The following is a 125,061-nucleotide window of genomic DNA, read 5'->3' as shown; positions in this document are numbered from 1 at the left end:
TGCAAGAGACAAAGCTGACACAGAGCTGCGAGAGGGCCCAGAGAGAAGAGGTGTGAGAAGCACAAAGGGACAGACACAGAGTCAGCGAGGAAGCAGAGAAGCAGAGACCAAAGCGAGGTGGCAAGACAGAAAACGTGCTAGTCGCTCAGTTGTGTTCGACTCTTTGCAACCCCATGGACCGTAGCCGCCAGACTCCTCTGTCCACAGAATTCTCCGGGCAAGAATACTGGAGTGGGTTGCCGTTCTTCTCTCCAGGGGCTCTTTGTGACTCAGGGATCGAACCCAAGTCTCCTGCATTGCAGGTGGACTCTCTACCGTCTGAGGCACCAGGGGAGGGAGAGGGAGAGGCTTCAAGGGGAACAGAGGAACCTAGACAGGAAGCTGAGATCCAGGGGGAAAGTGGAGGCATGGAGGCACAGGCCTCACCAGCTTCTCCATCCTCCCAAGCCCCAGTCCTGAGAACTCTCAGGGCATCGCGCCTAAGAGGATTCAAGCAGACGGCAGCTGGGAAATTCAGGGGCCCAGGAGAGGCGGGGCAAGGAGAAAAGGGAAGCAGGGAGCATTCCTGTCGGCACGTACTCATTTTTTTTCCTGGGGGAAGTTCAGAAGGTGAGAGAAGAGATAGGAAATTGACTGCCGTCACAGCAAGAGGAATGGAGGTTAGATCTAAAGAAGAACTTCCCGACTGTGAGGGACTGGGTGGGGGCGGGGGGGAGAGGAGCCTGGAGCCAGGAGGGTGGAGAGACATCAAAGCCTGGCAGAGAGGATCTCTTCCCTCTCTGGATGTCTGTCCTGCTGGGGGGCCGAGAGCTGTTAAGGTGGGGAGGGGGGAGGGTGCCGGCAGGCTTCAGGGTTGGATGAAACGAGTTCACACGCGTGTCTCTCTGAGCCAGTCCGTGTCCTGAATGCTTTTAAAATAAAAGCACCCCCAAAGCCTCAGGAGTTGACAGTCGCCTAACTTTTGAGCTAGAACCACCCTAGAAATAGGGCGGCCCAGACCCCTCACGATTGCTGCTGGGGACAGTTTGGGGTCTCAGCTCAGGACTGCCTCAGGCTCCCTTCGGCAGGGGTAGGCTAGGGAGGGGTGACTTGCTGGGTCAAGGAGCCTATATTTTCCTGTCTTCCCCCAACACCCACCCCGCAGAGACGCACTGGCGGGGTCATTTATTTGATCTTTCATCTATTCATTGGAGGGATATTTACAGAGGGGCTGCTCCTGCTCCGCACCACCTCCCGAGGTACCGCCCACATCCCAGGCTTGTTCCCTCCTCTGGGCCTTGGCTCCTGTTGTTGCCTCTGCCTGAAGCAGGCCTCCTTAGGTCTTCGTGTCTCCCTCTGTCTCCATTCCGGCCTGTTCCAATGCCACCTCCGGGAGGGTGTCTCAGCCCTCCGCCCCCCATCCCACCCCTTACACTTCACCTCCTTCCCTTCACAACCCTCATCGGCTGGCCCGCCCTTATCTGATGGACCACAACTGGTCCTGCTGATTGCCTGTCTGGGCACTAGGAGGTGAGCTCCCCAGGCAGGGGGTTCCTCTGTCCAGCTGCATCCTGGATGCCTGTGACCCTCCGGGCACCCACAGAGCCTCTCCACACTCGCAGAATGGAGGTGCCAGCGAGCGCTGCCTACCGCTGGGTTCCCTGCCGGCTGCGGGGCCTCAGGTGCAGAGGAACCTGCCTTTGTTTTGGGGGAGTTAGCGGTCCAGAGGGGAGACCCACAAAGGGCTGAGTGAGAGCATGAGCTCAGGGTTGAAGGCCCTGGAGCGTCTCTGAGGGGCGCCACTCCTGGCCGGGGGGAGGTGATGGCAAAGCTGAAAGCTGCAGGAGCCAAGGCTCACGGGTGAAGACGGGTGCGTGGGGTGGGGACCCCCTGCGTACAAAGCCCTGGGGACCAGAGAGGCGGGTGGGAGCCGGGGATCTGCAGAGTCCAGCTCCGTTACAAAGACGTCCTGCCTCCACTGCCCGCTGAGAGGTGGGGGTGTGGACGCTGGGGTTGGGAGGCTGTGACGGGAGCGTGGGGTCCGCTCTGGGTTGGGAAGTTCCCTCTGAGTGGACTCTTGGGAGAGACTGGAGGCTAGGGGTGAGCTGGGTCAAAGGTCCAGGGAGAGAGGATGAGGCTGGGGCAGGGGGACCACAGGGATGGAGAGGAGAAGGAAAAGATACTGCCAGTTTGCAACAGTGGCAGAAGCAGGTGATGAGGCAGGAGGAGAGGCCTGGGTCTTCTGATCCATCCAGGGGTCAAATTCTTAGAGCCAGGGAAGTGGAGAGGGCAGGGAAAGAGGTTGCAGAGGGGAGAAGAATGGTGAGGTGGCTAGACACCCTCCTAACCCCAATCTTTACTGCGGGAGGCACTGGTGGAGGGACCCTGAGCCTGGCTGCTCTGTGTCGCTGGCTGTGCTATCTTGGGCCAGCTCCTCCCCCTCTCTGGGCTCCCATTTCCTCCTCTAACACAGGATGTCAGTGACAGAGCAGCTCAGAGCTGGAGCTGGAGCAAGGCGGCCCAGGAAGGGGTCTGGCCAGTAAATGACGGGCAAGGGTCAACTGGGACTCATAGTCTGGCTGGTGCGTGGGGAAAGACGCGAACCCACTCCAGTCCCAGGCTGCTGCCAATTTTCTGCTGGGAACCATACCTTGCACCTCTGTTTCCTCATCTGAGAAATGGGAATTTAAAACAGGTACCCTATGAAAGCTGAGCAATGAAGAATTGATGCTTTTGAACTGTGGTGTTGGAGAAGACTCTTGAGAGTCCCTTGGACTGCAAGGAGATCCAACCAGTCCACCCTAAAGGAAATCAGTCCTGAATATTCGTTGGAAGGACTGACGGTGAAGCTGAAACTCCAATACTTTGGCCACCTGATGGGAAGAGCTGACTCATTGGAAAAGACCCTGATGCTGGGAGGGATTGAAGGCAGGAGGAGAAGGGGACGACAGTGGATGAGATGGTTGGATGGCATCATGGACTCAACAGACATGAGTTTGGGTAGACTCTGGGAGTTGGTGATGGACAGGGAGACCTGGCATGCTGTGGTTCATGGGGTTGCAAAGAGTCAGACACAACTGAGCGACTGAACTCATCTGAACTGAACCCTATGCCAGGGGCTTCCCAGGTGGTGCTATTGGTAAGGAACCTGCCTGCCAATGCAGGAGATATAACATACAGGGGTTCAGTCCCTCATGGTGGGAGTGGGGAATACCCGCTGGAGGAGGGCATGGCAGCCCACTCCAGTATTCTTGCCTGGAGAATCCCCATGGAGAGAGGAGCCTGGCAGGCTGCAGTCCATAGGATCTCATAGAGTCGGACACGACAGAAGTGACTTAGCATGCAAGCATGCACCATATGAGAAAGGCTGGGAGGGCAGGGGATGAGGAAAGAGCAGCAGCTGTTTGCCAGCCAGTGTGGGACCAGTTCAGTATTTGAATGGGTCACTGTCCCCCAGCACCTTCTCTCTGTGCTGTTGGGTGTGGTCACCAGCACGTGTGGCTTCGAGCACTTGCCATGTGGTGAGTGCAACTGAGGAATTGAACTGCTGATTTACTTAAAATTTATCTAGAAAAAAATTTTCTCTTGGCTGCATCCTGTGGCATGTGGGATCTAGCTCTTCCACCAAGGATCAAACCCATACCCTTGCAGTGGAAGGGTGGAGTCTTAACCACTGGATCACCAAGGAAGTCCCACTTTAAATTAATCTAAATGTCGATGGCCACACGTGACTGTGACCGTGGTGGTTCCTGTGTTGGGCGGCGTGGTACAGCCATCCCAGTGTCTCCCAGTTCAGCCTCAGTCTCACTTGAAACCAGTTCTGAGTCCCCAGGACTTGGGCTCCTGCTCAGACACCTTGCCCAACAGCCTCACAGCGCTCTGGAAGGACTCTGAAGAAGATCAAAGCTGGAGAAACTAACTTAATTGAGAGCAGGGCACCCAAGCCAGGCTGGCTCCACCTGTTATACTCCATGCCAGGCTTCTGCTGAGGCCCACTTCACAAGAGCATACTGAGGCGCCGTGAGATTCCCAAGTCCTCAATGTACCCGTGACCCCACCTGGTCCTGGTTAGGAGCCCAGAGAGGGAAGGAAGCCGAACCTCCAGGCCCCCTATACTCTCCGTGACTCTGGATGTTGGGGTGGGGAGGAGCTAACACCACTGTTGAATTGAATCTACCCAGGAGAGAACTAGGACCTAGCCTGGTATTGATGGCTTTCAAAACAGTGGCCACTGCCAAGGCTTCGTAGGGGTGCATGGGGGTGAGTTTGCAGGTGGGGAGGGCCCTGGTGTGAGCCAGCCTGCGTGTGACCTCCCTCCCCTTTGCTTCCCTTGCTGTCCCCTGGAAGGCTGATGTTGCCCTCTGTTTTCCATCTCAGGGTGTGCAGAACTACTACATTTTTTAAAAAAAGAGGAGAGAGAAGAGGTTGTTCTACTAACAGTAACCAGAAGTTGAAAACTCCTTGAACAGGAGCACATTCCTTAGACATCTGTGCATCCAGATCCACTGGGGACTTTGTGAAAGTGTAGGTTCTGATTCGGTGGGTCCAAGATGAAGTGGAGATCCCGCATCTCCCAGGGATGCTGGTCCTGCAGCAAGTACTCAAGGGCCCCCTAAACGTGCAGTCCCCTCCCACATTCCATTTCCGGATGGGACAGGAACCCTCCCGCTGCCCCTGCCCTGTCTAAGGGTGTGCTGGGGGTGGGGGGCGGTGCACACCTGGGTTAGCACCTCGATTGTCACACTTACTAGACATGGGACCTTGGAAAGGGGACATTGCCTCTCAGGGCCTCAGTTTGCTCATCTGTAAGATGAGGAAAATAGCTCATATTTCATTAGAACTTAGGAAAATAGCTAATGATGAGGAAAAATAGCTAATCAGCTTCCTTGGATGGTGGGGAATCTGTGGTCCCATATCTGTGATGGTGTCTGTGATGGGCTGAGCGCAGTGCCTGACACATAGAAAGGTCTCAATAAAGCTCTTCTGTGACTGACCATCCTTCTCCTCCTAGATAGCGTCGCGCTGTCAGAGTGGCAAGAGCATGGCTGTCAGGGAGGCCTGGGTCTACGCTGACTCGCTGCTTTCTCGCCATGTTCCCCTCCGGCCCCCCAGGTGGGGACTCAGGGTGACCTGTCTAGTGCTGGGCACAGTGGTAGTGGTAACAATCATTATTGTTGTTCAGTCGCTCAGTCGTGTCCGACTCTCTGTGACCCCATGGGCTGCAGCACACCAGGCTTCCCTGTCCTTCACCATCTCCGGGAGTTTGCTCAGACTCATGTCCATTGAGTCAGTGATGCCATCCAATCATCTCACCCTCAGTCACCCCCTTCTCCTCCTGCCCTCAATCTTTCCCAGCTTCAGGGTCTTTTCCAGTATTATTATTAGTAAATAATTAATAACCGTTATTGTTTATTCTTACTGGGTCAGAAGAACAAATCTTTTTCTCATTGTGACTCCATCCCCTACCCCCCCCATATGTATATCCAGCATTTCTAAATGGATCAAAAATGTCCATTTATCACTGGGTTGGGGGGCCCACAGAATCACCTGAGGGGCCTTTGTGCCCTGCCCAGGCTCAGCTGGATGCCCCCACCTTGGCGAGGGAAGTAATCTGTGACAATCGGCCCCAGGGGATAGGATATGTCTTATCCCTTCTAGGGTTTGAAGGGCATTAACAAGATTGGGAGGCCAGGAACCTGTGAATTACCAGAACTCCAGTGTCTCCTTTGAAGTCTAACCTTTTGAATTGATTATTATTAACAATCTCATTATCGTTATTATTAACAATCCTAATTGCCACTCAGGCCAGCATGTTGCCCTCTCTGGGTCTCAGTTTCCCCCCCTGGAAAGCAGTGTCTCAGCTGGGACAGGCAAGCCACAGGGTGGCCAGTGCCTGGGTTTGCGGTCCCAGCCCTGCCATTGTTGGCTTGGTGATCTTGGGCACAGGACCTCATCTCTCCCAGCCTCAGTTCTGACAGCCTTTTGTCAAACTAGGGACAATGATCATGCCTCCCTCCCAGGACTCCCAAGAGGAGATAACAGGACGAATCCGCATGGAATGACCCACACAGATCCTGGCCCAGAGTAAGTTCTAATGAATGTCAGCTCTTATCACTATCTCTAGCCCTGTGTTTGAGGGTTCCAGACAAGTGGATGGCAGATCTCCACACTTACTGCCTGGGGTTGGCCCTCTGGGAGAGCTGGGGCTGCCACTGCTTTCTGACCCTTGTCACAGTATTTGAACAAGAGCTCTGGGGTGTAAGCTCAACACTTTGACAGGAGTATGGGCTGAGGGGTTCAGGGGGACCCAATTGGAGACAGGAAGGGGGTTGCCTGGGTCGCTGCACCAGCCCCACCTCGCTCCCTCTCTCCTCCCCATCTGAATCACACATAGGCTTCTCAAATCCCCCTTCCACACACACAGACCAGGACCCAGCGTTCTCACTCTCTGCAGCTCTCTTGGGGAACCCAGCTGTCCCCTGGGATGGACTGCCGCCTGTAAAGCCCCTACCAGCCCATCTCTCAGGTGTCAGATGCAGCCTGTCCCCTCCACCTGCCTGACAACAGTTGCATGTAGGTTTCCAGGCAACAAGGGGGCATTCTGCCACTCTGTTAACTCTCCCGCCACCCCCCTCTCTGGTAGAGCCACCCCACTCTCAGGGACTGGGAAGGGAAGGGAAAGGAGGTTCTCCCTAGCAAAGAGGAGGGGGTTTCTAAAGTCAGAGATGAAGAGGCTTCCTACACCCTGCCAGAGAGGAAACACGGTCATTCTCCCTTCACCCCGACAAGGGTGATGATGGAGCAACTGATGGTGGGGCTGGGCACGGTCATGGCACCAAGGGGACCTCATGTCACCCTGACTCCAAGATGAGACCAAGTGAAGCCCCTCCTCCCCTGGAACCGAGCCCCATGTCCTCTGAGACCTGCACTGGCACCGGTGAGCTTCCAAGTGTGTACCTGCCCTTCCTTCAACACACAGGGACGCCCACCCCTGCCTTTGGGCTGCAACCTGACTCACGGGGGACATGGGTAGGGTCTGGGGCCCACCCTGGCTGTCAGTAAGCCAAGGACGGGCTGTAACACAGTGGCTTCATGCAGCGCTGGCTCTAGACACCTCAAGGGGCTGTGGCCATGGAGAACTTGTGTGTACTCTGCAGCCTGGTGGCCTTATGAGTCTTCCCTCCCTTGGTGTGGCAGGGAGGCAGGCCCTGGCTCCAAGGAGGCTCAGAGCTGGGGCAGAACTGCCCCAAAGAATGATGGAGCAAGAGGAATAGGCAGAGAGAGCCCCAATTCTGGAAGAAAACCAAGGGAAGAAGTGTAGACAGTGCGTGTGGGGGGTGGTGGTAAGAGCCACTTGGAGGGAGAGAAGAGAAAATAGCAGAGGTGGAGAACTCAGCTGACTATAGCACTGGGTAGGGAAGACAGATGGAGAAGGCAATGGCACCCCACTCCAGTACTCTTGCCTGGCAAATCCCATGGACAGAGGAGCCTGGTAGGCTGCAGTCCATGGGGTCGCTAAGAGTCAGACCCAACTGAGCGACTTCACTTTCACTTTTCACTTTCATGCACTGGAGAAGGAAATGGCAACCCACTCCAGTGTTCTTGCCTGGAGAATCCCAGGGACGGGGGAGCCTGGTGGGCTGCCGTCTATGGGGTTGCACAGAGTCGGACACGACTGAAGCAACTTAGCAGCAGCAGCGAAGACAGATGGATGAAGCAGATTAGAAAAGAGTAGGGAGGGCTGGCCCTCAGGGCACCCAAACACAGCCCACTGATACCCAGAGGTAGGAGGTGGGGGAGAAATATTCAAAAGAACCTGATAAGTTGGCTATTTCTTTTTGAGGTATGATTGAATATTATATTATATTAGCTTTAAGTGTATAGCACAATGGACTTCCCAGGTGGCTCAGTGGTAAAGAATCCACCTGACAAGCAGGAGACACGGGTTCGATCTCTGGGTCAGAAAGATCTCTTTGAGAAGGGAATGGCAACCCACCCCAGTATCCTTGCCTGGGAAATCCCAGGGACAGAGGACCCTAGCAGACTACAGTCCGTGGTGTAGCAAGAGTCAAAGACGATTTAGCGACTAAACAACCACAACACACAGCATAATAATTCATTATTTGCAAAATAAGCACCACAATGTCTAGTTACAAGTCACCACATATAAACACTTTTTTTCTCCTGATGAGAATGAGTTTTTTATGTGAAATCGCTAATTAAAAAAAAAAGTTGGCAACACTTTCAACACTTTGAAAGTACTGGGGGAATTAAGACTCGTGGTCTTCAGGACACCAGTGTAACTGCTCAGGGTTGTGGCGAGGGCGAGTGCATGGAAGAAAAAGAAGGGTGCAGGAAGCCTGGGTGAAGAGAAATGGAAATAGAGGCAAAGGTAGACAGAGGAGCTAGGACCCGAAGGCACTGGGCTGGAGTGGGGAGGTGAAGGGTCAGCCGAGGGGAGGGACGGGACATGGAGGTGCAGGATAGGAGACAGGAGGTCCAGGCGACACCTTGGGACAGATGAGCAGCCAGGGAGGCCACGGAAGGTGTGAAGGAGGGGGAGGGTGCGATAGAGACCAGCCCCACCGTCCAAGGAGAGGAGACAGGTGAGTCAAGAGGGTAGGGAGGGGAGGCGCAGACACCGGAAGACGCTGAAACTTCCGCGCTTCTGCTTCCGCCAGGAGACCTGCCTCTCTCCACCCGGCCTGGTTGCCTGTGTGCTTGCGCTGGACCCTGGCTCCATTTTCCAGAGATGCGTCAACGGCCCTCTAGGAACTGATGTCTTAATTCCGCGGAGCTCTCTGACTCGGGGCACCCGGGCACTCTCCTAACTTCAGGGTGGGTTGAAGGGCGATTGCTTGGGTCCCTTCAGCGCGCGCGCGCGCGCGCGCACACACACACACACACACACACACTCTCACACTCACACACCTGGCCCCTCGAGCTGGGCTCTGAGACTAGACCAGAAGCACATGGGGTTGCACCTTCACAGCTCTGAGGCCACCGCCTCCGCGCCTCTACATTTGTGTCTCTGTGAGTGTGAGGTCCCAGGGCTTCCAGGTGTGAGGGCCTATTTCTGGCCACTTGTCTCTCCCTCCGGTCTTCCTCCCTGGCTCTGGGTACCAAAGCCGAGTGGTTAACTGGGTCTGTCTGATTCCACATCTGAGTCTCTGGCTGCGAGTGAATGACTGTGTGTGTGTGCGTGTGTGTGCACACACGCACATGTGCATCTCTGCTTGCACACGCCTCTGTCTTTCGCACACTCTCCCTCTTGCCCTCCACCGATGGCTGACTCTCTGCAGCAGGCTGGACCCTGTGCCTCTTAGTCGCCCCTGCACCTTTCTGGTGTTGGGGTGCCCCCGGACTCCCTGTCACCTGTGCCCGGGTCTGTCCCCATGCTCCCAGAGTCTGTGGCTCCCTGTGTCTCTGCCTCGCCTGCTCCCTGAGTGTGAGGATGGTGTGTGTTCCCTTCTCTCCCCGACTCTCCTTTCTTTTGGAAATTAACTCCGTGTATGTTTGGCTCCGTGGTGATGCGCCCTAGTTGTGTGTGTGTGTGTGTTTGGGAGTCGGGTCCCCCTGTCTCACTCTGGCTGTGCCTCTCTCTGTCTCTTCTGTCTCCCTCCTTTCCCTGCCTCGTCTGAATCCTTCCCGCTCTGCTCTCTGTCCCTCTTTCCTGAGTGTGCTTTCGAACGCTCCGGTGCTAGGATCAGAGGAGACCCCAGGGAAGAAGGGCGGTGGGGAGGGGAAAAGGAGGTTCAGGTGAGAAGGAGCGAAGAGACAGGAAGAGGGAAGGGGGCCAATCCTGGCCCAGGTCGGGGGTGGGGGGCGGGGAGTTTTTTAAGCGGGGAAAGGATGATGCCCGCGGCCTGGACCAGGAGGGAGCGACGAAGGCTACTCCCAGCTGCCGCCGGAGCCCGAGTTCCTGTCTGGCGGCTGCGCGGCCGGGAACTCGGGATGTGAGGCGCATAGCAATGGGGCGCTGCGGAGGCTCGACTGCAGCTCCCAGCTGGGGAGGGGGTGGGGAGGGGGCCGAGGGGCGGCCCTGAGACTCCCTCCCCCCTCCCCTTCCCAGCTGGGCTCTCCCCAGGGGATTTCCTCACCCTGAGAAAGTCTCTTCCAGAAAGCCCGGTCTGAGGCTGCAAGGAGCGCGGCGGGAAGAAGGGCCCGGGGCTTCGGAGGAAGTGGGGGTGGGGAGGGAGACGGAAGATGGGAGTGCCCGAGAGACCGGTTAAGGGTGAGCGGGCGAGGGGGCATCCTGGGCCTCAGGACCCCGAGGCCTGCAGAGAGAGTGGCTGGACCCCTGGCCTGAGAGAAGGAGAAGCCTGCGGATGTGGGGGCTTGAAAACGTGGGCGGAACCCTGGACAGAGCCTGGGTCTCGGGCTCCCAGGGACTGAAGGGGAGTCGGGAAAACCCGAGGGTCCGAGGAGAGGTTCCAGAGAGGAGGCCCCTAGGACCGGAGGACGGGGACTAGGGGAGCCCTTGAAGTGAGGAGGCGAGGATGGAGGCCCTGAGTGAAGAAAGGTCACAGAAGGGGGTCCCAGACAGAGCAGGATGGAGCGAAAGAGTTTGGGAGTGCTGGAAAGGAGCTCCAGACCCCTGCCCAGGTGAGGGTCCTAAACAGAGAGGGGAAGTGGTAAGGGTCCTGAGGGGAACAAGGTAGGGACTGGGGGCTAGAGGAGAAAGATGCTAAAGTTGGGGTCTCCTGGAGAGGGGATCAAGGGGTGATATCGGGGAGACAGTGAGAGACGGGGGTAGGGGGTGCGAGGGGAGAGATGAGTGGATCCTGAGGGGAAGATGAGGAGCAGTTGGAAGGTCCTAGAAGAGCAGGTATGAGGGAGGGAAGGCCTGGGAGGGCAGCAAGTGGGGGAGGGGAGGGCCCCAAGCGGAGAAGGCTAAGGACGGTGAGGGGCAGGTAGTGGTCCCAGAGAGACACGTGCCTGGGGATGCAAGGCCCCACGAAGCAGAATGGGGTCAAGGAAGGGGGTCTTGGGAAGAGGGAGGGACCGGGGTTCGGTGGCCCCGCAGTCGGGGTTGGGGGACCCCAGAGGGAGAAAGGCTGCAGGTTGGGGAGGGGGGTGTCTCATTCCCCAGTCACCCCTCCGTTTTTTCCCATTCTCACTTCCCAAACTCCCCGGTTCTCCCCGGTTGCCACGGCAACCGCTCCTGCCAGGCGCGGTCACCAAGGAAACCCCGTGCCCGCCTCTTCCCCCCTCCCCATCACTGGAGTGCCCCCCCCCACCCCAAGCAGCAGCGGTGTGGAAGGTGGGAGGGGCAATTGGGGGGGAGAACTCGGACTCCCGACCCAGAGAGGGGGCCCAAACCTACATCCAGCGAGGCGCCCCCCTCCCCGCCAGCCTCCATCCTCAGCCCCACGGCTGGATACGCAGCGACCGCCAGACGTGCATTTCCACCCCCCATCCCTCGGCGGCGGCGACCCCCCACACAGAACTAAGAACCCCCACCCGACCGCCTCTCCCACCGGCTTCTGCTCTCCAGCAGGCCCCGCCCATTGTCCTCTGCCGCCCCCCCCCCCATCCTGGAGGAGGCCTGAGACCACGGTCCCCTAATTAGAGAATGCCCCCCCCACCCCAGCCCCCCCGCGGTTCCTCCTCCCGCCCCCGCCCGGGCCCTTCGGCGGCTACTCACAGCGAGGAAAGGGGCTCCTTCCGGGGGGCAGCATGCCCGGCCCGCGGGGGGAGGACCCCCCCAATGAGGCACCGGGATCTGGGGTGCGAGGCCCGCTGCGGGGAGGCGCGGGGGGGCGGGGCTGCGGCCGGGCCCGGGGCTCTGGCGTTCTGCGCCCCCCTCCCCGGCTCTTGGATGGGGAGGGGGCTTCCGCAGCGGCAGCGGTGGCTTTCGGCAGGGGGTGGGGGGCCGCTCTGCCTCCTCGCCCGCCCGCCTGCCCGCCCGCCGCCCGGCCCGGCTCCCTGGTCCGCCGGCCCGCCTTCCTTCTTGCCTTCCTTTCTTCCCTTCTTTCTTTCCTCGCTTCCTTCCTTCCAGCCTTCCTGCCTGCTTCCCTCCCTCCCTCCTCGGGCCGCCGGCGCCGCTCTCCCCCCACCCCACCCCCCCCAGGCCCCGGCCCCGGCCCCGGCCCCCGCCTCGGACGGTGCGGCAGCGACCGGGAGCAGCCGAGAGCGGCAGAGACGGGAGCGGAATACTGATGATGGAGGGGGAGCGGGAGGGAGGGGAGGGAGGGCGCCGGGAGGGGGAAGGCTGCCCGGGAAGGAGCGGAGGGGGGAGAGGAGGGAGGAGAGGAAGAGGGGGGGGAGGAAGGGAGGGAGGAAACGGGGGGGGAGGGCCGAGGAGGGAGGGGGGTGGCCGAGGGGGGAGGGGTGGGGTGAAGCGGGGGGAGACAGAGACCGGGAAGAGACAGAGGGACCCGGGGACGAGCCAGGAAGGATGGAGGGAAGAGGAGAGGGAGGCGAGCCTGTCCTGCCCGGGATGGGAGGCTGGGAGAGGAGCAACTCCTAGCGCACCTTTGGTAAATATTTGCAGGGGCGAATGCGGGAGGGCACGGCAGGGCCAGAGAGAAGGGGTGGAGAGGAAGCGGAGCTGGGGAGAAGGAAGGGGGCAGGCAGAGGACAGGACCGGGACCGCGAGGGGAGAGATGGTCGGGGGCCTGGAGGAGCCCCGGGAACTGGCAAGTGGGGGAAGGGAGGAGGAAGGGGAGAGGTGGGAGAGGGCGGGAGGAAAGGTCAGGGAGCTTTGAGCGGGGCGGGCGGAATGTGGGGACAGGGAGGGAGCCCCGGGGAAACCAAGCGGACCGAGATGAGAGGACGGAGACCGAGGGAGGGGTCGGGGGAGAGGGGAGGTCCAGGGCAGCGGAGGAAGGAGCCTGGCAGCTAGAGCCGTGAAGGCAGGCTGGCCGAGGCAGGGCAGGGGCCTGGGCAGGACTTGAACCCCCACGGGCTGCCCGCCTCGTCACCCCTTCCCGACTCAGCACCTGAGAGAGGATCCTCATACCCACTTTCCGGATGAGGACACTGGGCTCTTCGGGGGACCAGGGTGGCAGCATCTCAGCGCGGAGTCCGGGCTCTGCACGGAGTATCTTGGAGGAGCAAAGAGGAGGTCCGGCCCTGGCAAGGAGCCCCTGGCCCAGATCTGTCGGGTGGCAGGGCAGAGGATGGGCCCACACCCACCCCGACCCCCCACCGCGTTCTCTCACCTCCCCAGGTGTTGGCTGCGGGTGCTGGGGATACATTTAGAGCTGTGAACCCGCTCTGCACCTTGGGTGCAGGGAGGTGGGGAGAGGCCTCAGGGGCCTCTGAGAGGTCACCTCGTCCTCCTCCTGCCTCATCAACTCCCCCCGACCCAGCCCGGCCATCTGCTGCCCCCAAAGGCTCAGGGACCAAGGATGGGAGGCATGGGGGATTAGGGGGCAAAGAAATTCAGAAGGGGGCTGGAAGGAGGCAGTCCCTGTTCCCGACACTGAATTTCCTCCCAGGCAGGAAATTCACCTCTTCTTTGTCCCACCCCACCCAAAGTCCAGCTACTAACTTTGGACAAAGAGAGATACAAGTTCCCTCAGTGGCAAGGTCCCCAGAGAGACTGACTCCTCTCTTTTCTGAGAGCCTCAGGAGGGGCCGATATATCCCCTTCTTCCCCACAGGCAGAAATCGGGTGAAGTGGAAGCCTGCCTGGGGAAAGAGGGGGGCTGGGAGGCAGGGAGGGAAAGTGGGTCACCTTTGGGTGCGTAAGAAGTGGCTGTGGGTTGTGACTGGTTAATGAGATGTGAGCACTACAGAGAAGGGAAACTGAGGAAGGAGAGAGAGATGGGCCGGGGCCTGGGAGCCCCAAGTGGGTCATGGAGCACTGGGTCCCCACCTTGGTGCTGCTAGGAAACCGAGTTTAGGAGATGGGAGGTGTGAACACAGCCACCCTAGAGCGCAGCATAGTACAGGCTCAAGGTCAGTGGTGATAATGGTGGTAAAACAGTAATAGTAATAACAGCCAGCGTTTCCTGGCTTCGGTCAGACTTGGACACTGTGCTGAGTACTGCATGAACATCTAGATGATTCCTCACAACCAGCCCCAGCTGGACTTTCAGGGATGCTTGGGCACTGGTGGACACAGGCTGAGCAGGATCTGGGGGGCCCCTGCTGTGCCCAGAGTTAACCCTTCAGTTCCTGGAGGCTTGCTGGTGAGAGGCCAGAATGGGGAAGTACAAAAGAATTTCCACATCTTACCAGCTCCCAAGCCTTCCTGGCCTGGTCTGAACCTATTTCAGAGAAATAGAAGAGCACTAGGACAGGACTTCGCTGGTGGTGTAGTGGTTAAGAGACTCTGCCTTGCAATGCAGGGGATGTGGGTTCAGTTCCTGGTCAGGAAACTAAGATCCTACTTGCCACACACTGTGGAGCAGCTAAGCCTGTGCACCGCAAGTAGAGAATCGTGCACCGTCACGAAAGATCTCCAGTAATGCAACTAAGGTCCGATGCAGCAAAAAACCACTAGGAAGACTGAGGTGGGTGGGGCGGCAGGCTGCAGGTGACGAGGATGCCTCTCGGAGGAAGTGGCATTTGAGCTGAGATTTAAATGATAAGGAAGCAGCCGCCTGGGTTGAGAGTCCATGGGCTGAGGAAGTATGGCAAGCAGAGGCATGGGGCTGGCTGCAGGTTTGTCCTGTTTGAGAGAGGAGATAGGACAGGTGTGGCAGAAACAGAGCAGACACAGGGAGAGCAGAAAGGGAGGAAGAAGAACCCCAGATTAGCGCAAACACAAAACCAAGCCCAGGCGACTGTCTGTCCCCTAAACTTGGCCCAAAAGCTGAACTCTGGCGACAGTCCTGAGCAACCTAAACCCCGATCCCCATTTTTTTAATGCACGTTTTCAACACTGAGTGGGGCTTATGATGGACCAGAAACTCTATTACCTAAGAAGGAGTGGCAGTGACCCCAGGACCTCCCCCTCCCCCACATAGTAATGGACAGTCAAAAGGTACGTTTACTATTAAAAAAAAAATCAAATGTAAAGTATGCATTTCCTTTGGGATAGCATTTCAGAGGCTAACCCAAAATCAAATTTCTCTGCTTCAGGCTGTAAAAAAAAAATTTTTTTTTAAATCCACTCTGTGTGTTAACTGGTCATCTCACCCTGATCAGAGTTCTCATGGACAGTTAGGTTTACCTTTGATAAATAAAATATGGGCCAAGGAAGGAAATTTTCACTTTAAGTAGTTTGGTTTTCCCAGAAAACTCTTTCAAAGTGGGACCCATGGGAGATAACGGCTAGAGGCATCACATACACCCCCACCCCCGGCTGTGTTCCTGTATTTTGTTCAATACACTTGCATTGAACAGCTACTGTGGATAAACAAGTTATAAACAAGATCGTCACTGACTCAGAGAGTACTAGGAGTGGGAGAATGTCACAGTGGGTGCTCAGGTAAGCTCTGATCTAGCCTCCAGTTTTGACCTTCACTATTTGTTGTTGTTCAGTTACTAAGTCACGTCTGACTCTGCAACCCATGGACTGCAGCATGCAAGGCTTCCCTGTCCTTCACTATCTCCCAGCGTTTGCTCAAATTCACGTCCATTGAGTCAGTGATGCCATCCAACCATCTCATCCTCTGTCTCCCCTTCTCCTCCTGCCTTCAATCTTTCCTAGCATCAGGGTCTTTTCTAATGAGTCTGCTCTTTGCATCAGGTGGTCTAAGTATTAGAGTTTCAGCTTCAGCATCAGTCCTTCCAATGGATATTCAGGGTCAATTTCCTTTCGGATTGACTGGTTTGATCTCCTTGCAGTCTAAGGGACTCTCAAGAGTCTTCTCCAGCACCAGACCAGCCCTAAACATGTAAATGAATAAAAAGCATAATGTGTGCAGCACAGTTGTGTCCAACTCTTTTGCGACACCATGGACTATAGCCCACCAGGCTCCTCTGTCCATGGGATTTCCCAGGCAAGAATACTGGAGTGGGTTGCCATTTCCTCCTCAAGGGGATCTTCCTGACCCAGAGATCGAGCCTGCATCTCCTGCATTGGCAGGCAGGTTCTTTACCGCTGAGCCACCTGGGAAGCCCTGACTTTCACTGTGCCTCCAACCTAATCCCTAATTCTTCAGAAATATGGCAACTGCTGACCAAGGAACACAGAATTAGATGCAGAGCAATGTCCCTGTGAGCTCGCTTGTCCAGTTTCTAACACATCTGTGTTTATCCTGAGTCAGTGTGGCTGGCCATGTTTCCCAAAGGCGGCTGTGACACCCCCTGCACTTCCATCCCGCACACTCTGGTCCTCCTCCATGTGTATGACCCTCAGAACTGCGAGGGCTTTTATGACCTTTTAGACCAATGGAGTGGCAGAAGCAACACCACGTGACTTCCAAAGTTAGGTCATAAAAGAGATGCACCTCCTGCTTTGCTTGCTGGAATACTGGCTCTTGAGCCTCTGGCGGCTTCATAAGCTGAGGGCACTGAGGCTGCTGTGCTGGGAGGAAGCTCAAACTGTCCTATCCAGGGAGAGGCCACACAGAGGCGCCCTGACGCTACCTGAAGAGGGAAGAAGACCCGAGCAGCACGTGGCTGTGTTAGCTCTCCTTCCGTGACAGCCTTAGCCGCAGTTTCACTGTGTCCGCTTTAGAGCCAGAACTGCCAGCTGACTGTTTCCTAAATTCTTGACTTGCAGAGACCTGAAGAGATAATAAAATTACTTTGTTGCCTCAAGTCGCTAATTACTGGGGGTGATTTGCTGTACAGCAATAGGTAACGGCCACAGTCACAGACACGGGACATGACACTCTAGTTCTTTATATTAGACAGGCAATCTCAAACCGTCTACATCCATCAGTGGTTGAATGTTTGGCTGAAATAAACTGAACCACCCTGGTCTTGGTTTCTAGATATTGCTCCCCCTAAAAGGAACCAGACTCCTCGGGAAAGTAGCTGCTTCTGGGTGTGGGGCAGGACAATTACAAAGTAAGCCTGGGACAGTACTGAAGTACTAGTGAGGCCAGTGCAAAGGGACCAGGAGCCAACTTGAAGGGGTTCTCATTGGCAGAAGTTGGAGGAATGACGTGATGTTGGTAATGTGTGTGTGTATGAAGTAGTTCACAGTTTCAACATTAGATTTGTGCTATGGTTTTTTGAGTTGACGTATCTATGTGAAGCTGGGGTTTTGGCAGTGCTGTGCTTAAAAGCCAGCACTGCCCTGAAAATCTTTGTGGAACTGGAAATGAGGGTCGTGGTGTCTAACCTGATTCTGGAGCTTGAGAGGTTGTGCAGCGCCCAACAGTTGCACACAATCCTGCTAGTGAGTAGTTAGGATGAAACAAAATGTTTTTTCTTTTGATTTATGTGCATTACTTTTTCCATTGGTGCTAACTCTTACATCGCAAGGACCTAACTACTTAATAAATGGAAGAGTTAGTTATTCCTTTAGGGTCTTGAGGAATACCATGAAAACAATTATTGAGGCACTAAAGGTACTGTGCAATGAGGATATTTCAGAACCTCTGCTCCAGACTTAATTTCCATCCTATAGAGAAAAAGGATAGAGGAACAAGTCAAAAGACACTATGAAGAAACAATCAGACAAATCCAGAAGGTAAGAGAATCTGATAAGGTTATTGGCCTGGTCTCTTTAAAAAGTCAGTGTCACAAGGGAGCAAAAAAAGGGTGGAGTAGCAGCTTTAGATTAAAACTTATTAATGAGACACAACCTGTGCTCAATCCCTTGAGTCATGTCTGACTCTTTGTGGCCCTGTGAACTGTAGCCTCCCAGGCTCCTCTGTCCATGGGATGCTCCAGGCAAGAATACTGGAGTGGGTTGTCATGCCCTCTTCCAATGGATCTTTCCAACCCAGGGACCAAACCTGCATCTCCTGCGTCTTCTGCATTGCAGGCAGATTCTTCACTGCTGAGCCATGGGGGACACCCCCAAACCGGATGCAATTGCATAGAGCTTGCTTGGATCCTGGTTTGAAAGACAGTCTATGGGCAATTGGGAAAATGGAACTTAAAGCTGATCTTAAAAACGTTAGGGAATTAATGTTAGTCTTCTCTAGGGTGATAATATGATATTGTGATTATGTAGGAGAATGTTTTTACTCTTAGGAGATTCATGCTGGAATATTTACACCTGCAACTTAACTTTTAAAAAGTCGACATTTGAAATGTTAACAATTGTGGAACTGAAATGATGGGTGTGTGAATGCTCATTGCAATTTGCTTTTCAATTTTCTATATATTTGACATTTTTCATACAAAATCAGGAGGGGGCAGTCCACTGATAGAAGTAACATTTAGGGTGGTTGTTATTTGCTATGAACCCCTCTCCCCTCCTGCATAAATATTAATAATTTTTGCCTCCACATTCAAGATATCTCTCATCTCAAATAAACATCACCCCAAAGTGCCTTTTTTTTTCTTTTCTCTTTCTTTCTTTCCTTTTTTTGAGCACAGAAAGCTTTATTGCAGGGCCAAGCACGGGACGGGTAATCCGCTCTCAGAAAACCTGAACTCCTGGGACTTCCCCTGGTGGTCTAGAGGTTAAGAATTCACCTTGCAATACAAGGGACACGAGTTCGATTCCTGGTAGAAGAACTGAGATTCCACATGCCATGGAGCAACTAAGCCTGAGCGCCGAAACTACTGAGCCCACATGCCAAAACACAAAGACCCTACAAAAGGCAGCCAAGATCCTGTCTGCCCCAACTAAGACCCAACAACGCCAAGTAAATATTAAAAAACAAAGCCAAAACCCCCTGAACTCCCAAAGTTTCCACCTTTGAGAACACATCTCCCTGCACCTCATTTTTTGTTCTTTTCAGCAAAACTCCTGAGACGGCTGTGGGCTTCCCTTGTGGCTCAGATGGTAAAGAAGATATCTGCCTGCAATACAGGAGACCTGGGTTCCATCCCTGGGTCAGAAAGAGCCCCTAGAGAAGGGAATGGCAACCCACTCCAATATTCTTGCTTGGGGAAGTTCCATGGACAGAGGAGCCTGATGGGCTACAGTCCATGGGGTTGCTAAAAGTTGGACACAACCAAGAGACTAACACTTTCACTCTCTGAGATGATGGGAAGAACTCACTATCTCCACTTCTTCCTGTTCTCTCTTCAAACACGGCTGGGTTTCTGCCCGCCTCCACCCAGCACAGCTAAGCTGCCCTTGTCAAGGTCACCAAAGACCTCCATGTTGCAAATCCGTGGGCTCCTTCTAGACCCACATCTTATGCATCCATTTAGCAGCACTTAACACAGCACCTCCTTGAAACCACTTCTTCTTTTGGCCCGAGTGTGGCCTTAGCTACACCTTCCATTTTCTTTTCCCCACCAGACTCCTTTGCGGGTCTCGGGATTTGGGAGGAGAGTTTCGGGGGGCCAGCCTCTGAGCTCTGTTCTCTCCCGGGGTGATCTCATCCAGTTCTCAGCTTTAAACCCAGTCAGCTGGTGACTGCCCCCATGGGTCTCCAGCCCTGACTCTCATCAGATAAGCTCACAGAGGACCACTGACTTCTCCAATGCAGCTTTCCACTCCCACCCCACCCCACACACCTGCTTTGCTTCCCATCTTCCTTATCTCAGCAAATTGTATTACCCTCCACTGAGTTGTTGAAAAAAGAATGTAGAGGGGACTTTCCTGGTGGTCCAGTGGCTAAGACTCTGAGCTCCCAATGCAAGGGGGCCTGGGTTCAATCCCTGGTCAGGCAACTAGATTCCACATGCCACACCCAAGACCCGGAGCAGCCAAAATAAATAAATACAGATTTTTTTAAAAAGAATGTAAAAATTGTTCTCAGTGGGGCTCTTTTCTTCACCCGTAAACCCAACCCATCCAGTCCTGTGGCTCTTCCTCTAAAGAGGCTGCAGACAGTCCCTTCTTTCCATCTCTTCTGCCAGCATGGTACCAAAACCAGCATCCCCTCTCTCATGCCAGGCTCCAGGCCTCTTCACTAGCCTGATTGTGGCCACTCCTGCCTCCCTACAACCTCTTCTCCACAGAGTGATCTTGTTAAAGTATAAATTAGATCATGGTACCCTCAGCTTGACACTCTGCAGACTTTGCACCCTGCTTCGAGTTAAACTTGCAGCCTACAATGCCCCCTTGTCTATTTTCTTCATAGAATGCATTCATAACTGAACTTTTCTTCATTGTTTGTTTACCTACCATTCACTGATTGTCTTCCTTCCCTAGTAGGTAGACTCCTTGAGGACAGAGACCCAGTCTATCCTCAGTGACCATTATATCCCCAGTGTCTAATACATGTCAGAAAAAGGGTCTATTTTCATTACATTTGTTGAATATAATACATATTCCATCCAGTCTTCTGAGTACTACACAAATGATTTTCTTGAAACAAAACCATCCCTCAACATAATAAAACATGAACTGTGTTTGTGGCGTCTACTATGCATTAGACAGGCACTTACGTTATCACTTCCATAATCCTTCCCCGAATCACTCAAGGAAGATGCTGTTATCTCTCCCCCACATTTTACAGAGAAGATTCAAGTTCATAGAGGTGAATACTGATGCAAGTCCCCACAACGAAGAAGTGTTAGAGTTGGACTCCAAGTCTGCTCTTTTTGAATCCAAAGCCCACGTTCTTCCCCCTCTGCCATGTTGTCTGGGACTTGACTGAATCACAGTTTCTTTTCATTATAAATCTGATACACTGGTAATTCCTGCCTATGGCCATGATGGGTTAACTGGTACCAGAACGGCCCTCCCATGACAAAACTGGACAAAACATGTGAGGCCACTATGTTTGGGCATCACCGACTCAATGGACTTGAATTTGAGCAGGCTCTGGAAGATAGAGAAGGGCAGGGAAGCCTGCTGCGGTCCATGTGGTCGCAAAGTCGGACACAACTGAGCGACTGAACAACAGCATTCTCAGGCATTGAACAGATGGGAAGAGAACTCTGGTCCTATAACCTCTGCTATAACAAGATAATTTCACTCTTAGGTACTCAGCCCAAAGAAATGAAAATACGGATCCATACATTCCACTCAAAGCTCAGATAAGGGACTTCCCTGGCGGTCTCGTGGTTAAGACTCCACGCCTCCACTGAAGGAAGTGTAGATAGATTCCATCTCTGGTCAGAGAACTAAGATCCTTCATGCCTTGTGGTGTGGCCAAAGTAAATAAATAAATAAACAACTTAAAAAAAAAGGCTTAGATAAATCTGTCTGAAGCATCTTTGTTAATAATACATAAAACTGAAAATAACCCTAACTTTTATCAACAATGGAACAGATACGCTAATTGTAGTGTATTCACAAAATAGAATGCTCTTTACCAACACAAAGGAATTGACAGATTCAATAATATGGATGAATCTCATAGATGTTATGTTGAGCAAGAAAAAAATAAAACAGACACAGAGAGTACATACGCTATGATTCTATTTGTTTGGAGTTCAGGGAAAGGCAAAATTACTCTTTAGTAGTAGAAATCGGAATACTAGTTCCCTATGGGGGTTGGGGATTCCTTGGAAGGGAACTTTCTGGGTTGATGGAAAAGTTCTGTTGTTCTGAATGAGGTGTTGGTTATGTGTGTACAGATTTGTCAAAACTCATGAAATTGTAAACTTAGTATCTGTGCATTTCACTGTATGTAAACTGTTCCTCCAAATGATTGATATAAAATGACAATAAATGGTATAAAATAGATAATCAACAAGGACCTAACGTATGGGCTTCCCCGGTGGCTCAGCAGTAGAGAATCCATCTGCCAATGCAGAAGATGAGGGTTCGATCCCTGGGTTGGGAAGATCCCCTGGAGAAGGAAATGGCAACCAACCCATCCAAGTATTCTTGCCTGGGAAATCCCAGGGACAGAGGAGCCTGGTGGGCTATAGTCTGTGGGGTGGTAAAGAGTCAGACATGACTTAGTGACTAAACTACAACAAGGAGAAAGAATCTGAAAAAGAATCTACCCATCTATAGATCTATAACTGTTACTGTACCCCCAAAACTAACACAACATTGTAAATCAACTATGCTTCAATAAAAATATATATAAATAATTCTTTGGCTTCTATCTCATATAATTTACAAAAATTAAATCTAGACTGGTTATACATGTGAACCTAAGAGGTGAAACAAAATAGCTTATTTCAAATTTTATTTTTTAATACCACATGTCAGTATACTGAGTTACTCTTTAAAAGCGTATTTATTTTATTTTTGTTGCTTATTTGGCCATGTCAGGTCTTAGTTGCGGCATATGGGATCTAGTTCCCTGACCAGAGATTGAACCCGGGTCCCTCTTCACTGGGAGTGTGGAGGCTTAGCCGCTGGAGCACCAGAGAAGAGGCAAAAAGAACCTATGGGTTTGAGGTTAGGATAGCGAGTGCCCTTTGAGGGTGGGTGGTGCCTGGCCCGGAGCGTGAGGGGGCTTCTGGGGGCCTGCAAGTGCTCTTCCTTAATCTGGCAGCTGAGCACACGGACGTGTGCACCTTGCAGAAATTTACCAAGCTGGACACGTGTCACTTATGTCTTTTTCTCTGTGTATACTACATATATTTAAAAGGTTTGCTTTTTAAATAGTATTATTTATTTATTGTATTTTTGGCTGTGCTGGGTCTTTGTTGCTGCTCTGGCTTTCTCTAGCATGGGACACGGGCTTCTCACTGCATTGCTTCCCTTGTTGCTGATCACAGGCTCTAGGACACTTGGGCTTCGTTAGTTGCAGCTCCTGGGCTCCAGGGCACAGACTCAGTAGTCGTGGCACAACAGCTTAGTTGCTCCGTGGCATGTGGGACCTTCCCGGACCAGGGATCGAACATTGGCAGGCAGATTCTTCACCACTGAGCCACCAGGGAAACCCTATGTTACATATATTTAAAAGATTTACTTTTCAAAGTAAAGTAACTCATGACTGTATGAGTCTTCTATTGCGGCTGTAATAAACTACCATAAACTTAGTGGCTTAAAAGACACAGATTTATTCTCTCACAGTTCTGGAGACCAGAAGTTTCAAATTGGTCTCGCTGGGCTAGAATCAAGGTGTGTTCCTTCTGGAGGCTAAAGGGAGAATCTTTCCAGCTTCCAGAGGCGTCTGCATCCCTTGGCTTGTGACCCCACCCTCGGCTTCCATTGTCACATCGCCTTCTGTGACTCTGATGCTCCAGCCTCCTCTTACAAGCTCCCTTGTGACCACACTGGGCCCCACTGGATAACCTAGGATATCCTCTCCTTTTCTACTATGTATTCATTGATTTGGCTGCACCAGGTCCTAGCTGTGGCATGTGGGATCTTTAGGTGGGGCATGCGAACTCTGAGTTGCATCATGTGGGATCTAATTCCCTGACCAGGGATCGAACCCGGGGCCCCCTGCATTGGGAATATGGAATTTTAGCCACTGGACCACTAGCGAAGTCCCCTTCTCTTTTTCAAGATCCTTAACTTCATTATTGGAGTAGGAAATGGCAACCCACGCCAACATTCTTGCCAGGTAAATTCCAGGGACAGAGGAGCCTGGCAGGCTACAGTCCATGGGGTCACAAAGAGTCAGACATGACTGAACAACTGAGCACGACTTCATCATATCTGCAAAGTCCCTTTTGCTACATAAATCCAGGGATTAGGACATGGGCATCTTTATACCGTCTGCCATAATGAGCATGAGAGCATGGGTGGAAAACAGAGAATTATATATATATATATAAAAATGTCCACCATCCAAATCACTGCTTAACAGTTTGGTGCATTTGCACTTAGTCTTTAGAAGCATAGTTATCTTCATACTTCACATAAAATGTGAGCATTCTGCTTTTGTTCAGTGAACATTACCTCACCAGCATTTCCATGCTAATACATATTCTTCTAAATGTCATTTTAAATGGCTGTGTAATATTCTATCGAGCGGATGCGGCAGAGAGTTAACCGTTTCCTTCTAGTTGGGTATGCTGGTAATTTCATTTTAAAAATACCATTATAAACAACATCATGATGAACCTCTTTGTATATGAGTCTCTTGACTTGCAGGTGGATCCTCAGGCTGTGAGAGTGTGAACATTTTTCCTGAACTGACATCTAGTGCCAACTTGCTTTCCAAAAGGGTGGTGGCAATTTACATTCCGACACCAAGGAGTATGGGCATGAATATCTGTTTTGCTGTACGCTCACCAGCATTCAGGAGAACCTTAAAAATTTGTTTTGCTCATCTGATGGGCAAAAAATAATGACCCACAAAGTTGTTTTAAAGTTATGCCCTTGGGTTTTATCAGAAGAACAAAACAAAACAGTTAATGTGAAAAGTTATTTTGCCTTTTGCTGCAGTTTTCTTAATCACCCAGTAATTCAACTCCTAGGGACTTATATTAAAGAAATAATCAGGGAAGCAGGTTTAAGAGGGAGGGGACATGTGTATACCTATGGCTGATTCATGTTGATGTATGGCAGAAACCATCACAATCTTGCAAAGTAATTATCCTCCAATTAAAAATAAAACAAAAGACTTTAAAAAAAAGAAGAAATAATCAGAGACAAAAATATTCGTGCAAAGATGTGTATCATAGCATCATTTGTAAAAGCCAAATTTGAAAGCTTAAATGTTAAAAATTAGTGGAGGATGTGTGATCCTGGGGATGCTGCTGTACGTGCATCCTGTTGTTTTCTTTCTGAATCACTCTTGCCCTATCTATTTATTAATCATTCATTCATTCATCTCATATGTGGACTAAGGTCTGTGCTGCCGACTGGGGATACAGTGATGAACCAAAGATCGGGGAACAAAAAGCTGCCCTTGTGAAGCTTACAGTGTTGTCGAGGTGAGGAACCTACTTCACTGAAGTTGGAATAGAGACCATCTGTGCTCTTACAAACCCAACTTCCAAGCCTCTAGTTAATCTGCTTGTTTATTACTCCCCGGGCTAGACTGCAGGTTCCTTGAGGGAGTGTAGTGGGTCTCTGCTGTCTTGTCAGCCTGGCAAGGAGTTCCTCCTTTTTCTAGTAATAGCAATGTAATTTCCGCTGGGAACTCTCCCTTGTTCTGCATTCATTCTATGGGATTTCAGTGGCATGAACCCATCCTAGGTATTAGGAAAAGGTGCATGACCTAGGGGCTTCCTTGGTGGCTCAGATGGTCAAGAATCTGCAATGCAGGAGACCCAGGTTCATTGCCTGGGTGGGGAAGATCTCCCGGAGAAGGAAATGGCAAGCCACTCCAGTATTCTTGTCTGGAGAATCCCATGGACAGAGGAGCCTGGCGGGCTCCTCCATAGGGTCACAAAGAGTCGGGCATGGCTGAAGCGACTGAGCACACGCGCATGGATGACCTAGGTCTGGTGACTCCCAATCCCGAGACCTTTTTTGGGGTTACTTGCCTTGATCCTGGGATGGGTTAGCTGGTAGAAATGAAATCCGAAAGTGCCAATGACCATCCTGCTTCCCTTGGGTTTGCTGCACATGCTTGGACAATCTGAGCTCTGCACATGTTCAGTCTCTGCTTCTCTTGCCAAACCTATGTCCTGGTTTCAGGACTGTGCCAGCCGGATGGAAGGGCTGCCGTTTTGAAATGACCTACCCAGAGTTAGTGGCTTTTTGGTAATCTGTCCATCCCAGGAGCCTTTTATTGTTGCTGTTGTTGTGTTGTAATTTTCCCATACGACACCTGGTGATGCTGCCCTAATGGAGAGGAAGCTGCCTGAGAATGAAGGCCACAGAGAGGAAAGCAGATGGGAGAAACGGGGAGTCACGCTCCCAACAGTGATGTCTGAGTGCCTGATCCAGCCATTCCTGATGCTGGAACTAGTCTTGAACTTTCCAGTTATGAGAACCAAGAAATACACATTCTTTCCATTTTATTTTATTTTATTGCTTAAACCATTTTCCACTGAGGTTCTGTTACTTTCAAGTGTGACAGAAGTGATGGGTATTGTGAGGGACTTCCTGCTATCTCTTCTCATACAGCTCAGCACGCTCTCATTTCCCCTCCATGGGTTGTCAGCTTACTTAACTCTGAAATGAAGAGCTGGGACTTCCCTGGTGGTCTAGTGGTTAGGACCCTGAGCTTCCACTGCAGGGGGCATGGATTCGATCCTTGGCCGGGGAACTAAGATCCCAAATGCTGTGTGGTGCGGTCAATAAATAAATAAAATGGAAAGTCTAATCAGTGGCTCTTCGTGTTTCAATGCTGATCATATATACTCGACTCGAGAGGAATCTTGTTGCAGAGGAACTAGGGAAGGCAGAGTTTATCGACCTCACTCCACACTGCTGAAATAATGGCAGCTGGGGGCGATTAAGCGATTGTTCAAAATCACATAAAACAGGCACACACAACTCCTGGGATTCAGACCTTGGGCTATACGGCTCCAAGTCCTGTGTTCCACTGACAGGTGTGGAAGCTGAGATCGTTACAAAGGAAGCAACTTTAAAATCACAGGGAATGGCAAGAAGATTAATTAGTGGCAGGCTCTCTTTTTTTTCTTTCTCATTTAAATGAGAAGTTCTTATTGACAAAGGAAAAAAGGTACCTATACAATAGAGAAATCTGCATGGCACCATTAAAAAAAAAAACTTTTTATTTTTGTTTTGGAGTATAGCCAATGAACAATGTTGTGATGGTTTCAGGTGGACAGCAAAGGGACTCAGCCATCCATATACAGATATCCATTCTCCTCCAAACTCCCCGTCCATCTAGGGTAGTGGCAGGCTCTTTTGATCTTCACCCAGTGATTTTTTGAGGGGGCTGCTCTGAGTCTCTGTTGTGGTTCGCGGGCTTATCACTACAGTGGCTTCTCTGGCTGCAGTCCACAGGCTCTAGGCCCACGGGCTCAGTAGCTATGGCGCTTGGTCTCTACAGCTTAGGCTTCAATAGTTATGGTGCATGGGCTTAGTCGTTCTGTAGTATGGGGAGTCTCCCCATACCAGGGACTGAGCCCAGGTACCCAGGTTGGCGCCCTCTTACCCACTGCGTCATCAGGGAAGTCCCTCTACTTGATGCTTTTGTGCTGCCCCTTGGCTGGGAGCAGCCATAAAGGCGTTTTGGGAAAAAGAAAGTCAACACACATTTCTCCCATAGGGCTGGCCAAAACTTAGTTGACTGGTGTGTAAGTGTTGATAGGATGTGGAAAGCCCTCTGTCCTAGGCTTGCAGAAGTGAAAACTGCTGTCACACTGTCTCCAAGCCCTCGCCATGACATCATCCCCGTCCCTTAGCGCCGCGTGCAGTCACGTGACTTGCTTTGGCCAATGGCTTGTGGGTGGGAACAGTGGTGTGTAAATCTAGGACGTGATTGGCTTAGCTTGCTGCCATTAATTCTCTGTGACTCTTCTCTGGCCAGGAGATGCCTGCTGTAGTTGTGAACCCTTCTTGGCCTGGGCCCTATAATGAGATACTTGGAGCAGACCTGAGCCAGCCGGACCTGCAGCCCACTGCAGACCAGCCCTAGATAAGCCAGACTCCATCAACCATCAACCATCACAGAATTATTATTTGAAGTTCCTGAGCTTTTGATACTCACTATATGGCAGTAGTTGGAAGTTATAGAAAGTGTTTATTAACATTAAAATGAATATACTCACATAACCTGATGATTCTGCCTGTCCTTATTGACCCAGAGGCAACATACATGTACCTGAGAAAATAGATGTTCACAGCAATAGTGTAAGAGCAAAGAAACCAAAAATAACCCAAATGTCCAGCAACAGGAGAACGGATAAAGAAACATGAGTTTTTTGGAACACCACTGCAGCTCTTGAAAGAAACGGTACAGAGCTATTTAAATAAAGCTGGATGGATTTCCAAGACATATTGTTGAGTTAAAAAAGCAAGCTGCAGAACAATATGTACAGTATGATCCCATTTATGTTAAAACACACTCACATGCTTGCTCAAAACAATACTACTCATTTACTATACAATACTATGCACACACTATATTACTAGATATATGCACACACTTATAGACAAAGATCTAGAAGGACCCACCATAAATGGATAACAAAGGTTACCTCCAGGGAAGAAACTGCGATTACAGAGAGATGATCTAAGGGCATTTTAGCTTGATCTATTACACAGTTTTTAAAAAGCAAGGACACTCTATACATTACTTGTGCATTTGAAAAAATAAATAATTTTCTAAAAGGGAAGAAATATGTGTGAATATATGTACATGGTATACTGTGAATATAAACCTAAGGTTCTACTTTTTAAAATACCACGTCTTTTTTGTTTTTGGTCAGGCCACCTAGCACATGAAATCTTAGTTCCTTGACTGACGAGGGGTCGAACAAACCCTCACTCCCTGCACTGGAGGCATGCAGTCTTCACCACTGGACTGCCTGGAAAGTCCCAAAGTATTTCATATTTTTTAAAAAAGTCTTCCCATTCTTTTAAAATCATTTCTTTCTTTATTTTGGCCTTGCTTGTGGCACGTAGGCTCTTAGTTCACTGACCAAGGATCTTAGTTCCCTGACCAGGGGCTGAACCCACGCCCCTGCCTTGGGAGCACAGAGTTTTAAGCACTTGACCACCAGGGAAGTGCCCTCCCTAAGGTTCTATTTTAAATGTCTTTTAGAGGCAGACAGGCCTGACTTCTAATCCCACTTCTGCCACCAGTTGTGTGACACATTACCCCATCCCTCTGAACTTCTGTTTTCTCATTTGTAAAATGGGGATATTAACAGGGTTGTCATAAAAAGTAAATAATAATGTATATAAAGTTCCAAGAATAGTGTCTGAGAGGTAGTATGTTTTCATTTCAATGTTAACTCCCTTCCATTTCCCAGCCCCTCCTCACCCTAACCTTGCTTCTAACCCAGCAGCCAGAAAACGATGACTGCTTTCTGGTGCTTCCATAGCCTTTACCCCTGCTGCGATAGGCATAATGATGGCTCCCCAAAGATGTCCTAATCCCCAGAACCTGTGAATATGTCAGGTTAGATGGTAAATTGGGATGAAGGCTGATGGAGGAATTAAGGTTGCTAATCAGCTGACTTTAAGATAGGGAGACTAAGGAACCTCCCTGATTGGCCAGTGGTTAAGACTTCGAACTTCAATGACAGAGGGCATGGGTTTGATCCTTGGTTGAGGAACTGCTGCAAGGTGCAGCCAGAAAAGAAAAGAAGACAGGGAGAGTAGCTGGGATTATTCAGGTGGGTCTAATGTAATCACATGGGGCTTCCCTGGTGGCTCAGACACTAAAGACTCTGCCTACAATGTAGGAGACCCGGGTTCAATCCCTGGGTTGGGAAGATACCCTGGAGAAGGAAGTGGCAACCCACTCCACTATTCTTGCTGGAGAATTCCATGGACAGAGGAGCCTGGAGGGCTACAGTCCATGGGGTCGCAAAGAGTGGGACACAACTGAGTGGCTTTCACTTTCAATGTAATCACAAGGTCACTTCCACCAGGAAGGGAGAGCCTGTGTGAAGATGAAGCCAATCAGAGGAACTCAGGGCTCACCAGAGGCACCAAGATAATATCATGTGAGTGTCTGAACCTGTGCTTGAAGTTTTGGGGGTGGCCATGACTTTTCATTTATATGAGGCAGTAACAATCCATCTTCCTTTTTTTCTTGTGTGTGTGTTTTTTTTTTTTTCCCAGCCAGTCTGAATTGGAGTTCTGTCTTTTGCAAATGAAATAATCCTTTGAGAATCTGATGAACTAGAAATCCTTTCCCTAGAGACAAAGACTTGTGGACAAAACTTTGTATACAATTTCAGGGGAACTTTTGACCCCCTGAAGTCTGGCCCCAGGTTATAAAGTCCAGCTGAGTTCTAAACAGACTGCCAGGGAGACATCAAAAGGAAGAAGATCGTCTTCAAGGAGTCCAGGATCCCCCCTTCAATTCCTGGAGAGGAGCTTTGGGTCACAGACAAAGGACTGGATCAAGGAATTGAAGGTGGGAGTTCTCTGTACAAAAGGCTCAGTACAAAAGGCTCTTTGGGATAACTTCAGTCTTAGCTTCTTTGAAGGAAATCTCTCAGCCCCTCTTTTGGAATCCACTATAGGGAAAATCGGAGAAGGCAATGGCACCCCACTCCAGTACTTTTGCCTGGAAAATCCCATGGACGGAGGAGCCTGGTAGGCTGCAGTCCATGGGGTCGCTAGAATCTGACACGACTGAGTGACTTCACTTTCACTTTTCACTTTCATGCTTTGGAGAAGGAAATGGCAACCCACTCCAGTGTTCTTGCCTGGAGAATCCCAGGGACGGGGGAGCCTGGTGGGCTGCCGTCTATGGGTCGCACAAAGTCGGACATGACTGAAGCGACTTAGCAGCAGCAGCAGAGGGAAAATATAAGATGGGAGAAAATTCACCATCTCTTGAATCTCCTTCCTGGACTCTTCTTTTTCCCCCCACACTTGGGACAACCAAAGAATCAGAGTGGTACTGTGACTTGCCCGAGATACACAGCAAATATATGTAGAAGGCCTTGAATTCTGGCCTAGTTAGCTCACGCCTTCTCTTTCCTCTTAGAATAAAAAGGAAGCGTCTCACTGTGGCCACCAGGCCCTATACAATTTGGCCCCTGCCTCTCTGCCTCCATTTTGGGGCTCCCCTTCCCCCTCATTTATGCTCCCTCTGGCTTTTCTGACTTTCTTTCTGTTCCTCAAACATACCAAGCACGCGCTTTTCCCCTGCTCTCCCTTTCTGCCTAGAACCAATAGTGGATAACTCAAGAGGCAGAACAAGTCCACGTTCAAGGGCCCGCAAGGCCTGGGCTCTGTCCTTCAAGAAGATTTTTATGGGGCAACATCCTCTCCCAGGCCTTTTCTAGGACAGAGCCCCACCACAAGCCCGACCCCGGCCCATCTGTCAGTCATTCCCGCCACTCCCGACCCGGATCCATCAGTCTGTCACTCATCCCCCTTGTGCCTGTCGCCTAACACCTCGCCTCAGGCCCTTTTCCCGCCTATTATCGCTCCCTCAAGGTAAAAAGAAGACAGAAACACGAGGGCCCGCACACCATCCGCCGCACTGGAGAAAGTGCGCGCGACCCGGCAGCGGGCTCGCAGGAGCTCACGCGGGCTCGCCTGGGAGCTCATGCCCTCCAAGGCTCCGCAGCTGGCGACCTCACTCCCCCAGGCTCTGCTCGGCCTTACTGGCGGCCTTCAGCAAGCACGCGCTCGCCGGGGGTAAGTGGCCCCGCGTTGCTTAGCGCCAGGTGGCGCTCACGCGTCCGAGCTCTGGGACCCAGTCAACCCTACGGAGACTCGTGTTGTCATGGCAACTCTACTCCATCTAATGGGATACCTGCGCTATTCGGTTGGGTCCGCTAATCTGATTGGATGGCTGTTGAGTTCATTCCTGTGTCTGATTGGATGCCAGGTACTCTTGCTCTTTCCTTCCTCTCAGAATCTCTCTCTCCGGGTCGGGTTTCTGGAGATGGAAAGTGGTTTGAGTCGCCAGGGGGCGTGAGGGGCGTCGCACCCGGCATTGGAACTTGGCCCAAGTCAGCTGACCAGATTGGCTCCCTCTCAGATACAGCCTCCCATTCCTCCGCCAGAGGGCGCCACAGTGTGCCGGGGCCCTTGGAGGCCTTGGTGACTGGTGACGCCACTGACGGGCGGTTCTTGATTGGTTACATCCCTCCGCTCTAGCCGTCAAGAGAGACCTGGAGAACAGTATCATAGGCATAAAGAAATTGTGTTCAGGAATTAGAAATGACCTTGGACTCAAATACTTTAGTGTGCAGAGGGCAGTCACCTTTATTATCCTTTCCAAGCTCCATAATCGCCCACAGACGTGCAAACTATTGTTAGAGGGGACGCCCACCTGCAGCTATGGACCCATATAATAGACACCTGTGGTTTTTGCCTGATTGGCATCTGTTATGTTTAAAAGAGATTAATAGGCTTTTTTTTTTTTAAGTAGCTTTAGGCTTACAGAAAAAATTGAGCTTAAAATACAGAAAGTTCCCATCTACCCTAATTCCACACTAATACCCTCTCCTAATTCCCTTTATTATTAACATCCTACATTAGTATGGAATATTTATTACAATTGAAAGAAAACACCGTATGATTCCACTTACATGAGGTACCTAGAGTAGTCAAATTCATGGGGACAGATAGTAGAACGGTGGTTGCCAGGGGCTGAGGCAGGGAGGGTGGTGGGGGGTGAGGAGTTGTTTAATGAGTATAAAACTTCCATTTTTGCGAGATAAAAAAGTTCTGGATACTGGTCGCATAACAATGTGGATCTACTGACACTATTGCACTGAACCTTCAAAAGCGTCTAGAGAGTAAACTTTACGTTACGTGTATTGTACTGTAACTTAAAACAATGCACCTAACCTAATTTTAAGTGTATTCTTCTATGAGTTTTGACAAATATATACAGTGTATGGCCATCTTCACAATCAAGATATAGAATAGTTTCTGGCTTCCCTGGTGGCTCAGTGGTAAAGGATCCGCTTGCTTGTGGCAGGAGACATGGATTCAATCCCTGGTCTGGGAAGATCCCACATGCCTCTAAGTAGCTGAGTCCATGCATCACAACTATGGAGCCCGAGCTCTAGAGCCTGTGAGCTGTAACTACTGAGCCCACGTGCCGCAACTCCTGAAGCCCTTGCACCGAGTCTGGGCCGCACACGAGAAGCCACCGCAATGAGGGGTCCTCGCACTGCAGCTAGAGAGTAGCCTCTGCTCTCCACAACTAGAGAAAAGCCCTCAAAGAAATGAAGACCCAGCACAGTCAAATAAACAAAGAAATAAAATTGTTTTTAAAAACTCAGAGCATTCCTTAAAAAAAAAAAAAAAGGTTGCTCTGTACATGTATATAATCAACCCCCCATCCCCACTCCCTTGGCCTCAGGCAACCCTAATCTGACTTCTATCTTATGGATTAATAGTCTCTACAATTTCACAGAAATGGAACCGTACAGTTTGCACTCCTTTCTGCCTGGCTTCTATCTGCGCTGTTACGCATTATCAGTAGGTAGTTCTTCTAAGTGCTGAGTAGCATTCATGCTACCAACATACAATTACCCATTGTTTAGAAAGTTCCCATCGTTCCTAGTTTTCCAGATTGGGGTTGTGATGAATAAAGTTGCTGTGAATATTTGTGTGTACATGTGTTCTTACTTCTCATGGGTAAATACTTTGGAGTGCCTTTGCTGGGTCACATGGTAAGCTTATGCCTCACTTTATGAAAAATTGATGAGCTGTTTTTCCAAGATAGTTGTAGCAAGTTTAATGATGACCCTCAAAAGATATTTTCCTAACTCCCCAGAACCTGTGATTGGGGAGGGGGTCTCTGCAGATGTATAACTGAAGTAAGGATATCGAGATGAGATTGTTCAGGATTTAGACTGGTCCTTAAATCCAATGACAGGTATCTTTATAAGAGAAAGGAAGGGAAAAAAACATATATGGATGACTATAACCAACTGATGTTATTCAAAGCAAACTGGTGATAAAAAAAAATCGCCCTGCTTACATTTCCTTACCCTGAAATATCATTTCCCCTTCTAGAACACCTGATCCTTAATATATTAGGTCATGATGAAAGTGATTATGAAGATCTCTAATGCACAACTATATTCTAATAATACATAATAATTATTAGCAATTATAGTCAGCATTATTATTCATATTAATAGCTAACAGTTGAGTCAGTTGCTATATACCAAATACCACGTTAAGTGTCTCATGTGTATTATTTCACTAATCTGCATAACATTTTTGTGAAGTAGGCATTATCATTTCTCTATCTTACAGTTAAAGAAATCAGGGCATGGAGAGGTTATCTATTTTGCCCAAAGTCACAGAGATAATATGTGAGGAGGAGGAATTTGAATCTAGTGGCTCAGAGGTTAAAGCGTCTGCCTGCAATGCAGGAGACCTGGGTTCGATCCCTGGGTCAGGAAGATCCCCTGGAGAAGGAAATGGCAACCCACTCCAGTATTCTTGCCTGGAGAATCTGGAGGAGCCTGGTGCATGGGCTACAGTCCACGAGGTCGCAAAGAGTCGGATGCGACTGAGTGACTTCACTTTCACTTTCACTTTCTTTCAAATTCAAAGCTCGCTTATAGGGAATTCTAGTGGTTGGGACTCTGCACTTCTACTGCAGGGAGCACGGGTTTGATCCCTGGTCGGGGAACTAAGATCTCACATGCCGCAGGTTATGGTCAAACAAAACAAAACAAAAAAGCTCACTTGATAAACTTGCTGAACGTAGTGGCGTCATCAACAATGGCAAAAAGAATGAACTAGCAGCATGCTCAGTAGAGTGTGACATTAATTTAAAGGAAAAGTTTGGTGTGATGGACTGTCTTCTTGAGGATATTTTTAGGGTATTTATTAGGTTAAAATCAACCTGCAATTCTTGTGGATGCTAACAGGTTGCCCTGTTAACCTTCAGTTCAGTTCAGTCGTTCAGTTGAGTCCGACTCTTTGCGACCCCATGGACTGCAGCATGCCAAGCCTCCTTGTCCATCACCAACTCCCAGAGTTTACTGAAACTCATGTCCATTGAGTTGGTGATGCCATCCAACCATCTCATCCTCTGTCATCCCCTTCTCCTCCCGCCTTCAATCCGTCGACTAAAAAAAAATGTACTACTTGAGAGTTGTGAGTTAAGTTTTATTTGGGGCAAAATGAGGACTGCAGCCCAGGAGGCAGCATCTCAGATAGCTCTGAGAGACTGCTCCAAAGTAGCAGTGGGGAAAGTCAACATATAAGGTTTTGGTGAAGTGGGAGTTCAGGGCCATGAAGCACTCATTTTACAAAAGTCTTTTTGTTAGTCATGAGGATTTGATATCACCATGAGGGGACTTAGTGCTTCACTAGGTATGAGGAGATGCAAGGATTGAGATCATAAAGTCTGTTCCTAAAAACATCCAACCATCTACAGACCTGTCCTACCAGAGTCCCTGGAGCACAGAGTGCCTCGCTCCACCCTGAACTCCCTCAGGGGTTGTTGAAGGTCAACAGCTATGGCAGCATGGGGTTCAATCTCCGTAGAGGCAGATGGCAAATGCCTTGTTGTTCAGTCATTGGCAATGCTCTTGGTAAGTGTGAATTTGTAGTTGACAATCTTTCCCAGCATCAGAGTCTTTTCCAATGAGTCAACTCTTCGCATGAGGTGGCCAAAGTACTGGAGTTTCAGCTTCAACATCAGTCCTTCCAATGAATATTCAGGACTGATCTCCTTTAGGATAGACTGGTTGGATCTCCTTGCAGCCCAAGGGACTCTCAAGAGTCTTCTCCAACACCACAGTTCAAAAGCATCAATTCTTCGGTGCTCAGCTTTCTTTATAGTCCAACTCTCACATCCATACATGACTACTGGAAAAACCATAGCCTTGACTAGACAGAACTTTGTTGACAAAGTAATGGCTCTGGCTTTTTAATATGCCATCTAGGTTGGTCATAACTTTTCTTCCAAGGAGTGTCTTTTAATTTCATGGCTGCAGTCACCATCTGCAGTGATTTTAGAGCCCCAAAAAATAAAGTCTGTCACTATTTCCCCATCTATTTGCCATGAAGTGCTGGGACCAGATGCCATGATCTTCATTTTCTGAATGTTGAGTTTTAAGCCAACTTTTTCACTCTCCTCTTTAACTTTCATCAAGAGGCTCATTAGTTCTTCTTCGCTTTCTGCTGTAAGGGTGGTGTCATCTGCATATCTGAGGTTGTTGATATTTCTCCTGGTAATCTTGATTTCAGCTTGTGCTTCCTCCGGCCCAGAGTTTCTCATGATGTACCCTGCATATAAGTTAAATAAGCAGGGTGACAACATACAGCCTTAACATACTGCTTTCCCTATTTGGAACCAGTGTGTTGTTCCATGTCCAGTTCTAACTGTTGCTTCCTGACCTGCATACAGATTTCTCAAGAGGCAGGTCAGGTGGTCTGGTATTCCCATCTCTTTCAGAATTTTCCACAATTTATTGTGATCCACACAGTCAAAAGCTTTCACATAGTCAATAAAGCAGAAATAGATGTTTTTCTGGAACTCTTTTTCTTTTTTTATAATCCAACAGATGGCAATTTGACCTCTGGTTCCTCTGCCTTTTTGAAAACCAGCTTGAACATCTGGAAGTTCACGGTTCACGTATTGCTGAAGCCTGGTTTGGAGAATCTTGAGCATTACTTTACTACCATGTGAGATGAGTGCAATTGTGCAATAGTTTGAGCATTCTTTGGCATTGCCTTTCTTTGGGATTGGAATGAAAACTGACCTTTTCCAGTCCTGTGGCCACTGCTGAGTTTTCCAAATTTGCTGGCATATTTGCTGGCATATCTATTTCTGCTTTACTGACTATACCAAAGCCTTTGACTGTGTGGATCACAACAAACTGTGGAAAATTCTGAAAGAGATGGGAATATCAGACCACCTGACCTGCCTCCTGAGAAATCTGTATGCAGGTCAGGAAGCAACAGTTAGAACTGGACATGGAACAACACACTGGTTCCAAATAGGAAAAGGAGTACGTCAAGGCTGTATATTGTCACCCTGCTTATTTACCTTTAAGCTGAACATTATCGCACCTTTCTAACCTTAACATTTATTAGGGTTTGAAAAGTGCTGCTCAATGCTCAAGAAAAAAGAGTTCATGTACTCCTAGTCAGACTACGATTAAAAAAAAAAAATCAGTGTGCTATGTGCTTTAAAAGAGAGAGAACCGGAAAGGAAGAGGTAAGTATGAGATATGCACGGGACCAGGTGGTGTGAAGACAGGAAGCAGAGTGGAGCGATACATCTACCGGAACACCAAGGATTTCAGACAGTTACCAGGAGCCGGGTGAGAGGCATGGCACGAAGCATGAAATTCTCTTCCAGAGTCTCAGAAGGAACGGACCCTGCTGACATCTTGACTTCAGACTTCTAGTCTCTAGAACTCTCAGAGAATACACTTCTGTCGTTCTCAGCTAGCCGGCTTGTGGTAATTTGTTATGGCACCCCACGTCAACAAATACAGGATCTGTATTACTTTTTTTCATGGTCGAATTTTTTGAAGTGGTGTGTACGGACAAGGGGGTATGAATTAATGTAAACTAGTCATGGAGTGGACACTGGCTAGTTTGAAGGACTGTCCCCTGCCGTGTCATTCTGTTGGGGCTGTCAATTAAGGGAACCCCTGCATTCTCCACTAAAGAATGTTATGACTTCAGGAGATGAATTCACCCCTGGGCAAGAAGGGTCGGGTTCCTGAGGGAGTCTGATCCAATCTGGGTAGGATGGGGAGGGGAGGAGTCAGCTATGGTGAGGGTGGGTGTAGGGGGATGGGCAAGAGCAAGCTTGCCAACTGGACAGTTGCTTAGCTGGAGGTGGTCATTTAAGATCTGAGGAGGGCCAATCAGACTCCTTTTCCTGAAGGATATGGATGCAGAGAGAGAGAGAAAGGGAATATCCTAATTTTGTTTCCTAATTTTCCGCAACTGCAGCAGGTCCTGTTAATTTCCTACCTAACAACCATTCCCCTTTCCATGCTTTCTTGCTGGCAAAGCCCACACCCCACGATATAGACTAGAAATGACAGATGCTCACTTCTCAGACTGCATTGCAACCCAGTCTGGCCCCCTAGAACCCAGTCTGGCAAATGAGAAAGGAGAACTCTTCTAGGGAGAAAATAAAAATGTCAAACACATAAGGGAGAGGCCCTTGTCCACATTTTCTGCTTTAGATGTCACTGTCTGAGAACAGGATGCGTGGTACCGTTCCAGACAGTTTGTACCCATGCGGGGAAAGCAAACTATTCTCAGAGATGCCAACTTAGTGCCTGACACTGAGCCGCTGAGCTAACCCTGGGATTTTGTGTCTTTAAAATGTTAGATGAGCAAAAGAAATTTCTACCACGAGCAAAAGAAATCTCTACCATGAGCAAAAGAAATCTCTACCATTTCAGTTCTCTCTGTTGGGAATTCTGTTTTCTTCAGCTGACGGCGTTATAACAGCTTCAGCATTATAAGCCTGCAGTTCCAAATGACCATTTGTTACCATTGCAAAGATCTGCCTGAGAACGAAGTCAATAAAGGACAAAGCAGAATCTCTCAAACACCTGGGTCCAACCCTGCCTGAAGTTCTTCTGTACTCTCAGGCTTCCATGAAGGTCCTTCATTTCTGCTTGTGGCTTACAATAGTCTGGGTTGCATTTTGTGTCCTGTGACTACAGTGGTCCTGGCCAATGTGAAATTTAGAAAAGTTCAGAGGAAAAAAAAAAGGAAAGTTCAGAGAAATCAGTTAAGTAGCCAAAGGTCACTCTGCCAGTGAATGAAACATTTGTTTGAATGCAGAGCCGAGATGTTCCAACCCAGCTTCCCAGTCCCAGAAAGGACAGGAGCCCCAGATGGAGTGAGACCCAAAGTATGTGTTTATTCTGGAGTTGATAGCAGCAGCAGTGGGGGGAATCGGCCAGACTCAGGGTGTGGTGAACAGAAAGGGTGGACACGGGCGTGTGCGTGTCTAGGGGAACATGGGAGATTGGTCCGTTGACATTCACAGCCAGCACGAGGGTTAGGACACTAAGTCTTGTAGAAACAGCAAAGAGACAGACGACAGACAGACAGAGGTTTTGGGGGGACAGGGATCCCCCAGACATGCATGGCCCCTCACCTGGATGGGGAACCCCGGGGAGGGAAGACAGACACAGTGGAGACTGAATGCCCCCCACCCTGAAACAGGGAGCTGGGCCCGCCTGCCTCCCACCACCCCCAAGCCTCCAGGGGTAGAAGGATGGGCAGGCCCAGGGCTGCCTCGCACCACGCAGCTCGGACGTTATGGCTTCGAGGAGATGAATTCACAGTCCGGGCAGGAAGGGATGGGGTCCTCAGGGGGCCTGGTCTGATTCCAAGCCTTGGCCAGACCTGCAGGACCGGGCAGCAAGGAAACATTAGTGATGGCGGACAGCCAGCCCAGGACCTGGCTGGTCATGACTGTCAAACACCCCATGGACCCAGGAATCCCAGTGCTATGTCCCTCCATCCTGACTTGGGTATCCAGCCCCTCCCACCCCTGGTCTGGGTTCCTTACCTCTCACTCTGAGTTCTCTTTCTCTGACAATCCTTTGCTGCCTTTTGTGAAGCTGGTCAAAGTCTTTTCCTGAAGGGGGAAATCCAGAAGGCTCAGGAGGAGGGGACAGAGGCAAAACAGTGGCTAGTAATGAACCTAATAAGACATCACACCTGTTTTCATCATTTATAGTTCTCTTTTTTGCCCAGCTCTGAAGTGATGGGGCAAGTGGTACTACAGTCCCATTCTACAGATGAGAAAACAGAGGCACGAAGAAGACATCACTGGAAATGTGAGAAGAGATGATGAGGCCACTGGGGTGATAGGGAAGACCCTGCACAGCCCCCGAGAAGCTGAAACCCAGTCCTGAGAGTGCTGGGGAGCCATGGGAGGGCTGAGCTAGAGAATGGTCAGGATCAGCCACAGAACATCATTGGCTGAAAGTCAAGGTCATGGCCAGACTCTGCCAGGGTTCAGCTCCTCTCCACTGAGGAGTACGGCGAGCGTGGCTCACAGGAGCTGCCAGAGAAGTTTGTGAATAAACGAGTGAGTGAATTAGAAGAAGAGTAAGTGATAAAAGGAGGGAGAGCTGCCATCTGTTCAGCTAAGTATAATCAGTCTTTTCAAAACTCACTTCTGAGTTCTGCGCTCAGCCCTTTACATCCCTCCCCACTCCAACCCCAGAGAAAACTTCAAAGCAAGGCCACACTAGTCAGTTCCAAGTGAGGAACTGAATCCAGGTGTAAAATGCAAGGTACACCCAAACTCAGCAATCCAGATAAATGCTATTGTAATACCATCTTAAAAAAAAAAATCAAAATCAATGCAAAAAGAGTCCATGATGAGCAAAATATAAATTTTAAGTAAAAGCTAGTCCAGTGCCATCTTAAAGAAAACTTGTTTTATTTAAAATTGAAATTTATTTAAATTGTCAGTAAAGGCCAGTTTCTAGGCTCAGGAACCAAAGACAAAAGGAGAAATATGTACTCAATTTTTTTGTATTTTTTGTCTCCCGCCCCCCCCCCCGGAATATTAAACTAGTTGGGAAAATATTGGAAAAAAAAAAAAAAAAGAGTAAGTGTACTGAAATTCATACTATCTTAAATGTTTTAATTTTACCCTGTAAGAATTTAGTATACTCTTACTTTCTTGGCTTTAGTGACAGTAGTCATCAATAGTTTTGAAAGTTACTTCTTTGCTTTTCTTGGATTCAAATGAGAGAATGCTTGAAAATTTCTCTTGACCAATTAAGGACCTTAAGTGATCTTAAATTTTTAATTTAAAAATTGTCAAGCTGGTTCTCCCGTGACCCCCAAGGCCTCCTGGGGTCTTCCCATCCCCTTCTTTCTCTGCTCCAGGCTCACCACTGACGCCCCTCTTCTAGATGATTTGGAGGAACTGGCAGCCTTACCCTCTTCCTACAAGCTTCTTTACCTAAGCCATTTCTTCTCAACCTCTATGCCTCTGCCGAGAAGCCCTCCAGGACTCCCTAATTGAAAGGGCACCCCCCCAACTCCCCTCCAGATTCCCTTCCCCCAGACTCTCAAACATTTTGGACCGCAACCCCCAGGGAAAAAATAAATTAATACCACAATCCTTGGTTTCCTGCCCTGTGAAAATTTCTGTTCTGTTCTATTTCAATTTTATTTTCTTATTCATTTCAAAAGAAAAATTGTTGATCCTTACCCAGTAAACCACAGTCCACCAATTTTCACAGGCTGCTTTAAATAACAAATGAAGAAAGCCCTGCTCTATTTTATCATCGAGGTTTTTTTTTCCCCTTTTATTTGGGACTTCATATCATGGGTAATAATAAAAAGAGTAGCTGACTATTTACTGAGAGGCGGACACTTAGTCCTGCATTAACTCACTGCATCTTCACATCTGTCCTAACAATAGACGCTTCTAACGGCCCCATTTCCCAGCTGGGGAAACTGGTGGCACAGAGAGATCAAGGAACTTGCTCTAAGTCATACCGCTAAAGAGGGCAGAGCGGGGATTCGAACCTGTGACTGAGCAGCCCATAAAGACATGAGGGGTTGCGCGAATGAAGGGGAGCGTGGTGCCCCACTCACCTCCACCAGCTGATGCCAGTGCTCCACGGGCTTGCGTGGGTTGGCCAGCATCTCAGCCCAGTGCTCGCGGCCGTGGGGGTCGGCGGCGTCGGGACCCACGCGGCACACGCCGATCACCTCGTTGTGCCCGATGCTGGAGGTCACGGGTGGGGGCCGGTGAGCACCCCAGAGGCCGGCAGGCCGGGCTCCACACCCCGCTCTCACCCCGCCCCCCGCCTCACCAGTCGTAGTCCACCACCGCGATGCTGAGCCCCACGTTCTCCACGCTCTCAGGGGCCACGTCGAACACCAGCGCCTCGTTGTACGTGGGGTTCAGCGTGTTCTTCTTGATGGAGGTTTTCCGCTTCTTCAGACGCCGCCCCTCGCTGATCAGAGAGGCCTTCACATAGGGGTCTGGGGGCGGGCGTGAAGGGAGGGCGCTGAACCGGGTCTTCGGCCCTCGGACCCCATCACGGACCCCAGACCTTTCTCCCAAACCCAAGCGTTTGGTTCCCCAACCTTTTCTCTCCTAGCCCCTCAGATCCAGGAGCCCAGATCCCAGACTCTCTTCTCCCAGACTTAGGGGGTCTGGACCCCCTCCCCTCCTCTCTCAGGACTCTGTGGAGTCTGGGCTTCCAGCCCCCTCCTCGCTCAGACCCAGGAGTCTCACCCCCCTCCCCGCCCCTCAGAAGCCGGCGCCTTTCCGGAACCCACCTGAGAAGCCGGTGAGGTCCATCGCTTTGAGGTTAGAGGCTTTGATGATAGTCACGGTGAGGCGGCCGGCCGTGGGGAGGTAGCAGAGTGAGAAGTTGAGCTCCCCAAGATCTGCCTTTTCCTGCAGTGGGGAAAGGGGGCCAGCGGTGCTCTGTCTCAGCCTTCCCCCCAGCCTCTCCCTGACTTCCCCATCTCCAGCCTCCAGCTCTCCTGCCTGATTTCCAGGGCTCAGGTTTCCGATCCACTTAACAATCTGACTCCGGGCCAATACCTGGTAAACTCCCCGGCCACAGCGGCCCACCACCGTCAAAGCCTATTTGTTCTGCGGGGAAAACTGGAAGAGGCGTGGGGGGGGGAGAAGGACAGAAAGAGGGAGGCAGAGAGAACACTGTGAGAGATCGGCTGAGACAGAGATGCAAACGCCCAGAGAGAGTCACAACGACAGATCCACAGAATTCTAGAGTCAGAAAGACCCAGAGCAGAGTGGGGCGGGCGGGGGGTTGGTGTGGCAATCCCTGGTGCAGACAGTAAAGAATCTGCCTGCAATGCAGGAGACTCGGCTTCCCTGGGTCGGGAAGATCCCCTGGAGAAGGGAATGGCAACCCACTCCCGTATTCCTGCCTGGAGAATCCCATGGACAGAGGAGCCTCGTGGGCTACAGTCCATGGGGTTGCAAAGAGTCCGACACGACTGAAGTGACTAACACATATGGAGACCCAGCGAGTGACAGAGACCCAGAATGAGAGGGGAGGGGAAAAGGTGGGGGAGGGGGGTGCAGGAGGAGAGAGAGGAATAGAGGCAGAGACCTACATGGAGAAGGGACAGAGATCCAGAGAGGTGGGATAGAGGTCTAGAGAGGTGAGAAAAGACACACAGAGAGGTCAATCTTGGGGCAGGAGACAGACAAGAGCCAGCATGAGGTTACAAGGGAGGCAGATCCCCTGCCTCGACACACGCAGAAGGACCTGGAGCGGCGGCCAGGGCTAGGGGCCCTACGCCCTGGCTGCCCTGGTCTTCAGCCTCATCTCAGTGCCTCACCCCCAACCCACGCAGCCGGAGCCCAGGTCCCTAGACTCCCCACTGGCTCCCCTGAGGCTCTGCCCCGGCTGTGTCCTCAGCAAGAATACCCACCCTCCCTGTCGCTTCTCAGTCATCAAGCCTCAGCTTAGCTGTCACCTCTTCCCACATGCTCCCAGACTCCCTGCCGCCCTGTGCAAAGACTCCCCCCAGGCGTCCCCATGATGCTGGCCCCTGTGTGACCACCTAGGCCTGGAGCGATCAGGAGGAGAAGAGAAAATGTGAGGTGATGCAGGAGACAAGGATGGATGCAGAAGGGAGCCCTTGAGCAGGGTGGCCTCGGGGAACAACAGGGAGCAGGGCCAGGACCCTACGACTAGTCAGGTAGTTCTCAGAGCCTGAGCTTGGGGGACAGAGCAAGCGGGCTGTGGTCCCCCCAGGTGAAGGGGACCTTAGGAAGAGCCACACATGCCTGGTTCAACCGTGTCCTTGTATGTATGGGAAAATGGAGGCTCAGAGACGGGAAGGAGCTTGAGTCAGGCCATCGGGTGGGCAAAACCAGCCCTCTCAAGATATGAGCAAAACCAGCCCTCTCAAGATATGAGGACAGGGCTTACACCCCTCCCCACTCACACACAGCTTCCCCAGATCAACAGAGAGCTGGAATGTTGGGAAACCCACGGACTGGAACTGAGAGGGCTGAGGAGTTGGGAGGGTGCGAAGTTCGGGGTGCGGAAGGGGTCGGGACACCCAAACAAAGACCTAGGAACTGGGTTCGGGGAAGGATTGGATGTACAGGAGAACGAGGCTGTAAGACAGGAGGAAGGGGCCAGTGGGGATGTCGGGGGCACTGGGGAGATGTCAGGACGTCGGGGATTCCAGTGTGAGGCTCTAGCGAATCACACTATCAGGGTTCCGGTGGAGACCATGAAGACACAGAGGATTCGATTAAATTAGAGAGCTTGAGGGTCAGGGCTTTGAAACAAAATGTTTAGAGATCAGAGGGGCTGGGGGAGGCGTCTCAGGAAGACTGGGAATTGAAAAATGAGGAGGTTGTAAAGGGGAAGGAAGTTTAACAAACAAAAGCTGGGAACTCTAGGCTTGGGAAATTGAAGGGTCAGGAATCCGGGGTCAGAGGGCAGAAGTCATGGGGTCACAGCCTGGAGTTTTGATAAAACGGGTGGTGTCTGTTATAGTTTTCTTCATGGTTACCATCAGATGTCAAAGTGGAGTCAGAAGTTGGGAAATCTGGAGCCTGGTTCTGATGTTAATATTTAACTAAGTGCAGAAGGGGAGCGGGAGCCCATTATACCATTCTCCATTCCTGCTTGTACGTTTGCAGAACTTTCAGTAAAATAAAGTTGAAAACTCCAGGATCCAGGAGTTATGAGGGTGTGAAGTAGTAGGGGGGCAAGGAGATGGCAAGCTGAGGGGTCCTGGGTCCCCTGGGGAAGGGGGTGCGGGAGCCACTGACCGAGCCGCCCTCCACGATGTCCCTCCACAGCGGGCGGTCGGGGGGCTGCTCGGCCAGCTCCAGGAGGTTGTCCAGCACCACCTGGCCGATGAGATCGTGCCGGGAGAAGCGGTCAAAATCATAGACGCTGAAGTGCAGTTTGCGCTGCGCCAACTCAGCCAGCGGCACCGAGAACTGAAACGTCTCATTGAAGACGGGGTTCAGGGTCTTCCTGTGCACCTGCAGGGGGCGGGCGAGGAAGGAATTCAGACACCATGCCCACCTGCCCCTCCTCCCTCGGACCCCGCCCCTCCCTCCCTGGGACCCGGATGTCCAGCCCTCCACTCCAGACCTTGGTCTGAAACTTCTTCTTGCGGTCAGGCAGCAGGTAGATCTTGACGTAGGGATCTGAGAAGCCATTGGAGTCCTTGGCCGGGAGGTCCAAGGCCTGCAGGATCCGCACCACCAGCTGGTCGGAGCCGTAGAGATACCGCAGGGCGAAGCTGATGCGGCCACAGGGCGCCCCCGCGCCGGCCTCCCCAGAGCCAGGGGCCCCGCCGCCCCGCCGGCCACCGGGTCCAGTCCCCTGGTACAGCTCCGGCTTGATCTGTCCGATGAGCTTGGCCTTTTCCTCTCCGCCCGGCAGGGGTAAGGGTAGGGCGGGCGGCCGCTCCTCACTGCCCGGGTCCGGCTGCGGGGTCAGGGTCTGCTGGGTGAGGGGCCGGGGTAGGGCGGGGTACCTGTAGGGGGTGAGGAAGACAGATGGAGTCAGTGGCTCTGATCTCTGACTGCACCTGAAAACCTGGGGGGCCCTTCCCGGCCTTCTCCTCAAGCCCCACAGCCAGGCGCCCACAGACCCCCACCTCTGCCCACTGTGACCTTGGGCAGGGCGCTCGAATCCTCTGAGCCTCAGTTTCCCCATCTGTACGGGGGGCGGGGGGTGGCCATCCCCTTCTCTAAGCTAGCTCCACCCCAGACCTGGGCTCTCACCAGCCTCTCAAAGCTTCCATCTGACCTCCAGGAGTGACCCTGAATAACTTCTCTGTGGAGCCCAGGGGCTTCACACAGCCCAGACCATCCAACCCCCATCTGCCCTTCTCCAAATTTCCCCGGCCCATCCTCACCCTCTCCCGCCTGGCCATGGCTCCCGCTGGCCTGTTCTTTCTCTCTCAACTGTCTTTTCTGTGCTTGTGGAACACTATGGAAGCCCACAGCTCCATCCTTAACCATCTTGGCCATCATCTTCCCTTCTCACCCATATGCTTTCCCTGGACAAGCTCATCTGTGCCCCAGGTTTCCACGACCACCAGCAGCCTCTGTCTGCTAAGTGTGTCTCCTGGGCTCTAGCCAGGTTCAGCCTCCCAGCCCCATGAGACACCACATACCTCTTGTGTTCCCCACTGGGCTCGCTCCCTTCTCCCCAGCCCACTCCCTCTCCCAGCCCCCTACGATCCACCTCAGCCTGCAGGACAGATACCTGGGGCCATCCTCACCTCCTCTCTCCCCTCAAACCCTTTCCCTCCCGTCTCCTGAATTTTCCCACCCCCACGGTCCCTGCTCATCCATCCTTTCCTGCACGAACCACTGCACCCATGGTGAAGTCCATGTGGTGGGGCCCCTAGTGATGACTGGACAGGGCAGTGCCAGATGCACTGAGAGGCAGGCATGGGGCTGGGAGAAGCAGGGGGGTCGGGAGCACGGAGCCATGAAAAGGGATGCGGGGTGAGATGCCTCCAGCTACTGATCAGTGCTCCCAGAGTGACTTTGAGCAGGTCATTAACACCCTCTGAGCCTCAGTTTCTTCATAACCAGTGTATCCATCAACCTCTGGAGGGCTTCCCCAGAGACCTCAGACTACATTTTCCATGAGCCCCTGACCAGCCCCTACCTGGAGGAGAACCACCGATGAACCTCTGGGGCCTGAGACAGTCCTTCTAGAAGGCAGTTTCCCCCAGATGCTCCCCCAGGTCCCTCCCGTTCAACAAGACCCAGATAAGCTCAGGGTCTCCCTCAAACCCTCCCCTCTTCCTAGGTCCTCTGACAGTGCCACCATCCACCTGATCACCAGGCCAGACCCCTGGGTGCTGTCCTTACCTCCTCCGACCCCCTCCTACCCGCAGCCGTCAGGCCCCGGTTCCATCCCCAACTCACTGCCCCCTGACTCTCTCTAGCTCATCTCTGCCTCCGCCGCCCCGTGATCTCAGCGCAGGCTTGTCCTCTCCTGCCTGGACTCTCGGCGTCCAGTCTGTCCCCTGTGTGGCCCCAGAGAGGTCTTTCTATACCCAGAGCTGACCTCCTCTGCTCAAGCCTTCCGTGGCTCCCCAGCATCCCAGGACAACGTTCCAGACCCTCAATCTGGCATCCAAGACCCTGTGTGATCCGGTCCCCGCCGTGTCCCCTAGGCTGCCTTTCTGCAGCCCTGGCCTGGCTGGCTCAGGACAAGCTGGTCTGGGGATCCACTTCCCCTGGACTGGGAGTGGCATGAGGGTCTGTGTGCAGTGCTCACCTCTACTTTTTCCCAACACCCAGCTCAGGTCTCGGTCATATTAGGCACTCAATATGCATGCATAGGATCAGGATCAATGGATCAGTGAACTGCAGGTCCCACCAGTGATGAATTGCTCTGTGCTGCAGGGAATCGGGGGTCTAATCTCCATTCTCTCCCACCTTCCTGATCTCTGAGTCCTGTCCCTATCTTCCTCCTTCTGCTGGTTTTAAGAGCTCAGAGCTCTAGCCCCCTCCTCCCTCAAACTCAGGAGTCTGGGTCCCCAGCCTCGTCTTTCTCCAGGAACCAGGACTCCATGCCCCAAGCTCCCTCCTTTCCCAGGACTCAGGAGCGCCACAGATGGGAAGGCAACACTAAAGAGGAAAGGAAGTTCAGAGTGGGCCCCCAGCCTGGTGGCCTGTCTCACCTGGTGGTGGGTGCCAGGCTTGTGACCTGCTGATGCGACTGGGCACTGGGCAGGCCCCCACCACTGGGGGGCAGCAGGAGCAGCCCCGAGCCTGCCCCGCCCTCGGAGGGCAGCTCGGGAGATGTCTGGCTCGGTTTGACCCCCGCGGCTACTGCAGCAGCTGCGGCCTCTGGGTAGGAGTCCATGTCCAAGTAAGAGGGCTCAGGGGGGTCAGACCCCCCTAGGCTGCCCGGCTCCAGCAGCTCAGCGAAGGGCGGGTGGTGGGCCGTGTGGGCATGGTGGTGCGGGCCCCCCAGCAGGGGATGGCCACCCAAGCCGGCCCCCAGGTGGTGCCCGCCACCGCCTACCAGGCCTGCCAGCCCGACCCCGGGGCCTAGGTCTTTGCGCAAGGGACCACCGCCCACGGTTGAGCCTCCCTTGTCCCGCCAGGGCACCCAGCACAGCTTCCACGACACGAAGAGGGAGACACCCAGAAGGACAATGCCACAGAACGTCACGATGACCGACAGCAGGCTCACGGAGATGTCTGGAGAGAGTGAGGACAAAGGTCAGGGGTCAGGGTGGGGTCGGAATTTAGCTTCCCGCTGCTCTCCCCCAAAAAGCTAAGTTTCAGTGTTGGCCTCTCACCGTCCTAAACACATTACACATACTACTCAGTGTAGACTCCACGGCTACGCAACGTCAGTGTCTCCATCTACCCATTTTAAAGACAGGGAAACTGAGAGTTTGGGTGACTTGTCTAAGGCTACACAGCTAGTCCATGACAGATCTGGGATTGGAACCAGCAGCCTGTCTTCAGATTTCATCCTTTTTTATCCTCTTGATCGCATTGCCTCTCCTATAAGTGGGTACATCCTCCAATTTAGAACCAAGCTTCCCCCAAATGCTCAGAGGTGATCAAAGAGAGGGGAGACTGCATGGCACAGTTAGATAGGTCAGGGTTCAAATTCCAGCTCACAGTGTGGCTTTCGGAATATATCTTCACCTCTCTGAGCTTGACCTGCTCCATTTGTCCAATGGGGAAAACTCCGTTCTGCCTGTCATAGCAGTTTTAAAGAATGGAGGGAGTGAATGGCTCGCAGAGGAAGCTGGGGAAGATAATAGCAAGCATTTCTTGAGAGGTTACTGTGCTTTATAGACATTAGCTTCCTTATGCCTCACGGGCACCCTAGGAGCTTGGCAACATGATTATGCCCATTAGTACTTTTCACAAAAGGAAACTGAGACCTAGAGACATGAAGTTACCACAGACACGAAGTCCTGTAGATGGAGTGGAGGAGGCAGAATCTGAGTCCGGAGCGCCTGGCTCCGGAGCCCACCGACTTCACCACTGGGCTACCACAATTCAGTGTTTCCCAGTGAATGGCGGTTCATTGGGTTCATTGAACCCACTGGCAGTTCACTGGCGGTTCATTCACGAATGGCAGACTTTTTGTTAGGATGATAAATCCTACTACTGCCATCTGCATCCAGCACTGTCACCCCCACCGCTAACACACTCTGAATGCTTGCTGTGTGCTGATATGCCTTTCAGAGAAACCCGGGACAGCCCAGATCTTGAACTGAAGCTTCGTTCAGTAAGTGGTGCCAGGAGTAGGGTTTTTCCAGGAAATGTGAGTTTGTTTGGGGGTTGACTCTTGGGTGTCCATGAAGTGGATCACAAAGGGAAATTCCTGCTCTGTACAGACAGTGGGTTATGGGGTGCACGGGGGAGGAGCAGGTCACCAAAGCATTGGCAGCAAGGACAGTAGGGTGGAAGCGCTGTGTCCTGTCCGTTCAGGGAGCGCTTGGTGACAAGGGGATGCGCTTCAGTCCTGAACTGCCCAGTGGATCTAAGTCAGTGGCCCCTGATGTTCATCCTCATGACACTATACCACCTGAGGGTGAGTGATCCTATATTACGGATAAGGCAACTGAGGCTCAGAGAGACAGGAAGTGACCCTGCAGGGCCACAGTGCAGGCAGCGGCAGGACTCTGAGTTTCCCACCCCACTCCAGCCCCTTAGGGTGTCCGTTTTGGAATGATCAGCACCTACTTAGAGTTCTGGGGGCCTGTTAGAAACCAGAGCAAGGCCTGTTAGAAACCAGCCTTCTGAACGTGGGAAGAACTAAGCAAAAGGGGTCGTTTTGGAAGAGGAGGGGGAGAAAAGTTGGACAGATGCCATCCCCCACTGTTAGCCTGACTCAGACTCTCTCCAAGTCAAAGTCCTAGGAATCACTGAATTTGAGGGTGGTCCTGAGACACCCCACCCCCAGCTTGCCAAATTGCAGTAGTGTGCTAGACTTCCTGGGGTCACAGTCGGGCTCTTCTGCATACAGACGGTGAGACCCCGAGTGAGCTGCTGCAGCTCTCTGGGCCTCATCCCTTATCACCAGCCCCTGGACACCCTGCACTTAAGATGCTGAGCCCTGCCCTGGTGCTCAGCCAGTGTGACCGTCATTCTAACGTCCCAACTCCTGCTTTGTGAAGGTTTCTCATCTGGACAAAGGCGCTCGTGATATTCCCTAGCTCTCAGAACCCTACTGCTCGCTAGCTGGGGGACCAACCACTCCATCTGAACCTCAGTTTCCCCCATTGAAAATAAGGATTATAACTATATTCAGTGTCATATAATAACATATAATGGAAAGGAATCTGAAAAAGAATATATGCATCAATATCTACCTATATCTGAATCACTTTGCCATATACATGAATCTTTGTAAATCAACTGTACTTCAATTAAAAAATTTTTAAATAAAATTAAAAAAAGAGAAGATGGGGATTATATGTACCACAAAGGGTCATCATGAGTAATTGATGAGATATGTGAAGGACCTTGCATACTGCCTGGCACACAATCGGTGCTCAGTAAGGATATTTCAACATTTATGGAATGCCCACTGTGTGCCCAGCTTGTTCTTAGCAAGTCACATGTGTTATATCATTTGAGTCTCTGAGCTGCTCCATGGAGTAGTCACTTTTATTATTCCCATTTTCCAGATGAGGAAACTGAGGTACAGAAGAACCCATGCATTTAATAAGTGGGGGAGATGGGATTTGAACCCAGACAAGTCAGACAGACTGATTTAGAGCCTGAGCTTCTAAGCACTATGTGAGATGCACAAAGACATTTGAAGGGGGTGTGTGCAGCAGTGGAGTGGGGGTGGGGAGGGTGGATAGGAGGCCCGCAGGGCAAAACTCAAAAGGCCGTGGGTCAAATGGACCGCATAGCTCTTTCTCCTTAGATTAGAGGTAAGGGGGATCAGCAACAGGCAGGATGGAAGCAAGACTCTAAGAGGGACTGGCTCCACAAGGCACAGGAAGCTGAGCAAGGCTGCTCTAAATCTCTAAAAATTCTGCCTATGGTGGAAGCAGAGGGCTGGTCAACATGGCTGGGGGTGCTGACCTGCATCTGGGCCCCGGGGATAGCCTCTGATCCGAAGGTCGTTGAACTCTTGGCACCTGTCACTGGTGTCGGCATCTCGGACCCGCGCACAGAGGTCTGAGACCAGGATGAGTGCCCGACGGCAGAGGTCATCCTCGTAGTCTCCTGACATGGTGGCCAGCGAGTCCTGTGCTTGGGAGGGGCTGGGCAAGGGTACAGATGGGGAATGGGATGGGGGAGAGAAAGGGGGTGGATAAGGGGTGGAAAGAGAACGAAAGAGGATAGGCAAGGGGCAGTGATTGGGAGTGGAATGACAAAGGGACAGAGATTGGGGGGTGGAGGGACAAGGGGATGGAGATTGGGGGGGCAATGAACAAGGGAGAAGAGACTGGGAGGAAATGGACAAGGAGGAAAAGACTGGGAAGGCCAGTCAAGGGGCAGAGATTCAGGATGCACAAATAAAGGGTTGGATAGACAAGGAGACAAAGATTAGGGTTGCACAGATGCAGGGACAGAATTTAGGAATGGAGAGACAATGGAACGGCCATTTCTCCTTCACGCATACAACAGATATTCACTGGGCACCAACTACACATGAGGCACTGTGTGGGCTGTTGCAGATCCAGCAGGGAACAAGCCCCACTCAGTCCCTGGCTTCCTGGTGTCACAGTCCAATGAGAGGACATAAGGAGCATACAAATCAACAAACACACTCACATAAACACATAAACACACAGCCCTCAGACTGTGAGAAGTGCCCTAAAAGAAGGATATGTCACAAAGGGACCCGGAGGTGGGTCATCGGGGGAGTTCCCTGAAACCTGAAAGATGAGACGGAGCCAGCCATGGACAGTGGGCAGTGGGGCTGGAGTGAGGAAAACCATTCAAAACAGCGTGAGGAACGTGAGCAATGGCCCAGGGTGGGAAAGGGCTTGGGAGGTCCAGGGAACAGGAAGGTGTAGACAAGGAGAGGAGAGGGAGAGTGAGAAGGAGATGGATGGGGGTAGAGAGATAGGAGATGGTTGTCTGATGCTGGCTGTGGAGAGATGAAGGTGAAGGATGCAGAGATAAGGACCAAGTTGAGAGAGGGAGAGATAAGGGGAGGGGAGACAGAGATAATGGGAAGGGCAAACTGGGGCCTGGAAGAGAGGGACAGATGAACAGACAGACGGAGGGAAAGTCAAGGATTGAGACTTGGGATGGACAAGCCATAAAGAATAAGCTGGGTGTAATTCAAGGGAGTGTGAGAGATGGATGGACCAAGCGGGCAGTGATAAGTGCCAGGCAAGAGAGTGGACTGAAATATCTTCGAGAGACAAATAGTGGACAGGAGAATGGATGGGGTGCAGAAATAAAGGACAGAAAAACAATGGCCAGAAATCACAGATGGACAAAAGGATACAGTGGATGGAGGACTGGGCAGACAGTCATGGGGGCAGAAGGAAGGTTGGATTGGAGGGGGGGGGTGGTTCATAAAAGACAGGGAGAAATAGGTGGCTGTGGGGAGAAGGGGGAGTAGCGATACATGGTTTGGAGCTAGACATCAGAGATAGACTGGAAGGAGGGTGCAGGGGAAATTAGGGACGGACAGATCAGGGCTCACAGATGGACAGGTGTTGTGGGGTGCTGCAGAAGGCCAGGACTCTGAGACGGGCATAGTCAGACTCACCTGCGCTTATCCCTGCCTTGTCCTGGATGGCAGCGGAGGCGGCGGCTGGCGGTAGCCCATGGGGGTTGTAGGGTGGATAAGGGGCTGCGGAACTGTCCCCAAGAACCAGGTGGTGGGAGGGGGGGCCGGATCTGGGGGCCGTGGCCGTGAGAAAAAGCTCAGCCCGAGCCTCACATCTTGTCCTACTCGGGCCAGCTGCTCGACCCCAGGCGACGCCCGGGAGGTCCGGCCACCCCCTTCCCACCTTCGGGCCCCCAGCTCCCGTTAAGCTTAAAGACTACAATTCCCGGCAGGCCTTGCGCTCGCGTTGCTGCGGCTTCATAGACCAGGCACTGCAGGGACTGATGGGAGTTGGAGTCCTTAGTGCCTCTCCCGGCTGCAGAGAGGATGGGAATTTTTTTGGAGGTGGGGGGGCGGTTATGAGATGCCGGGGTCCCAAGGCGCTGCAGGGGAGAGGAATAATGTCTGGGACCTCGAGAAGCCGCGGAGTCCGAAGTCCAGAGGGGCCATGGAGTGGGTAAACCATCCCCACGCCCGGGGGATCGGTGGGAGAGGTTGGGGTGCACCCAGGTGTTTCGGGACCCCCCCTTTCAGAGCCACGTGCCCCTCCCCCGGGGCAGCCTGGAGACGCTGCAGCACTCCCACTCCCGGGTCGGAGATCCGCGCACCTCTGCCCCGACCCGCGCCCCCATGCGCCCGGGCCGCCCCCGGGGATGGGGCTGGGGCGGGGGCTCTGGCAGGGGGAGGGGGAGGAGCGGACTCACCCGGAGCTGCCCCTGCCGCCGCCGCCGCCGCCGCCGCCGCCGCAGCCCCGCGCGCCGGCCGCGGTGCCAGCTCGGCTCCTCCCCCCGCCCCTGTCGCAGGTCCTCGGCTCCTCCCCTCTCACCCCCTCCTTCTTCCCCTTCGAACCTGCGGCTTTCTAGCCGAAATCGCGCGGCCGCAGAGAGGAAGGAGGGCGCTTTCCCCGGACCGAGGCGTCTGAGACGCAGCGCACTTCCACCGCCGAGGAGACAGAGACCGGAGATCAGGACCCTCTGCTCCCCACAGGATCCAAGGGCTCCAGCCCCCAGCCCCTCCTCTCCTAGAGAAGTCAGGGACCCCGGTCATCTCTTCTCCAAGGACCCCGGGTACCGAGCTCCCAACCCCCTCCATTCTCAGATGCAGGAATCCACCTCTCCTGTTCCCTCCTCCCTCGGGGACGCAGGACTCCCGACTCCCCACCTCAGTTTTCCGCAGGAGAGGACTTCCAGTCCTCCCAGCGGAGGGGCTCTGAGGGCTGGTGCTGGGAGGGGAGGCAGGGACTCAGAGCCCGCTGTGGAGGTGGAAGCAAGGACCTGGACTCGAATTCTTCCTGGGTCTGCTCCTACCTTTTTGACCTTGCCCTGTTTGCTCTGAGTTCCTGTTTCCTCATCACCAAAATACAGACAAAAGACCCGTTTCCTAAGGGACCCAGAGATTTGAAAAGCCAGTCAGTATATAGAGAGAATTTGCATCAACGAGGTGCTTAATGAATATTTTTTCAAAGCAGCAATGAATGACAATTGCACCGGGGTTAAATGCTTTGAAAGCATTCTCTGAGTTAATCTTCACTTTGGCCCTATCAGGTGGGGGTCAATTATGTTATTTCCATTTCACAGAGGAGACAACTGAGGCCCACAGAGGTGAAATCCCTTGAGGAAGGTCCAGAACTACCTACTCTGGGTGCAGCCCACAGGGGTGACTTGGGGGGCTCCTCCCAGTCTTTCTCAGTGCTGCCCCCTGCCTCCCAGTGACACCCATATAAATATAATCTCTAAGTGAAAAATTGCAAACACTTTAAGCCATGTCTCCGAGGCACGTCTCCCTTTAATTAGACGACCCCACCTCCCCCAATTGCTGCCTATGTATACATTTTGCAGCTACCATCATACTGCTGATTAAAAGATGCTTGCTCCTTGGAAGAAAATCTATGACAAACCTAGACAGTGTATTAAAAAGCAGAGATATCACTTTGCCAACAAAGGTCCGTCTAGCCAAAGTTTTTCCAGTAGTCATGTACAGATGTGAGAGCTGGACCATAATGAAGGTTGAGAGCCCAAGAATTGGTGCTTTCGAACTGTGGTGCTGGAGAAGCCTCTTGAGAGTCCCTTGGACAGCAAGGAGATCCAACCAGTCAATCCTAAAAGAAATCAACCCTGAATATTTACTGGAAGGACTAACACTGAAGCTGCAATACTCTGGCCACCTGATGAGAAGAGCCGACTCATTGGAAAAGACCCTGATGCTGGGAAAGATTGAGGGCAGGAGGAGAAGGGGGCAACAGAGGATGAGATGGTTGGATGGCATCACCGATTCATGAGTTTGAGCAAACTTTGGGACATGGTGAAGGACAGGGAAGCCTCGCGTGCTGCAGTCCATGGGGTCGCAAAGAGTCGGACATGATTGAGTGGCTGAACAAAAACAAATCATACTGCTGAATCCCCCAGAATTGCCTTTGGAGTTCGCTCCAAATTCTATCCTCAGTGCTCCTTGCTTTCTCCCAGACGGACCTACATTTGCACCCAAGAAAGCTTGCATGGGAGGAGGTGCATCCGCAGACATGTGCATGGAGGTACAAGTGCCCCAAATACCACTCTCACAGCCAGACCTCCACCCGGGCTCCACAGGCAGGGAGAGACACACAGCAGCATGCAGTAATGCACACAATCAGAGTTGTGTACGCAGGTGGGCTTGCCAGACCCCATGATGTGTTCCCAAAGAGGCCGTCAGGCATCAAGGAACAGCTGCAGTGCATTGACCATGTGTGACTTTGGGAGTGGGGAGCATGGGTTCAAACCCCAGCCCTGCTCTCCCATCATTTGTGGCCTTGGGCGAATGACTTCCATTCTTGGTGCCTCCATTTCCCCATCTATAAGTAAGGGTAATCTTTTTTTTCCCTTTTTCTTATTGGGAGGGCGATCTTTTTTTAAACCCAGATTCCACCTCATTAGGTTATTTTGAGGATTAAATTCACCAGCGATTCGGAGAAAATGGTTAATGTTTACTGTTGTCGTAATTAGTAATTACATGCATTGGCTCATGGAGTCTTTTTTCCTTGGTTTATTTATTTATCTGTTTTGGCACAGGGGGTCTTTCAGCGCAGTGCATGTGATATGTGCTAGCTGTGATATGTGGGCACTGTAGCTCTGCAGCATGTGGGGTCCTCATTCGAGAACCAGGGATCCAACCCACTAGCAGGGCAAATTCTTTACCCCTGGATCACCAGGAGGAAATCCCTGCTCGTGGACTGTTTAATGTCATTTTACAAGTGTGGAAATTGAGGCTCAGAGAGGGAAAGTGCGCTGCCCAAGGTCACACAGCTGGGAGGTGTCAGAGTTGATTCAAAGCCACGTGGTCTGACTCTAGACTCCCTGCTTACAGCCACTACATTGTTTGCATCTAGGAAGTTTGAGAACCTTGCCTGTTATCACCACTGGGGGTGTAGAAGAGTGCAGAGCACTGGACAGGGAAACAGGAGACAGAGAGACATCCATTCAATTCAGTCCACGCAGCTATTTGGCAGATACCGAGCATCTACTGAGCGCCAGGCACTGTTCTAGGCACTGAGGATTTGACTGGGAACAAAGAAGATGAGAAGCCCAGCCTTGGAAAGGCTCATGGTCTAGTGGTGGAGACAGATGGTCATTAAATAACTCCATCTGAGGATCAACGTTAATGAAGGGAAGTCCAGGGTGCTGTGTCTGAGAAGGAGGTCACAGAAGACTTCTCTGAGCAAGTGATATTTGAGTTGGCATAAACCGGGTGAAGATGAGGGAGGGGAGAGGACTCCTCCGGGGAGAGGACTCAGTCTGTGCAAAGCCTGGGAGGAGGAAGCTTGGCACAGGGAGGAGGGCTGATGAGCACATAAGCTCCACGGGGGGAGCCCTTTTGTTTACTGCTCTGTCCTTGCTGCCTGACACAGTGCCTCGCACGCAGTAGGCACTCAATAAATACTGGCTGGCTGAATGAATGAACGAGTGGATGGATAAACAGAGAAGTGTATGTATGTATATGGACTTTCCAGGTGGCATAGTGATAAAGGATCCACTTGCCAGTGCAGGAGGCGCTAGAGACGCGGGTTCGATCCCTGGGTGAGGTATATCCCCTGGAGTAGGAAATGGCAATGCAGTACTCCAGTATTCTTGCCTAGAAAATTCCATGGACAGAGGAGCCTGGCAGGCTACAGTTCATGGGGTCGCAAAGAGTCAGACACAACTGAGCCCACACACTCGCATGTATGTATTTATGAGTTGGATGGGTGAATGGATGGATCAGTGGATAGGTGGATGGATGGGTGGATGGATGGATGGATGAATGGATGGTTGGATGAACGGATGGATAGCTGAGTGGGTGAATGAGTGGATCATTACATGGGTGGATGGATAGATGCACGCATGAGTGAACGGATGAGTTTGCAAAGTACCTACAGACCCACACATAAAGTGCCTGCAGACAAATGCAGACACACACGCCCAGAGACATGCACAGTGTATGTAAACACAGGCTCACCATTTCTCCTGGTGCTCCCATGGGAGAACCAGCAATGAGAACGGAGGTAGACTGTGCTGGCCAGGGCCTGTGTGGACAAGGGTCCAGGAAGGCAAACCCTCTAACCAGAGCTACAACCAGCCCCACCCCTGCTGCGGCGCTGACATAATTTCTGGAATAGAAAGAAAATGCTGATTCAGGGATTTGTGTCCCAGGCTGCACGCCAGGCCAGGGAGTGGGACAGAGATGAACCTAGAGAGGTGGGGTGAGTGCCAGTGGCAGACAGGTGGGGCTAAGGCAGAAACACAGGGAAGGAGGTAGAGAGATAGAAACAGAGAGATGGCAAATAAAGCAATGGAGACAGAGAGAGACACAAAGACAGAGACAGAGAGACACAGAAAGGTACAGAGACCCAGAGAATGGGAGGCAGACAAAGAAAGTCAGAGACACGTGACAGAGCAATTCAAATTCAGGCACACAGAGAGATGGATGAGGCAGGGTTCCAGAGACAGACAGCTAGGGAGAAAAGAAGAACAAATCACAGAGAAAAATGAAGACATGGAGAGATGGGAATTTAAGAGACCCAGATGTCAGAGGGAAGAAGAGAGAGACAGACACCCAGAGATGCAGAGAGAGACATCCAAAGAGAGAAGAAAGAGAGAGCCCCAGAAGAGGCAGCTAAAGCCTGAGGCTGAGATAAGAACTGGAAAAGGGAGCAAGCTTCAACTGAGTGTCTCTTTTGTGTCTGGCTCACATGTGGGGGCTTTGCTGTATCTTGCTTAGCCCGTCAAGGCAGCATTATTAGCAAGAGAGGAGGAAACAAAGGCTCTAAGAGGAGAAGACATTTGCCCAAGGTTGCACAGCCTGGACATGGCATTTGATGCTAGTCTGTTTGACTCCAGAGTCCATACTCACTTCTTCATTCTGTTACGTCATGTGGACCAACAGGGAGAGGTCCGTGAGCTTGGGGGTTGCTGAGTGCAGGTCACAGTAATAGAGGGGAATCGTCACTCATTCATTCATTCAACAGTCACGTTCCACACTTTCCTGATGCAGGAGAACCAGAGAGGAGTCAGGATGGTTTGGAGTGGAAGGCATAAAAAGACCCAAATCCCCGAGCAAGACAGGCAGAGTGCACCGTGTTCAGAGGCCTGGGGTGGGTGGGTGGCGGTGGGGAAGCAGATAAAGAATGTGCACAGAGAGGAGACAGAAAACACAACTGATAGGAGGAGTCAGAGAAGGCTTCCTGGAGGAGGGTGCACTTGAGCTTCTTTTGGAAGGATGAGGGCATTTGGGCACCAGGAAAAGGCAGCATGTGGAGAGTGGAGATAGAGGTGAGGGATTAATGAAATAAAGTAATTAGTAAAAGGTGGCTGAAGAGTGTTTTGAAGGTACAAGGTGAGAGAGGAAGCTGGGACCAGAGATCATGTATCTGTCAAATGCCTGACTGAAACGTTGTCCAAGGTGCTGAGGACCCATGGGAGGGCTGAGTACAGGGGAAGGGACAGCTCTGAGTGCCAAAAGACCCCTCTAGAAACCTTGTGGGGAAGAGACTGGAGGATGTGAAGGCAAGAAGGAGTCTGCAGGGAGCGGGTCCAGGCAGGAAAGGACCTTGAAACCAGAGTGGGTATTGGGCTGTGGGAATGAAAAGAAGAAAGAGCAGAATCAGGAAGCAGAAGGGATAGAGTTTGGAGACTGATGGGCTGTGCAGGCTGGGTGTGCCTGTGGCCATTAGAATGAAAAATGTGTCCTCTCCTATAGGGATGAACTTGGCAACTGGAAGTAAAGGACTGTCTGATGGGAGAGAAAAAGACATAAGGATGCTGAGAGGGAGTCTGGGCTGCAAAGGAACTGGGTCTGGAAATGAGTCCACTGAAGTCTGGACTGTTGTAATTACCAATAACAGAAACTCAAATAACCTAAGCAATAACACGGAATTAATTGAGTGAGTGATGGCTTCAGGCACAGCTAGATCTAGGTGCCTCAAACATCATCAGGAATCTGACTGTTTGTATCTTTGGTTTCTGCTTTCCTCCTGTTGTCTTTGCATTCAGGCAGGCTCTCTCCCCATATGGCAATGTGGTGGTCCCCAGCAGCTCAAACCTAGGCTTCAGCCAGCCTCTTAACCTCACTGGAAAAAGAAAGACCCTGTTGTATAATGGATCTAGCAAAAGTCCAAGGTTGACTATCCTAGATTGCTTTTCAGGCTCAGTTTAGTTCAGTTGCTCTGCTGCTGCTGCTGCTGCTGCTGCTAAATCACTTCAGTCGTGTCCGACTCTGTGCGACCCCATAGATGGCAGCCCACCAGGCTCCCCTGTCCTTGGGATTCTCCAGGCATCAGTCCCTCAGTCGTGTCCAACTCTTTGTGCCTCCATGGACTGCAGCATGCCAGGCTTCCCTGTCCATCACCAACTCCTGGAGCTTACTCAAACTCATATCCATAGAGTTAGTGATGCCATCAAAGCATCTCATCCTCTGTCGTCCCCCTCTCCTCTTGTAGGAGGAAACAGACAGAACAGGCTCTATCTTGAAAGCAGGACTCCATCTTGGGTCGGACTGTGGACTTTGAGCTATATGCCCAGTATCTATGGAAACGACATACCAACTGGAAAACCAGACCTCCTGGATGGAAGAACCCCAGGGCTCATACCTAGACTCTCCATTGCCTAAAAGAATACCCTAATTATCTGTGTAACCAAATAGAATCATAAATTATATTATGCTTATTGGGGTATGACCACAGGCCTATTGATAATTGTCCACTGTTAACTACCTAGGCTTAAGGCATATGAATCACGGGTTAACTTTGATTGTATCTTTCTCTTCCTTTGTTCAGACTAGTTTCAGGGAATTTGGGGAGGTGGGTTTGGGCACTTACACTTAGGGTACATAAGGTTTTCACAAAAACTGGTTGGGGTCCTTGGCTAAGAGGAGACTGCCTTGGGCCCGCCGGTGTAATAAACTGCACTTCACTATCTGCATCGTCTTTCTGCATGAGTTTGTTTCCTGGAACGCGTGGCTACAACACTCCTGCCTTCAATCTTTCCCAGCATCAGGGTCTTTTCAAATGAGTCAGTCCTTCGAATCAGGTGGCCAAAGTATTGGTGTTTCAGCTTCAGCATCAGTCCTCCCAATGAATATTCAGGACTGATTTCCTTTAGGATTGGCTGGCTTGATCTCCTTGCAGCCCAAGTGATTCTCAAGAGTCTTCTCCAACACCACAAATATTAGTGACTCAGAAAATCGAGGTGCTACTGCTAAAAAGCAGAGAACCAATGCTTATCAAGCAGGAATAACCGACAGTTAAGGCAACGACCAGTTGAAGTGGAGAGAAGCAGAGACAGACTGAGAAAGACAAAAGAAGGGGAAAAGTCTGGGCTTCTCTCCCCTGCTGAGAGCTCGGCAGACACAAAGAGGAGATGCCCTGTGGGCACCTCTGTGGCTAAACTCCTTCACTCCCAGCCCCTCCCCCATCCACTGGAGGTACCATGGCAACCAGGCCCCCTGCTCACCTTTCCCTCCCCTATATAGAACCAAGTTTCTGTTTGAATCTCGCCTGTATCTAAGCAGTTCCTGCGTGAAACAGGGATGAGCGGAGGGCAAGTGGGAACAGAAAAGGGATGACAGAGGAGGGGAGGACAAGGGGCCCGACAGAGGCAGCTATGAGAGCAGAGAGATGGGGAAAGAGGGAAAAGGGAGACTGGGAGAGATGGGGAGAGAGGTAGGGAGACAGAGAAGGGGTGATAGGGTTAGAGAGAGCCAGAAAACAATGAAGACAGAGAGGGATGGGGGGATGGGGCGATGTTGGGGAAACTGATGGCGGAGACTGGGGAGATGGAACAAGGGAAGGGGAGAGATGTGGGGAGAAAGAGGGCAGAGAAAACGAGGGAAAGAGTAGAGGAGAGATGGGGAGAGCGACAGGGAGAAGTCAGGATAAAGAAATGGGGAAAGAGGGAGGAAGGGAGGGGGACAGAGACGTGGGGAGCAGATGAGGAAGACAGTGCGAGTGACAGGAGTGGGGAAAGAGGCTCGAGGAGACCGGGAGACGTTGAGGAAGAAAAAGGAAGCTGGGAAAGAAGGAACTGGGACACACAGCGGGTCCCAGAGATGAAAGGAAACCAGATGCCTATGTGGACGCAGCCGTCCACATTTTTCCCCCGGGGCTTCAAGAACAAGAGGGAGGAAGCAGCGGGGAGACAGAGCTGGGGCGGGTGGCCCAGTCAGAGCGCTTCTCCCCGTCCTCCTGAGACAACCCTCACCCGCCTTCCCAGGATGCAACAGGAGGTGGAGCCCCTGTGCTCCTCCGCCATGGGCAACCCAGGCATGCACAGGGACGCAGGTAACTCTCTGTGCGTTTGTACGCAAGCGTGGGGGTGGAGGGCCTTCATCCGAGCATTGTGTCAGAGCCTGCCTTGCGGCGTGGCCGCGAGTGAGTTACTGGCCTTTCAAAGAGAGAGCTACCCCTAACATCTTGTGCCCACTAGGCAGTACCCTTTAAGACCGCAAACCGCCATTTCCCGTGAGCCTTTGCAGATCCCTGGCCAATGGTCTGGACCCGGAACTACATTTCCCATGAGTCTCTGGGGCCTTAACAAGTCTTCTGGAGGCCATGAGCCCTAGAGACTCCCTGCCCTGGTCCCTCACACACTTTTTGTCTCCACCACCAGACTTAGCATCTTCTCCTGAAGCTACTCCTTCTCCCTGCTTCCCCCCTACGACCAACCCAATCCAGACCCCAGGCATTGTTCCGCCGACTCCCGTTCCCTCCCACTGCCATCAGTCCCTAACCCTGTCTTCGTTCTCATTCTCTCTGTCCCATACCCACATACCCAGGTCAGGGCTTGTCCTCTTCCAATGGACCCTTTCTCCACCTAACTCCCTCGCCTCCAGTTTCTTCCCTCCCCCTGGCCTCCAGTTTCTTCCCTCCCGCCCATCCCCTACGTAGCTCCAGAGAAAACTTTCTGACACCCAACACTAACCCTTTTTCTCCCTTACTCGCAGCTCTTCCATGTTCCCCATCACTCCCAGGATACGGCACCAGCCCCTCAATCCAGTGTTTGAGGCCCTATGTAGCCTGCGCCAGCTGTCAGGCTCATCTTCCAGGGCTGCCTATTTCCGCTCTACTCTAGCACAGCTCATTCATTCATTCATTTTCTCATTGAACATTTCTAAAGTAATATCTTGGTGACAATTCATTTGGCTAGCAGGTAATACAGAATTGGACTTAAGGCAGTATAAAGAATTCTTGTTGTTCAGTTGCTAAGTTGTGCCTGGCTCTTTGCGACCCCATGAACTGTAGCTCACCAGCCTCCTCTATCCGTGGGATTTCCCAGGCAAGGATACTGAAGTGGGTTCCCATTTCCTTCTCCAGGGGATCTTCCCAGCCCAGGGATCAAGCCCACGTCTCCTGCTTGGCAGGCAGATTCTTTACCACTGAGCGATGTGGAAAGCCCAGTATAAAGAATAGGAAAGACATTATCTCACTGTAAAAGAAGCCTATAGATGGAGCAGGGTTTGTGTTTGGGTGGATCAGCAGCTCAGTGAATGTTATTGAGAAGCTGATTTCTGTTTCCCTGGTTTTTAGTCTGGGATATATTTCTTTTGCACACTAGCTTGCATACCTCATGGTCACCAAATGGCTGCCAAAGTTCCAGGCATCACTTCCAAAGGTTTTAATCTTAAGAATTCCAAATAATCTCTCCTCACATCTCATTGGCCGGCACTAAGCACCCACTCACTCTTGTCTCAATGCCTGGCAAAAAGAATGAAATTATTATAATTATTTTAGTCATTGGGTCTATGCATCAGGTGGGAGAAAGTTTTTAAAGAATTTATATCTAATCCTACTTCAGATTCCAATTAACCAGGATCTCTAGGAATGGGGCCCTAGCATCTATAGTTTTTAACTGCTTGCCAGGTAATTATGATGAGCAGTAGGGGTCGAAGGCATTGGTTTACACTGGATGAGATATTTCTGAGGATCCTGGGGATTGGTGAGCCTCACCTGGTTCCCTCCCCATCTCTCCCACGGGTGGGGAATGGACACTCCTCAAGTGAGGGATAAGGATGGAAATCATTGACAGGGTCTCCCTTCTGGGTGCTGGCTGTAAGCACCTACTCTGTGCCAGGTGCTAGGCTAGGCACAGTAAATGCTCTAGTGGCAGAATGGACAGTTTCTCTGTCCTCCAGTCTCTGTTAGTGCCTTTGAAAACCTCTTTTGTTTGGAGACCTCCCCACCCCACATCATCTCTAACCTAGACTGAGGCACCCACCTGATAAGTATACTTTATGTATCAATTCAGTTCAGTCACTCAGTCATGTCTGACTCTTTGTGACCCCATGGACTGCAGCATGCCAGGCTTCCCTGTCCATCAGCAACACCCAGAGCTTTCGCAAACTCATGTTCATCGAGTTGGTGATGACATTCAACCATCTCATCCTCTGTCATCCCCTTCTGCCCCCGCCTTCAATCTTTCCTAGCATCAGGGCCTTTCCAAGGAGTTAGTTCTTTGCATCAGGTGGCCAAAGTATTGGAGTATCAGCTTCAGCATCAGTCCTTCCAATGAATATTCAGGGGTGGTTTCCTTTATGATTGACTTGGTTTGATCTCTTTGCAGTCCAAGGGACTCTCAAGCGTTTTCTCCCTGCTGTGCTAGTTTGCTTCAGTCATGTCCGACTCTTTGCCACCCCATGGACTGCAGCACACCAGGCTTCCCCAACCTTCATGATAGCCTAGAGTTTGCTCAAATTCATGTTTAGTCAGTTGGTAATGCCATCCAACCATCCCATCCTCTATCATCACCTTCTCCTCCTGCCTTCAATCTTTCCCAGTATAAGGGTCTTTTCCAAAGAGTCAGTTATTTGCATCAAGTGGCTAAAGGAGCTTCAGCTTCAGCATCAGTCCTTCCAATGAATAATTCAGGACTAATTTCCTTTAGGACTGATTGGTTGGATCTCCTTGCAGTTCAATGGACTCTCAAGAATCTTCTCCAACACCAACAGAACTCCAACAGTTCAAAAGCATCAAAACTTTATGTATAGCTCCAGAAAAATTTGAGTGGCATTGAGTTGACCAGTTGGCCCATTTTGTAGATCAATATTTGTTCATTTCAGTTTTTCTATTTTCTTTGTGGTATTTTGGAGCCAGTAACATTTTTAGCTTGTCAGGTTGCAAATTTTGGCTTAGGCCATTAGAAAGCCTGTGGGTCCCAAGTGGTTTGCCTGTAGTAGTGAATGAAATGATCCAGCCTGTTCTCATGCAAGGAAGGCAGACATGACACATGTTATCTCACAAATAATTAATAACCTACAATTGCAATAAGTACTCCTTAGCTTTGGGCCTGAAGAGAATTCTGGGAATATTCTCTTTTGCTTAAAGACCTTAGTCCTCCACCCACACACCCTGTGATGCCTCTGCATAAAATATCCCTTTCTTTGCAATTTCTTTCTTTCTTCTTCTTCTTTTTTTTTTTTTTTAATGAGGAGGGTCTCTGCCATTTCTTTATTTGGCAAACTCCTCTTGTATCCCTTAAGTCTCATGGTAGACATCACCTCCTCCAAGGAGCCTTCCTTGATTGTGCCCAGACTGTCCACCTTTGACACCTCCACTGTAGCAAGTACTGCACTTTACAGTGACTGCTTTCCCCACCAGACCAAAAGCTCTTGGAGGGCAGGGTGGAGGTTTCATTAATCTCTTTGTCTGCATCATCCTTCAGAGCACACAGGAGGCCTTGGAGGTGTCTGTTGATGTTTGAATGTATTATGTTTACTCAATTATTCAATAAGTACTCATTTATAAATGTATACCTTTATTAAGTTATGCATATACATTGAAACAAATATATTAAAATCATGGTTGTAATTTAGGAATCTTTATTTCTAATGCCACATTTCATAAGAAACAGTTTTATTCACATTTTAAACATATCACTTTGATGTTGCTAGAGTCATTTTCCAAGTCATTTCACACACTTTTCCAGGGCATATAATTTTATTTCTATCCGTGATAGGAATTTAAAAGATTTTTCTCTACTATGGAAAAATTCAAACATTCACAAAAATAGAGAAAATGTTTAGTAAATCCACACATTCCAATACCTAACTTCAATAACTATCAATATTTTGCTAATCTTGTTGCACCTAGGCACCCACACACACACTTTTTTGGGGGACATTCAATAGGACAAATTTGTTTTAAAACAAGTTTTAGAAAACAGACCTACCATGCCATTAATTACAACCAGCAAAAATTCATAAATTTTTCTTGAATATCATCTAATCTAGTATATATTTGAATTTCCCTAATTATTAAAGGTCAGATCAGGAAGCAACAGTTAGAACTGGATATGGAACAACAGACTGGTTCCAAATAGGAAAAGGAGTACGTCAAGGCTGTATATTGTCACCCTGCTTATTTAACTTATATGCAGAGTACATCATGAGAAACACTGGGCTGGAAGAAGCACAAGCTGGAATCAAGATTTCTGGGAGAAATATCAATAACCTCAGATATGCAGATGACACCACCCTTATGGCAGAAAGTGAAGAGAAACTAAAAAGCCTCTTGATGAAGGTGAAAGAGGAGAGTGAAAACGTTGGCTTAAAACTCAACATTCAGAAAGTGAAGATCATGGCATCTGGTCCCATCACTTTATGGGAAATAGATGGGGAAACAGCGGAAACAGTGTCAGATTTTATTTTTGGGGGCTCCAAAATCACTGCAGATGGTGACTGCAGCCATGAAATTAAAAGACGCTTACTCCTTGGAAGAAAAGTTATGACCAACTTTGATAGCATATTGAAAAGCAGAGATATTACTTTGCCAACAAAGGTGCATCTAGTCAAGGCTATGGTTTTTCCAGTGGTCATGTATGGATATGAGAGTTGGACTGTGAAGAAAGCTGAGCACCAAAGAATTGATGCTTTTGAACTGTGGTGTTAGAGAAGACTCTTGAGAGTCCCTTGGACTGCAAGGAGATCTAACCAGTCCATTCTGAAGGAGATCAGCCCTGGGATTTCTTTGGAAGGAATGATGCTAAAGCTGAAACTCCAGTACTTTGGCCACCTCATGCGAAGAGTTGACTCATTGGAAAAAACTCTGATGCTGGGAGGGATTGGGGGCAAGAGGAGAAGGGGACGACAGAGGATGAGATGGCTGGATGGCATCACTGACTCGATGGACGTGAGTTTGAGTGAACTCTGGGAGTTGGTGATGGACAGGGAGGCCTGGCATGCTTCGATTCATGGGGTCGCAACGACTGAGTGACTGAACTGAATTATTAAAAACTCTCATTTTTTACAGTTGGTTTGTTTTAATTAAGATCCAAACAAAGACAATATATTGCATTTGATGATTATATCCCTTCAGTCTTTATCCAATAAAGGTGCCTGGTTTGCTAGATGCCAAGAGCAGAAGACAAGCCCCTGACCTCATGTTGTTCACATTATAATTAGAGACTCATAGAAATAAATGTAAAAATGCAGCTGTGATGACAGCCAATACATGGTGTTATGCATTCAAGACAGGAACTCTTCACATGCTCAAGGAGATGTGATGAGCTAAGTGAGGGGGAAGAGAGCACCACGTGGATTTACAGCATGTGTTAAGGTCCTGTGGCAGGAGTGGGGCATGGAGAGTTCAAGTCCCAGAAAGGTGATGTTTCTGGAATGCAGCAAGTGAGGAGGTCGATGGTGTCTGATCAGGCTTGAGACATCAGCAGGGTCTGGTCCTATGTGGTCTTGGTCTTAATTTATCCCAAAGACAATGAGAAGTCCTGGGAGGGTTTTGAGGAAAGTGGAGGTGGTGATGTGGTCAGATCTACATTTCAAAATGGTATTCTGAAGCTTCCCTAGTGGCTCAATGGTAAAGAATCCATCTGCCAATGCAGGAGTCATGGGTTCGCTCCCCATGGGAGATCCCATGGGAAGATCCCACATGCCCTGGGACAACTAAGCCTGTGGGCCACAACTACTGAGGTTGTGTGCTGCAACTATTGAAGCCTGCATGCTAGAGCCCATGATCCACAACAAGAAAAGCCACTGCAGTGAGAAGCCTGCGCACCACAACTAGGAAGTAGCCCATGCCCTCTGCAACTAGAGAAAAACCCATGTAGCAATGAAGAGCCAGCACAGCTCAAAATAAATAATTATAAAACAAACCAAGAAACAGTAGCAAAAAATGCTATTCTGATGGGATGAATGAAGGAGAGAGACAGAGAGGTTGAGAAGTTAGGAAGCTGTTGTGTAGACAATAGTGGGATGAGAAGCAGCAGACTGGGGGATTGAGAACATGTTCTGGATCCAGATGGCTCAATTTTTATCATGATTCTATCGCTTGGGCTGTGTGACCTTGGGAAAGTCACTTAACTTCTCTGTGCTTCTCTGTGTGGTGGGAAAGTGCCTAGATGAAACAAGATTGGCAAAATATTGATATTGATTGAAGCTAGGTATTGCAACATTTGGGTTCATTATACATCCTGATGTGAAGAACTGACTCATTTGAAAAGACCCTGATCCTGGGAATGATTGAAGGCAGGAGAAGGGGACGACAGGATGAGATGCTTAGATGGCATCTTTACTGACTCTATGGACATGAGTTTGAGCAAGCTCTGGGAGTTGATGATGGACAGGGAAGCCTGGCGTGCTGCACTCCATGGGGTCGCAAAGAGTTGGACACGACTGAGCGACTGAACTGAACTGAACTGATACATCATCTCTAGTTTAGTGTTAAACTACACTACCTCAGAAGTTGTTGTGAAGATTCAATGGAAAGAACTTTAAAAGGTGTTTGGCTTTGCAAAAGGGACTGTAAACATGTAGTTATTGTTACGTGCACGGACTTGAGGAGATTACTACATTGGAAGGATGGAAGGGAGGCCAGGATAGCCAGACAGAAATGCAGAGAGCTCAGCAGAGGGACCATACGTGATGCAGGGCAGGTGGTTCTCAAAGGGGATCTGTTTAAAATGCAGATTCTCATCCCGTAGGTCTGGAGGGGACCCTGAGAGGCTCCCCCAGACCACACATTGAGGAATGAGTCCCCATAGCAGGGGAGGACTTTATCCTGAAGGCAAGAGAAAGCCTCTGGAAATTTGTGAGCCTCTGAGAGGAAAAGATCACCCCAGTTGCCCTGCTAAAACAGATGGGAGGTGGGAAGACCAGGACCAGAGAGGGGGGCTTACTGTGGTACAAGCTGAGCCGTCTTGACAGCCTGACACTAAAGACCGCCAGGAGTAGAGCTGGGACCTAGCTGTGTGCTGGAGACAGCCTGTCCCAGCTCACGAGATCTGAGTGGGGAAGTTTGCAAGCTGGTTGTTAAAACCACGAGTGAATGAGTGAAAGTAGCTCAGCGATATCTGACTCTTCGTGATCCCAGGGACTTTATAGTCCATGAAATTCTCTAGGCCAGAATACTGGAGTAGGTAGCCTTTCCCTTCTCCAGGGGATCTTCCCAACCCAGGGATCGAACCCATGTCTCCCGCATTGCAGGAAGATTCTTTACCAGTTGAGCCACAAGGGAAGCCCTGTTAAAACCATGGGTGCCATAACATTAGTCAGGGTGGGAGTACCCACACCATGAAAACTGGTGCCCGCTGAGAGAGAGAGAGAAAACACTTACCAGTACACCACACAGTCTACTGAATTGGAATAGAGGAGATGGTAACACATCAATGACTGAGTAAAATGTTGCTAGAGAAGACTTGGGGCTTCCCAGGTGGCACTAGTGGTAAAGAACCTGGCTGCCAATGCAGGAGACGCGAGACGTGGGTTTGATCCCTTGGTTGCGAAGATCCCCTGGCGGAAAGCCTGTCAACCCACTCCAGTATTCTTGCCTGGAGAATTCCGTGGGCAGAGGAGCCTGGCGGGCTATAGTCCATAGGGTCGCAAAGAGGAAGAGGAAATGGATTATGTGGGGCAACCAGCAGTTGGCCATAAGAGAGACCAATTAGCTGACAAAGGGGTTGTGGAGAAGAGCTCAGATTTGAGAGCTGTTATCAAGCTCCAATCAGGAGGGCAGTTCTGAGGGTGTTGGAGAAACCACAGACCGGATTCAAATACTGCTGCGGTGAAGGAGCCAGGCTGGGATGACTGGAACAGGAAGCAGAAAGGGGCAGGTCCCTTCCTTTTCCTCCTGCCTTGCAGTCTCCCTCTTGCGCCCCCTTTAGGCAGAGTCTAAGGGGACCCCAAAAGTCAGAAGGGAAATGGGGTTAGTAGCGAGTCCCAGCTCTGGGGTATCCCATAGCTGGGTGGGGCAGGTGGAATCGGGCTGAGACACAACAGCCAAATAACTGGCAGAGGAGCTATCCTGGGAGTGGCATGGCCAGTCACTCGGTGATGCCATTTAAGCAGAATAAGGTGTGAGGAGTGCTCAGGGCAACCGACGTACTTGGGTTTTCCATCCCCAGGAGCGCTCCTTGTGGACCCAGAGACCCCAGAGGAGATGCAGGCACGGAGCCTGGGCAGATCTGTCAAATCCTCGTGAGTGGTCCTTGGCCCCGTGATTTCTGACCTCAGCTTCTCTAAGCGCGAGGGCATCGACCTCTGACCTTGGGAGGTCCCTGTCTGCTGGCTGTTTTCCCAGGAAACAGTATCTGCGTCAGGTTATTGCAGAATATGAGGCGCTGGACCGAGAGCTCCCGTGCATCCGGAAGTTTCCCATGCCGCCTGCCGCTCAGCCGCTTTGTCTGTGCATGGAGACCTCAGTGAGTGGCCCTCCCCAAGCCCGTTACCCCAGATCCCTGCTGGGGCGGTGGACAGGACTTGAATCCAAGCTCTGCAGCTTAGCAGCTGAGGGCCTGGCACCAGGATAAGTGGCTGAAAATAAATTGTGAATTTGTCAAAGGGGCCATCGTTGAGAGAGGCGGAGAGAAGGGAGACAGAGGACAGGGGGAATCCTGCTAACCTGTCTACTAGGAAAATCTGTAAAATGGACAGATAGTGCAGAAATTCATTTTAAAAAAGCTTAGGTGTTTGACAGATTCAGCGAAGTGGTTACGCCATGTATGGTTTCTGTGGCCATTCCTGCTTCAGCAGAGGTAGCTATTAAGGTGTCACCCTTTAATTTGAGAATTAAATGAGGCTTGCCAGGCACAAGCCTTCGAGTGTTCCCTCAGCTGATCTGTGTCACTTTACCCTGACGTAGGGATCACCGTTCTTGTTGACAAGGCCAATCCACACTCCATTGCTTCTCTTCTTTGTGTCTTTGAACATGAAACAACCCCATCCCCACCTCTGCCACTCAACATATACACCCAAGGCTTGCTTTCCTGGAGGTGACCAATTTCTTGATTTCATTGTAGCTTCTTGGCAATTTTATATATGACATATGGTATCACCCTCCACACGGTAATCTGAGACTGAAACGTTAGTGATCAATGTGTTTTCTGAATGTTAAATAGATTGACAAGATGTCAAACCCTCCCCTACGATCCCTATTTATTGACAAAGTAACAGTCCTTAAAATGCTAATGTGACTATAAAAGGAAAAATGTACAGCTTAAATCCTTGCGGAAATCTTCAAGGGCTGCCAAAACCTCACCATCCAACGCAGGTTGCTGGAAAAGTTTTCAATAGATAGGCAAAGTTGGCCAACTGGTGAATCATTTAGCCGACTGTTCATTGACTTTTGGCAAATCGGCTTGGTGAGGATTGATTTTGTTTTTCTGAGAATGACCTAGAATGGCAGCAGATGCTTTTCTACCTGAAAAATTCCTTTCCTCCTCGCTCTGGCAGGTTCTGCAGGTGGGGTCTAGGGTGGGGACTTTTGCACCTGAACTTAACTCGGGTGTCCCCGACATCCCCAGCCTGAAGAGGACCTTACCCACGTGGAGGTGCTGGAGGCCCTGGAAGCCGAGTTCCCTGGGGCCATGGAGAGTGGGCGCGTGAGCAGCATCCGCTTTGAGAACATGAACGTCATCTGTGGGACTGCTGGACGCCGGGACCGGTGAGTCCTTGGCGCGGGTGAAGGGCCTGGAGTGATAGGCCCGCCGTGAACACGATGAGGGGGCGGAGCCAGGAGTGAGGGCGGAGAGAGGCGGGGCGGGGACTTTGGGTGGGCGTGGCCGGGAGCTAACGGAAGGTGTGGGCCAATAGGAAGCGCAGTGAGGGGCGGGGTGGGGAAGGGACAGTTAGTGAGAGGGCGGGGCCGGGAGTGAGGGCTGAGAGAGGCGGGGCGGGGCGGAGACCTTGGGTGGGCGTGGCCAGGAGGTGCGGGCCAACAGGAAGCGCATCAAGGGGCGGGGCAGGGAGGGGACCGATAGTGAGGGGGCGGGGCCTGGAGCGCCCAGAGAAGGTTGTGGTAGCCAGAAGGACCCCTACCTGGCTGAAAGGCGGCGCTAGCGGTAAAGAACCCGCCTGCAAATGCAGAAGTAAGAGACACGGGTTCCATCCCTGGGTGGGGAAGGTCCTTTGAAGGAGGGCATGGCAACGCACTCCAGTATTCTTGCTTGGAGAATCTCATGGACAGAGGAGCCTGGCGGGCTAGAGGAACCTGATGGGCTACGGTCCATAAGGGAGCAGAGTCGGTCACGACTGAAACGACTTTGTATGCACCCACACGGGAGCCTAGAAGGGGCGAAGCCGAGAGTGGGTGCGGTGGGGGAGCAGGGCCAGGTGAGATCGGAAAAGAAGGCGGGATCTGGAGAGAGGAGCCAGACTTTCAGTGACCCAGGTGGTGACGGGGATGCGCAAGACCGAGGAGTGGGGTCGGAACACGAGACAGCAGCTATGAGCCTGAGCACCTTGCAGGGCGGGGTCAGAGTGATCCCGTGGGTCTAGACTGTCTGGTGGCGGGTGGGACCAGGCCTGAGAGCAGCACTGAAGGGGCGAGGCAGCCAGTGCAGTGGCGGTTTAGAAATATGGAGCCTCGACAGAACCAGGCTCAGGGAAGACAGAGCCTAGACTGACCCTCCTGAGGGTCGAAGAACAGATTGGCCCCGACGAGAGTGCAGGCCTGGCGCGTTTAGGGACGCAGCGACAGGTTGAGGGACGAGTCGGTAAACGAACTCAGGGATCAGGCAAGGACTCTCCAGCAACCAGGAGCGGGGCTGGGGCCGCTAGCGATTCCCCCTCCGTCTCCGCCCCGCTCCTCTCCCTCTGGCCTTTTCCCCTCGCAGGTGGCTCATCATGGTCACGGACTTCCAGACTCGCTCGCGCCTGCTGCGCTCGGGGCTTCGACTCCGTGGGAACCTGCATCCTCTCGTGCGCCACGACGAACTGCTCCTGAGCGATTACCGCCTGCACCTGCGCCGTTCCCTGGTCCGACGGCGCATGCTCGAGGCTCTGGGGGCGGAGCCGACCGAGGAAGACTGACATTTGGGGGGCGGGCCCCGGCTGCGCTTGCGCACCGCCCCTCTGGCTCGGGCTACCCACCGGGAACCTCAGAGGAAAAGGGGAGTTGCCTCCCCAGGAAGGAGGCGGGGTCGGCTCGAGGGGGTGGATACTGTGAGTTTAATTATAAAGAATGACCTGGTACAAAAGCCATTTCTCTCTGCAAAATCTTGGTGGGGAGTCAGGGGGAGGGTGGTGATGGGGGGTAGGGACGAACCCCCATGATATAATTCCGCCTCCCTTGTCTTCCCCTAGTCCCTGCGAATGGACGCCTGGGTCGCAATCCCTTGAGGGGTGAATTCCGAGGCTCGTGAGAGGGAAGACCCGGGCGCCGTGGATTTGAACGCGTGCGATCCCTGTCCCAGCGAGAACCAGACGTCCTCATCAGCCCCCCTCCTTTTCCTCCTCCTACCCCCCCTTGGAAGACAATTCTCGGGCTTTATTTCAGGTTTTTTTTTTTTTTTCTGGATTTTTTTTTGTGTGTTCTAGGTTTTTTTTTGTTTTTGTTTTGTATTTTGTTATTGTTCCTCTTTTTGCTTTGTCGCTTCTCTCCACCCCGCGCTGCCCCCCATCCAGTACCTTCCCCCTCCCCAGCCCAACCTCTCCTACCCCCCTCCCCACCCCCCACACCCTCCCCAACCCCGCGGCACCCATCCAGAATGAACAAGCCCTTGATAGACGAGCGCCGCGCAGGCCCCCTGCGGACGGGGGGCATCCGACAAGGGGGAGGGGGCGGGTAGGGGCCCAGCGCGACCTCCGCCCCCCTCCTCGCCACCCCTCCCCCTCCCACGACCCTCCCACAAGGTTCCCCGCAGATCCCTGACGTGGTAAGGGGGGAGGGTTGCAAGCACCCTCCCCCCAAGGACGGAGCGCCCCCCCCTCGGGGGTAGGGGGCAGCAGAGGGGGAATGGGCTTGGGGGAAGGAGGGGGAGCTCCCTTCTTTGGCAGCTGAACATGGTGGGGATCAGGGGCGATGCCCTCCCCTTTTTGCCCACAGTAGGGGAGGGGGCTTTCCAGGGGAAGGGGGTGGCTTAGAATTTCCAAGCCCTAGGAATAGAGGGACAGGGAAGCGTGCAGGGAGGAACAGCCATGCTGGAGGGAGGAGTTTCTGGGAGAGACGGAAAGTTCAGGAGATGGGGGGAGGTGGTGTCGTCGTGCAAAATGGATGGACCGGAAGTCGGAGGAGGGAGGAGCTGAGAGGGCAAAGACTGGGGCAGGGAGAGGAGGAAGCGAGGAAGCAAAGTGGGCAAGAACTGAGAGTGCACAGGATCTTCTCTTGCCAGAAAAAGTGTACAGAGCGAAGAGAATAGGCAGAGTGCAAATGATCATAAGAGCTGATCTTTGGGGGCAGGGAAAAAAAACTGCCAGGAAAAGAAACAATAATACAGTCCCAAGAGCGTGTGGAATGAGATGAGTGTGCAAAAGGAAAGAGGCTGCAGAGTTCTCCAAGAGAGATGGAAAAAGTTACCCAAGAACAACCAGAAATTCAAGCATGAGCGTGCAAGGCAGGGCTGCGGGGTGCAAGAGCCTAGTTAAGGACGAAAAGACGGCTTCAAGAGAGCAGGGAAAGTGCTGGGGAGGATGCGTGTGCAAGAGCGGGCGTGCAAGAAGCTTCATCAAAGAGTTGACAGTGGAGATGGACAAGGATCTGGGAAAACGACGGGGCGAGGGAGTGGGGAAGCCTGGCAGAGGAGAAGATACGGTTCCTGGGAGGCGAGGGTACAAGCAACAGTGGGGGAGGGGGGAGGGGCAAGGAGGTGGCGTGGGAGTGTCACTGTGAGACGGAGGGATGGGTAGAGTGAGAATGTGGGGGTGCAGGATTGAGAGGGTGCTTCAGGAGAACGGAGGCGCGAGTCTAGGGGGAGGCGCACGGTCTGAGAGAGGGCGAGGGAAAGGGTGTCCCAAGTGTGTCTGCAGCAAGGGCCCAGAGATTCTTCAGGAGAAAGGGGTGGGGGAGGGGAGGGCGCCCGTGGGAAGAGTCTGAGACCAAGGGGCTGTGGAGCGTGGGGAGACAGACGCCGTGGTGTGCCAGGGAAGCGGAGCGTGAGCCGGAAGCAAAGGCAGGCGGAGGAAGCCAAGGCGGAGCGCGCAAGACAGCCAGAGGGCGCATTTGTGCAAAATTGTAGCCCAGGAAGGGGAGAGAGGTGAGCAGGCGTGCAAAGGAGCGTGCAAGAGCCTGGGGGGGCGGGGGCTGCTGTGTGTGCTGGGGAGAAGGGAGGGTGGGGAGAGCCAGGGGCCTGGAGATGGAGGGAAGGGTGGTTAGAGGGGCGGCAGATGGTGGAATCTGAGGGCGTCCCCTTCCTCTGCGGCCTGGGGTACGACCCCCAACCGGTCAGGCTCAGGGCTGACCCTCTATGGCTCTGTCTGTCCCCCGCTCCCCAAAATCGACCCTTCCCTCCTTCTCCATTCCCCCGTCTGTGATTTCCTCCAGCGCCCCTCCGCTCCCCCCACCCCTTCACACACACACACAGTCTTGTGTCAGCTGCCCCCTCCTGTGAGGTGCAAATGTCTGGCCGGGATCAGGCCACCTGGTGACCTCCGGCCTTGGGAGACAAGGGTCAGGGCGAAGTTCTAGCAGAGTCCCTGGCCCGGGGAGAGAAGGACGGTTAGGTTGGGGGGGGGGGGCGGACAGAGGTCAAGAGGCCAGTAGGCTCAAGGGTTCTGTGGACGGGCTGGTCCGTCCAGGCCAGCCATCACCTCTCCAGGAAAAACTTGAGAGCCCGGTCGATGTTCATGCGGTGTCCCACCCTGGTCACCCCCAAATCGACGTAGTCCTCCTTGGTCAAGGCGGGAAGGTGGGAGCCATCGATCTCGTGGTCCAGGAACCGGGCCCGGTGTTCGGCCAAGCCCAGCCACTCTAGCCAGTCAGCCACATCGAACTTGGTCCAGAAGCCCAGAGGTTTAGCGCCGAACGGCTTGTCCGGGGGCAGGGAAAGCAGGCGGGTCGGTGAGAGGGAGCGGGAGGCCCCTGACAAGGCCCCGCCGAGACCCCCGGATATCCCGGGGTGCGGCGGTACAAAGACGGGGGCAAAGGGGTCGGCCGAGCCTCCTGCTCCTCCGGTGGGGGAGCCTCGGATGTCAAAGAGGCCCGGGTAGAGGGGTCCGGAAGGCAGGATGGGTAGGGACGAGGGCCGGGGCGCAGGGCTGACCTTGTGCTCCGAGGCGGGCAGCAATGAGGGGCTGGGGGCCCGGCGGAGCAAAGGTGGGCGCATCTCGAACTCCACGCCCTGGAGGTGGCGGGCGGACGTGGAGGAGGAGGAAGCCGATGGGGAGGTGGCCCCCGGGGCTGCAGCGGCTGAAGGGGACACCGCGGTTCCCGTGGGGAGTGGCGGCAGAGGTGGTTTGGACCAGTTCTGAAACAGGCTGCTCACGGGTTTGGAGAGGAGCGAGGACTGGGAGTCTTCGGAGAGTCTGGAATGTGATACGGGGGCGGGGGTGGAAGAGAAGGGTGGGGGGTGGGGGGCAAGGGCGGGGCAAGAAAGAGGCAGAGGTCAAGATATAGGGAGAGAGGAAGAGAGACAGGGCGGTGGGTAGAGAAATGGGAAGAGATGGAAGGGGCGAGCGAGGGGGTAAGATGGATGTCAGGACAGAAAATGAAGGGAGAGAAAAGTAAGAGGACAGGGAGGGCGACAGTCGAGAGAGATGAAAGAAAAAGAGACATTAAATGATAATAATAATAATCGCCACCACTTACTGATGCTCACGTGTGCCAGGCATTGTTCTAAGTGCTTTTACAGATCACATCTCAATGGAATCCCCGTGACAGCCCTGATGCAGGTTACTATTATTATCAGCAGCACAGAGAGGTTAAGTAACCTGCCTAAGGACACACAGCCAGGAAGTGGCAGAGCCCAGTTATATGGCACCAAAGTCTGAGCTCTTAACCACTACCCTATACTGCCTTTCGGGGTATGGCCAAGTCACAGCAGAGTGGAAGACAGGGAGACGGTGAGAGAGGAACAAAAAAAAGAAGGGGAGCATTCAGGGGAGAGAGATGGAAGGGGACAGGGGACAGAGAGAGAGAGAGAGATGAGAGGGCGATGAAAGAGAGAAGAAACGAGGGGAGAAAAGGGTTCCCCTCATCCCTTTAGCTCCCTCCACAACAGTCCCTGCCTCAGGGCCTTTGAATGGTTCCCTCAGCTTAGTGCTCTCGTCCCTTGAGGAGCCACACAGTTCGCTCCCTTCCCTCCTCCACTCTCTGTTTAGCTTGCCTTTTATTTGAGACACCTCTCCCAAACCATCCCATTGTATTTTTTCCCTAGGATGACAGCAATGACTTTGTTTCCTGTCTGACCTCCACCTCTGCTTATCAGGCTGTGAGCTCTATAAGGGATATGCATTGCTTGTTTTGTCCACTGCGGGATTCCCTCCCTCTCCCCCTGAAGGGTGGAGAAGGAAATGGCAACCCACTCCGGTGTTCTCGCCTGGAGAATCCCAGGGACGGGGGAGCCTGGTGGGCTGCCATCTATGGGGTTGCACAGAGTCGGACACGACTGAAGTGACTTAGCAGCAGCAGCAGCCCCCTGAAGGGCGCCCGGTAACAGAACAGATGGCAAGTCAATCATTGGTGGACAGGTCAACTAAACTAAGCATCCTTTCCTCTGTCATCAGTGAGATGCCTCAAGATCTCAAAGACCTTAAAAACCACCTTAGAATATCACTGTAAGGATATCAAACCCTCGAGCAGAATTAAAGTAAGCTCTGAAGAAGGACAAGAGGGTTAAAAAACCTCCTGACACTGTGTGTCTGAGTCAGGAATGTGACTATACTTTCCCTTAGATTAGAAGGGCTTGAACTTTGAGCTGATTCCAACTAGCTAGCTGCTTTGGAAAACTTCCTCCATCTATACTTGATGGCCTTTTAAGAGACCCCCTCCCCTCTTCCATCTCATGGTACAGTTGGCCTCAAAAACCCTTTTAGGTGAGTTCTATGCCTGCCTCCTTCTACAGAGAAGTAGATTCCTTTGCTGAAGGTCACCCAGTTAGCAAGTGCGGGGCTGGAAGCAGGCCCCCCCAAAAAAACCAAAAACCTAGCTCCAAAACCATGCTTGTAACCACCATGCCCTAAAGCCTCTTGTCTTGAAACAACACTAGGCTCAAAGGGACACGAAGATTTCAGGGGTTGTCAGAACTGACAACCCACCAAGGAAACGGACATCGGCAAGTTGTGCTCCAATCTCCTCTGTTCATCACTCTTTTTGTTCATCATGGAATGTGGTTTGTCATGGTGATGGGAGGAGATCACAGAAGCTACTGAGATAAAGGGAAATTTCGAGTGCCTGGGAAAGCATGCTTCTCTAAGGGCAAACTTCTCCAAGCCAACCTGGTTTCTGTTTTCTTTCTACAGCCTAAAGGGACAGGGTTGGTGTGGGAGGTGGACTTAGGTACCCACAGCATCAGCCCTCTGGCTTCCACTGCCAACCGCCAGCCCTGCACCCTGCTCACCTCTGCCGCTGCAGGGAGGAAGTCCGCTCGGGGACGTAGCTGGCTCCCCCGTGGTGGCTGTCCCCGCTTCCCCCGCTGCCTCCCCGGGCCCAGGGCAGAGCGCCACCAGCTGCCGAGGAGCCCCCAAACTGCTGAAGCTTGGAGCTGAGTTCACTGATGATGCTGGCTTTTACAGTGGCCAAGGCTGAGGCCTGAGGTTGGGCTAAGGGCCCCGGCAGGGGGGGCGGCGGCGGGCCCGGGCCCTCCTCCCAGGGCAGCAGCTTTCGAGGGAGGGAGGAGGCCGACGGCAAGGGCACTGGCGGACCTTCCGGCTCTACAGCCACGGGGCCGCCAGCCACACCTGCCGTCGAGGATCCCGTACAACCGCTCAGGGCCAGCAGCCCATCGGTTCCCGCCCCCGTCACCGAGACAGTGGGGCTGGTGGGAGTGATAGGGTCTCGGAGTCCCCCACCGGGGCCCGGCCGCAGGCCTCCGCCGGCCCCGAGCGCCCGGCCCCGGAGCTTAGAGGGAGTCATGAGCTGCGGGGGGTATGGGGGGCCAGGAGTGCCGCTGCCCCCAAAGGCCTGGCCATCCAAGTAGGCCACGTAGGTATCCAGGAGCTCTGGTCCACCGGCCACGCTGGCGCCACCACTGCCTCCAACGCCGCCAGTTCCACCCCCTGCGCCGCCCCCGCCTTCAGCGGACAGGCTGCTCAGCGTGGAGGCGCTGCTGATGGTCTCCAGGGGGTGGTCGCTGCTGCTCCGACTGTCCACCTCCTCAATACCAGAATCCGTGCCCGGGGGAGGGTCTGGGCCAGGCTGGGGGGCTGGGGGAGCCGGAGCGGCTGGGGCGGGAGGGCCTGGCGGAGGGGGGTCCCCAGGAGCCGCGGGGGCCCCCTGGGTCAGCGTTGCCACCTCGCTGTCATAGGAAGTCAGGCTGGATGCGGTCGAGTCCAGGGTGGGAGGGGCGGCGGCCACGGCCGGGGGCGGCACAGAGGGCAATGGGGTGGTCGGGGCGGGTGGGTCCGGCAGCGGGTGGGGAGGCCCCGGCGTGAGAGGCGACTCCGGCTTCTCGAAGCTGTTGGAAAACTCGAGGGGCGGGGGCAGCGGTTCCACAAAGAGGAATTCGCCGTCTTCCACGTCTACCGAGGGGGCGGGCGGCGGCAGGACCAGCAGGGGGAGCCCGTTCTCTTCACTGCCCCGCGGGGAGGTCGGCGAGGGCGGCACAGAGCGGCGCGGGCTGGGCGGCGGGACCCCCGGCCCGTCCTCCGAGGGGGGCCCCCTTCCACCCGCCCCGCCGGCCCGGGGCTGGCAGTTCTCCAGGAACCGCACGTGGAGGGGCAGCCGCTCGGGCTCCTCCGGGGGGGCGCCAGATCTCCAGGGCTTGCTTACCCCGGGGTGCGGGGCGGGGGGCTCGGGCCCCAGCTGCAGCAGGAGGGGCCCGACCCCGGGAGCTGTGGGAGGCAGGCGGTGCAGCAAGGAGCGTCGGGCCGCCGGTGGGCTGGCCGGAAGGGACTTCTCCTGGCTGCCCAGCCCTGCCCGGTACCCCAGCTCCCGGCGGGCCGGGTCCGGGGGCGAGGCTCCCCAGAGGCGCAGCACTGGCTCGTGGTGGGCGTGGGGCGAGTGGTGGTGCGGGGTGGGCGGCGGGGCCTCGTAGCGGGGCGATGGGGGCCTTGGAGGGGGCTGGGGGGGCCCACCGCCCTCCGAGGACTCCTTCAGCGCCCGCTCCCGGGCGGCCAGGGCCAGCCCGAGTGGGGAGGCCGGGTCCAGGGCCTTGCCGGTCAGCGGGTGGACCAGGGGTCGCGGCGGCAGGAAGCTGGTGAAGGCGCTGCTGCCCGCGTAGGCTCGGCCGCCGGCCGCGTAGCCCGCGTAGCCGCTGCCGGCGCCCGCCGACTCCAGCCGGAGGTAGGGCTCGGCCGAAAACATGCCTTCGTCGATGGACTTGGAGTGGCGCAGCCGGGGGCCCGGGGGCGCCCCTGGGCCCAGCGAGCTGTCGCCGCCGTCCTCGTCCCCCGCGTCGGTGGAGAGGAAGAGCGTGGACCGCCGGCGGGCTTCGTTCTGCCAGCCCCCTTCCCTCCGAGCCGCCCCCACCAGGGCCGCTCCGAACTGGCTGGTGAAATCCAGGGTGGCCGGGCCGCTGGGCGAGGCGGGGGTGGGCACAGGCGAGGGGGACGGCGGCACGGGCGACACGGCCGGGGCGGGGCTGGGCGCGGAAGAGCCGCCGCCGCCGACCCCGCCGCCCGCGGCCTCGGGCTGGCTCGGGGGCTCCGCCTCGGTGCTGCTCCCCTGGCTGCTGCGGCCGCTGCTACTGGTGGACGGCGCCTTGATGATGATGGTGGGGATGGGGATGGAGTTCTTTTCCGACGGGGCGGCCGCGGCCGGCGGCGGCGGCGGCGGCGGCTGCGGGGACGCCGGAGACGTGGGCGAGGGGGCAGGCGGGAGGCCGCCGCCCTTCTGGGGCTCGCCTTCGACGACTTTGGTCTGCTTGACCAGCGGGCCCTTGCGCCCGCGGCCGGAACGGGCGGGCACATACATGGCCGCGCTGGCCGCCCGCGGAGGCAGCTGGAAGTAGCGCAGCGCCGGAGCCTGGGAGGGGCCGCCCGCGCCGCCCCCGCTGCCGTGGTGCGACGGGGACAGAGCACCCGGGGTCGGGCTGGGCCCGCCGCCCCGCCAGCCTCGTAGGCTGGGCTGGGGGCCCAGAGCCAGGCGGGGTGGGGGGTCGTCGGGGGAGCCGCCAGTCTCCATCTCCGGGGCGTGAGGCGGGTGGGCATGGTGGTGGTGGGGCTGGGGGGGCGGGGCGTGGTGGTGGTGGTGGTGGGGCGGGTGGTGGTGGGGTGGGGGCAGGGGCCCGCTGTGATACAGGCTCTTCTCTCGGCTCCCTATCCGGGTGTCAGGGGGAGCAGGCCCATCGAAGGACGCCGGGGACGAGGCCGGGTGGGTGCCACCTGAGCTGGGGTTGAAGGGCCCACCCCGCGGAGAGGGAGTGAGGCGGCCGGAGGAGGATGGGGCTGGAGGCGTGCTGTAGGGGGGCTCTGGTGGGGACGTGGTGGGCGGCGGGGGGATGTCCTCCGAACCAGGCACAGACAGACTGCGGCTGAACTTCATGGCTGGGGGTGCTAGGTAGGGTCTATCGTCCTCTGCAGCCCCTGGGAAGACACAGAGGATCCAGGAGCAGGGCTGGGGTGGGAGGGGTGGTCTCCCCTAACCCTATGGAGCTACAGTATTACAACAGCAGCACCCATGATGATACTGATGGTGACACCCTGCTGCTGCTGCTGCTGCTGCTGCTAAGTCGCTGCAGTCGTGTCCGACTCTGTGTGACCCCATAGACGGCAGCCCACCAGGCTCCCCCGTCCCCGGGACTCTCCAGGCAAGAACACTGGAGTGGGTTCCCATTTCCTTCTCCAGTGCATGAAAATGAAGTGAAAGTGAAGTCGTTCAGTCGTGTCTGACTTTTAGCGACCCCATGGACCGCAGCCTACCAGACTCCTCTGTCCTTGGGATTTTCCAGGCAAGAGTACTGGAGTGGGGTGCCATGGGCTTCACCCAGTAGGTGTTAAAGAGGAACATTAGTCCAGAGCTTCCTTCCCCAGCTGTGGTAAATGCAAATCCTCTCGATACAGTAATTCAGGTTGTGCACTGCACAACAGCAAACAGCAGAGGGAGCAAGAGAGGTGGGGCGAAATTCAGATGTACTTCCTCCCCAGGCCAGGAGGGGGCGCCTTTTCTAAGTCGTCCAAAGGTATAATATAGGATAAGAGAAGGCAATGACACCCCACTCCAGTACTCTTGCCTGGAAAATCCCATGGACGGAGGAGCCTGGAAGGCTGCAGTCCATGGGGTCGCTGAGGGTCAGGCACGACTGAGCGACTTCACTTTCACTTTTCACTTTCATGCATTGGAGAAGGAAATGGCAACCCACTCCATGTTCTTGCCTGGAGAATCCCAGGGACGGGGGAGCCTGGTGGGTTGCCGTCTATGGGGTCGCACAGAGTTGGACACGACTGAAGTGACTCAGCAGCAGCAGCAGGGGTCTTTTTGAAGAAGGAAATGGCAACCCCAGTATTCTTGCCTGGAGAATCCCATGGGCAGAGGAGCCTGGCTAGCTGCAGTCCATGGGGTCGCAAGAGTTGGACATTACCTAGTGACTAAACCACCACCACCACCACCAGGCGTCTCTTGCGGTGAGCGAAACTGGCTTGAGCCAGGAAGAGATACCTTGTTTATATGCATAGTTCTAGATTTCTTGTATAGGCAGAAAAGCAATGTAATTAGTACATCAAATCTGTGATTTCACAGATGGAGCTCAGGATGAGGTTAATATTTTAAAAGAGGGAGCCAATTTATAGGTAAGCAATGTCAGGTGGATGTAAGGGTAGCTGTTACTAGGCAAATGAAATGGGTGGACTGTGGACACCGAAGTTGGGGAAAAGCTAGATTCAAGCAGCAAGCCAACTTGGAGAAAACCAGAGGAGTGAAATCTTTTGCCTACTGACCAACTGCCAGGGCTTAGTCCTTGACTCTCTCTTCACCTCTGACTTTTCTCTCTCCCTTGACTATCTCAACCAGTGTCACCACTTCATTCACTACTTCCCTGCTGAAGACTCCCACGCTTGTCTTGGACCCCATCTTTGCCCCTGAGCTCTGGGCTCATATATCCAAATGTTGCATCCTTTTGGATGTCTCATTTGCATCTCAAGCTCAGCAGACCCTAAACTGAGCTCCTGATCTCTCCTGTGATATTCCCAAGCTGCTCTCTCAGCACATGCCAGCTCAGTCCCCCACACCTGCCTCAGGACCTTTGCACTGACTGTACCTGCTCCATGGAATGCCTTATCTCCAGACATCTCCACGGCTCCCCGCTCATCTCCAAGTTTCAGCTCAAACCTGCCCCCCAGCATGCCTGAGCTCTCTCATTCTACTCTTTTTTCCCCCCATAGCACTCACCACAATTAACATACTATATCATTTTCTTATTTCTTATCCTTATAATCTGTTGTCTGTCTTCCCCTGCTAGAAGGTAATTTCCACGAGGGCAGGACCCTTTAGTCTGCTTTGTTTCCTGACAAATCCCCAGTAGTCTAGCCTGGCATATGGTAGTGCTCAATAAACATCTGTAGAATGAATAAATAAATAAATGGAGTCAGGTATGAGAGAATGAACCAGAGTCTGTGGTGGGAGCTTTGACTTACTGCATCCAAGCAGGGGCAGTGACGCCCCCATTTTCTAGATGCAGAGCCCCAGGCCCAGAGAAGTGAAGCCACCTGCCCCCGATCACACAGCTGGGATGGACAAGAACCAGGATTCAAATCCAGGTTTGCTCAGCAACAAAGCCTGAGCTCTTTGCCCAACTTCATTGTCACATATGGAAGGAGAAAAGAACATCCCCAGGCTCCCTTGTTTTCCCCATAAACCATCACCCTCCTAGCCTCCCCTTTCCCCTCCGGCATCCCTTACGCCCTCCCTGCAGGTGACATACCAATAGATTTTTGTCGGAGCATGAGCCCGGGTCCAGGAGGCAGGTAGGAAGGACGTTCGTAACTTGGCTGGGAGCGGTGGTGGGGATCAAAGCTCGACTTGGGGTTGGTGGTCAGAGGAGGGGAGAGAAAAGAGAGCAGGGGAAGATCAGGCAGGGCATGGAAATCCATGGATTCCCCCCCAGGGCCATCCTCCTTCCCTTCTCCAGCCTCTGCAGGAAGGGAGAGGGGCATGAAGGAAATGGAAGGGAATTCTGGGGAAGAGAAAGATTTCTGAATCCTGATGGCAGCAGTGGGGAAGAAGAAAGCGGGGGGGAGGCAGATTATCAACTGAGTCTGCTCTGCTTCCAACCGATCACTAATCTGGGCACTTTTTCTCCACTCATGTTGTCACTGCTCAGGTCCAAGTTATCACTTGCCAGGATGGCTGCAATAGCCTCTTCCTTGGCTCCTGGCTGCCACCCCTGTCCTGACCCGCCTTTCTAATCTACTCTTCACACAAGAGTCAGAGGCAGGCTTCCCTGGTGGTCCAGTGGTTAAGGATCTGTCTTATAATGCAAGGGACACGGGTCCGATCCCTGATCTGGGAAGACACCACATGCTGTGGAGCAACTGAGCCCAAGAGCTGGAATGACTGAGCCTGTGCACCACAACTGAAGCCAGGGCACCCTAGAGTTGGTACTGCGCTACAAGAGAAGCCACCGCAGTGAGAAGTCTGTGTACCGCAACTAGAGAAAAGCCCATGCAGCAACAAAGACCCAGCACAAATAAATAAAAATCAATCTTAAAAAAAAAAAAACATGAGGGATCTTTCTAAAAGAAACTCAGATCATGCTATTGCCCTGCTTAAAATCCTACTACAACATCTCACATCAGTTCAGAGGGGATCTGAATTTCCCGAGTCTGATCTTCAAATCCCCCTGCAGCAGGCACTGCCTGTGCTCACCAGGTTATCTTCTTGGCCAGGATGCTGTGCACACACCCAGCCACAGTGTCACCTGCCTGCAGCACTTGGCGGCCCCTTGTTCTGAAGAATCACCCTCCCCCAAAGGAGCTGATGTGCCCCAGCAGTTAGGTGTCCCCACTTCTGGGAGCAGCAGCCCGCAGCCCACTGACATGAACATCTAAGGCAGGATTAACTCCATCCTGTCGTTCACACTCCAGAGCTCTGTGAGAGTTCAGGCTGAAGGGGAAATTCAGTCATCAGGCTTGCTGACCTCTGCAGCTCATCCTGTCTCCCCCCGCCTTTACAGGTTCCCCTTTAAGAAATCATTTTCTCGAGCATCCGTATCTCAGACTCTGATTCTAGGAAACCCAAACTAAGACACTATGTATGATCTAGCCCTTGCCTGCATCTCCTGCTCTGGTCCCACTGTGCCCACCTTTTCTTGCTCCTCTGATGCCCCAAGGTCCATCCCTGTTTAGGACACTTACAAGTCCTAGATCTTCTCTCTGCAATGGTTTCCTCCTAATCATCACAGATTATTTTCCATCTTTACCTCTTCTGCTCAAACATCCCTCCCAGTCACAGCCTACTGCATTTCCCTGTCCTGTCTTCTTCAAGGCACTTCTCTCCATCTGAAATGATCTGGTTTACTTGTTTACTGTCTCCCCAGCTAGAATGTTGGCTCCCTGAAGGCACCAGACATTGTCCCTGGCGCTATGGGTACAGGGTCAAGGGCTTATGATAATTCTAGACGAGAAATGTTTTCATTTCTTTTCAGATAGGAAGGAGACTTGAATACAGTTCAGCCTGGATAACATTCATCCCAGGTTAGAGTTATTATAATTATTTGCTTACTTGTTTGTTGTCTGTCTTCCTCGGCATGTGGCCTACCCAATACCCATTCTACTCAATAAGAACAGCCTGATCTTCTTTGGCACTTAATTAAGAGACTGTATTTCGCAACCTCCCTTGCGACTAGGTGTGGTCATGGGACTAAGGCAGGCCCAAATGCATAAGTGGAAGTGTTGTGTGCTATTTCTGGAAAGTCTCATTAGAGGTAACCCAAGAAGCAACAATGTGCCCTCCTTTGCACTCCTGTCTTTCCACTGTTCCTTGTTCCTGCTATCTGGAATGCTGGTGCAATAGCTGGAGCTCCAGCAGCCATTCTGGACTATGAGAGAACTTTGTGTCTGGGATGAGAAGGATCCTAGATCTTCATGACCATAGAGGGTACCACACCTCCCTTGGACTCCTTACTCCTGACTTGTTCAACATGACAGAGATATAAGCATTTATCTTGTTCAAACCACTGTTATTTGGAGATTTCTCTTACCGTGGAACCCAATTCCCCCAAAATACCCCCACTCCCTTTGCCAATGTAAATTCTCTAAAGGAAGTAACTTTGTTTGACAGGTTCCCTCCTATACTACCAGGACTGAGCACTAGGTCTAGCACACAGTAGGTGCTCAATAGATATCTGTAGAATGAAGGACATCCTGACAAGATGTGGCAAGCCACCAATGGTGTAAAACTAGATCTCTTCAAATCTCTTCTGAGAGACTGATGGGGGGTGGATCACAGTGACAGAGGAGAAATCAAAGCGGGAGGAGGCAATGGAGGAGGTGGAATAAAAGTAGGGGGGTTAGGGTGACAGAGGAAGAGTTCCCCTAACCGAAGAGGATCCAGACTCAAGGGAGAGGTGTCTGATATTAGCACACTGGTAGACCTTCTAAGTGTGGGAGAAAGAGGGATCAAAGAATGGGTTAGTTCGGCACCAAGAGGGATCAGAGTGGCAGAGGAGGTGCCAGATTGACAGAGGAGGCATAATAGCGTCTGAGGAGGCTAGGAATGACTGCTTGAGGGGCGGACCAACTCAAGGTGGAACAGGCTGACCTCAGTCAACAAATTGGGAGCGTCCTCTCCCGCGCAGAGAGGGCAGCCAATCAGAGGGCGCCAGGTGCCGTGACGTCACCGGCTGCCTGGCAGATTTCTCCCCAGGAAGTCGGCCAGAGGTCCCGCCCTCCTCTGTGCCACCTCCTGGGTCAGCTGAGGGTCCGGTGCCTCCACAGGAGAGCGTGCCCGGGCACTGCGCACAGGCTAGAGGCTGAAGATAGGCTGGGAAATTCACGTTAGGGAGCCAGCCCCGGAAAGGGGTGAGGGGAAAGAGACCGGCGTAGGAGGCTGATGGAGAGACAGAGCTAGACAAAAGACAGAGACGGGGGTCCAGAGGTGCGCGGGAGACACAGGAGGGGGCTTGAAACAGCAAGGCAGGGAGAAAAAAGTGGTCCTGCGAGGTCCTGCCATGGAGAGGGCCAGGGCCAGCCCAGGAGGGGAAAACATACAGTCAGAAGGGTCAGACACACCCCGGGAGGGGGAGAGGCAGAGAATGCAACCAAGAGAATATGGTAAAAAATAACCAGAGGGAGAAACTGAGTCCAGAGAGAGGCTGAAACTAGAACCTGGACCACCCAGTCCAAGATGTGGACCGGGAGCAGGGGACCCCTGGGAAGAGGGGATCAGTGACCAGGTAACAGAGACAGTACCCAAGAAAACCAAGGCCACACAGAGGAGAGGACAGATAGACGAACAGCAGAGCCCTAGGAAGAGACGGAGCCCAAGAGGGATCTTGACCTTCAGTGGATCTGCCAGGGGTCTGCAGCCCCACTGTTGGCGCAGTGGATCCTCCCTAGCCCCTCTTACGTTTAACCCAGAGGTGTATCTTTCAGGGACCTCTGTCCACTGTGGTGCAGGCCCCCGTCTGCACTGGGCTTCCACACTGCCTGCTTGTCCCCCTGGTATAGATGAAGCAGAGTCCAGGTGGGAAAGGGGAGAGAAGCCAGAACAGATGGGAGATGGAGACACAGATGAGAACAAGACCACCGAGAGAGACACAGGAAGGTCATAGAGACACAGGAAGGACACAGAGGTGCCCCTGTGTCTCAGGGGCTGAGAAAGATCAGGATGGCTGGTGGCAGCAGGGGGGCAGAGATGGTGACAGAGACAGCCTGCAACATGAGAGGGAGGGCTTGGGGGAGGCCCAGGAACAGACCCCAGGAGGAAGAAGGAAAGAGAAGAAAAGGGGAAATGACCACTGGCCTCCAGGACCCAGAAGAAAAGAAGGCCCCATGAAGACCTCAGGCATTTTATTTCTAGGTGATGGGGGTGGGCAGGCAGCTGGTTTTATTACTGGCTAGTGCCTGGGCCCTGGGGGAGGGGGTGTCTTTGGAGCCAGGATCTTGTCTGTCTTGTAATGGAGGTTCATGCAAAGAGCGGCTGGCAACCTGGCACTTGGTGGGTACGCCACGCATTTGTTGAATACATGAAAACAGGATTGGCCCTAATCTGTTACTAGACTCCATATTGAGCCTGGGATGTTGTTGTGGGTTTATCTCTGGGGGTGCAGGCTGGGGTCACAGTGAGGGCTCCAGTTATGGTGGCTAGGAGTGCTCACCATCTCTTGAGAGCCTCTGCTAGAAGCTGATCTCATTCAATCCTCCTAAAAGCCAGCAAGACTGACTTTAGCCATATTTTAAAAAACAGGAAATTGAGGCACAGAAGAATTATAAAGCATGGGCCAAGTGACAGAGTTAGAGGGACTCAGGCTTTGAAGGCGGGTTTGCCTGGCTCTACTGCCCATGTGCTTTTTTTTTAAATTGAAGTATGGTTGATTTACAATGTTGTGTTAGTTTCAGATGTACGGCAAAATGATTCAGTGTGTGTATATATATATACACACACGCATATACGTGTATGTGTCTGTTCTTTTACAGGTTCTTTTCCACTATAGGTTATTATTATTGGCCGTGTGGCATGTGGGATCTTAATCTCCCTGACCAGGGATCTAACCTGCGCTTCCTGCAGTGGAAGTCTTAACAACCAGATCGTCAGGGAAATCCCAGGCTGAGAGATTTCAGATTCTTTGAGAAACCAAGGACAGGTGTGAAGCAAGGGCCTCCTACATGCAGGGCCCTGTGCCCAGCCCTGAGAAGTGGCCAAGGACCCTCTGCCTTTAAATCGGAAAGAAATTCTGAATACAAAATCTGCCAGCTGCATTTGGCTCTTGTAAGAGTACCGACCCTTCGAGAGTAGGTGTTTGAACCCTCGCGAGGGTTGTGGATAGACTTGGGGGTGGGGAGGGGCTGTGCACTAGGACGGGGAGAAAATCCCTACATCTTGATTTTCATTAGCCTTCAACTAAAACACAACATTTCCTTAATTAAGGATGTCGGCCACAGACCGTGCCAGTCTTAGCAAAATGTGTGACTGTATCAGAAATCACAGGTATTTCTGCAGTCTTCATGGCAGAGCATTCTTCATGGCACATTTCGCTAAACAGTGTTTATCCTTCTTTGAAACTTTGAAATTAGAGTAGTCTAGATCCACCACCAGAACTTGCTGGCTACTGTGTTAAGAAAAGGCACCAACATTACTGTATCACAAATTCTGCTTTTAAAAGTGTTTTGAGGGACTTCTCTGGTGGTCTAGTGGCTTAGACTCTGAGCTCCCAATGCAGGGGGCCGGGGTTCCATCTCTGGTCAGGGAACTAGATCCCACGTGCAGCAACTAAGATGTGGCACAATCAAATAAATAAATAAAAATAAATATTGATAAAAATTAAAAAATGTTTTGATAACTGTTTTTCTGTGTACCTGGCTTCTTTTGTTATCTTATGTATTATATTTTACTTTTATTTTTGGTTCAAGGGGCTTGTAACCTCACTTCATCTGCTCACAAGAGTTGAATTCTTTTTGGTGAGGCTTGCAGTGCCCTGAGGGGCTACACCCTTCCACTGTCACTCCCCATGGTTATATATTGTTCTTGACCCTTGTGAAGTGAAAGTCGCTCAGTCATGTCCAACTCTTTGCAACCCCATGGACTATACAGTCTGTGGAATTCTCCAGACCACAATACTGGAGTGGGTAGCCTTTCCCTTCTCCAGAGGATCTTCCCAACCCAGGGATCAAACCCAGATCTCCCTCTTTGCAGGCAGATTCTTTACCAGCTGAGCCACAAGGGAGGCCTAAGGATACTGGAGTGGGTAGCCTATCCCTTCTTCAGTGGATCTTTCCAACCCAGGAATCGAATCGGGGTCTCCTGCATTGCAGGCGGATTCTTTACCAGCTGAACTATCAAGGGTTTTGACCCTTATGGATTATGTATTTTATTTTATACATTATTCAGAGTATTAATTTGGAGGACTAGGCTAGCCTAAAAGGGTCCACCATCCCTCCAAAGTCAAAGCACAGGGTTTTTTAGAGTCAGTGGCCTCTTGGCCACCGGGTGGTGGGTATGGCCTATTGAAAGAGGGAGTCAGAGGGTGCACTCAGAGGGCAGGGAGGGCCTGGGCAGAGACCTGGAGGGTAGTGGTAGGGATGTGTCCCCGTGAAGGGGCACAATCCAGTGAGGGACCAGCAGGTCCGAACCAGAAATGACAGGGCCGTGGCTGGACTGTGGATCCAGTTGCCGGATTGCCTGGGGCTGAAATCCTGGCTCCCTCTTTGAGCCTCAGTTTCCCTTCTGTATCACAACCGAGTGCACCTCCCAGGATGATTCCAAGGAATGAATGAGATAATCCACGTTAAAAACAGAGTGTCAGAAATGTGATCAACACCCACTGTAGGTGAGCGGGCAGAGCGGAGACAGAGATGATAATTAATATTTTAATAACTACCACTTGTTGAGCACCTATTATTATGCTCTGTGCCTGTGCCAGGGAGTGCCATCCCTGACCTCCATTTACCTTCCCTGAGATCCTTAAGGTGGGTCAGAGATGGACAGAAATAGGTGGGCGAGAGAGGGAGCAGTGAGGTTTGGGGATGAGGAGTGGGGGGAGGGGACAGAGATGGGATCTGGGGGGATAAAGGAGGAGGAGGACGGGTAGAGAGGAAAGGGGACCCCCCAGAGTGGGGAGCAATGAGGGATCCCAGAAAATCTGGTGCCCCTTAGGCAGAGCACTCAACACAGTGGAATCACAAAGGGTTTGTAGGGGGAGGGATAAAGGGTACAAGTTGCCCTGTCTACCCCTCAACCTTTCCTCCTCCCAAGTCCCCCAAGTCCCCAGTCCCACAGACCAGGCTGCCTACCTCAGTGGTAAAGAAGCCTTTGGGTCGGTGTTTACCCAGGGACGCCAAGCCACCAGGCCCAGGACTCTCGCTTGCACTGATAGTCTGCTGAGCTGCCGCCAAGATTTCATCCAGTTTGTCTAGGGGGAGACGGAAGGGGGACAGAGAGACAGCGAAATGAAGTTGGCTTGGGCCTGGCGGGCACAGAGACAGAGCTGCTGGGCGCCCCATTCAGTGACTTGTATAAACTAGGGAAGGGCATCTCCATCTCCCTCCCGGTGGGCCTCCTTGGAGACACGGCCCAGCCGGGCAGGGCGGGCGGGATGCAGCTATGGAAAGGGCTGAGGGCGGGGAACAGGACATCCTACAAGGGAGGGTGGAGCAGAGGCAGAAGGGGCTGCAAAGAGGCTCAAGACAGCGGTGGGTGCTTAACCGTAACAGCTGGTGCAAAGCTGGGGCGTGTGGATGACCAGCGTGGAAGTGGCTGAAGGGGGCGCGGGGTAGAAGGGAGAGGGATGGGGGGCGGATGCGGCACCCCAGGGGGCGTGGGGTCGGGGGAGCGGGGCCGTCCCCCGCGGAGCAGGGTTGGGCCGTCTTACTGAGAGCCATCTGATACACAGTCCTCTTTTTCTCCATGCTGGGCATCGGGGGCGGCTGCTGCTCGTACTCTGTGGGCAAAGGAGGCGGATGAAGCCCAGGGGAGCCCCCGGGGGGCGGGGCGGAGCGGGCTCAGCCGGCGGCGGGCGTGGCCGGCGGGCGTGCGCAAGCGCGAGTGGGGCAGTGAGGGGCCGGGGTCGGGGAGGGGCGAGTCCGCCGGCGGGAACGGGACGGGGGCCCTCCCGCCAGTCCTGTGCCCACTCACCACTCTTCTTCTTCCAGGGGGAGACTAGCCCGGGGGGGAGGCAGTAGAGGAGCCAAGAGTTAGGACTTCGTGGGGAGGCGAGGGGCCCCCTTTCTGGAACGCCCGCCTCCCTCAGGGACCCGGGGTGGGGGGCGCTCGGCTGCCCCGATCCGCCCCGGCGGGGCGGCGGGGGCGGGGAGGGGCGGGGAACCGGACCCCCCGGGTCCACTCGGCCTTGCCTGGAGGGAGGGGGCTCGCCTTCCTGTCTGTTAGTGGGAGTGCGGGGAGCTGGTAGAGGGAGAAATGGAGGATGCGGGTGGGGCTGCGAGGGGACAGACGGAGAGGGGCTAGAAAGGAAACCGGGACCCGCAGAGAGGAACGTTACAGACCCAGAGAGACACCCGACAGAGAAACAGATAGAAACAGGGAAAGCTGACTCTCAGACGCCCTTTCCCAGCGACACACACGCAAGTCAGAGGGAATCTGACCCGTGGACTGGGGGACGCGATGAGGACAGGAGGACGAGAGCCCCTGGTCACTAACACTAACAAACCCAGGGCTGGTCCAGCCGCCCTCGGCCCCCTCTCCCTCCGCAGCAGTGGTCCCCGGCAGCCCCACTAGCTCACCCATCTCCTCCAGCTCAGAGGTCATAGACTTGGAACGCAAGGAGATGGCTGGGGGCGGGAGCCGCTTAGCTTGCTGGGGTGCTGCAAAAAAATGACAGTGAGGTCAGACATCAGCACCATAGACAGAAACCCTCCACGACCACCCCACCCCCACCAATGTGGTGCTCCCAACGGTCAGAGAAGAGATGTTGGTGATGGCGTTTAGTTGCTAAGTCGTGTCCCACTCTTTGGAGACCCCACAGACTGTAGCTAGCCCACCAGGCTCCTCTGTCCATGGAATTATCCAGGCAAGAATTCTGGAGTGAGTTGCCATTTCCTTCTCCAGGGGATCTTCCAGCAAGCTAGGCTTGCGCTCAGTTCCTCTCCTGAGGGTCATGATCAAGCAGCCTTGGGGAGGGGGAAGGCTGCTGCTGGTGGTGGGACCACTGGGTCATTAGGGCTCCAGAAGGTCTGAGTCCAGTGGCAGTGGCGGGTGGGGTTAATGTCAAGCCTGACCACACAAGTCAGGGGAAGGAGCACCTTTCTTGTGAATAGCTTCATCCATGTCCGGGTGCCTGGTGACCATCACCACCTTGACCATCAGCGTGTTGCCCCCTTGGCGGATCATGTTCACCACCTGCCGGTGGCCGACCTTCACCACGTTCTGCCCGTTCACCTGTGGCACAGACACCCCCAACCACACCTGATAGGTGAGGGGTAGGATGCTTTCTGCTTCTGGGTCCCTGCTGAAGTGGCCTCCTCCTGCCTGGACCTGTCTGTGGTGCTGTCGGTCACTCTTCTCCTCCCCCCGCTCCCCTTGCAAGCCCCCACCTCTCCACTCCTGTAACTCTTAGGGCCTCAGGGTTGGGGAAGGGGCTGGGCCCACCCTATTTGCCTCTCTCCCTCCTTATCCTCCAGCTGTGTGTGTGTACACACACGTGCGTGCCTCCCTGCACACGCACACACGTGTGGGCACCTACGCCCTGGGAACAGCTCTGTTATCTTCTGAGATGCTTCAGAGAGGCTTTCAGATGGAATCACTGAAGAGGCTGGCTAGCTGCTGGGGGGGCGGGGGGGAAGGGCAGGGCACGGGGCTGGAAAGCTTGGTGCCAAAGGAGAATCTGGTTCTGGGCAGCAGCATCTTGGCATGGATCACTAGGGTTCTGGAGATTTGTTGCTAGGGTCCCAGGGGAAAGCATGGTGTCTGTGGCAGGTGGGCCAGGCACTGGGTCTCGGGAGAAGTCCCTGGGAGGCTGGGGGCCAGGACTCACCTCGATGAGGAAGTCTCCCATTCGCAGTCCAGCCCGCCATGCCACGCCGCCCTCGTCCACTGACTCCAGATACTGCAGTGCCGGGAAGGCTGGGGTGGGGGTGAACTCCTCGATGGGGGTCTGCGCTGCAGATGGGGAGGAGCCGGCGGGGTCGGAGGGGAGGGGGTGGAGAGGCCGAGCAGGGGGATGGGGCTCAGACCCAAGTCACGGAGGCCTCACCGTAGCTGAGGGACCAGCACCCCGGGGTGGGGTGGTGGGCAGGTCGGGGGAAGGGTCCCAGGAGGTGATGGGGGTCCCTTTCCTTGTCCGTCCCCCTGGGTCAGAGCCCTTCTCCTGTCCCCTCCCCGGCCGGCACTCACCCTTGGCACCCCGGAGCACGAACCCAAACCCCTCACTGTCCTTCTTCTGCAGCAGAACTGTCTTCTCTTTGATGATGTAATCGCTGGTGGGGAGGGTGGGGGAAGGGCGGGGGTGAGGTGGGCGGAAAAGGGATCATGAGATACGGAGCCACCTGGTGCCCCACCAGCGACCTGGTGACCTGAGCCTAAGCTCCGGAACCCTTCATTCCGCCCCCCTCCTCCTCCTAGGAGCCTCCTCACCCACTCCACGTGCATCTGCTTGCAGCAGCCCTGACAGGCCTCTCCCCCTCGGAGCCCGGGGTGCGCGGTCTCCCACTCACTCTTTCCTCATTCATCCATCGGTGCATCCATCCACCCATCCATTCAGCAAGCACGGCGGGAGGAACGCAGAGGTACAACCGCCACATCGCCAGACAGCCTGGCTGGAGGCCCTGCTGGCCACTTCCTGTCTGTGACCTTGAGCCCCGACTTTAACCTGTGGGGCCTTGGTTGCCTTGTCTATCGCAGCGGACAATGACAGACCCCACCTGACAGGGTCACTGTGTGAGTTCCCTAATCTGTAGTGTATATAGTACTCAGCAGAGTGCTGCATACATAGCATGTACGCAATACGATGTGTTCTGTCTTTGGTCAAGTCTTTTGGTCCAGAGGACAATTGTACTTGGATAATACCTCTCCCAACTCCCGGACTATACACACACACACACACACACACACATATATATATGCTACAGTAACATCTCCCCAGGTCCCTGAGCAAATTGTAACACTGCTTATTCAGCAGCTGTCCAATATGGTGGCCGCTAGCTGCCTGTGTCTATTTATATGCAAATTAATTAAAAATTAAATGGAAAAATTCAGTTCCTCAGCCTCACTAGCCACGTTTCCAAGGGCCCGGCAGCCACATATGGTTAGTGGCTACCATGCTGGATGGCCCAGATACGGAACATCTCCATCGCCACAGAAAATTCTAGCGTGCAGCGATGACATCTACTTCCTGGCGTACTCAAATGGATCTCCTTCATGCGGTCAGAGGATTCTAGCAAAATGAAAACTGCATGTGAATACGTGGAGAGTTCCCTGTAATGCCACCAGAGCCCACCAGTATATTTAGGGGATGCTCACATAGCCAGGAAAGTTCAGTTAAATACAGACCTATTTCATGTCTCTCAACACCAGCCCCGGGCTCACTCAGGTAACAGTCGCAAACCCTAGACGTCACCACGGTGTACATCAGGACTGCACATCCATTCCATTCCGGGAGCCCCAGTATAAGCAGGAATACCCAGCCACCCTTGCTCCAGGCTTTTTAGAATACCCACTATCCCCAACCCCTGTCCCCAGAGGCAACATGCCTTGCCGTGTCCAGACACCCTGCAGTCACATTTGAAACCCGGCCCAGCGCATACGCAGCCCCCTCAGAATACCCCAATAATATCCGCAGGCCCCAGCACACTCCAATAATAGACAAGCATGCTCCCTGCGTGTTCCAATTACCTACCCCCACAGGTTTGGCAAAACAGCCCTCCACGAATACTCCAGTATATTTCAGCAACCCCCCCACACATCCCAGTATGCTCCAATAATAACTCCCCCACACTCTCATCTCAGTCTATTCCCATAACACGCCCCCTGAACACAAACCAGCACATGCTGATAATACTTAATGTGTTCCTACTGTATTTCGGCACCAATCCCCTCCACACACGCAAGCCCTGCTGGATATTCCCATGACCCCGACACGTCCACAGTTGAATCCATATATTTGTACAATAGGGACAGTGTTCTGCACATGTGCTCTGGCCCCAGCCCTGCTCCCCAGCCACTATTAGAACCCCATGGGCCCAACAGCAGGCACACACATGTAGACACAGCCCACAGCTGCCCTGGGTCAGAGTTGACGATGCTCCAGTAAACATGTCTACACAATATCCACTATGTCTTCTAGACCTTATATGCAACCCAGGGACCTTGTATCTGAGTGGAGAGAATGTTGGAAGAGAAGGAGGGAAGGGGTTGAAAGCAATGAAAAAGGGGAGGAAAGAGGTCAAGAAGGCTCCTTGAGTGGGTGAACGATGGGGCCAATAGAAATGGGTTGAGAGGTTAGAGTTGCCTGCTTCTGACCACGAACTCTGTAGCATCCTTGTCCCCAGCTCTGGGCCCACTGTGTAGACTGACAGTCTCCTCTGAGCCCTCATGCCCTCGCTGCCCCCATAGCCCTTCCAGATCTCCAGGGACCCCCAGTGGCCAGTAATGCTCTTCAGATCCCCTTTATTCCTCCTTTACAGCAGTTTCACTTTCATTTCATTCATCTCACAAACCCTACCTTTCCCCCATCCCCCTCAATCTTTCACCCCCACACTCTCCTCACACTTCACACATAAGCCTCCCCCAAACATCCAGCCCCTAATACAATTCAGTAAGGCTTCTTTATCCATTAGATTCGAAGAAAAAGCCCATGCTATGTGTCAACCAGTATCTGAAGTCCCTCACAGGTAAATGACTCAATCCATCATCTCCCATTGCGAGCCTCTAGGTAGGCCTGAGTACCATTTCCACTTTACAAATGAGGAAACGGAAGCACAGAAAGGTCAAGCAACTTGCCTGAGCTCACACAGTGAACAACATTCTTCAATGATTCCCAAGAAAATACCTGGGTAGTTGCAATAGTAACACCTTCCACTCCACTGAAACCAAACACCCCAGCACATATACGTTTGCCCCAGTTCACCATGAATGTGCCCCTCCAGTTCCTGAAATTTATCCCAGGCTATGCCTATAGCACAAGTAACATTTATCGAACCACTGCTGAATGCCAGACGGCATTCCAAGCACTTTATGTTTATGTATTCATTCAGTCCTCATGACACCCCCTGGGAGGGGTTGGCTGTTATCATTCCCATTTTATAGATGAAGAAACTGAGGCACAGAGAAATAAATTTGCTCCAGATCACACCTGTCAGAAAAAAATGTCACAGCTAAGATCTGAATTCCCCATAGGCAACCCATGCATGCATGCATGCATGCTAAGTCACTTCAGTCATGTCCAACTCTGTGCAACCGCATGGACAGCAGCCCACCAGGCTCCTCTGTCCATGGGATTCTCCAGACAAGAATACTGGAGTGGTAGGCAAACATATACCCCAATAATATCCAAACACCAGCAGATCACCCCACCCCTCCCTCTCGAGTCTCCCTATCCTGGACATACGCCTCTCCTTCCCATGACTTTCTCATGCAACCCCCAGCTCTGTGTGCGGTCTCTCTCATCCTCCTTGAACTGCCCAGTTGCCCTCTTGTGCCCACAACTCCCTACAATGGGTATTCCTTCTCCTCTACTCTTGTGTATACCTTCTTGCTCTGCACCTGGATCCCCCCTCAAGTTGTCTGAAAGCTCCTCAGGACCATAACCCCCTCCCCACCAGCTCTCACCTCTGCAAGCCCACATTACACCCCATGGGGCTGTCCCCCCACCTCCCATTTTGCCCTTGCACACCCCACATCCCCTTTCCCAAAGTTGTCTCCCCCAGATTTCTGCGGCCTCCTCACCCCCTCTCAGGCCAGTGCTCCCTCTCCTTTGCCCTCATCCCTCCCACAGCCTCTGGAGCGTCAGTACAGAGCTCCACTGTATCCCCTACAGCATGCTAGATGTCTTTCCTACTCCAGTTCCCCCTGCACCCATTCTCATCTATGGAAGCCTCCTCCTACTTTCGCATCCTCAATTCACTTCACCCTTCCGTCTCCTTTCACTGGCAGCTGCATTTCATTTACATTCCCTGCATCTCCTCTCTGTGCTCTCCCTGAACTGCCTGAATCCCCGCCCCCCAATCCTCTTCACACTTCCTGCACCCCCTCCTTACCCCATTCCTCCGCTGGCCCGGCGCACACGCTCTGCTCCTCTGCTTCGGCGTTCCCCATTCCTCCCCCCCATTCCTCCCCCGACTTCAGTATCCCCCACTCCCCCCTGTTCCCTTTCCGTCCTGCCACCCTCTTACCCAGACCCTCTAACCCCGCCTCCTGCCCTACCGTTGGCGACCCACGCAGCACCCCATTCATGCTCCCGTAGGGCTGACTACCTGCCCTGCAGGCGCACACACAATGCTCCGCCCCAGGCCATCCCTCGGCGACCCTGAGCGGCCTCTGGAGCTCAGCGGCCAGCTCTTGTTCACCAGATCCCACACACAGGGACTGCAGCAGCCTCCACTCCCCCCACCCCCACCCCGAAGGTCCCTCTCGAACACCCAGCATCCCACAGCCCAGAGCCTGCTGCTGTATGTAGCGCCCCCCTCTGCCACTCAGCCCCTCCCCGTGTCCCAGCTCCATGGGGCCTCTCCACGGCCTGCCCAGAGCCTCCCCCCGCCCCCGCAGGGAAGCCAGCCCCCTCCCATGCTGAGAGGTGACACACAGAAGCAGATGCAGTTCCCCGTGCAGAAGCTCCACCGTGTCTCAGCACACGTGCCCCACACAGGCACGGACCCCTGGGGGCAGGGAGCGGGTGCGTGGGGACGGGGACTGGTGAAGGGTGGTTGTGGGGGAGGGGACAGGCCTGGTCAAGGAGGGTGGGTGTTGGGAAACACAGCCGCAGTCCCTGGGACAGACCCCCCCCACCCACCCCGACACACACACACATGCAAACACACTAGTCTCCAGACAGCCTCGCTATCGCTCCAAGTCACACACAGAGATAGACGCCGGCAAACAGGGACATACAGATGGACACAGTTGGGGAGGTGGGCCGGGAGCCCACCATCTCTCTCTCTCTCGATTACACACACACACACACACAAACAGGGCTGCAGGCAGTCATACACACGCACGCACACCACCACAGCCACAGGAACACACGCACCGTCGCACAGTGACACGCAGCGGAAAAAGAGGAGGGGAGGGGAGACGGGGGCGGGATGCGTGTGTGATGGGGGGAGATGACTGTGAATGGGAGAGAGGGGTATGAATGGGGGGACTTGCCAACTCCGTGAAGGGGAGCGGGGACACAGGAATCAGAGGAACGCGGGCCTGGGGTGCAGATGCCAGAAGGCAGGGCTCTAGAATGGGGGCGCTAAGGGTGGCAGAAAGGACAAGCGGGGCCCTAATCCCGGAGTGGAGTCCGTCTGGAGGGCCTCCTTAGGAGGGACGTCCTGGAGAAGGAGCTGAAGGGGGCCTAGAAGGGCCTACGAGGGGCCGGAGGAGTGTGTGTGTGCGTGTGTGTGTGTGGGGGGGGGGTATCGGGGAGAGAGGCCCGAGTGGGGGGGGTATGAGAAAACGAAGGGGAGAGAACAGGGGTCCGGAAAGGGCTTAGTGCCGAGAGAATATAAGGGGAGAAGGGCGGAGGGGGCGGGAGGCTTGGGGGCGGGGAGGGAGCCCCAGGGATGGGGGATCAGCGGCTGGGGGAGGGTCGTCACCGCGGGCCGGGGCCTCCGGATCGGGCCGCGGGGGGAAAAGGGGCGGCACGCTCCGTTACCTGTAGATATACCAGACGCTGCGCCGCCGGGGCCCCAGGGCCGGCCAGCTGGAGGAGAGCGCGGGGGGCGGCTGCGGCAGGGAGCCCCCCCCGGGGCCGCCCCCGAGACCCCCGCCGCCGCCGCCGCCGACCGCTGACAGAGCCATCGCCGCCGCGGCCCCGGCCCCGGCCCCGGTGCCGGCCGCCCCCGCCGCCGCCGCCGCCGCCGCGTCCCCGTCCCCGCTCGGCCGAACCCCCGTGTCCGGGCCCCCAGGCCCCGCCTCATGCTGACCCGCGCCGGGAGGGGGAGGGGAAGGGGGCGCGCGCCCTCCCGCGGGAGGGAGGGCAGGGCCGGGGGCTCACATGCCGGGGGGCCGCGGGGGCGCGGGCCGCGGGGTCGGGCCGCGGCGGGAGCACGAGGACCGCGGACGGCGCCGGCTTCAGCACCGCGGACAGCTCCGGAGGCGGGCGGCGGGCGCGAGGCTTAACCCCTTGGCGTCCTGCGCCGGGCGGGGGAGGGGGCCGGGCCGGGGGGGAGGGGGCTGGCAGGGGAGCGCGGGGGCCCCCTTGGCGGGAGACGGGGGAGGGGCGAGCACGGGGGGAGGAGAAGGGGGAGGCACTTCCGGTCTGGGCCCCCCCTTCGCCCCCCTCCCCCCTCCCGAGCCCTCCCGCGCAGGTGCAGAGCGAGGGAGCGCGGGGAGAGAGAGGGACGCACAACATCACACGAGACGCCTCGCAACCGCGTGCGAGGGACGCGCGGACACCGAGCCCCACTTCCCGAGCCGAGGGGGACAGCGCGGCGAGAGAGGCCCCGAGAGGGGACGCACAGCCCTCCCCCCGCCCCCCACGGCAGACAGACGCACGATGCACCCCGACACAGTCTGGAAGGGGCCGGAAAGGGAGAGCCAGGACGTTTAGACTGGGCGCCAGAGCAGGGAGAGACACCCTTCCCAGCAAAGAAGTCCAGGCGGAGGGACATCCACGCACCACGGCTCCCCGCCAGAGAGAGAGAGCCGCAGACCCCCGGGGCGAGGAAAGAGGGCAGCAGAGGCCAAGAGGGGTTACACGCGGCGGGAAGGCACAGCTCCGGCAGGGAGGCAGGGTCACAACACGGGCCAGGTCTCCCCAGACAGGGCCGGGGAGAGTGGAGGGTGGGGGTGTGGGGAGGAGAAGCTCAGACATGCCGTGCGCAGGGCAGCACATGCCAGCGGCAGGAAGGGAGGGAGAGGGGGGCAACGCACTTGACAAGCAGAGGAAGGAAAGAGGAGGAAGAAACTGAGCGACCACCCTCATCCAGCTGGTAGAGCAAACGATCCCCAAACCAAAGCCAAGGGGAGACCCAGAGAGACACTGACAAGAGACAAGAAGCAGAGGCTGATGGGGAGACTCCGGTGGTGGGGGGGACCTCGATACTCACCCAGTGCCCAGAGCCGGAGACGTGCCAGGCGAACACGCACATTGGTCAAGCGCCTCGGACACTTGGGGAGCAGGGTGGCACCCCAGTCCCACCCTCTCTTCCCATTTTGTCATTTATCCCCTCCCCTCTCCTCCCCTGGCCCTCCCCCGCCCCGATCCATCCCCACTGGCCAGAACACAGACACGTAGGTTTGGACACATTTAATGGAAGGATGCTACGAACAAGGAGACCCTTCCCTGGATTAGGGGGAGCAGTGTGGGGGGGGATGTCAACTTTCAGATGCCCAGTTATGACCATCCCTCCCCCACAGCCTGGCCCTTCTGGAAGCTCAAGCCCTGGAGTCCTCCCCTCTTCCTCCCTACCCTCCCCCAACACCCCAGGTCCTGAATTCCAGATCAATCTGACAGACACAAATGCATGCACACAACTTTATGCGTTAATGCGCACACACAGCAACGTGCATGAAGAGGGACAGGCATGTGCAGAGACCCACCGCCGGTCCCTGGGTGGTAAGCAGACACACTGGACATCTCTGAAAAACACTGGCCCTCATTCTCAGACACACGGATTCGGGGAAAGAGAGGTGCAGAGAGAGCCAGCCGCACAACGAGCCACAATCGTGCACCCAGAAATGACAGCCACAAATGCACCCATCTGTACCGAGCGGGACACACCCTCTCACTGTCACGGGCATGTGCACGGGGCTAGAACTCCAAGGGCCTCCGGCCACACATGCACACAGACACGTGTCATGCACACCTACAGAGGCACACGGGCAAGAACGCGCTTGGGGAATCTGTACAGAGATGCTCGCCGACTGTGTGAGACGGTCACGCACAGGGAAACTTTAGCTCTGGGGGTACACACGCATATCCATACGCCCCCAAGCACCCCTTCCTTCCCACTCCTGACCCCGTTCCCTCCCTTCCCCTCCCCTCTCACCTCCCTGGGCCAATCCCATCCATCAAGCTTCAGAAGCAAGTCAGCCAGCAGCCAGGGAGGGGAAAGGTGTCAGTGTGCCTTCTCCCCGCCCCCACCCCGCCTGGCCGGCTCTGCTTGTCCCCACCCCCCCCCCATGCCAGCATGGGATGCACACACTTCCGCTGCACAGGACTGCACAGAGATGCGGCACGTGAAGGAGACAGGAGCCTCCAGCCACCATACAGGTGAGCTCCCCAGCCCCCCGGGCATCCCCACCTTGCCCCAGTCCACCTCATTGGTCTCTGGCTACCCCAGAGCTGGGCAGTCTCAGTGGCTGCCAAGGACAATTTGGGGTTGGGCTCTGTGGTCTGAAGCTAACCCTCCCTCCCTCCACCCCGGATCAAACGCTAGAGGGAGCAGACAAGAGAGGGGGCTTCGAGGTGACAGAAATATTTAGAAGGTGGAGGAAATATTTAAAAGGTGGAGTGGGAGGGATTTGGGGTGGCGGGGTTGCCCGAGGGTGTAAGGACATTTACCTTGGGGCATCAAAGCTGTCGTAGGAGCCCACGGTATAATGCCGGAAGAGTCTCTTTGCCTTGTCACTTCGGCTTTCTGCAGGGGGACAGAGGATGACCTTGGACCTTCTACTCTGGAAATCATGGGTTCACCCCCTGATTTGGGTGTCCTGGCCCAAGCCTTCCCTTCGACCTCCCACCCCCACCAGGAGGGAGAAAGGAAGGGACATGGGAATCTAGAGTAAGTTGGGGACACCTGGGGGTTCCTCATTACCTTGCTTTGCTTCCTGGGAGCGGTTGGCCACCTCTTCCAGGCAGTCAGAGGGGAACCAGCCGATGCGACCTTTGACCTGGCCTTCCCAGAAGCCTCCTTCCCCGATGCTAAGCACTGGATGGGGAGTGGGGACATAGAATAGAAATATTTCTGCATTTCCATGCTGCCCACACCTCCCCTACCCTGCCCGCTCCCAACACGTGATGCACAGTCTTTCCACAATTCTCAGTACCTTGCCCAGAACCTGGCCCAAGGGCATCCTTATGAAGGGGCAAGGGGGAAGTGTGTGTGTGCTCAGTCGCTCAGTCATATCCGAATATTTGCGGCCCCATGAATGGTAGCCCGCCAGGCTCCTCTGTCCTTGAGATTTCCCAGGCAAGAATACTGGAGTGGGTTGCCATTTCCTCCTCCAGGGAATCTTCTGGACCCAGGGATTGAATCTGCATTGTCTTCTGCATTGCAGACGGATTCTTTACTGCTAGCCATCGGGGAGGCCCCATGAGGGGGAAGGGGGAGATAGTCACTCCTGCATAGTAGCTTCCTGAACACAGCGGGGACACCCAGAGGCACTGGGGAGAAGGGCTGTGTCCCATGACGTGGTCCTTGCAAGTTAGGGACATGTCCACAACTGGCTCTCATCTCCCCTGGTAACCAGTCACAACTCAGTTATTCCGTAATTTCCCTAAACCCCAGTAGGCTCCTAGGTCACGTTATACCTCATCACTACCCCTGCCATCTCCTGCAGTCTCCTTGCCACTTAACCTTTTGTCATCTGTTCCCAGATCCCTCCTTCTGTCTCTTTGCTTCCCCTGGCTCTAGATGGGAGATTAGAGTTGGCTCTCCTCTCCCCTGCTTGTTACCAGAGGCCCCTGCCTACCACCCCTACCTCTTAGACATCAAGCATACATTGACCTACAGTGATGGGCGGTAGGGACAGCTAATGTTTCTCCAACTCTCACTGGGGCTAGGACCCTAAGAGGGGTCATTTGCTCCATTTTACTGATGGAGAAACAGAGGCTCGGAGAAATTCAGGCTCGTTTGCCCCAGGCTTTGCAGCCTGGATTTGAACACTCCAGTCTTGCTACCTCTCTGTTCCAGTGCTTTGCTGCTGCTGTTCCTGATCATGACGAGAGCGACAGTGACAAGCCCACAGCCGTCCACCTCTCCAGCATCTTTCACAGCTCTGTTCCCACTTGGCCCTTCACATCCTTCATTCACTCTCTCCTTACACCTCAGTAGGTAACAACTGATTTCTCACTTTATAGATGAAGCTGAAGCTAAAGTAGAAAAACCTCTTGCCCAGGGGTGGCTCGAGCCATGCTAGGGTTGGGGTTGGGGTCATGTGATGCTTTGCCCTGCACTGATCACCTCCTCTGAGAGGGTCTGGGGAAACTCCAGCCAGGAGATGCTCAAGGTCATGGAAGAGAGCATATGTGTGTCAAGAGGTCTGGGCTCTTGGCTGACTTTGCCTTGCCCAGCTGGATGATCTGGGAATCATTCATTTGTTCACTAAAAAAATATGTATTTTGTGCCAGTCATGAGTCAGACATCAGGCTAGGACCCGAGTACAGCTGTTGTGTTAGTTGCTCAGTCGTGTCCGACTCTTTGTGACCCCGTGGACTATAGCCCACCAGGCTCCTCTGTCCATGGGATTCTCCAGGCAAGAATACTGGAGTGGGTTGCCATGCCCTTCTCCAGGGGATCTTCCCAACCCAGGGATGAAACCTGGGTCTCCTCTGGCATTGCAGGCAGATTCTTTGCTGTCTGAGCCACTAGGGAAGTGAGTAGAGCTGTCAGACACAGCACACGTGGTTCCTGTCCTCACGGAGCTTCCAGACTGGCAGCCAGTGGAGTCATAACTTTACAAGTGACCCCATGATTGGAAAACTGAGGTCAGGGCTTAAGCGGGGAAAGGAGAGGGTTTTTGGAGAAAGACCAGATAGGAGTATATAAATCTGATGAGGGAACTTCCTCGGTGGTCCTAGAGGTTAAGACTTCGCCTTCCAATGCAGGGGGTGTGGGTTTGATCCCTGGTCGAGAGGCTAAGATTCTACATAAACCATAAAACAGAAGCAATATTCTAACAAATGCAGTAAAGACTTTAAAACTGGTCCACATCAAAAAAAAATCTCTATAAACAAATCTGATGGCATGAGGGGATCAGGAAGGCATCTCAGAGGATGTGACATACGGGCTGAGACCTAAAGGATGCGGGGAGTGCAAGAGGCAGAGAGAGGGGGCTTTCTGGGCAGAAGGAACAGCATGTGCAAAGAGTTTAGGGTGGAAAAAGACTTGGGGTGTTTGAGGAAGGATAAGGAGGATAAGGTCCCTGGAACCCTTCAAGTGAAGCAAAGAGCAGCCTGAGATGAGGCTGTGTTGGGGGCAGAGTGGACAGAGGAGGGGCTTGCAGGCCAGGCTGAGGCCCTAGGCTTTGATCCTGAGAGCAGAGGGAGTCTGCTACCTTAATCGGGCTATGAAGAAGCCCAGTGACATCATGGATGTGGGTGTGCTCTGAGGCAGTCAGGGAACTTTTAAGGAAAGGAAAGGATATGAAGTCAGGGCAGCACATCGGATGACTGGGCTTGACACTCATAAAGACACATAGAAGATGTAGCCCATGGCCCTCTGCCTGTGGGAGGGTCCCTCACCTCTGACCTCAGCTTCCCCTTCTTCTTTTGCACAGACCTGACCCCCACTCCTGAGAGTCCCTTGGACCACAAGGAGATCCAACCAGTCCATCCTAAAGGAAATCAGTCCTGAGTGTTCATTGGAAGGACTGATGCTGAAGCTAAAACTCCAATACTTTGGCCATCTGATGCAAAGAACTGACTCAATGGAAAAGACCCTGATGCTGGGAAAGATTGAAGGCGGGAGGAGAAGGGGACGACAGAGGATGAGATGGTTGGATGGCATCACTGACTCAATGGACATGAGTTTGAGTAAACTCCGGGAGTTGGTGATGGACAGGGAGGCCGGGTGTGCTGTGGTTCATGGGGCTGCAAAGAGTCGGACACGACTGAGTGACTGAACTGACCCCCTACCCGGCCATACGCACACATACACACTCTCCCCTGGCACGCTGCCCCTCTGCCAGAGGCACTGCCCCTGCCTGGCTGCCACAGTTAGCTCCTGCATTTGGCCATTCATCCATTCACCCGTTCACTCAGCAGATGTGCACCGAGGCCCTCTGTGTGCTGCGTCATTAACCTGGGCCCTGATGACCCAGCTCCTGGTGACACGTGGCCTCATCTTCAGAAACTCAGGCCCCAGGGAGACAGACTACAAGACAGACGTAACTACACAACCCAACTGACACTCTGACCCTGGCACGCTCTTCAAGGCCCACTTAAACCATGTCTCCTGTGGGAAGACACCCCCCTCCTCCACCCCCAGACTCAGCTTCCCCCAGGGCCTAGGGTCTCTCCCTTCTAAGTGCCCCTAGTGGGGGCTGCGTATGATAATGACAGCTGGCCTTATTAGGTATGAATCACTGTTCTGTGGGCTTTCTAAGAGCTGACACTTTTAATCCTCGTAAAGGTCCCATTGTACAGATGAGAACACTGAGCCTTGGAGAAGTCGCTCGCCTGAGGCCGCCCTGCTAGGAAGTGCAGGAGCGGGGACTTGAACCCAGACAGCCTGGTTCTCAACCCCTACGCAACTCGGCTCATCTGCCAGCCTAGAGTTGGCCAAAGAATTGCTCCCCCGCCTTGAATGAACTACGGCAGGGTACTTCCTGTCTCCAAAGCACCATTCTGTCCAAGAACACACATCGGCAGCCTTGTGAAGTCGCACGCGGGGGATCCTGGCATGGTTTTCCAGAGGAAGGCAGGGAAACAGGAGAGAGGCCAAGCCCCGTGACAGCAGCCTCTGTTCAGAAAGCCCTCAGCAGGGACTGGCTTCACCTGCTGCCCATCTCACCAGAGCCCGAGAGAGCGGGCACCACTACCCCGTGTCTCAGATGAAGACGCCTGGCAGAGGCAGGAGGTGAAGTCAAGGTGGCATGTCCCTCACTCTCCGCACAAGAGAGCAAGAAGAACTGTGGTTTCGGACTGGGGACCTCAGGCAAGTCGCTTCACCCGTGCAAGGCTCTGCCCCTTCGACTGGACAATGGGCTCCGGACACCCGCCTTCAAGGGTGACGGTGAGCGAGATGGGCCCTCATGGGGTCGATGTCCCAGAGATGCTCATCTCCTCTCTTTTGCCTGGACCCACCTCCTGGCAGCGCAGCATCTGAGCTCCACTGTTTGCTCCTCCGAGGCGGAAGGGGAACCTAGGTCTCTCTGAGGTCTCCAGCGTGCCCTGGACGTTCCAGGTGCTGGACAACTGTTGGTCACGGGCCGGCCCCTCCCTGAGAGGTGGGTGAGTTCACCTGCCAACCCTTGCCCACAGCCCCGCTGCACCCTGCCCCTTTACCTTTGATCTTTTCGCCCTTGCTCAGGGAGATCTCCCCCTCGGCTTGGGCCTGGTAGGACTTCACAGCCATGAAGGAGCGTCCAGGGACTGCCGAGTAGAGCTTCCTGCGTCTCCCGCGGCTGCCCAGGGAGCCCCCGGGGCCCCCGGAGCCCCCCGTGCCCCCGGCTGGCCCTTCCCGGGGTGTCCCGCTGGAGCTGCATACACAGAGGGTGTGAGAGGCAAGGGGGAGTGGAGGGAGGGGGCACCTCTGGGAGAACAGGGGTCCTTGGGGGGGTGGGAGGTGGAGCATCAGGGTGGGGGAGGGAGTCTGAGTGCCTTTTCCGGCTCTGGGGGCTGGGGGTGGGGGGTGGAGGGGAAGAGGGCATTTGGGGCTCCCCCTGCCTGCCCGATACAGGCCGCCAGCCCCCTTTCCTGCCTCCTGGCTTCCGGCTCTGTCCCCTCCCACGGGCCTGCACACCCTGCCTGATTCAGCTTCCTGAAGCTGAGCTCTGCCTGTGTCATCCCTAGCTCACGAGCCTTTGGCGACTCCCAGCTTCCTCCTGGGCTGGGTCCAGCGCCTCTCCCGCCATCCCCAGCCCACCACCATCTTCCTCTTGCCCACCCCCTCCCCATGCCCCTCCAGCCGGCTCCCCGCAATGCCCCCTGCTCATCCTCCCCGCCTACGACCTCATCTCCAGGCTTGGAAACCCCTCCAGTCTCCCTCCTCGCCCACCCCCACTCCGCTGAGCTTCCTCTCACCTTGTCCAGGCTGTCTGTCTGTCTGCCTGCCTGCCTGTCCTCAGGGGCTGGAACCAACCTTTGGGCCCCCTCCCCACCCCCGGCCGGACTGCGGAGCGGCTGCTGAGCTAAACTTGGACTGGTTCATGAAGCCCTCACTGCCTTGGGGTCAGGAGGGAGACTTGGTGGTCCGAGGTGGGGACCAGCGAGTTGGATGTAGCGGGGTAAGGGGGCAGCTGTCCCTGGGACAGGAGGTGGGCAGCTGGGCTGGCCTGGTTGGGGGGATGGGCAGCCGTGGCTCCCAGGAGGGGATTTGGGTGGGAGGGGGGTCTGCAGGACCAGGGCTGAGCCCTCCCCTACCTGGGCCGTCCACGGGGCTGGCGCTTGGCCTCCTCAGGGTGCCTCCCGCGGGATGGGGAGCGGGCCCGGGCGCCCCGGGGGCTGCTGGCACTTCGCAGGGTCCCGCTGCTGAGCTTGGCGCTAGGGGCGGCGGGCTGTGCCTGGCCCTGGGGCCCTGCGGTGGGGCCGGGGGCCCCCGCAGACGAGGTCCCTGGGGCAGCGAACACCATCCAGTCGGGCAGGGCCATGCTGGTATCACTGTTGGCCCGCAGCAGTGCGGGGGGCACCGTCAGCCCTGTGCCCGGGGGTCCCCGTCGCCAGGCTGCATATTTGGGGGACTCCTGGAAGGGCACTGAGGAGGGGCACGGAGGCCGGGGGCGGGCAGAGGGGGAGACACACAGGAGGCAAGAGACGGTTGGGTGGGGAAGGCACCAGGGGAGAAACGGATGAGAAAGAGCGGGGCGCCTGGAGCCTGGCCCTCCCGCTGCCCAGGTATTTGCAGTCCTCTGAGGTTTATTTGGTCCCATCCTGGCCCCCAGATCAGGTCTGCTGACTCCCCAGTCCCACCACGCATCCCCCCCAGGACCCCGACTTCTCCCCTTAGCTCGCTCACCCACGTCCTGTTCTCGATGGTTTCGGATCAGCTCCCCGAGTTCAAAATTCCCAGCGATCACTGCCACCTAGCGTGAGGGGGTAAGGGGGGCCCAGGTAGGAGAGAGAGGGGAAAAGCAAACAGGAAACACTGTCAGGTCTCCAGCCAGCTGCCCTGCCCCCCAACCTTCACCCCAGCAAGTCCAGCCTCTCTCTTCTCCCAGACCACCTGCCTCCCTCCCAGCCCCCCAAACTTTAGCCCCTCTGAGTTCTTCACGCCTCCCCCAACCTGCCCCAACAGACCTGGAAGGGGGTCTGTCCACTGTTATTCTTGACATCCTTGTTGGCCCCTCGATAGAGAAGGATCCTAGCACACGTCTCCTGGTGGTCAGTGGCACGAGGTGAAAGGCAAGAGAAAAAGAGTTACTGTCACCCCGAGCGGACACAGACACTGCGCTGAGCCTTTGGAACCACCTGGTGGGAACCCGCCCTGCTCCGGACAGTAGCCACTCGCCCTTTAAACGTGGCCGGTCCACACAGAGGCACAGTGCACGCCGGATTTCAAGGACTCGAAAAGTGTAGTTTAAATCTCTCTAGTAGTTTTTATGGGGGCTTCTCAGGTGGCACAGCGGTAAAGAATCCACCCGCCAATGCAGGAGACACAGGAGATGTGCGTTGGATCCCTGGGTTGGGAAGATCCCCGGGAGGAGGAAATGGCAACCCGCTCCAGTACTCTTGCCTAGAGAGTCCCATGGATGGAGGAGCCTAGTGGGCTACAGTCCATGGGGTCACAAAAGGTCGGACATGACTGAGTGACCAACACTTGAGCACAGCACAATAGTTTTTATACTGATTACTTGAAAGGATAGTATTTTTGAAACAAAATATGCTACTAAAATTAGTGTCACCTGTTTTTTTTTCTTTTTTAAAAAAGTGTCTCCTGGGATATTTAAAATTACACGTGACTTGGGTTATAGTGTATTGGATGGCTACTAACTTAACCAGGGTTTTCTTCTTCTTATTATTACTATTTTACTGAAGTACAGTTGATTTACAATGTTGTGTTAATTACTGCTGTAGAGCAAAGTGAATCTGTTATATACACATACACACATATTTATATTATTTTTTGAAATTATTCTTTTCCATTATGGTTTGCCTGCGTGCATGCCAAGTCACTTCAGTCATGTCTGACTCTTTGCGACTCCATGGACTGTAGCCTGCCAGGCTCCTCTGTCCATGGAGAGTCTCCAGGCAAGAATACTGGAGTGGGTTGCCATGCCCTCCTTCAGGGGATCTTCCCAACCCAGGGATTGAACCCACTGTGTCTTCTGTCTCCTGCACTGGCAGGCAGGTTCTCTACCACTAGCACTGCCTGGGAAGCCCGGTTAACGGTTTATCATAGGAGATTGCTGCCTGAGCTCTACAGCAGGGCTTTGTTGTTTATCCATTCCATATATAATAGCTTGCACCTGCTCGCCCCAACCTCCCAATCAGGGGTTTTCATCATTAGCACGACTGACGCTCAGGGTCTAGACAAGTCTCTGTAGCAGGGCCATCCTGTGCATTGCATTGAGCATCATTCTCTGGTCTCTGCCACGAGATGCCAGTAGCACTCCCTCCTCAGTGGTGGCAGCAGAGAACGTCCACAGACACTGCCAAATGTCCCCTAGCGTGCAGGAGCATCCAACTTGAGAGCCACCGAGTCAGACCTCTTAGGGTGGGGGACTTAATGTGTTGCGTATCAGAGCACCTTAGAGGCAGTAGCCACTGACTAGCCTGACAATTCTGTGAGATGGAAGTGACTGTCCCCGTTTTACAGATGAAGAAACTAAGGCTTCAAAGGGAGCCGGTGACGATCAGCCCTTGGATTCGAACCCAGGTGTGTCTGACTCCTGAGCCCTTACTCAAACACTCTGCTAGACCTGGAAGGAAAGAGGCAGGAGGCAGTGGGGGCCAGGGCTGGATGGTCGGGGCGGGGGTGGGAGACAATGCCATCCAAGACCAGATCAATTCCTTGCCAGTGTCAGTCACAACAGACCCAACGTCCTTGCCCTGGCCTGGGAGGCACCCCCGCTGATCTGCCTGCCCTGCCACCCCCAGCCCCAGCCTCATCGACCACATCTGCTATACCACCTTTCCTCGCTCCCCACTCCGCAGACACACTGGCCTCCCTTCTCTGGCAGGCATGCTCCTGCCCCAGGGCCTTTGCACCTGCTGCTTCCTCGACTTGGGAGTCTCTGCCCCTAGCTCTCCACACAGCTCACTTTCTCACTTGATGCACATTTCTGCACAGAGGCCAATTCTTCAGAAAAGGCCCCTCTGATGACCCTGTCAAAAATAAACCCTTGACCTGTTCCTGGCTTTATTTTAATTTATATGATATCTGCTGTGTGCCGGACATTCTTCTAAGTTACAATTAACTCGTTTTCCTTATAATACTGCCTCCCTGAAATTACATTTCGATTTTATTCATCTCCAGCATCTCTCCCCCACTCCATTGTCTATTTTGGAGAGGCAAGGTTTTGTCTGTGGCACCCACGGCCTGGCATGGTGCCTGGCCCATAGAACTGTTCAATAAACGGTTGCTGGATGAGGGGAGTCCTCCTCCTCTGTCTTGGCTTGGGCGAACCAAACCTGGCCTCCAGCTCAGCTCCACTCCAAATCCCCCAGATGCCCAGTCTAACCAGCATTCACCAGACACTTCCTCGGTCTCACCCTCTTCATGTGACAGACCCATCAACGATGCTTGTATGGGTCCATCCTACAGGACAGGCTCAGAGAGGGCAAGGTCACACAGCCAGTCAGTGGGGCAGCTGGGACTCAAACCAGGCTTTCTGATCCTAGCGCTCATCTGTCTACTGTGAAAGCACTCTGATCGCCCAAGTCTGATGGCTCCCCGACTGGACAGCAAAGTTAGCCCGGTTTGTTTTCCGGGCGTGTTTGTGAGTGTGAGTGTGTGTCCCTGTGTGCACAGCTGTCTCCCCGACTCGACGATAAATTGGTGCCGTGTGTGTTCTTGCATATCTGCCTGCCCCCACCGTCACCTTGCCTAGCACAGGCCCAAGAGCATCTCTTTCATCTCAACCAGCAGTTCGCTCCACCCCTGAGCACCCAGTATGTACTGGGGCAGTAGCACTCATCCCACTGAATTGTAATTATCTGTTTACACATCTGCCTCTTTGCCAGACTGTGAACTCCCCCCACCCTGCCTGCCCGAGGACGGCCGCCATGCTGTGTCTGATTCATCTCACGTCCCGGCACACAGTAGGTGCTCAGGAAATGGGCCCGGAAAGGATGAGGATGTGGAGTTGAGTCATGCAAAAGTCATTCATTCAAATCATTCATTCATTCCTGGAGTCATTCAATCTATCTCGAAGCAAATACCTGTTGAGTGTTCTGACCTGGATGCTGTGCATGGTCTTGGCAGGGAATTCAAGGTATCTGATCCATCATTCATTCATTCATTCTCACTCATTCAAAAAAGATGCCTTTATTTGGCAAAACTAATACAATATTGTAAAGTTTAAAAATAAAATAAAATTAAAAAAAAAAGATGCCTCTAAGCCTACTATACGCCACGGCCTTGGGACAGAGCGCTTGATCAGACGTAAGCCCCACCCCTGAGGAGCTCACAACCCGGACATGGCCCTGACCCTCACCACCAGAGGCTAGATGGGCTGGCCAGAAGACCCGAGGGGCAGAGAGTGAGGAAATCTTTCAGACCCAGCTCTGGGCCTTGGGAAGCTTAAAGTCTGGGAGGGAAGAGGAGGGGAGAGAAAGTCGGAGAAGAACTTGTGTCTGTCAAGCATCTATTTGCTAAGCGCCATGCTGAGAGCAAGCCAAACATTCATACCCTTGATCCTTTGCGAGGCAGAGGTTACTGATACATTTTACAGATGAGAAAGTAGAAGCTCAAGGCAAGGGAAATGGCTGAGTCATCTGACCCACTCGGAGTAATTGTTCCCTCTCTATATGACCCTATGGACTGTAGTCCACTAGGGTCCTCTGTCCATGGGATTCTCCAGGCAAGAATACTGGAGCAGGTTGCCATTCCCTCCTCCAGGGGATCTTCCTGACCCAGGGATTGAACCTGCATCTCCTGCTTGGCAGGTGGATTCTTTACCACTAGCGCCACCTGAGAATCCACCCCCCCACCCTCTTTCTATCTATACACTACATTTTCCCTTTCAAATTGCCAGTATGGTTTCTGTCTCCTGACCAGATCCTGACTGATAACAGTAATGATAATGATAATAATCATTATTATTAGCATAGCTGCCTCCTAGGGATGAGCACTTATCACGCATGATCTTTCATCCCCTTCAATCAGCTGCTGTTACCCTGACTTCAGGGAGCCGGATGGAACCTCAGAGAGGGGAGGGGACTGACTCAGGGTGCCCTGGCCTGCGCACTAGCTGTGGGGTCAGAAAATCCGGAATGAGGCCCGCATCGGGAGCAGGAGAGACAGACGCACCGGGGAGGGGAAGTACAGGCAATTTGACAAACACTGTGTTCTCCCTGCTCGGCAGGCACCGAGCGAGCAGACTGCTCGCTGCCACAAGGCGGCACGTGGCTACCTGCCACATCCTGGCACTGCACGTTCTGGTGAGAGAGAAGGGGCTGGGGCTGTTCTGGGAGACTTCCTGGAGGAGGGGGAAAGAGGCTGATGGATCAGCCGCAGCATGCCAGGCCCTGGCGTCCTAAGACCCTGAGGCAACCGTCCAAGGGCAGGGAGACCCTCCAAGGGCAGAGAGCCTTAGGAAGCAGGTGTTGAGACTGGGGCTTCGGGGCCTGGGCTGATCTGCCCAGGATCCCCCAGTGCACTGGAGACAAATCAGCTGGGGTCATGAGGCTTAAAGCCCCAGCTTTTATCAACCCAACCAGCCACGACAGCACAGCTGCAGCGGGTATGCAGCTCTTCACTGCTCACCTCCATTCAGAGCTCTTGAGCTGGGGACCGTCCACCCCGCCCTGAATTGCTACAACGTGCAACACACTCTTGTCCCCTCGGGGGCTGTCCCTTGTCCCCTGCAGTAGGTGCCCCACTGGCAGCTGAACGGACACCCATTAGAAATAGGACCCTTGGGGATTAACATGTACACACTGCATGTGTGCATGCATGTGAAGTCCCTTCAGCTGTGTCTGACTCTTTGCTACCCCACGGACTGTAGCCCGCCAGGCTCCTCTGTCCCTGGGATTTTCCCGGCAAGAATACTGGAGTGGGTTGCCATGCCCTCCTCCAGGGGATCTTCCCGACCCAGGGATTGTACCTGCATCTCTTATTTCTCCTGCATTGGCGGGTGGGTTCTTTACTACTAGTGCTACCTGGGAAGCCCAACATATACACACTATATGTAAAATAGATAACCAACAAGGACCCACTGTATAGCACAGGGGACTCTACTCAAGGACTGCAATAACCTATGTGGGAGAAGACCTGAGAAAGAAGGGATATATGTCTACATATAATTGAATCACTGCCGTATACCTGAAACTAACACAATACTGTAAATCAGGATACTCCAACATAAAATAAAAAATTTTCTAAAAAGGAGGACTTCCCCGGTGGTCTAGCCGTTAAGAATCTGCCTGCCAATTCAGTGGACATGGGTTCGATCCCTGGTCCGGGAAGATCCCACATGCTGTGGAGCGATGAAGCCTGTGTGCCGAAACTACTGAGCCTGTGCTCTAGAGCCTGTTCTCCACAACTAAAGTCCTGCGCGCAGCAACGAAGACCCAGCACAGCCAAAAACAAATAAATAAATGAATAAATATACCTTAACAAACTTTTAAAGAAAAGAAATAGGACCTTTGTAGTTTCCTGCATTTCCAGTAACAATCCTGACCCTCTCCCCTCCGGATTTTTCGGCACAGATGGTGCCCTCTGCCGGCAATGCCCCTTCTGCCCTCTTCTATATGACCACCTGTTGCTTATCTTAGCTCTGATGGCACATCCTCCTGAGAGCCACCTCCATCGACCCAGCCCCAAGGCCAAGCCCAGATGTGGGCCCCCACGGAGACCTGGATTCCCAGTGACCTCCCTCTGAACACTTGGGATCGCCCTGGCAGGGTGTGTCCCGTGATGGGAGGTTGTCTGTCTTGCTTGCTACTGTCCCCTCAGCCCCCAACCCTGAGCCTGACCCAGGGGAGGAGCTCAGGAAACCTCTCTTGAATAAATGAATGAACGAACAAACGAATGAATGAAACAGTGGAGGAGTGGGGCGGGGGGCACCGGGGGGCAGGGAGACGGGAGTCGGGAGGAGAGCAGACCTTATTGTAGAGGGCACAGATGTGCAGGGCCGTGTTCCCCGAGGCGTTCTGGGCTCCAGGCTCAGCTCCGTAGAAGAGCAGATGTTCCAGATGCTGAGAGTGACCCCGCTGGCAGGCCTGGAGGGGACCGGGGGCCAGAGCCCGGGTCAGACCCACCTGGCCACAGCATCTGTCTCTCTCCTTCACCTGGAGGCCAGGCAGCCCTGCATCCGCCACTCCCCCTTCCTTCTCCTCTGAGGCCCCATTCTCGCTTAGGGACCCATGCTGTCAACGTCACCAGTCATTCCAAGGCCCAGGCCTCCAGTCTAACTCCTCAGAGTCCTGGTGGTGACACCTCTATGCTTCCTCTTTGGGGACCATGCTACTCCCACCTCCATCCCCTGTGAGGACCTCAGCACCCGCAGCCCTAGGCCCTTGGATTAGGGTCCCCGATCCCTGCCCACCCTCGGGGCCCACCTGCCGCCCATGCCACCCCAAACCTCTCTAGGCCGGGCGGGAGCACCTGGTGAATCTCCTGCCAGCCGTTCTCATCAGCTATGCCCAGCTGGGCCCTGTTGTACAGGAGCAGCTCGCAACAGCGGGGGTCACCCCCCACCATAGCCGTGTGGAACAGGGGAGTCAGCCCTCGGCGGTCCTTGTAGTTGGGGGAGCCCCCAAGATCCAGGAGCGCCTAGGAAAGGTTAAAAAAAAAAAGATGACAATCACACAAGTAGTGGCTGGTTATCAAGGGCCAATTGGACGAAGAGACCTGGGTAACCTCACACAGGGTCAGAGCCAGAGCTGATGCTGCCACGATGCCCTTGAGTGACCTTGAGGCTGGCCCTTGCCCTGTCAGCCTCTCTCATCCCTGTGAACAACAGGGGGACTGGGGCGATGCCTCCAGAGGACCCCTCCCTCCCACTGTGAAATCCTGCCCAGCCTTCCCCCATGAGACATGCGCCATGAGCCACTGAAGAGGCTTAATGCCTTAGTGCCCACCTACTCAACAGGCTGGTGGTGGGGAACCAATCAGAGAAGGGCGCCTGGATGCAGGAGGGCCCCTGGCTGAGTGGGAGGTGTGGTGAGCTCCGGGATCGCAAGAAGAGGCAGGGAAATGGTCTGAGAGGGGGCAAGCTCGGACTTGGCTCAGCCTCACTGGGGCCGGGGGCTGGGGTTGGGGCAGGGAGTGATCCCCCTCGAGGAACGGATCTGGGCCTGGAAGACTGGCAGCTTCGAGCGTGTGAGGAGTGTTGGCGGCGCCGGCGCCGTGCGAACAGAGTCACGGTGGCGCAGTCCAACAGCACATTTCCAACATTTGCGGTGATGGAAATAGTTACAACCGCACGATCCAACATGGCAGCCGCGTGGGGGGCTACTGAGCCGCTGGAAGGTGGCTAGTAAGCCTGAGAATCGGAAGTTTTAATTTTAGTTCATTTTCTTCTATTTAAATCTAAACAGCCCCCCCTCCCCCGCCCGTGGCGCTAGTGGCTGCTGGATTGCACGAGCGCAGGCCTGGGAGGGAGGGATTGGGCGTGAGCAGGAGTGGGGTTTGGGGGTATGTGTGTATGTGTAAAGTCGCTTCAGTCCTGTCTGACTCTTTGCGACCCCATGGACTGTAGCCCACCAGGCTCCTCTGTCCATGGGGATTCTCCAGGCAAGGATGCTGGAGTGGGTTGCCATTTCTTTCTCCAGGGGAACCTTCCCCGCCCAGGGATGAAACCCACATCTTTTATGTCTCCTGCCTTTGCAGGAGGGTTCTTTACCACTAGAGCCACCTGGGAAGCAGGTAGGAGAAGGGGTTTGGGGGAGGAGGGTGCATGAAGAGGGTCTGTCAATTCCAGGGCTGTGAGGCAGACCTTTGGGACTGGTGTCTGACTGCCTTCAGGGTTCTTCAGGGAAGGATTGGATAAGGGAAGGGAAGGCTGGTTAGGCTGAATCATCTATGAACCATGGTGTTTACCAACAACTTCAGGGGAGCTCTATCCTGACCTATGGATGAAGAGGGATCAAGTGCCCTTGGGTAGGAGGAGAGAAAGAACATTTTAAAATAAGACCGGGCAAGCTGACTCCATGAATGTATATGTGCGTGCTCAGTCGTTCAGTGGTATCTGACTCTTTTGGGACCCTATGGACTGCAGTCCACCAGGCTCCACTATCCATTTTCCAGGCAGGAATACTGGAGTGGGTGCCATTTCTTTCTCCAGGGGATCTTCCCAACTCATGGATTGAACCCAAGTCTCCTACATCGCAGGAGGATTCTTTACCTCTGAGCTACCTGGGAAGCCCCCATGTATATATACTGAGGGTCTATGAGCTTCATCTGCTTGTAAAGGTGCATTTTAGGCACTATACTGGGCAGTAAGGAGATCAAACCAGTCCATCCTAAAGGAAGTCCATCCTGAATATTCATTGGAAGGACTGATGCTGAAACTGAAGCTCCAGTACTCTGGCCACCTGATGCAAAGAGCCGACTCATTGGATAAGACTCTGATGCTGGGAAAGATTAAGGGCAGGAGGAGAAGGGGACGACAGAGGATGAGATGATTGGATGGCATCACCAACTCAATGGACATGAGTTTGAGTAAACTCCAGGAGTTTATGATGGACAGGGAGGCCTGGTGTGCTGCAGTCCATGGGGTCGCAAAGAGTGACACACGACTGAGTGACTGAACAACAATTGGAGTAGAGGGCTGTATTTCAGGTGAGTGAAGGTGGAGTACTGGGAGAGTGAGCTGTAGGTTGAGAAGTGAATGGAAGGGTTGAGTTGGGAAGCAAGAGGACCAGTGTCTGGGGGGAGCAGATAGGGGAATGGTGTCTGGGGGCACGGTGGGAAACTCACTCTGTATTTTAAAGGGTACCAGGGGACTTCCCTGGTGGTCCGGTGGTTAAGACCCTGCATGTCTGGTGCACAGGGCATGGGATCAGGGAACTAAGATCAGGGAACTAAGATCCCACATGCCGTGCTGTGTAGCCAAAAAATAAAAAAAATAAAGGGCACCAGGAAGAGTCTACACCTCGGGGAGACAGAGGTAGGTGTGGACTGCTGGCTCAGCGGGGCTGGAGAAGTTCTGGGTGTCAGGAAGTTAACATGATCTACCTGGGGGCAGGGCAAGGGTCCACATGACCATCAGTTATAGCTGATCACGAGCCTTGAGCTGGGGAGGGGGGCTCCCAGAGGTCCCAGGAGGGTCTTGGGTGCAGTCAGAGGAGTGACTGTGGAGGAGGGAGGTGGACAAAGGGGCCGGGGGGATTGGCCGGACGTAGTCTGGGTGAAGAACGCAGTCACTCGGGGGTGTCTCTGGGCTCTGGGGAGGGTCCTGGGAGGATCTGAAACCTCACCGTCAGAGCGAGGCAGTGGCGGGCACAGGCGGCCTTGTGTAGCGCGGTCATGCCATCCCGGGCCCGGAAGTCAATGTGCGCCCCGCCCAGGCATAGGGTTCGAATCACCTCTACGGAGCCTTCGGTCTGAGCAGCCAGCGTCAGGGGGGTCTCTGGGAGGCAGGGGGAAAGGCCGGTCATGTGCAGCCCCTGGGCCTCATCGTCCCTGACTCTCCAGCCCTCCCAAAGCACCCCGCCCTGCCGCCCGCTCCCTACCTCCTGAATCTGAGTCATGATAATTGGGGTCCAGCCCCTTGTCCAGCAGCCGTGCCACCTTATCAGATGTCCCGAGCTGCACGTACTCCAGGAACTTCTTCAACCCCGTCTGAGTCGCAGATGAGAGAGAGAGAAGACAGGCGGTCAGGGAGGAAAGAGGCAAGGCTGGGTTTGGAGCAGCGCTGTCCAGTGGAATCACACAGCAAGCCACACATGCCATCGAGAAGTCCCTAGTAGCCACCACTTTTTTTAAAGGAAGAAGACCTTCCAATTATATTGAAATTCACTTCGATGACCTATCTGTTTTTAGTCTATCATATATATCCACAATATTACTGATTCAACAGGTAATCCACATGAAATTTATTACTGAGATACTTTCAGGGGTACTGAGTCGTCAAGATCCATTGTGTATTTCACGCTCATAGTGAGGCTCAATGTGGACCTGGTACACCGCAGGTACCCCGGTGGCCGTATGTGGCTGGCTGCTCCCGCAGATGGTACAGGTCTGGATGGATAGACTGTTCGGGGGAGGACAGAGACAAGTGCATGGTGGGGTGGGGCTGAGGGTAAGAAGCAGCCAGCGAGCTTTCTTCCCAAGTGTCAAGGATCGTTCATTTCACTTCCGACCGAAGCAGCCCCCTGACTTCCTCCCAGCTTTCAGGGGACCAGAAGAGACGCAGGCGATACAGCCTGAGGACTGGAGGGCAAGGTGTGTGAGTACACAACTAAGTCGCTCAGTCGTGTCCAACTCTTTGTGGCCCTACGGACAGTAGCCCGCCAGGCTCCTCTGTCCATGGGATTCTCCAGGCAAGAATTCTGGAATGGGATGCCATTTCCTCCTCCAGGGGATCTTTCCCATATGGGGATCAAACCTGTGCCCCCTGCATTGTCAGGCGGATTCTTTACCACTGAGCCACCAGGGAAGCCCGAGAGAGCAAGATACCAGGAGGATAAATGGCTGCAGAGGAGTGCATCCTTGGATCTGGTAGAGATTTAGGCTCTGAAATTGTGTGAACTGCAGGGTGTCTATGAAACTGCCCCTAGATAGAGGGACACTAGATACCAGAGTCACAGGCCACGTTGGCTGGGGGCAGGGGGGCTTTCCTGCATGGGATATAGGGGCCCCAGGAGATGAGAGGGGAGAATCCAAGGATGAAGAAAGTGGGAGCCAGGTGGAAATGGCACGAGCCTGGGCAGAGGTGCAAAGAGAGAAGATGAGAAAAGCTCTGATGTATGCTAGAGGTGGGAAGGGATAGTTAAGGACTTTGGGAAGGTTCTGTTCGCATTATTGTGTTTAAAATGGATAACCAACAAGGATGTACTGTATAGCACGTGGAACTCTGCTCAACATTGTGTGCCAGCCTGGATGGGGGAGGAGTTTGGGGGAGAATGTATACACGTATATGTACGGCTGAGTCCTTTCCCTGTCCACCTGAACCTATCACAACATTGTTAATCAGTTATACTCCAGTACGAAATAAAAAGTTTTTTTGTTTTTTTTTTTTAATGAAAGGCTGTGATGGAGTCATCAGGTGCATTTGGGGTTGTCCCAAATATGACACAGCATCCCAAGTTAAGTGTGAGATGCTGGCAGAAGAAAAGAAGGTTTGCAGGGTCGTCGGGAAGAGCTAGGAGAGAAAGTAGTTAGGGAAGGGGGCTCCAGGTTGGGGGTGGCGGCGTAAGTGCCAGCAGGGTTCTCTCACCTTCGTGTGCAACTTGGCCAGCTGCTTCTCATCCAGGTTGGTCTGCTTGTAAACACGGGTCTTGTATCGGAACTGAGGCCATGGAGGGGGGGAGGGCGGTGCGGGTGACGGGAGAGACAAAAGACTCAGAGTCAGGAGTCTGGACCTCTTCTGAGCCAGGGAAGTCAGTGCAGGGTCAGGATGAAAAATAGCCCCAGAGTCTTGGCTGGGTGGGCAGAGGGCTGCTGGCCACTACGGGCCTGTGGACTGCAACCCCTAAGGTGTCTGGACCCCGCGGGGTATGTTCTAGAATAACCACTGTCATTTCCCACTTTGGTAGGCCAGAGGAAACTTGGGGCAGGGAAATGACTCACCCAAGGCCACTCTGCCTGCTGGTCAGAGGCAAGAACGCCCTGGTAATGTGAACTTAGGCCTCTCTGATTGTTAAGTCAAAGTGTTCAGTCACTCAGTCGTGTCCAACTCTTTGCGACCTCAATGGACTAGCCCACCAGGCTTCTCTGTCCATGGGATTTTCCAGGCAAGAACACTGGAGTGGATTGCCATTCCCTCCTCCAGGGGATCTTCCCGACCCAGGGATGGAATCCATGTCTCCTGCATTGCAGGCGGATTCTTTACCCTCTGACCCACCAGGGAAGCCCCGGGATTCTTAGGGCACCCTTTATATCCAGAAGTGCCCACAGGGTTTTCCCTTGCTGAGGGCTGGGCTGGGAGAAAAAAACGGGGAGCGGGCAGACGCCTGCTTGCATCTGCGAAGGGGCTGGGAAGGCTGTGGGGGTCTCACCTCCAGGTAGGGCACCCCCTTCTCGAAGGACTGGGGGTACTCCCGCAGCAGCCGCTCCTCCTCCAGGAAGTTGGCGTCCCGGCCCGAGGTGGCTGGCTGGAACAGGCCATAGTTGAGCACGTCCTGGAGGCTCTCGCTCAGGGCACAGAGCACCTGCTGCTTGGCCGTCCAGATGGTGGCATCGGGGTTGAAGCGCAGGCATTTCTGGTGGGGGAGGCGACAGGAGAGAGAGAAGGGGCCTGAGGTGGTCTGCAGAGGGCTATGGGTGATTCCCGGGACAGCGGAAGGCTGGGGGAAACCCATGAGGGTCTGGCAGTGGGGGCCATGTGTGAGGGCATCCAGAACCAGAGCCCCCCTCCCCTTCCCCTCTCCCCGTGCAGACTCCGGTGGTCCCTGTCTCCCACCACCACCCCACCCCCCCGCCCCCCATCCGCTGGCCAGTAGGCTATTGCTCACTGTCTGGTGAAGGTCAGGGATGCCAATCCTAAAAACCATCATGCTGAAGTGGGCGTCGTCTGGGACGGACATGGAGCGGCCCTGGAGGCCTCGGATCGAGGCCAGGCTACCAGGTGCTGCGCTGCCCCGGCCCCGGGTCCCCCGGGGGCCTCTCCCGGGCCCGTCTGGGGAGCTGTCGGACTCTGAGCCCCCCTCGGGACACTCGCTGACACTGTGGCGTTCTTCGTCCTCGCTTGACGCGGGGCTGTGGGTCATCGTGGGGCCACGGGGCGATGGGGGACGGCAGCATCACAGGCGGCTGGCGGGGGAAGGGGCAGGGGTGGTGGTCAGACCAGGAGCCCAGGCCCTTTGGAGGCCACGGGTGCACTCAGTGGACAAACACGGTCCAGGGCAGTGGCTCCAAGCTGCCCGAGGGAGACAGGCAGGAGGCTGGACACACCCCCAGACACTCCTACCGCCTCCAAGCTCTCTCCTGAGCTGCCGGGCACACACGCCCCCACCCCCCCCCCAGCCCTGCCATGCTGCCTGCACGTGTCTCCTTCCCTGCCCTTGGCCTTGCTCGCAGCCCCCCGCCTCTTCTGCGCCCCACTTTGCCGCTGACCCAGCGCGGCGGTGTCCCAGAAACCGCAGAATCACCGCGGGAGCCGCTGGCCCACTTTGCCAGGCCAGGGATAATGCAGCTAAAATTAGCCCAGGACAGACAGGTGGGCGACCCACCGGCACCTTGCCCTCCTGGCCCCAGCCTGGCCCCTCCTCACGCGAGGTCCTCCCCGCCTTCTGCTCCCGGTGCCTCCCGGATGACCGCGAGGAGGCTGAGATGTAGTAAGGAGGAGAGGGAGGTGCCCTGAGCCTAGGGTGGAGCCGGTGACTTCACTGAAGTGTGGCTGACCGCGTGTGTGTGGAGGGCTGCTGGAGAGCCAGCATCCCAGGGGGCAGGGGCACCTGGCCGGGGCAGAGAGTACCACACATGAGGTGTCCCCCGGGGGGAACCACAAGAGGTGGCCTGTGCAAGTTTCCGGGGGGCATCTTGAGAGGGTGTGTGGGTGGGTGGAGAGACTGGCCCTGGCAGGGCTGTCCGGGTGACAGCCTTGCGGTGGCCTGGGTGGGTGTAGGGCGGCGGTAGGTGACCTGCGGGTGTGTTCGAGGCCTGGCGCTGCTGGGTGGAAGGACGGGCATCGCCTGGTCCTGGGGGCCCCACTCTGAGGGAGACTGGGGGGCTGGGAGGGAGGCTAAGGAGTGGGATGAGAGTCTGGTGGGTGAGGGTGAGATCCCCACTGTTCTTCAGATCCCTACTGTTCTTCGCCCCTGAATTGGTCTTATAAGGGTGAGTCCAGATGGGGCCCTTCTTTCCCGTTTTCTCCCCCCCTCCCCAGCACCGGAAACCAGAATGTCTGGTCTGGTCCCTCCCCCCCACACCAGGCCCGGCTCCTGCACGTTGCCATGGAGATGGGAAGCAGTGGAGGGTACTGCTGACTTTGGGGGAGTGGGGATGGGCTGGGGGGGTTGGGGAGGGAAGACAAAATGTGTGCGGGGGGGAGGAGAGTTTCAAGAACTGTGGGCGAGCCAGCCTCCAGCTATGGGCTGGCCACCCCCTCCCCTAAGCGTGGCCACGGCTCCCTCCCCCTCTGGGTACCCAGCAGAGCCTCCCCTACTTGGCCCTGGCGAAGACCCCCCACCCCCCCGCCCGGCCTCCTCCTACCCGGCGACTCCACTCCCACCTCCAGACCTGGGGCTGGCAGCCACTCCCCCTCGGCTGACCCCGGCTGACCCCCTCCCCCAGCCTCCACGGACTCCTGAAAGCGAAGCTCTCCCGGTCCCCCGGCGCGTGCGGCTGCCCCCAACCCCCAGGACCAGCTCGGGCCCCTCCCCCTCAGCCCCCGAGGGAGGGAGCGGGCACACTCCGCCGGGGCGGCATGAATCAAACGCTCCGCGGCTAAGAATAGCTGGCACGCAGCTGGTACCGAGACGGGCTGAGGAATCGGCGGGGGGTAGAAAGGGGAGAGAGGGGGTGCCCTGGGAGGCTGCGGGGGTACGGCGGGGGGAGGCTGCCGGCGTGGCCGAGAGCCGGCCCGGGAGAATGAATGGAGGCGGAGAGGCTGGGAGAGGCGGGCAGACGGAGCCCGGGCTGGGGCCGAGAAACTGGTGGGGGAGAGCCCGGGTCCGCGGAGAGGGGGCGGAGGCCCCCGGGAGCAGGACTCGGGGGCGGGAACCGAGGGGGCGCGCCGGCCAGTGGGGAAGGAAGCGGGGACCGGGTTGGGATGCAGGGAGCTCGTGAAAGGGTGGGAGGGGATTGGACGAGTCTGGAAGGAGAAGCCGAAACCACAGGGGGTCGAAAGGGGCGGCGAAGGCCGAGGCCCTGACCCCCGCTGGAGGGGGTGGGCGCCAGAATGACCACGGCGAGGGGCCTCGAGGGGTGGGGCCGCAGGAGGGGTCCAGGGGGCCCAGGTGGGCCGCGATGGGCGAGGCGGGGGAGTGGCCGGGCCGGGCTGGCCGGGAGGCGGTAACCGCGACCGAGCCCTCGGCCCAGGAGCGCGGGGAGGCGGGTTCGGGCAGGGGGCTAAGGGGCCGCATGCCCCCAGCAAGTCCGCGATCCGGGACGGGGCACGGGGGACCCGTGCGTAACCCAATTTGGCGTCGCCCGGGGCAACGCTCCCCTCCTCACCCCCGCCCCCCACCGCACACCCGGGCCGGGAGCCCGGCGCTCGGCCAAGGACGTCCGGGGCGCCCCCGCCCCCGCCCGCGGCCCCAGGCCCGCGCTTCACCCCCCAACCCAGACCCCCGGTTTTCGGCCCCCTTACCTGCCTGGCGGGGCTGCTGAGTCCCGGTCGGCGGCGCCCGCGGCCCCTCCCCCCCCCCCCCACCCCCCACCCCCCCGGAGACGGGGGACCCTCAGGCCATGCCCCACCGCCCCGGAGGGCGAGCGGGCCCGGGGAGGGGGCGGGCGGGGGCCGGGGGGGCGGGCGGGGGGGCCGCGGACCTCACCCCCCACGCGGGCCGGGCCTGGCCATCCGCAGAGCGCCCCCCCTTGCGCCGCGGCCGCCGCGCCCCTCCTAGCTAGCCCGCCCCCGGCTCGGTCCGGCCGGCTCCGGGCGCCGCGTCTCCGTCGGCTCCTCTCCTCGGCCTCAGGCCGCCGCCGCCGCCGCCGCCGCCGCCGCCGCCCGCTCCGCGCCTCCTCTGCCTCCCGGCTCGCTCTCTCGCTCTCGCTGTCTCTCCCTCACCCGGTCTCTCTCTCTCCCTCCCTCCCTCTCTCCCTCCCTCCGCCCTCTCCCCTCCCTCCGGGAGCCGGCGGAGGAGACATCGCCCCTCCCCGCGCCCCCAAACCTCGCCCATCCCCCCCCGCCGGCTCCGCCCCCTCCCCCTGCCCTCCCCCACCGCTCCTCTCCGCCGCCAGATTCCCGAACCCTGACTCCACCCCTGCTTGCCCCAGTACCCCGGGGATGGGGCTCCGCCCCCCTAAGGGTGCCTCTCCCCGCACCCCCCCAGGACCGCCCCTTCCCAGGGCGCCCCCACCACCTCTACCCACAGTAGGGTGCAATTAAGTATTCGTTGCTAGACTCTACACCCCCAAACTGGATGGTGAGAGCTATAGATTCCTGCCCTGTCCCCCCAACACACACACACCTTCCCGCAAGGCACAGGTGCAGCGAGTCGCTCCCCAGCCCTGCCCCTGCAGACGTCTCCACATACACATCTTCTCCAGGGCGTGCGGGCTCTCGCAGGATACATTACCATGAGCACAGCCAGCTACATCATGTACATATCACACCCGTGTGCCGGAGCATGCACACGGCAGAGCACACGCGTCTACCCACCCCACACACGGGCACGCAGCCCGCTGTGCTTGCTCAGAGCTCTAGCTCACACGCAACCCTGAAACAGAGACACAGAACCACAGGGAGACGTGTGCTTTGTCTCCATCACATTCACCCACCGTGCCCTGGCCGTCCATCACACAGGTGTGCACATGCCCATCGAGAAGCACGACCCTGCACCACCACTTCCTTCCCGATAATTATCTCTGACATTTCTTGAGCACTTTCTGTGTGCCTGGCTCTGTGCTGGGTTTACTCCTCAACTTTGCACACTGTAATCCTCTGGGCTATGGACTTGCACTATCCCCATTTACGAGAGGGGAAAACTGAGGCCCAGAGAGGTTAAGCAATTTGCCCAAGGTCACCCAGCCAGCAAGAGTTGGTGGCCAGGATCAGAGACAGGTGGCCTGGCTCAAAGTCTTTAGACTGCTGTGTGCTGGGGTTCGGTACTGGCCACTCCATAGCTGCATATCTTTCTTTGCCACACATGATCCCCCCCAGCCATCTCCGCATTGCACGTGGGATACACCTGCAGAGACAGGGCTGATCCCATAGGGCAGCGGTGAGTGTGTCGCCACAGCCCAGGCCCCTACCCTTCTCCCAGCTCCAACAGCTCCTCCAGGGCCACCAACCAGAGCCCAGGCACCTGCGGAGGGCAGTTCCAGGCAGCCTCTGGGTGTGCATCCAGCTGCAGGCTCTGGGGTGCCATGGGATGAGCGGGAGCAGGTGCCAGCCCAGCTGCCCCAGGAGGCCCAGTTCTGGATTCACCCCCACCAGCCCAGGTGGTGAGCAGCTGGGCCTGGGGAGAAAACAGCTGCCTGTGTGTGTCGGCACCAGCAGTGAGAGGGGCTCTGTACCCTTTCTACAGTTTATGAGGCTTTTCTCGGCCTGGGCATCAGCTCTTGGTGAGGGGTCCCCAGGCTCCTCATGAGTGCCCAAGAGAGGCCCGAGCTCTGAGGCAGTGGGCAGCCTGCCCAAGGTCACACTGCCCTTTG

At 54.1% G+C, this 125,061-nt stretch overlaps 3 protein-coding genes across 6 annotated transcripts; 1 reads left to right on the top strand and 2 right to left on the bottom strand.

Annotated features, from left to right (window-relative positions):
• Positions 1–38,193: 38,193 nt before the first annotated feature.
• Positions 38,194–52,864, bottom strand: SYT3 (synaptotagmin 3). Its single transcript, XM_070387250.1, has 11 exons — positions 52,788–52,864; positions 52,024–52,154; positions 50,376–50,557; positions 46,988–47,513; positions 44,428–44,815; positions 44,097–44,315; positions 41,606–41,726; positions 41,134–41,305; positions 40,913–41,045; positions 38,859–38,927; positions 38,194–38,692 (listed from the first exon to the last, which is right to left on the bottom strand). Exons 3-10 carry the CDS (start codon positions 50,524–50,526, stop codon positions 38,862–38,864), a joined length of 1,776 nt encoding a protein of 591 aa, XP_070243351.1. The 5' UTR covers positions 50,527–50,557; positions 52,024–52,154; positions 52,788–52,864; the 3' UTR covers positions 38,194–38,692; positions 38,859–38,861.
• Positions 52,865–60,801: 7,937 nt separating this feature from the next.
• Positions 60,802–71,838, top strand: C18H19orf81 (chromosome 18 C19orf81 homolog). The gene is made up of 5 exons (XM_005898434.2): positions 60,802–60,868; positions 68,934–69,006; positions 69,110–69,230; positions 70,332–70,471; positions 71,643–71,838. The coding sequence occupies exons 1-5, from the start codon at positions 60,802–60,804 to the stop codon at positions 71,836–71,838; spliced, it is 597 nt and encodes a 198-aa protein (XP_005898496.1).
• An 834-nt stretch (positions 71,839–72,672) lies between these two features.
• SHANK1 (SH3 and multiple ankyrin repeat domains 1) lies at positions 72,673–123,452 on the bottom strand. Of its 4 annotated transcripts, XR_011467601.1 has the most exons (25): positions 123,053–123,452; positions 120,255–120,552; positions 119,799–120,002; positions 119,018–119,089; positions 117,312–117,420; positions 117,057–117,208; positions 114,241–114,408; positions 113,739–113,855; positions 107,769–107,846; positions 107,488–107,554; positions 106,896–107,226; positions 105,819–106,012; positions 101,407–101,520; positions 101,154–101,229; positions 92,840–92,922; positions 92,481–92,605; positions 91,750–91,885; positions 91,231–91,311; positions 90,626–90,649; positions 90,363–90,431; positions 89,785–89,903; positions 82,758–82,854; positions 77,301–80,424; positions 75,551–75,757; positions 75,152–75,267 (listed from the first exon to the last, which is right to left on the bottom strand). XR_011467601.1 is itself a non-coding variant. In XM_070387236.1 (24 exons), the coding sequence occupies exons 2-24, from the start codon at positions 120,507–120,509 to the stop codon at positions 74,550–74,552; spliced, it is 6,513 nt and encodes a 2,170-aa protein (XP_070243337.1). In that variant the 5' UTR covers positions 120,510–120,552; positions 123,053–123,452; the 3' UTR covers positions 72,673–74,549. The 4 variants fall into 4 exon arrangements, 3 of the variants coding, with proteins under 3 accessions (XP_070243337.1, XP_070243338.1, XP_070243339.1); XM_070387236.1 differs by lacking the exon at positions 75,551–75,757 and having other exon boundaries at positions 72,673–75,267; XM_070387238.1 differs by lacking the exon at positions 75,152–75,267 and having other exon boundaries at positions 75,311–75,757.
• Between the last annotated feature and the right edge of the window lie 1,609 nt (positions 123,453–125,061).

Source organism: Bos mutus, chromosome 18, assembly GCF_027580195.1.
Source record: "Bos mutus isolate GX-2022 chromosome 18, NWIPB_WYAK_1.1, whole genome shotgun sequence".
Classification (NCBI taxonomy): domain Eukaryota; kingdom Metazoa; phylum Chordata; class Mammalia; order Artiodactyla; family Bovidae; genus Bos; species Bos mutus.
Note: the sequence above shows the minus strand (reverse complement) of the source record. Positions and strands in the feature narration are given on the sequence as shown.

Coding starts and splice junctions, on each gene's coding strand:
- SYT3 (XM_070387250.1), bottom strand. CDS start 50,526: ATGTCAGGAGACTACGAGGATGACCTCTGCCGTCGGGCACTCATCCTG. Junction 41,306..41,605: donor GGACCTCACCGGCTTCTCAG/GTGGGTTCCGGA, acceptor GCCCGCCCCCAG/ACCCCTATGTGAAGGCCTCT. Junction 38,928..40,912: donor ACTGGCATCAGCTGGTGGAG/GTGAGTGGGGCA, acceptor TTCCCCCTTCAG/GAAAAGACTTTGACCAGCTT.
- C18H19orf81 (XM_005898434.2), top strand. CDS start 60,802: ATGCAACAGGAGGTGGAGCCCCTGTGCTCCTCCGCCATGGGCAACCCA. Junction 69,007..69,109: donor GGCAGATCTGTCAAATCCTC/GTGAGTGGTCCT, acceptor CTGTTTTCCCAG/GAAACAGTATCTGCGTCAGG. Junction 69,231..70,331: donor GTCTGTGCATGGAGACCTCA/GTGAGTGGCCCT, acceptor CGACATCCCCAG/CCTGAAGAGGACCTTACCCA.
- SHANK1 (XM_070387236.1), bottom strand. CDS start 120,509: ATGACCCACAGCCCCGCGTCAAGCGAGGACGAAGAACGCCACAGTGTC. Junction 120,003..120,254: donor TCCCTGACCTTCACCAGACA/GTGAGCAATAGC, acceptor CTCCCCCACCAG/AAATGCCTGCGCTTCAACCC. Junction 107,227..107,487: donor CCATCGAGAACAGGACGTGG/GTGAGCGAGCTA, acceptor GCCCCTCCTCAG/TGCCCTTCCAGGAGTCCCCC.